We start from the raw sequence: 103,798 nt of genomic DNA, 5'->3' as shown, positions 1-103,798 counted from the left end.
CTTATTTTAAGAATATTATTTAAAAATATTTTTATTTATTAAAATTATGAGCATATTTTATAAAAATCGCCGTTTCTTTAAAATTAAAATTTTTAGTTTCAATAAACGCGCATTGGGTTAATTTTAATTAAAGATAAAAAAAATCGCAAAAAAAGTCGCCTAATAAACTTATTTCAAAATTATTATTTGAAAATATTAATATTCATAAAAGTTATAAGCATATTTCATAAAAATTTCTGTTTCTAAAAATCAAGTTTTGCATAATTTCCATATCATATCTCCCTGGGCCTTTATGTACATATATAGTTTGGTACAAAAATTTCCCCCCTAAACTATTTTTTTTAATATTGTGTTTCAATCCTCCTATTTTCAAAATTTAATTATTACTTATTACTTTTTTCTTGTTTATTTATTATAATTTAAAAAACGTTATTAAGTTTTTAAATTTGGTTCAGTTTGATATCATAATATTAATAACTCAAAAATAGTTAGAAAATTAAATTTTTGTTTGTTTAATATATTTAAATTATTGTTTGTTTATTAAAAATTAAAGTTTAATATTAGACATTAAAAAGTTAGTATAATGTATTTAAAATATAAGTAGTTAAAAAACATATTTAAAAAAAAAATTTTGTTTGTTTTTTATATTTATTTTTTTTATGTCGTATTGTTCGCATTTTGTCAAACGTTTACCCATGCTCACTTAGTCTGAACTAACTTTTGTATTTATTAACAGTTTGGTTTTAAATTTAAGCTTAAATCTCGACCTCTTGTACTCTACACTTGTTAAATTATTGTAACATTACAGACTTTAGTAAGCAAAACAAATGTGGTTATAATTCAATATAGGTTAAACACTTTTGTTTTATTAAACTTTTAGCACTCTGGACAACCTAGTATCAAAACAAAACATCAGCTGATAAGAACATTAACCAATCGAGCATGACAACTTTGTTAACGTTTATAACCTTACTCAACTTGCCTAAATCTGTATAGATAAAGTCTTGAGTTTAAAACAAAGTGCTGACTTAGCAGGAGTTTATACCGTATATAGCGCCTTACTAAAGAGCTCTATAGCATAAGAGCAGTGGAGATTAAACCCACGACCTCATGTGGTGTGGTGAGTGTTCTTGCCACTACACCACGCTGCCGGTACCTTTATTTATCACACAAGCAATTTGTAGTTTATTGTATTTTGTTTGTTATTATTATTTTGGTTTCTAATAAAAAGTTTATTTTAATATCTACATCATTGTCAAACAAGAGATTTACTTTAAATGACTTTGGTAAAATGTGTATTGGAATCGTGAAACATATTTCTGAATATAATAAAGAAACTTTTCATCGAAAAACAAGCGACAGGCGGTTCTACAACTCCTTATGCGGATATAATATTATACGGTTTTTGTTTGTTACTCCACAAAATATAGCGGAAAAAATAACCCCATCAGGAAATAACTGAAGTTGTTACAATATGTTTACTAAAAACTGCAAAAAAATTCAAATGTGCTGTTAAATATTTATCATTTTTGTATTGCTCATTCTATTTGTTTTCTAAATTGAGACATTTTTTTATATTTTTAGTTTACTATAATCGATATATAGAGATAATAATTATATAATAATGTTAAAATTATGTAATAAAAATGTTGACATGCCTTGGTGGTTCCTGACGCCTTATAGTTGGTCATATGCCCTAAGTGTACCTTTAGTGTAAAGATGATATCTTATCGTGATATGTTGCCCTGAACCTAATTTGGCTTTCGAATGTTTTGTGATGGGCACAACGAAAGTTAGTTCTGATTTTGGTGCAAAAAGCTTCTTAAATAGTGAAATTTTAAAGATGTATTAAAAAAAAATTTTAATTTTTTTGATGGCTTTTTGAATTTCATAAATTTTTCAAATCAAACTTAAATAAACCAGTAATAAATTCGTTTTACTTAAAGTCACAATCTAAATATTTATAGTTGATAGTTAATAAATTTACTTTAAAAAAAGGTTTTTGACAAGTCGTAAATAGCAAAAAAATAACATTTCGAATTAACTAAACGAGGATATTTCAATCATTATAATAAAGGAAATAAAAAGCGCCAATTTAAAGCAAATACTAGAGGATGCGAAAATGTCAAATAAAGATTGCATTAATTTTTTTAGGAAATAGAAAATTGAAATAAACATTCCTAATTTTTCGAATTTTAATCGAAAGCATTAAAAAAGTTTTGTTGTGAAAAAAGATAAAATATGGTGGTGTTACCAAAAAATCTACTCAAAGCAAACTGAACCCTACTTTGTTACTGGTTTTAGTCCAGAACCCAGTACTTACACCAAAAGACCAATCGTAACCTTGTTAAAATGGAGTGCAAATTCGGTAAATGCTTTCCTAAATGGTTTAAAAATATAATACAATACCATTATGGCGTAATGGTAAGCAAATGTACAAAACAGAGACTGAAAAAACGTTTATCGCCAAACACAATTCAGAACTGGCCAAATAAAACAATAATCAAGTAGACTAACGTTGTCACGTGACTTGCCTAATTACACTGCCATAAAAGATACAAAGTACTGCAGCATTTAATTAAGGTCGACAATGCAATGGCCCGCGTTAGGCAACTCGCACTAGACGTGATAAACAAACGTTACAAAACGTTTCAGTGGTATTAAGACCTCAGGTTTCAAAATTATAAAGAACGCTGTTGTTATTGGTTAAAAAAATGTGGTATTACCCTTCAAGCTGATGATCACTTATAAAAAGAAATGCGGGGGTGTTTTGTTTAGTTTTAGGATTTGCACGGTTTACGCTAATATTAAATTTAAGTTACCTTTTTTTCTCAAATTGATTCTTGTTTTTGGTAGGCGGTAGTTATCAGGAAATGTCTTATTGTCAGTAATACGTTTGACGTTTTTGGTCATATTGTTCTCAGTAATATGACAACAGTCTGATTCGTATTAGTTTTATTTAAAACATAAAAAAACAAATTAGTAATACTTATTATTTTGATCATAAAAATAGCGCACACTTTAACATACAAATTCTCTTATATGTTATTGCTTTTGCTAAAACAGGTTTTACTGGATATAATAATCTTATTAATAACTAATTGTGAAAATTAAAAAAAAATTATTATAACGCATACAATTTGTAAATTTTATAATATGCTGTTATTGCTAGCGGCACATTTAATTTTTAATGACGTTTAAATAGTTAATAATAATATTTATTTTACAAAAAAAATTGTTTTGGCGATTTTTAAGAGAAATTAAAAGTGTTATTTAAATTTGTATTTATTTTTTTACAATGATGATTATAAAAAGTTTATTTAAAAAAAAAACTAAATGATTTTTGCTTACTAGAAAATAATTCCACAAACTATCAACTCCATTTTCTAAAGTAAAATATAATAAGGCAAAAAATGTTTGTTAGGTTTTAATAAGAAAAAAAGAAGATACTACAGGTGAAACGCTTAGTAAAAAAGTTTAACGGGAAACATAAATATGAAATAGAAATAAAAGACGAATAACCGGTTTAATTTTACTTTTCTTTAAAATGCTTTAAAGTGGACTTTAGACTAGCGTTGTAAAAAACATAAATTTTACAAAGTGTATGTATATATAACAATGCACATAACCTTATTGTCTAAAAACACGGATACTTAAGTCAACAAAATATTACACATTATCAAAAGTTGAATACAGTGAAAAACATAAAAAATATTGGTTTAAAAAGTAAAAAATGAATAAAATGGTTAATAAATCGATTAAATAAAAAATATAAAAAAAAATTTAATTATGCTAGTTTAAACTCAGCAAAAATAGGGCGGTGATCAGATATCCAATCTGTCTCGTTTAAAGTTCGACTTGAAACCAAAGTTAACCCACGATAAAAAATATGGTCAACTACTGCAAAGCGATTAAGCAAAGTTTTAGGTTTTGGAGCTGCCCGCTCTGGTTGTAAAGCGCTTTTAAATCCAAAATTAGGGTCGTAGAATACGTCCAATTCAGACTCATACGGATTGAGATTAAAATCTCCCATTACAATCACAGGCGTTGATACAGGAAGTGCTTTTATTTTCTCCACAACAGAGTTCATTTGAAGACGCGACAAGTTGGATAAAGGTGGTTTCGTCCAATTCTTAAACACAGCGTGAAGGTTGATAACATACAGCGTGGAATTGTATATTGGCTGTTCCGAGACTACTTGAGGTAACTTGTAATTAGATAAGTTTAAAACAGCGTTTATTACCGAATAATGAGGAACATTTACTGACGTGTCTGTTGGTAAAATGTCAGAATGATAAGCTAATACGCTAAGGTCGGTCAATAGCCCAACCCCAAGTGAAGACTTTAAAGGTCTAACTCCGGATAATAACGAATAAGAGTTGGGTAAATATGATTGAAGATATGCAAGGGTGTCTTTCCCGCCCCAATATAGAGGCAGTGGGTCTGATTCTTGCAGACCGATGACATTAGGTTGAATTGCTTGTATTATAGGCGCTAAACATCCTAGGTTATCCTTGCCCCAAAAATCATGACCAAGAAGAATATTCCACGATAATACCTTGATAGTTGTTTTATTTTGATAATCCATGTTTTGAATGGCTTCAATAGCCTTTGCATGTTGATAAGCGCATTCCTTAACGTGATAACTTGGCCCTAAACCGAGTCCAGTTCCTAGAATTAAAGCAAGAATAAGTAATTGTAAAGCCTTATTTCTGTACAACGACCATTTTTGTTCGATGCTGTCGCTGCAAGAAGATGGCACAACCTGATCTTTGTTTACACACTCTAGAGCATCAGTGTTTAGAATCTCGATGAAATAAAGAATTGAAGAAAATATTACAGCAAGTAATATGTTTGCGATTTCGATGCCGAAAATTAACTTCATGTTTGCAAAAAACAGGAACGTGAAATTTGGATTTATAAATAAAACTGTTGCAATATGGAGCAGAAAAAACACAAACACTCCAATCAAGCTTATAATTCCAGGAAGCGCTGACATACATTTACCTTTGCTTAAAGTTACTGTCGTTGAGTTAGTTACTATCTCGACAGATTTGCATGTAAGTTTGAGCATATACGGCAGCAAAAATGAAAGAAAATTTGCACCAATAAATTTAGCCGAATCACTGCTTTCTTGAAATAAAACAATCGATGATGCCACCAGAACAATAAAAATTGCCAGCAGTGTACAATAATAACGAAGCATCGCTTTTTTAGGTTTCTGTCAAAAAAATATTTATGATTAACATGTTTGTATTTTAAGCCATAAAATATAATAGACTGGCCCTTATATTTAAACCTTTATACGTTAAAGTTTATTAAAAATAAAAATAAAAAAAATAAGTTAAAAATATGGTTGCATATAAAATGTAGCTTTACCTTTGTATATGTTAAAACAATTCTATTTAAAGGATCGAATATACTAAAGATAACTCCTAAAGCAAATCCAATCAAAATAATAACCCCATGAGATAAAGGCATTTTTCCACTCCAGCGACAAAGCACGAAAGGAGAACTGAATATCCATAAAGCCAGCATAATAATAGAACCACTACCCAGTCCTGATGTGACGACACATATCCAAATCAGCACGATTTTTGAAGAATTTACAGTTTTTGGCCCTGATTTGGGATCTGCTTTAACGAGGATTCGAGTCAAAGTGCTCATTTCATTAGGAGGTTGTTGTTCGGAAAAATTACAAGCTTCTTCATCACTTGTCACAGATTTCATGTTATCCGAGTGCGAACTTGGGCTATCTATTACAGTATTACTAGTCTCGTTCATAACATCACTGGCCACTGTGGATCCTGTTGATTTTCGGGATGTGGCACCATCATCTACTAAGCAATATTCACAATCGACTAGGGCTTGTAACGCTGCATATACAGTAACAGTGATCATTAAGGCAAAAGCGGCCAAATTCACCTCATAAAATAAGTTGATCGAAATAGTAACCCATCGAACTGACATGAAAGCAAGTAAAGCTAATAAAATTTCGATTTTTAAGTTATTTTGTTTTTTAGGATTTGAATATTGCTCTGGTATTATTGTACTCGGATTTTTTTTGTAAAGACATGGAAAAAATATTTCGCATGTCTTCATATAACAACGAAAAATCTTAGAAAAGATATCGTCTTTTTGATTTACATGTAAAACCCACAGTATGACAAACGGAAATAAGCTGACCGAAAAAGCCAACAGTATTGTTCTGGCTGGTGCTTGTGTGGCCAACGCTGGCAATGTGGCGCAATATAAAAGCAACGGTGATGTAATAGTGAGTAAAAACTTCGGCACAAAATGCAGTCTAATGTCTCTAACCCTTTTAACAAACAACGGTAAAGTTGGAAGCACTAGACATAGAAGCAATACAACAGTTGCCCAGAGACAAAACCCTATGTTGGTTGGATCAGTAAAATGCCACATGTTTGCCTCAACAAATGCTGCTAATGCACTCCAGTTTGATAACAGGACTAACACTCGGCCGAGTGTCTCTAAAAACAAAGCCAGAGCGTTCTTTTCCATTGCCATCTTTTGTGCAACAAATTTATAAATTTACAGACCACCACATTCTATCCTAAACCTTTAAAAATTACCTGTCAAAAAATAGAATAAGTAATTTTAAACTTTATTTTTAGGCTTACTGCTAAAAAAATGTAATTTTCTCTTTGTATACCAAGTAATATTGGGACCAGTTTCCAAATTTTGCGGTAGCAAACTGTAATCTTTACTTGGAACTCGGTTCATTGGCCCGATTTCTTAGCTAGTATTATAGGTTTGCCACAACCACGAAGCGTAAAATCGTAACTGCACAATTTTGCGTAATCTGGTAACACAATTTTTTAGTCTTTGTTAGAAAGCAAATTGGAAATTTATTACTGTGTAATTTAAGAGTGTAAATAAGTCGATAAAAAGGGTTATTTTGTATGCCATCTTTTGTCGACTCTTTCGCCTGGAGCAAAATACCGCCAATTCTTTCTTTTAGGTCGTAAAATGTCAGGAAAGATAATAATTTAAAAACCGCAGAATTTTTTAAATTGCAAAAGTACAATATGTAAACACACAACAAAAAATAGTAAAATTATTTCGTCTTACGTTTGACTAGTTTTTTTTACGATTAAAGCTTAAAAAAAACGAAACTACTTCTTTAAGTAATTTTCAAAATATCTTTTCATTCTGATACTTATACACAACTCTAGAATCTTAAGTGCGCTCTTTTATAGTTAATTTAGCATAAGTGCGGAAGCTAGTTAAGTTTTGAGCAATAAATTATTTGAAGATAACAAGTCTGTCATTCTATTGAACCATATTATGAAATATAAGATCCGACATCTGACATATACAATAATCTCTGTCCTGTTGGTAACTGGCCCTCGAAAACGTTTCTGTCACTCACCGATTATAAAACGACAAAAAAGTTTATCAATTAAACTTGAATTGTTTGATAACTTCCGTTTTTGGTCAACAAACTTGAAAGTAAATTTCAATTCAGCAAAATAATTTTTCGATTTCTTTAAATAATGTGCATTTCTTTGATAAAATCGCATCGAAATCTGTTTTGAGAAATTTCCACAATTTCAGTTGTTTTTAAGACAAATCACCGGCCCTATCTAATAATTTTATCTATTGCTTTCCTGTATGAAAATTATAAGACTAGTTTGCGGCTATTGGCGCTGGCTTGATTTTTTCATTTTTTGCTACATTGCGAAATGCTGTATTATGACGAAACATATGCGATGCGATTATTAAGTTATTTGTACTTAACGTAAACCATTTATTATACTCGGATTTAGATTATCAGATAACATTTTTTTTCGCATGGTTACAATGCACTGTAAGCCCCAAAGGTATAAACTAAACCGGATTAGTTATTAAACTGATTGAATGATATGACACTTGAGCCGATTTATAGGTCACTTTAAATTTAAACTATGTTGTTTTAGCTGATTTAATCAGTACGCTCTACAGTTTATCTCAGGTCGAGTTATGTAAGTGAATAACTTATAGCGTTAACTAGAATTATAGCAAAACGCTCTAATGGCTGTAACCGCACGCCTTACACAATAATATACAAGTATCATACACGAAAAATAACGCTACATTACATTGCCTCACATTTTTTAAGCCCTAAGTTTAAAATGAAATCTGTATATTTAAAGTGCACTCAAATGTAAAGTACTTGGTTGAAAGTAAGTATTGTTATAAAGCCTTGCACGAATAGAGTATTATTTGAATGTTTAAGTTTGCTTGCATAACTATGGGAAGCAACAAGCTATAATTCCATTGAACCCATTACCTTAAACTTTACAAACTAGTTATTTTTTGGGTACTTTTCTAACTTCATACATAAAATCAAGTTTAGATATAACTTGCACTAAAATTGCTTTGATTAAGTTATTAGGATGTGTATTGTCAGTCGACACTAAATAATATTTGATTTGTTATACTAACGAGCCATTATATTTCAATTTCATGGTTGCAAAAGCGAAATCATAATACATCAACCAGAATGACTTAAGTTTCCTGGAAATTCATAGACGCGTGGCCTCCACGATCTGGTTGGAATTTCCTTTCGTGCATTGCAAATTAAAACCTATTTCATAACCATAAAAAATTGTTTTTCTCAAAATTTACAAAAGAAAAAACAACATGTTTAATTTTACAAACACCGGACGCTGCCACATAAAGGCATGGTATAAATGTACCAAAAGCGGAACTAAACAAACATTTTTAAATTTGGTACAAACGTTGAAATACTTTTATTTCGAAGGTTTTGTTATACATGTAAGATTACGGTACGATTTTTCAAGTTTGGAGTCTAAATACCTAAGTCACAAAAATAATTAATCAAGTTAAATAACTTCCTTAGTTTTTAGCGCACGAGGACAAAATAGCCTCGCAACCTTATCCGTTATAGTCTGGCAATTATTTCTTTCAACGGAAAATTTGAAGTACTGTACACGAGCCTAAAACCACAAATCGTATGCTGGGCAAACCTTTTTGCAACTACAAAAAACACATGTTACTTTATAGCCATATATTTAAAAAATCTTAAGTAAGATCGTTATAGATTTACACTAATAAACGATACATTTTAATTAAATTTTACATATTAAGTAGATACTGAGATAATCTTGGCAGCTATAATGTGAAAACTAGGAAACCAATACACAAAATCTTCCGAATTGTCATGAAATAATTTAAATTAAAATTTATTACACCCTACAGCAATCCGTTATAAACCAGAAATTTCACGTTTTGTCGTAAAACTAATAGCTCGAAACTAATAACTATTGATTGCAATGTACATAACGTAAACTGTCTAGCCAGCTATTTGCAATAGAACATTTTTCTACATATTTACAATGCCATTACAAATCAGCGCGTTTGAGATTTTTATTTTAAACAAATGCGTTTATTACCTAAGGGCTAGTCGTGTAAATGGTACTTGTCTTCCTACTAAGAATAGTAAATACGTAGTAACTGGATCGAAACTGTCCAGATATAAATAATCCTTTATTAAATAAACAAAAGTAAAGCTCCTGAATTAAACCAGCATTTTCAAAGCTATGCTATAATTTAAAAAGTAACATTTTTATACGTCTAGAAAAAGGCCGAACAAAATGCAAATTAGAGAATTAGTTGGCGCAAGCAATAGACTATACGTTAGAATTACCTTTTTTTCAAAGCATTGCGGTCTACCTATGGTATGCCTAAATTCATATTTTTAAAAATATTATGACTACTAGATGCATTTGCCTCAACAGGTTTTATATTGTTTAGGGTAACCAACAAGTTAAAAAAAAGGAATTAGCCACCCAAGTCATTCAAAATAAAACACAAAACTACTGTTCATTATACTACACAATAGGCTAAAAGTGCTGATTTAAACATTTTAGACCTTGTGCATTTCAAGTGGGTAGATTTATGCTTGCCCGTAAAACTGAAGCAATAGTAGGGTATCAAATTACATTTGGTGTTTTTCAAAAAACATCAAAGATAGTTTTTTGGTAAATTTTAATTGATGACATGTTTTTAGGTCGTTATCCAAAATCAAACACTTTTTGTTTTGTTTTTCATTTTAGACAAATAGCCAGTACTATACAGACAATAACAACAAAAGCGATCTGACGATGACAAATTTGAAGCTTTTTTATCAATTCCTAGTTGTTTTTATTTTTAACGCTACGGGCGATTAATTTGCAAAAATTTGGTAATATATGTAAATATTTTTAAACAAAAGTTTAATGCTATCGATAATAAATAGAATACAAAATTTAACCGTATTTTTTTGTTTAATTTAATATTATGCGAAGCATTGCGTTTCAAGTAAAAAAAAATTTAAACAATTAATTTAATTATTACATAAAACTTATCGCAAATAAAATAAATTTAGGCTCTGAAAAATAAAAAGAGTTCAATAAATAATTTGTTGACAGTTATTATAGAAGAATAAGCATAATATATTAAAAGAGAAATAAAAAAGGTCAATTGTTTACAATTTAACATAGTTAAAGAAAAATAAAACAAATATTACTATAACTATAGAAACCTCAATCTTTGCTAAATTTTGTTGAGTTTTTGTCTAATTTTTTAAATTTCAAGTGCTGAATTTTTACAACTAAATTAACTTAATTTAATAACGGACATATAAATAATAACTTACGAAAAGATTCGGTAAACTTTTGAAATTCGGAAGTTGCAGAGTAGAAAAAACAAAACTACGCCTCATTACCTTTTAACTTTTTGAAAAGCCTTTGTTATATTTAAAAAACAGAGAAGAATTTTAGATTAGAATCTGACAATTCGGTTTACAAATTGAAACTAGGTTTAAACTACAACAATTTCAATAATTTATAATATAGGACATTATACTTTTGTTTATCCAAAATGCCAGCTCCAAAAGATAGTTAATTTAGCTTTTCTTATTATATTAGTTATGCGAAAAAACCAACCATAAGTAAAGTGTTGCAATTTGTTATTTACGTTTGTTTAAAAAAAGTTCTAAAAGTTTTTGTATAGTTGTATTAAATGTATAAATACTGACAAAATAAAAGGTTTTTGATCATTTTTTTAAGTCTATCTTCGACAATGTTATCAAATCACCATTTCGTCGTGCAAAACCTTCTTTTTGACATAGCGTAACACCACCAGTCTTAAAACTTTGGAATATCTACTTTCACCCTCAAACAAAGTTGCTGTTCCTGATAGGTCGTTTAAACCCAACGTTTTTCTTCGAAGCTGCAAATATTAATGTTTAAGTTTTTTTTACATTTATTTATCTTCGATGAGAAAAGGTCAACTTCACATTCTAAACATGGTTGTAGCATTAGTTACCCTATGGCAGTCAGGATGTTATTAAATATATTTAATTATGAGCTGCTGATTAAGTGTTAGTGTTCTGACTATAACAATATGCTGCCAGTTTAATGTCTAAATTCAATATTTTTAACATATTCCTGTTGTAAATTTGTAGAACTCGGTGACAAAGGCTAAGAAAGAAAAAAAATTATGACATAACATAGCTATAAACAATTTCAAGTAAAATAAATTTTTTTTTAAGAATCTTAGTTATCAATATTTGTGATACTTCATACAAAAATTTCGCTTAACAAACAAAAACTTCCAAAACTGAGACCCTAAAAAGACTTATTTACAAAACTGCCCCTTATTTTAATTTTATTCTCATTTAAAATAACATGTTTTGTAAAAATTAAAATTAAATTGTTACACTTTAATTTTAACCGTTATAGTAAGAAGCTTTACCTTTAATCTATTTCCCAACACTTGACTGTTAATACCATTTTCATTTCTGGATCGATCGCATTTCTTACACATTTTAAGAACATGATGTTTAATAATCCCACAACATTTTTTAATTGTTCTCCATCGAGGAATTAAATTCATTGGCGGAGGACGATCAATTTCATTGCGGATGAATTTCAACCAAAGTTGTGTTCTGTTATGATAAAAAAAACAATGTTACATTTTAATATTCAGCCCCGATATAATTAGCGATTATTAAATAGCGATTGTGTTTACTTAAAATTTTTTTACTACATATGACAAATTATTAATTAGGCGAAAATTTTACCTATGAAATTTCCATTCTCTTTCAGAGTCGTCATGAGTTTTCTGGAAACTATTACTCATCATTGCAATGAGCATATTAACCAACACTATTATAGCTCCGAAATGATACAAACCTATAATCACAACACCTGCCTAAAAACACAAAAAAAATAAAATTTCAAGAGAAAGAATTTTTTTTACTATTTTTAGTTTTTTAGTAGTAAAGGTTTGAGATAATAATTTTTTTTAAACTTTTAAAACATGAAATAAATTTATTAAAAAAATAAATATATGTTTTTTAGAATTTGCAATTTGAAAACAGGCAGCAAATTAATAGACGAATAAAGCATGCAATGTTAATAACAAACAAAACCGATTTTTAAAATGAAAAAAGTTAAAAAATTAAAAAATGTTAAAATTAAACACCTATCATTAAATTAAAACGAAAGCATAAGTAAATTTCAAAATTTTTCAAAATTTTGCCCATTCTTCATGCATTTTCATGCAACCATGTTAAAGGCATTAAATAAAAAAGCAAAATAGTCATTTCAACAAACCATTTAAAAATGGAATTAAATGTAAATAAAAACAAAACAGACAAATAAATGTCCTTAATATTTTAAAGAAGAGAATGTAAAAGTCGTCGTAATTGTTATATCCATGGCATAAAATTGTAATTGTAAAGAAGTTGTAAATGAATTTGTGCTATCTGTGAACGAAGACGTGAAAGTAAATAATGTAGAATTTATTGGTACGTTTCGAACTTAAAACCGTTCGGCTCTAATTCGATGCTTACCAGTTAAATTGTAATATAAAACATTATGTCCATATTTCCTTAAGGGAATAGGTTTCTGATATTTTATAGGTAGGGTAAGGATGTGATATTGGAAGATGTTTAAGTTATTCGTAAACACCGGGCTCAAGGGCAAATAGTGTGGCATTGGTGCGGCTCTAACTCAAACCTTTCGGCTCGTAGTCCGACGCCATGACCGATATACTACACTACCGGATCTTTAGCAGTTATATAAAACACCAAGTGCACAAACAAATATTGTAACGCCACCTAACACCAATTTAAACCGACTATTGATTCGACTCTTAAATCCCTTGCACAGTTAAACTGATACCACTCCAAAGGATTACCGTATCCAAACAACGACCAAAACATTTCTAGTAAGGTCGGGAGGAATTTTGTAACCGATTGGGATAGTGGATTATTACCTGGAAATTTAAATTATTAAAAGTGTTTTGCCTATAGTTATCTTAGATAATTACAAAACGTGTGTACACACAATAACTACAGGCGAAAAAGTATCATCAGCACAGATTATTTTGTTAGAATAACATAAGGATATGTAATATAAAACTTAAGTATTTGTAAGCAAATATAGCATTTATCATAGTTATTTGTGTTTAATGAAATATTAATTTGTATACAAGTTTAAGAAACCATGCCATATTTTAGTCGTAAAGAAATAAAAAGAATGACAATTTGTTTTCTATTAGTTAATAAGGCCGCAAAACGAAATGATTATCAAAGGAGATTATACAAAAAAGATGCTTTGCAGATTTGGTTTAAACTAACCGCTTCTTGCAACGATTTGGACTCCCTACAGTTATCAATATGAGACCACGTTTGTGGTGAACCATACCCAAATAGGGTCCAAAATAAACCAAATGACGCACCAGCAAACGTGGTCATTTGCAGAGACTTCATGTCAGTTTCTGTAATAAGATGGGTTTGGAAAAAAATTTTTTTTACCAAAAATGTAAAATATTGAACGGAATGTTATGTTATATTGTTGCACTAAAAACTTTTGCAAATAAACAATGGATTCGTTTTTAAAAGGGACTTTTTTTTAAAACCATATTTAAATTTAGTTAGGTAAGTTACTAGTTTAAATAAAACCACTCGAAATCTATAAAAAAATTAAGTGCTATAATGTAACTAGGGTTATTTTTCAAATCAAAATCTATTTAAAATAACATAGACCGTGGACGTTGTAATCATATCGTATGGACAGTTTGAAAAATTTAAAGCGTCCTCGTGTTTCCAATATCCAAAAACAGTCCAAAAAAGCGCCTCCAGTGACGTAAATATATTTGTAAGCTTAAGGGAGACGTCAGTAAATTCTGAATAAGATTTAAAGTACTTGTGGGAAATATTTAAAATTAAAAAGCAAACTCTTTGCTAAAACTAAATTAAAATTAAAATCTGTCATTACCAGATATTAATTTAATGTAGCTGATAATCTAAAAAACAAACGTTTTTTAGATTTAATAAAAATTGAAAATGCCAAATGATGTAAATATTAAACAACTATAGCTTATGGAAAAAGCAATCGGATCAAACTTTAATCAAACTTTATAAAAAATTACTTAACAACTGACGTGACAACACTACTATTTAAAAATAAATTAAAAATCAAAAAATCCCATACCAGGATACTCAAAATAATGTAAGGTTCAATTATTTATCTAAAATATAAAATAATGTCCAAGACATGAAAAAAAAAAAAAAATATATGAATGAACACATTCACATTAAAATAAATGATGCCATGACAAACACACCGCTTTGGCACCAAAGTGGTCGTCCGGACAGTTATCAACCTCAGTCCAAATACCTGGTTCCCCATACCCAAATAAAGACCAAAAAAGAATATAGCCTATTGTAAATATGCTGGTCCCCGTGACTAAAATTGAATTTAAATTATCTTTTCTTGTAATGTTTATTTGCGCCATGGTGAACGTTTAACTAATTTAATTTAAACAAATATTCAAACAATTAAAATTTTTAGTTTTAAAGATAGCGAAGAAACTGGTAAAGGCTAGAGCGGATAACATTTTCTGTAAATTATAAACAATTCTTTCTCGTGGATAAAAAAACGCTTAATCAATATCAAAAGCCCATATTTTTTTAATTTTTATTTACAGTTATTATGCAATAAAATAATTTTATTAAATCAATAAATCATTTGTACTTTACGACCCCAGCAAATTCTCCCTCATCCTTTACAGTCTCAAGTTTTTTCGAGGACCGTAAAGTACAGCTGACCCCAAGTTTATACACTTTCTTTTTTGTTTATTTTGAAAAAATTGTTTGAATATATTTGTATTTAATTTAAAACTATGTAAAATATTTAAAAAAACAAACTTACTTTTACAAGAAACACAGGCTGGCAAAGCATCTGAGCCATTCGGAGTTGGAATCCAAAGTTGAACTAATGGTAAACTCTATTAAAATAAAAAATTGACAAATTTACTTAACCTAACTTATTTATAAATATTTATTTATTTTGTGAAAAAGGATAACTTTTGACTTTAACATAGATTAACATTTGTTACCCCGACCCAGTCTCAAATAGTTTTGGCAGTTTAGGATATTATAAATTATAAATTCCGATAACTAAGGTGGTAATTGGGTATTGACTCAGCAGGGGTTTAAATCGTTTATAGCACCTTACTCAAGTGCGCTACAGCATATGAGAGCAGTGGAGGTCGAACTTATTTAGTAAAGCCAAATGTACTGACCACTACACCACGCTGTCGGTTTGTTAATTGACTAATTCAGTTATAATAAACACTCAGTACTTATGCATATAAGTAATATTATTTTGAATAGGATTACACTGACTTTCTTAAAAAATTCAACTTACTGTATTGCATTGTGATGTGTCGTTACATGAACAGTGCTTGTCGAATCCATAGGGTGTATATAACTCAGTAATCCCACTTCCAAAAGCCAGGAACACAATTCCAAAGATGACGGAAAATCTGAACGCATCATGCAGCATAAGGTTAAGTGAAACCTAAAAAAGAGGATAAAAATAAGTTTGTTTCAGTATTTAGATTTACTAAAGAAAAAGAATCTGTAAGTCACAATTTTCTGAAAAATGGGCCGAACAAAAGCGAAAACCGAATATAACAAAAACAACAGTGTAGTTAAGCGGTCAAGCTATCAAACTATACGAGGCCAAAGGTCCCTGGTTCGAGCCGCACCAATGCCACACTGTTCGCCCTTGAACCGGCGTTCACAGATAGGTTGAACACGTAACTGCACAACCTTTCTCAATAAAAACACAAAACCTATCACCGTAAGAGGAAATGGATAAAAAAATGTGTAGTTATTAAAATATTGAAATAAAAAAAATAATTAGCTATATAAATAGAGTTAGAGTTAGGGTTAGGGTAAATATAGCCTTAGATTAAAATTCAAAAAACCGGCAAGGTAAGGAGAAAATGTAATCCTAAATTGTCAGCTTTTACATAACGTTAAAAAGAATTCAAAAAATGCTTTAATTTTAACAACTTTTGCCTTTTTTCAATGCAATATGCTAATAAATAAAACGCATGGTTGTAGATAGGTAAAAACTCATTAATAGTGCACAAGGGTTGTTCGAAAGCAGCTTCCTGTTTAATACAACTGTTCAAGGCATTGGGCTTGTAGTAAAAACCACTAAGCCGTGAAAGCAAATATTGTGACGTAATATCACGTGGTCGGCCGATCGCTTGCGTAGAAACAGCTTTTCGCTTTGGTTTAAAAGAGAGCATACCAACCGACTGGTTGTATAAATTAAAGTATCAGGGGACAGAATAGTAAAGGTTAGAGCGTAGAAACTTAAAGATTAGGGCTAGGACCAAAAAGTTTGTTATTTCTATGTATTTTTAAAACAAAATTCAATATTCAGCTTTTAAATATCATATACTATTATACCGATAACAATTTTAGTAATAATTTCAAACAAATTTTAATTGTCTTTTTAGGAAAGTTTGTAGTGATTTTACATAGAATCAATTTCAAAAAAGAAACAACAAAATGAACCATTCGTCAACTTTGGTAAAAATCCAAAATTTGTATCAAGAAATGATATACGATCAAGCAGGTAAGAAATTTTAAATACGTTGCAGATTTCTGTAAAGCGTGAGTCACTAGCCATAATTCAGCTACTATACATTTTCAAGTTGGCGTAATACACAAACAACTATTATATAGCCAAGTCATTCTATGAATTGTTCTATTGCAAAGTTCGAAGCGCTAACGCCTTACCGGAAATAACCATTTAATCTATTGTGAATACAGTCGGGCGCTCGCTGTGTTTAATTTTTAACATATAATTATTAATTAACAAATGAATAGTGATAGTTCCAATATTTATGGATGTTTTTTTCTTTTCGTGTTACGTTGCGGGGTTTTTAAAACAACCGGCCAACTAAGTAAAAAAATACAGCCTGTAGGGCGAGCCTTTACCCTTTATAACTTATCACACCAAAATTACGCAGAACAATTATATTTATAATAAAAATGTGTTGTAGGTTTAACAGATTGCGTAATCATTTTTTTACCCTGCGTTTTATTATTTGCAACCCTTGAAATTAAAATGTCTACTACCCTAGTTATTTTTGACCTTTTTTATTACCGTTTTTAATGTGCTTGCCACCTTGTTTAAATCTATTTGCTAACAAATCACAATTTCATGTAGTTAATAATTAATTGTGTCGAAACAAAGTTGTCCTTCGAACTAACCTGCGGTCACAGGACTTAAAGTAATGAATTTTTTATCATTCAAAATGTTTAACAATCCTGATAATTTTTACCAAAGCTTAAAATATAAATTATATCGTTTAAGTCACATAATATGTACTGTTTTGCATTTAAAATCGTAATTTATATGTTATTTAGATGAACGGACAAAAGATTTCTTGCTAAGCAGTAGCCCATGGAATCCTATTATGATTGTGATTGTGTATTTATTTTTCTGTACACATTGCAAAGAATTTACTGCGAAGTTACCTACATACAAACTTAAACCGATCCTTATACTTTACAACCTTATTATGGTCGCTTTATCTGCGTACATGACTTACGAGGTAATTATATACAGTCGATCGTCGCTAAAGAGTTTGTAAAAGTGACTGTTTTTTGGGCGTTAAAAGACTAAAAAACAACCAAAGTATAAAGTATACTTTAGAAATAAAAAAAATCACATTTTTAGTTCATATCAAAGTTTTTAAAATTACAAATTATTTTTTTTCAGTTTGTTGTTTCTGATTATTATGAATATAACAGTTTTACATGCCAGCCCGTGAACTATGGAAGGTCTCCATTAGCTATGAGGGTAAGCAAAGTTCATTTATCATAAAATAACGTTGCCAACAAACGGTTAAAGTTCAAAATGCAATCTGATAATCAAAGTTAACCTTTGGTTAGCTTAAAAAGTTGTCCTTCATTTATATTAGTATGTTGATTTATAGATAAGTGAATAAACAAAATAACTCCACAAAACAAGGTTAAATATTTTGTAAGCTTACAATTCAAACAGCAACGTCCTACTAAGTAACTTTTAATCATTTAAATATTTATTTAACATAATATCTGTGGCCTTGGCAACTGATAGCGTTTAATTTCAATAAATTAAAATGTTATGGTTTGATTTAAACTTTAATTAAAAGTGCAACTGGCATTATTTTTTAGACACAACGACATATTTTTATTTGTTTTAAATGTGTTGGGTAAATTACTTAAAGTCAACATACTTTAATGATATGTTTACCTTTTATTAGATGCTAAATGTGTGTTGGCTCTACTACTTTTCAAAATACATTGAGCTTATAGAGACATTTATGTTCGCCCTACGCAAAAAATATAACCAAATATCTTTCTTGCATGTGTATCACCATTCAAGTATGATATTTCTTTGGCTGTGTGCTGTAAAATATGCAGGCGGTGGCCAATGTAAGTAATAGAAAATAGGTAATATAACTTAGGTAGAAATGTGGTCTTACTAAAAAGTATTAAGCAATGTGTTATGTTTAACTATAACATATTTGTTAAAGCGTAATACTAGTGTTGAAGAATGATTATATTATTGCTTAGATAGCGTGGTGTAGTGGTCAAAACACTTCCTACACTATTCCCACTGCTCTCTCATGCTGTAGCGCCTTTGAGTAAGGCTCTAAACGGTATTAACCCCTGGTGAGCCAGCACTTAATCAGCAGCTTATTTATCGGGCATTTATATATTATAATATCCAAGCTTACCAACGGTAACTCGAGACTGAGTTGGAGTAACAAATGTTACTCTATGTTTAGGTCGTGAAGTCGACCTTTCTTAAACGAGAACCTATACTTACACTAAATAAAAAACAAAAAATATATTGATTAATCGTGATTGTAATTCTCTTCGCAGCTGCTATTTTTGGAGGGATTAACTCGTTTGTTCATACAGTCATGTACACTTATTATGGTTTATCTGCTGTCGGGCCTCACATGCAAAAATATTTGTGGTGGAAAAAATACATTACAATTTTGCAATTGGTAAGTTTGGCTTTTTATTTATTTACCTAATCACTATGCCAGCACGAGGCACTGAATTAACCCTTTTTTTATATAAAATATGAAGATTTTTTAAGGCAGATTCAATTTTGATTACCAAAATTAGGTTCTTTATTTGAAAATGTACTACAATATAATATTTCTATGTTTTAAAATTTAAAAAAAAATACAAAAAAAATTATTTTATTTATTAATTTAAAATTATTTTTGATTTTTTAGAGTCAGTTTGTTATACTGTTCTTTTTTTGCGTGAACAACGTTATGTATGGTTGTGATTATCCCTTGTGGCTTCTTCTATTTAACGTCGGTTACGCTCTTAGCTTGCTAGGGTTGTTTTTAAATTTTTATATTCGTACTTATATTTTCAAAATGAAGAAAAGCGCAACATCGACAAAACAAAATGGGATTAAACAAGAATAAGCGGTAATTTTTTTTTTTGCTAACACTAAAATAAGAAAAAAACAAAATCTGTCAAAATAGGAAAAATGCAAAAAATTTGAACCTTTTTCCCAGATATTCCCTTTCTCTTATATATCAGTATTTTTTTAATTTGCTTGTCCTAAGCTAAATCAACTATGCTTTAAGAATTAACATAATATTATGTTTTATGTGCAGGTTTTTACAAATTTTGTAAATTAATTATATTAGTTTTAAAGACAAAAACATAGTTAAAATAGAAAAAATTAATTGAGTAAAAATCTAATTTTTTTGTGTTAACCTTTTTTATCTAATCTTATTTTTTTAGTCAAATAAAAACAAAAACTACCTATTTTTTATAATAGCTGTGTTAATTATTTTTTAATTTTTTTTTGTGTTTTATTATTTTTAATTGTGTTTAATAATATATTTGGTACTTTAGGAAAATTGCCTTTACTTTTTTTTAATTTACAATTTTAATCCTTGTTCCTTATAATATGCTTTTATATGCAACGGAAGCTTTTCTGTGCTGCAATGTTTATTGATATGCATCTTAATAAATACGTTTAATTAATTGGGACGTCGTTAAGCGTTATTGGGACGTCGTTAAGCCATTTGTAAACGCTCGGGCTTACGGACGAATAGTGTGGCATAAGTGCGACTCTAACTCAAAACCTTTTAGCTTGTTTACTCCCATGCCTGTTACCAGAGTATGGCCGGTTTACCACACTGCTGGCGCGATATAAATAAGATTAACACTGACATCTAGTGGCTGACATTTTGGCAAACAATCATAAAATACAGAAAATAAAATAACCTATTTTCCATTTTAACTATAATTTTCGATGCTTGCAAGTCACGCGACATGTGACTTATGCTTATATGCTGGTATATTAGTTACTCCAACCCAGTCTCGAGTTGCCTTTGCCAGTTTGGAATATTATTAATTATAATTGCCCCATAATTAAACTGCTGATTGAGCATTGGCTCAGCAGGAATTCATACCGTTTATAGCCTTACTCAAGGGCGCTATAGCGTGAGCGTAGTGAGGATTAAACCCACCACCAAGTGTGATGAAGCAAGTGTTCTTGAACTTCTTGCCACTACATCACACTGCCGACTAAATTTTATATATTTTGCAAAACAACAAAACTTAATACCTGCAATGGTCCAAATGTACGTTCTGCCCTTAATAACTCCATTATTCTCATGTGTATAAGAATGTAAGAGATCGCAATACATATATCGGAAAGTGGCAGTGGATCAAACATGTCTTCGTGCCAGTAATGAGAACTACTTCGTGTGTGTCCTGTAATATTTATAGGTTTAAAAATGTGTTGTTTATAACACAGATTATATAAAGACTTGTGTTTAAGGAATTACCGCACAAAGCGAAAACTCAAAAAATTAAAAAAAGTATTTAAGTGTTTACTAAAAGTTTTTACTCATGCAATTATTTAAAAAGTAAGGTTATTTAGTTAATATATTTTAAAATATTTGAACAGATTTGAACACCTAACGGCAGCGTGGTGTGGCGGTTATAACACTTGCTACACCACACATGAGGTCGTGGGTTCAATCCCCACTGAGCTCATGCTGTACTGCCCTTAAGTAAGACGCCATAAACGATGCGATCTCCTGCTGAGCCATATTCCAAACTGCTAAAGGCAACTCGAGACTGGGTCGAAGTTACTAATGTTACTCTATGTTTAGGTTGCGCATTCGACCTTTCCACGTCGAGGATAAAGATATATACAAAAAAATATGATCCCAAACTGCCAAAGACAACTCAGGACTGGGTCGGGGTGTTAGTTGTTACTCCAAAGTGTATTAATTATCAAGTTTTAAACAACTATAATAACCTTTGTTTTGAATGATGTGGGCCAGTCTTAAAACCATAAACATTGTATAGAGGGCAATTGTGAACATATCGTTCCAATTCCAGATATCTGATAAATATTCTTTTAATCCCTGAAAATTAAATATTGTATATTATTTGTTACAATGTCGCTTTTTAAGCTAATCAAAGTTGAAAAAGTTAATATAAATGTTGCGTGTTTGTCATTAATATTACAATTTTATTAACTTTTATATCATGCCATCCAAGTAGAATTACAGATTAAACATAAACATACAACTTAAAAGTTAAATCTTATTCAGTTTAAATAACCAATCAAAATTATATTATACAGCATTATTTTTAAATGCAGATCATAATAAAAAGAACCAACACTTTACAAATAGATGGGAAACTTACAAGAAAGCACACTGAATAAGGGCAATTATAATCTATAATATCCCAAACTGCCACAGGCAACTCGAGACTGGGTCGGAGTAACTGATGTTACTCTATGTTTAAGTCGCGCATTCGACCTTTCCACATCGAGGATAAAGATATAGCCTATACAAAAAAAAAGTTATATTACCATACAAAAAAATTATAAAACTAATATGATAAAATAACTTTTTGATTTGAAAAAACATTTTAAAAGCAAACTTGAACCATTTATCACCTGTCTAAAAATTTCTCGCATTTCTTGAAAGAATTTCCCAAGTATCCAAAAGTAGGCGATGCATAATAACGGGGAAATACCCTGTAACAAAAATTTAAAGGTTATTAAAAAAACTAAAAAAATATGTAAATAAAATAAGTTAAAATTTTTGGTACATATTAAACAGAGAAGTTAAAGAAGCTGGCTATAAACAAAGCGAGTTTTTTTATTTTTTAAGCAAAGGGCTTATGAAAGTTGTATTTAAAAATTACTTAACTTGTTTTTCATTTTAATTTGTTTTAAGAATTAAATTTTAAGAAATGATTTCAAACAATCGTTACAACAAAATTTAATTTTTAAAATTGCCTTTTAAAATTAAACCCGTCAGGAAACCTGACAAAGGATTTATTATTATCTATTTAATAAAAAAATATGATTAACTGGAATAAAATAATTTCTAATTTTCACGAAACTCAGGCAGTATTATCTTTTTAACAAAAGCACCTGGTGGCATTCCGACATCTATTTTAATAACATCATAATATAAGTAAAAAAAACGGTCATGGCGTCGGACTACGAGCCGAAAGGTTTCGGGTTCGAGCCGCACCAACTTCACACTATTCGCCCTTGATCCCGGCGTTTACGGATAGCTGAAAACACGTCATAACAGCACACCCTTCCCCAATAAAAAATATAAAAACTATCACCTTAAGGTGATATGGAAAAAAATAAAAAATAAGTAAAAAAAGGTAAAGAAGATATAAACAACAGTCGGTACATTATTTTAATTAAATCTGAAAAAATACGCTTTGAATTGAACAATGTATTAATAAAACAAACATGTTTATTTCCATTTTACATAAAAGTGTTTTCTTACCCAATTTAGATCAATGAAGACATTATATTGCATTAATATCGTATTTGTAAGAAGTAAGAAAATAAATACAACTTCAGACACAACCCAACACCAAAACTTAACCGTTGGGTTGAACATAAGACCTCCTAATGAACTTTTAGGAGCGATTAGAAATGCAAGGCTTAGAATAGGAAATGCGAAACCGAGCAAAATCTGAAAAAAAGACAAAAAAGGTAACTCAACTTTTTAAAGCACTGATAAGATCTTTTGGACACATACAACAGTTTTTAAAAACATGCTCAAACTTTCAAATGTAACAGTTATTAATTTTTATAAGTATCTTCAGTAAAAAAACAAACCTGAACTAAATTTGCTTTAATTCCTTTTAATCTGCGAAACATGCTTCCCTTTTGAATGTAAATCAGTGCCAATTGAGAATTGTCTGACGTCACAAAATCTTTCATTTCATATTTTAAAGCCTAAACGACAAATTATCAGTTGCTAAGGCAAATAAATACAGATAGTCGGCCCGTTAGATTGATATGGGTTGCTTCCATGCTGTAGCGCTCTAGCCTTTGAGTATAGCGCTCTATGAACGGTGCGAACTACTGTTAAGCTAAACAATCGGCAGGTTAATTTTTGGGCAATTATAATCAAATATATTTCAAACTGTCAAAGTCAACTAGTCGGAGTAACAAATGTTACTCTTATGTTTAGGCCGTGCCAAATTCGTCCTTTTCACATCAAGAATAAATACAAAAAAATATTAAAAATAAAATTGTACAAATAAAAAAAAATTTACTTTTATTTCTAGCAAATATTTTTGTTTGTTGCACGTTTTTGTTTAAAATCACAAAAAAGTTGTTTAGTTTTTCGTACACATTTTAATGAGTAAAGTCATGATTGTGGTTGTAATCGAGCTAATCAGTTTTTTAAACTATTTTTGCGGCTGGGGTTACGGATTTAGCGGTTTCTCGTGCTTGGTAATTTGTTTGAAGAGGATCGTATGTTGAATCAAATTTTAAACCCGAAAAAATTTTCACGAATGTTTATGGTAAATAAAAAAAAAACGTTTACCAAAACGTAAAATGGTAATTCCGTTTGTTCTTGTTATGTTATATGCCTGAGAAATCAAGCAAAAATAACGGTATTTTTTTGCGGATCAAAGCTATTCATCAAATTACTAAACAGAGAAGCGCTTTTGGCAAATACTCGTTTTAAATTAATCTACTTATCATAACACAACAGGCTTTATATATATTTATTCTTTATTTCTAAACTTGGTTTAAAAATTAGTAATAATTTTTTATGGGTTTTTGTGTCACTATGGGAAATTCAATAAAATTTAATTTCAATAAGGACCAAACATTTATTTTGGTTCTGGTGTCGGACTGCGAGCCGAAAGGTTTCGGTTCGAGCCGCACCAGTGCCACACCATTCGCCCTTGAGCCCGGCGTTTACGGATAGCTTAAACACATCACAAAATTAAACCACCATATAATAATCAAAAGAGTTAGTCGACTAGTGATACAATATAAAATAATTTACCTTTTCAATTGGCTTGAGATAAAATTTGATTTGTTGTCGACTTTCGATTCCTACACCATCTGTTGTTATTTCATTATTTAAAACATCACTATTCGGATTTCTTTCGTCATCTAAATCATATCTCATTAAATCTGCCAGCTCATTTGCAGATCGAACTTCCTTAAGACATTAGAAAAATCAAAGTCAGCAAATGACTTGCAAAAAATTGTTTTTTACACAAGCACTTCACACAAAAAAATCAGTAACACACACCTTTACATAAGAACATATCTAAAACATACAGTATCGACATAGGTGGACAAAGTTAACCAAAAAAGTAACTTTGTTAATTGGTAATACGTTACACAATACATTAACTTCGTTAATGTTGATTGGGTAAATTAAACGGAATGTAACTAAAGTTATGAATAACCGTTAAAATTTAAATAAAACAAACAAAATAAACAAATTTACATTTACAAAACCAATAGTTTATAATAAGTTGCTACTTAACTAAACGAAGGTAAGTTTAAAAGAAGTTTCTGAACCGGCTTTACGGCGAGACGACGACAGCCCAATGATGGTTACACCAGTTAAAAAATTACAACGTTTAAAACCCAGTAAACGGTCATATTAAACTTATATATCCTTACACTACCATGATTTAAAAATTAAATAAACTGACCTATATCAACGTAAGCACATTCTAATAAAAGTTAACAGGTCTGATAATGTTTTTTAGAGTTAAGTTTCTACAAAAAAATTTAACTTTGTTAATTACCGATTAATTGGTGTTCACCTTTTGAGTATTTTACAGCCTTATACAGTAGTTAAGAGAAGGATAGTATTATTAACCTTGACTTACCTGCAAAAGTTGAAGAGCAAAAGTCTCGCATCTTTCAGCCATCTGGAGATATGCTTCGTCGACTTCACGCTCACGCTTGGCCAGTTCTTGAAGCTCGCCAAATAAATCCATAGACGAGTTGAGAGGATCCCATGACATTCCCTTTTCACTAAATTGTTTAACAAACAAAAATCAATATCATTGAAATGTAATTTCACCAGAATTATAGGGCAAACTTTATTAATGGACGAAAAACCTAAATAAAAACATGTCAAACTGGAAGGATGTATATGTAAGCAGTTACACTTACTAAGGCCTAAAACCCTGTCTGTACAGACCACTCACTGTTAGACCAACTAAAATTCAGTTCGCCTACTGGTTAAGTGCTGAATTAGCAAATATCAGTTAATAATACATCAACAAAAAGAACAAAAAATCACTAGTAATTAAGAGCGTTTCACTTTAAACAACGCTACACATTCAAACACTACAGTCAGAAGTCTGATAACAAATGCAACGATCAAGCTAATCAAAATGTCACGTGACCTAGACTAATCACACCGACCGGTCAAAACACGAAACTTGTTCTTGAAATCGCGTAAGGCATACCACGCTACACGCGTTATCAGGCAATTAAATAAACGTTATAAAAATGAAAAAATTCTAGGGATGCCAAAAAAAATTTGAATTTTAAGTAACAGAAACTTAATCTTAAAAATTATAATAAAGAATTTTTACAAAAATATAAAAATATTTTTTAATAGAAGTTAATTTTCGTATTTATACAATTCATATACTTACTTATACATAAGAAGCATGAAAGCCGGACTTGCACGGGCCCTGTAGTGCAGCAACCTTTCCATTACGGCATCCCATGAATAAGGGTCAAAACCCTCGTCTAAAAGAAGCTCATTATCGCTAAAGGTTAGTCGGTGGGAGTACCTTAATCGAAATTATACATAAAGTAAAATTAGATATAAAAAACAGATCTATAAAAAAAAGACAAATTTTGTTCTTATATTTTATGAATTTAGGTCATCAATAAATTAAATTAACATGAAAAAGGCATGTGCTATTTTAAAAAATAAGTCAGGTTTTAATAAACAGTATTTTTACCGGTACAAAATAGACAAAATTTTGTAGTTGTTTTTATGAGCAGCTAACATAAAGGGCGTAAGGCCAGGTTCAAATGGTGACGTAGTACCAGGCAGAACTTGAAGTGAGGTTTGCGGATCTTTCTCGAGTAGTAACTCGATAGCTTCAATAAATTCGCACTGCACTGCGTAGAATAATGCATCTCCCAATACAATACCCTCTAAAAATTAACCAACATTTAAGTAAAAAAAACCTTAAATCGTATTTAAAGTAGGATCTGTTACACTTTACAGTCCTCGAGTACGAAAAAACCGTGAAGCACAAGTAGTTTAATAAGTACAAGAGAGAATTACACAGATCTGTGAAATACGAGAGAGATTTAGATAGGACTATAAAGTACGAGAGTTATCCCGAGAACCGTAAAGTACAAGTGATCCAAAAAAACTTACGAACGTCATCGCCGACCAAAAATTTGATAACATCAACATGGTGATTTAATGTGGCCAAACTTAAAGCTGTGCGGTCCAAAGAATCCACGCAATTAACGTTTAAAGGATACAGATAATAAGTTTGTTCTTCAAACAACTGTTTTAATCCTTCCATATCCCCTTCCGCAGAAAAATGAAGTAGATTAAGCTCATGTTCGTTGAGAGCACCTAACCACAAAAAAAACAAGTTTCAATTTAAAAATATAAGATTTAATATTAAATAATTAAGGCAATATTGCTTAAACGAAACACTTTTTAACTATATATATGGCTAAATAAAAATTCAAATTTTCAAAAAATTAAATTTTTGGTCTCACTAAAAGGTAAACATTTTACCATCGTCGTCTATCATCCTAGGTACAATCATTAATCTACGAGTGTCTACCGATCTTCCACTTATTCCAATCCCCGTAGTTTGATTAGACCGTTCCGATCTGTACAAGTAAAACGCTATTATTCTCTGAATCGCTCTATTTGAAGTGTAATATAAAATGCTAAATAAAGTCGGGGTTGTAAAATTTTTTTGCTAAATAAAGTCGGGGTTGTAAAAAACCCGTAGTTTATTAAAAAAACCTATTGAGTTACAAACTAAATGCCTCGACAAAAATGTACGAACATTTATTTCACTGCTATCAAACCATTAAAATTAAGTTAAATTAATTTTTGGAATTAAAAAAATCTATCTATATAGACTTCACATAATTTTGCTAACCCTAAAATATATACGATTTCATTGCTTAAAATATGTTATATACATACTGAGTATACATATGCCTTTAAAATATCGTAACATAGTCAGCAAACTTAAGATGACACGTTTAATTATTATATATTTACAACCTTAAAAACGGCTTTTGATCGAATTAACTTAATTTAAAAATATTTGTTAAGTACATTTCTAAGTTAATATAACACTTCAGCCTACTTGTATAAGAAAATCATAATATATACCTAGAACTAGAAGACCTTCCAAGTATAGCTTCTTTCATTATGTTTTAATGTAAAGAAATATACAAATCCAAGCTCCTTAGACTCGTCAAGATCAGAATTCGTTATTCGTTAACATTTTTTTACAAAAAAAGTATTACCGTTTAACGCATCACAGCTTATTTCTCGAATGCCAAAATATTGAAGTTCGAGCGCTTTTCATGCATGCCTGATCAACAGGCTATGCCCCTTAGCGTTTTATAAGCCAAAATACTTAAAATAGAACACAACACTAACCGATGTTTATCATGATTTTAAATAAAATATAGCCTCAAGATAATTAACCTAAGGTCACACAATATAAAAAACCTGATGGGAATTATCGGGCAAATTTAACTTCCGTATTCAAATTTAATATATCTTCGAGTAGACCTAAGTAACCCATTTGTGAAATACTTATCGATAAAACCTTATATTAGTTGTAGGTAAACTTGAAAAAATTTAAAAATTATAAATATTTTAAATCCTAATTAAAAGGTTCGGCAAAGCAAGTATACTATTACTTTTTACTGAATAAAAATTCACCAGTCTTAAAAAACAATACAATTATTTTGCGCTGTTAATATTTTTAAAAATTTTTTTAGCAAAGTTGTTATTCGAACATTACAAAAAAACACACGTGCCTTTCTTGTGTAGGAGTGCGCCCTCTTGACGACATTTCATCCAAATTGTCGTCGCTATTAGTGGAAAAATCTGGAATAACTTCTGCTCGCTCTATATCACCATTAACATTTAAACCGGCGCCTTATGAAAAAAAATATTATGTGTTAATATGACTTAAATATATATGATGAATAAAAATATAAGTGTCAGATTATTTTTAAAGGTCAAGTGAATAAAAAAAAACAAATATAAACATTTGGCATGGGCGAAGTCCAATATAATGTTAATAAAACCTTAAAAAAAGTTTTTCAAGTGTGTTAGTTTGCAAACCTTACATGTACAGGTCAGTTACAATAAACTTTAACATATTTTGGGATACATTATACAATTTGATTATTTTTAAAAGATAGTCTGTTTTTTTCTATCAGTTCCTCTTTAACAAAATGCCTTCATTGCCCCTACTTATGTACACGTCAACATTCCCTAATTAAACAAGTTAAGTTGAATCTCTTGTATTTAAACCTTAATTTTAAAAATGTTTTTTGGGTTGATAGACCTACACCTTCCTTATGGTATTTTATGCACTATTTAATAAATAAATATATATTTTGATTTATAAAAATTTAATTAAAAAATGTAATTACCGTTTGTAATACTGAGGTTAAGGGTTGAAGCTGGCAGACTATTTCGTTTTTCGTGGAAAGAAAGACCTATTATAAACAATTCAAATTTACAAATTTTAAGCTAAAACTTTCTTATTTGCAGCAAATTGTTATATTATCTAACTTATACCTGCAAAAAATTATGGATTATTTCTTTAAATTACTTTTTTTGCTTTTATCATATGTCACAAGCTAAACATTGACTTCTGTGAAATTTAGATTTGTGATTTTGTGTCAATATTGTCGAAATATCGGACCTCAAATTAATACAAACACATTTCCTCATCAACTTGCTCGTTTTAAACTATGACATCACTTCCCAGGATGGTCGGTGGTTTTATACATTAAATGAAAGACTAGTCAAATAGGTATAAACAAATTGTTCAATAAGGGTAATAATATATGATAACATTTTCTCGAAAACTATAGCTTCTCACATGTTTTTTAAGTCTATCCACCATGCTTAAACATTTAACTATAATGTGTAACAAACCTAAAGATGGTAATGCAAGTGGACTCAGAGTTGTATTGTTACTTCGAATTGCCCGCGATTCACCAAACACGCAGGCTAGTGTGTTTCTTCGTTCCCTGGTTGGCTTTGGTGACTGCAGGTTTAAACTCTTCAAACTTGTAGCTGAACTTTCTTCCAAAGGGCTATTTGATCCAGAAAGTCGAAACAAGGGCAGAGATATAAACGTTGGTAGTTGCGTTGGTTTATGATAATGCTGAATAAGAAAGTTGACTTTGAAGTTGAACAATAACTTTTATTTAACTATTTTTTACTCAACAACTTTAAAATGATGTAAAATGAACCTAATTACATTACAACTACGCCTTAGGTTATGAGTAACGTCTGAATACGGTTGAGAAACCTTCTACAAATTGAATCAAATGTGTTACTGTATATCTTGACTTTTGAGCAAACAAAAGCTATCAGATTGCAGTCTTGATTAAATAAATAAAGCTTTATGTCTGTAAATTAGATAATTTTTGTATTGTATAAAAAGCAACGTAACTTTAATTAAAATATTAGGTTAGCATATACAACAATTGATACTCATGATATTACATAATGTATAATAAATCATTGCGAAGACATGTAATAAAAAATAATTTTAAAGTAACAAAAATTATATTTAAAAGTAACATTACCTCTATGACATCTGGGTCACCATTTAAACGAATTGAAGGACTTGGACTGTCATGTAATTCACGTTTTTCTTCCATAGTTAAGTGAATGACTCACAAATTTTTTATTATAAAACTTATTTTCGTTTGATTCGTAAAAACACCTAACCAAATTAATTAAAAACGATAATTCGTAACCTATACACGTACTGAATTAAAATTCGAGCAAAATCTCAAACTATTCAAAATCTATTTTATTTACAAAGAATACTTAAAAGACCTAAAACACGCGATGTTACGTTTTTTCAAGAGAAAATCCCTTATTATGTACCGCAACGAACTGCACATTTTTAGATTGTCAATTTCGATAAGTTCGGTTTGCGACTATTTCTAAATAATTAATCAGTTTCGTTTAAGGTAACAACCAGGCAAAACAAAACAGCAAAGAATACTCGATTTTTGTAATTGAAAAGCATCCGGGTCAAAATAGACATTTCCTTAAAATTCAACTAACCTATATATTTTACTAGACAATACAGTAATGTAATAATATTGTCTGTAATACCTCTATAAAAACACGTAGCCTATAGAACAACATTATATATTACAGTCTCCAATATACACCCGTAGGCCGCAATTCTTAAACTATTTTACGCAAAAATTATTTTCTAAATATTTTTTTAACTTATTTGCCTTAACCTTGGACCATAGACCATTTTGAGTAAAGACCTGCTTAAAATGCAAGGTGCACTAGGATAACAATACCCGCAAAACCATGACCTTGGTCCTTAGGGTTAAATCATAGGTCAAACATGTAATATATTAAAAATATCTAAGTTTAACATTGCAAACACGCCATATTTATTTATATAATATGTTAATACAAAGGAGCATATCTCACATTTTAGGCTAGTGCTGGTATTTGTACTTTACTTTTTATGAAATGCTTTTTTAAGACGAGAATTAGCGGTAAGTAAGCCTAATGTTTAAACTGACTGGGTAACAGTGTAGAATTATATGATAATTATTGCATAAAATAAATATTATTTTTAAACGTCAAATATTTTTGTTAAACTTAAAAGCTATTTATTATTCATTATGTAAAATATTGTTTCTCCCTTTTTAAGATTTTTATGTGAAATAAATTTCATTTTCCGCTTTCCAGTTGAGTGAGCATAGACCGACGATGCAATGAAGTCGAAGGGATAGCGCGGCCAAGCCCAAATGGTTTACATTTTTAATAAATAATGTTAAATATTTCACAGTATAAAAATGTTTGTTCTTGTTAACATGTAGTATAACATTGTCTAAATTAAATAGGGTTTATTAAATTTTGCAATACGTCTACGTTTATGTAGTGCGCGAGCAAATATTAAATCAAGACCGTATTCTGGTGTTTTTGATTTTTCTTAATCATTTATTTTTAACAGTAACAGTACGTTTATAAGTTGTAAAAATTCCAAATCGACAACTTAAAGTAGTCGTACCCGATATTTTACTCACTTTTTAATCTTTATTTATTAAACTTTTTTTCTAAAATAACAACTACTCTAGGTTTAGAAATTAGTTTTATTTAAATCTAAAAAAATGTCAAGTGGACTACCTGCCTGTGTAGTTGATGTTGGAACTGGGTAAGTTTAATAACTATATACGAAACCAGTAAATACCAAATTGTATGTAATTTAAATATTTTAATACTTAACTGATCATTTAAAAAGGAAAATTGATTTATAATGAAGCTTGGTTGAAGATTTATATTATTATTATTTGTATATGTCAAACCTATAACCTTTGAATTAAAAATTTGCGGTATGTGAGAAAATTACCATGACAAATATTGGTTAAAAGTTGCAACCATATTATGACAATATTAAAGCCCTTTAAGGGCAGTTAAAAGACTAGAGTAACTAATGTAGCTTATTTTCTATGTTAGCCATATCGTACATATAGTCACCGAAAATTATACAGGCAACCTAATAAAATTTTTACAAAGTAATCACATTTCAATATATACAAAAAATATGTTGTTACTGTCTATGCCTATGTATGAGCTAACTACAAATTTTTTTTTATATTATAACAGATACACAAAACTTGGATATGCTGGAAATACAGAACCCCAATTTATTCAGCCATCAAGTAAGTTTACTTCCTTTTGCATATTTATGTTGGTTTTAGGCATTTCACTTATATTTCAAATTTACATGTATATATTTTGTTATTAAAATATAATTAATTCATTTATATATATATTTACATGGTATTTAGTTTTATAAAACAGTTTTATTTTATTTTTTATTTTTACTTTGTGAATTTCCTATATGTACATAAAAAGACTAAAATAAAAAAAAATGATAGGCCTATTTATTAACTGACAATACACTGTTGCATTATTATAGCAATAAAAGTATCTGCCTTATTTTTTTCTATTGAAAAATTATTTTTCTATTAAAGATTTTTTATACTTCTTTAGGCATAGCAGTTAAAGAAGCAGCAAGTGTTGGGAATAAAATAGCTCGTGGAGTTGATGACTTGGATTTTTTCATAGGTGATGAAGCACAAGAAAAGCCTAACTATTCCATCAAAGTAAGCTAAATGATCATTTAAATAACTATATACATTTATTAAAAATGATAAATATTTACTGGTATATGGTATTTATTTATAATTTAGTGGCCTGTTAGACATGGTATAGTTGAAGATTGGGATTTGATGGAAAAATTTATGGAACAAATTATTTTCAAATATCTTCGCGCTGAGCCAGAAGATCACCATTTTTTACTGGTAAAGTTTGTTTATTTTTTCTGTATTATTGGGCTTTTTGTTTATGCATATTTGACAATTTTTTCATCTTTTTTTAAACACATGCAGACAATCAACAAACTTTAAACCAAATTATTAACTATTTAAACCGATTTTTAATTTTAGACTGAACCGCCTTTAAACACCCCTGAAAACAGAGAATATTTGGCTGAAATTATGTTTGAATCTTTCAATGTTCCTGGCTTGTATATTGCAGTTCAGGTATTGGTTTAATGTTATTTAAATCTTTGTTATCTATTTAACTAGTTGACAAAGCATGTATAAGGCCATCATTACATTAAAATATCTATATACATATACTAGTAATTTTCTTTAAAAAAAACCTTATTTTTAGGCTGTTTTAGCCCTTGCTGCATCATGGACCTCACGAGCTGTTGGGGAACGTGTTTTAACTGGTACGGTTATTGACAGTGGAGATGGTGTTACCCATGTCATACCTGTTGCTGAAGGTTATGTTATTGGAAGCTGCATCAAACACATTCCAATTGCTGGTAGGGACATCACCTACTTTATTCAACAACTGTTAAGAGAAAGAGAGACTGGTATACCACCTGAGCAATCTATGGAGGTTGCAAAGGCAATAAAGGTAAATTTAAAAAAAATCTGCAAACTGATTTAATTTTTTTGTAAATAGCCAATGTAAGTTTTAGCAAAATTTTATAACAAAAAGGTAATAATAATGTAAGCTTCATATATGTTTGATGTAACACATACTATGTCTATTTTAATATTTAAAGATTAATTTATTTAAAAAAAGTTCGTATGCACAATAATTTATGAAAGGTTATTTTATTATCTACAGCAAATAAGTATATAATAAAGTTAAATAACAAAGTTTTGTTGTAGGAGCGATTCTGCTACATTTGTCCCGATATAGCCAAAGAGTTTGGCAAATATGAAGCAGATCCCCAAAAATGGGTGAAGTTATACGAAAACCTAAACTCAGTGACAAGGCAAAAGTTTAACGTTGATGTCGGGCATGAAAGGTTTTTGGGACCTGAAATCTTTTTTCATCCTGAGGTTTGTATAACTAATTTGATCTAAAATTTCATAGTGAATAATTATCATTTTACTTGTTGCAATATGGTCGCAACTTGTAACTAATATTTGCCCACAATAATTTACCTGCGCACTGCAAGTGGCAGTTTTATTTATTTTGTAGGCCCATAAATTGGACATATAGGTATATTGTCCACTAGGTGCCATTATATATAGATCAGTGTACTTGCACAAAATGGGTTTCTGTTAACATTATACAGAATATTTAGATTTTTTTACAAAAAAATCAAATCATTTTTTGTAGTTTGCTAACCCAGACTTTACAACACCTATATCAGCTGTAGTTGATGATGTAATTCAGAACTGCCCAATTGATGTCAGAAGACCACTATACAAGGTTTGGTTATTTTGTATATTATGCTTCAAATAATAGTATGGCAAATGGCAATTTATTTCTTAAAAGTAAATTAGTATTTTTGATACTGCCTCGCAAGTCTTCCCCTACCAAAATTTAACCAAATTATGTTATGAAATATTTGTAGAATATAGTCCTGTCTGGTGGATCCACAATGTTTAAAGACTTTGGAAGAAGGGTACAAAGAGATGTTAAGAGAACAACTGATGCCAGACTTAAAATCTCAGAAGAACTGAGTGGGGGAAGAATAAAGGTAATTTTCTTTAAAAAAATCTTGATGTTATCATTTTTTTACATTTATTTATCCTATGTGGGAAGGCCGACTTTCGTCAATTACCCCAACCAAGTCTCGAGTTGTCTTTGGCAGTTTGGGATATCATTGATTATAATTGCCCGCTATTTATAAGCTGCTGATTAGGCGTTGGCTCATCAGGAGTTTATACCGTTTATAGCGCCTAACTCAAGGACGCTACAGCATGAGAACAGTGGGGATTAAACCCACGACCTCATGTATTAAGGACTAGTGTTTTTACCACTACATCATCCTTCCAGACATTTACCCATAAATATTGTTTTATAAAGATAACCAAAAAAAATTAACCCATTGTTTTACTTGTCAAAATCAATTTTGTTTTGTTTAATTTTAGCCAAAACCAATGGAAGTTCAGGTGGTAACTCACAGCATGCAGAGATATGCTGTATGGTTTGGCGGCTCTATGTTGGCATCAACAGTAAGTTAATTTAATTTTCTATTGCATTACATAGGCTAATAAATTGTGGCTAATTTCATTTCAAACTGTCAATGGTCTAAAGATAAAAATGGTAACAGGCAATTTATTGGAGATAACTTTACTCTAATGACATATTAACCATTAAAAGTTTGTTTTAATAAAAAGTTGTGTACTTTTTAGGTTAATTTAACCTTGGACTTTATTTGTCCATTGTTGAATTGACAAAAAGCCATAACATATATGTTTCAATGTCATTCAGTTTTTTAAATAATTTGATTAAAATATTTAGTTGAAAAATTTAATTTACTTTTAGGCCGAGTTTTACAAAGTTTGCCACACTAAAGCTGATTATGATGAACGTGGACCTAGTATATGTCGCTACAATCCTGTATTTGGTGCAATGTCCTAAACCCAGACAAAATAACAAACCAATTCCAAGCGCTTATGTTGTGTAGAACTGCCTACATACTTAACATAAATGCCCCCGAAGTATAAAATTTTTATCAACTAGAAGACATTGTATTCATATTTCCAATAATATTAATTTACAGTTTATCATTGTTATATTGTGTTTTTTAAAGTTTCCTGTAATTAGTTCTTGTTATTTTAATAATAACTATATTGTTTTTATTTTTAAGGCCAATTGTAGCAGCCATTATTATAACAAAGTGTAAACTAAAAAAGCAGAATAATCCTTATCTTGACATCAAATAATAATTTGCAGTCCTTTTTACAACATTTGGCATCATATTTCTTCTTATAATCCAGCAAATATACATTGGTTAATTGTAAATTGTACTAAATGACAAGTAAAAAAAGTTAAACCATTGCTAGATTATAATCCTACAATTTGCGATTCTAATATGCTTTCCTGTTGTAATTTTTGCACTATAGTAATCCAGATTAAATTTGTTTGAACACTGTAATAGTGTATTTGTTGAAATCAATGCTACTATTTGTATACCCAGCGTTTTATTAAAAAAAAACTAAGTAATTGGATTAAAAATATTTTCGACCTATTTAAACGCTTACATAATCTTTATTGTTATTAAATATTTTTTTGCTTCCAGGATTATTTACTCTAATCTGATATCAAATAAAAAAAATAAAGTGAAACATAAAGTAAACTTTGTGACGTAGTAACAATGTTGGTGTAGTGGTAAAGTTTGCATTGAGAAGGCTGTAAATCTTATAGTAAAACACACATTACCTTAACAAAGAAAATAGCCCGTGTTAAAAATGATGACAACTTTACGTTCGTACGACTTGTTACCTTAAAAGAAGTACCAAACGTTTGTATTGGAAGGCTGTCTATTGGGAATGCTATAGCAAGTACTTTGAAAAGTAGAAAAAAGTTAAAGCACTAAATCTTTCACTGGAAGTTAAACATTAAGCTTTGTTAATAGAAAGTAAATAGATTACTGGGCAAGTGTTGCTGTTGTAAAAAAAACGCTTAAAGTTTTTTTTTAATCAAAACGTTTTAAAATAAGCTCTTTGTATCAAAAATGCTTGCTTAAATATTGCTATCTGGTAAGGAAAATCTTCCCAATTCACAGGACAGCGGTATTTTAGAATTAAAATGTTGCACAAGTAGAAATGCACCTAGAGGCCAAAATAATAAAAAGTCAGCATTAAGTATATCCCCATAGCGAGTGTTTTGCCAAATTATGGCATAGTTAAGCACGCATCGATTGTTTGATCACCAGACCACATGTGAAAACAAATAACAAGATGATGTAGTTTTAACAAAGTTTTAAGGCAACATGTATTATAAAAACAATTGGGAAAAATCAATAATATTATGAGATTCAATTTATTTCACATTTAGTTTTATAAAATATCGCTATACTTTTAAATTTTTTTCAATAAAAATAAATTGTGTGCTTTTATACTCGATTTGCGCATTACGCCGTTGTGGTAAGGCTTAAGCCTGGGCATTTCGCTGCTGTTAGCACTTAAGTCTATTACGTTAACGTCATTTGAAGTTATACTAAAACATTATTATGGGTAATTCGTCAGGTGTTTGTTTGTCGTTAAAAAATAAAGCGATTACATAAAAAACAATTACAAATTAGTTTCGTAAAGTTGTTTTAACAGTCTAGTTAAAAACTAGTTTGCTTCATTTAAATTAATATGTATCGTATTCAGGCAAATATTATAGGTAGGCCTACCTGTAAAAAAGGTTGTGTAACGTTCAACTAAATACTGACAGATGGTATAACAAAGAAGGGTATAATTTTAATATTTGTAAAAGATTTATAAAAAAAAAACGAAAAAATGTAACGCGTTGCGTGGACATTAAAACACAAGTCAGGCTAAAAAAATAATCTCCAGTTTTTATTTACGTACTGAAAAAGTTACCCTATAAGCTGTAAATTTAAACAATTCACATTAATGGTAAATAAATATATAAAATGATATAGGGTTTAAATACTAGAAAAAGTTTCCTCTAAAATTTCAAACTTAGAGTTTTAAAGGATAATTCAGATTCGAATCAAAGGATTATTCAGTTTCAAAATCAATAACTATTATACTCAACTAAAAAAGTCAGCATTTCGCAGTTATAAATAAAAAATGCAACACTTATACTGTTTTAATAACCATCTCAAAGTCCAAAAAACAAAATATGAATTTATTTTTTACATTTTACATAAAGCTTTAATTGTGCATAAAACTAAAAGGATACTTGAGTGAAAATACGATGGACTCTCTTTCCTTTCACAAAAAGTATATGATATCTGTAGAGGGAATTTTTAAAATAATTGAGATTTTATTTGGGTTGGTTTCCTGTGGATTTTTATTTATTGGAGAGGGTAAATATAATTTTTAAATCTCACTAAATCAAGAGAAACATGTTAAATAACTATAACATTTACTTTTAAATAGTACACCTATAAAATATATAATTATCTGTTAATTAATAAATTGGTTATTTTAGGTTTTAAATTCCAACTAAAAATAACATAAAAGTTTACCTAAGGGTCCCACAGAACTTAGTAAAAACTTTAACATTAACTTTAATTATTGATGTGTTTTTCAGTTTTTGAAACAAGGAATAAACCACCTGAAGTTAATACCGAAACCATGCTATTAGCCTGTGCAGTTATCCCAATATGTGTATTTACATTACTATCTTATATTATATTTTTGTTCATAAACATATCAAAGTGTGCACTTATCTTCGACTCTTTGTTTAATTGTATTTGCATCATATTATATGAAGCAGCAAATATTACCAGTGCAAATTCAATCTATTTTATTAATTATTGTGAATCGGAAGGAGGTGAAGTTGAGACTAGTAGATTTTGTGACATGCCGGGGGAAGAGCTTGTTTATCGAAATAATGGAAGCAATCTGTTTCTTCTTATTATAAGTTTCACTTCAGCAGGTTTTTACATAAGTCATGTAATATATGTTGTGACAAAACTTTTCACTGGTCAAATTTATTTTCGAAATTATGGCAACTTTCAATCAGTTCAGACATAATTATTTGTTTTAACAAAATTATCTTAAGCCCATTTGTTTATTATATTTAAAATTGGGTTTTTATCTATAAAAAAGGTTAAATATAAAGTGGGTTGCAACAAATTAACTCTTGCATTAAAATAGTGTATTGTGTACTTTGCTTTGTTGTTATACAAAAACAACTTTAAATTGGCTTATGTAACAATTATATCTATCAATCACCTACAGAAGTAAAACTTTACTTGGTTATTCAGTCCCTAATCTTCCAATTTAATTTTTTTTGACTCAGATTCACCCATTTCTTTACCATATATTTTTTCAACATTGCTAAAAGCATTTTCTGCTAAATTCTCATCCTGTAAAACAAAATAAGTAAACATTAAACTTTTTTAATTTATATACTTTTTTATTTACCTTCAATGCACTAAATAACTAATTAATTATCAAACTTTTTCATTACATTTGCATTGAAGTCTTCTTGTATTTTAGAATCTTTCAGTAATTGTTTATTCGCTTCATTTAACTTTAAATTTAATTCTGTAAATAAAAAAAAATTGTTATATAGTTTTAATTGGTGAAAAATGTTAGCTAAAAAATAGCTAAAAAAAAACAGCAAACTTTATTTTATCAAGAACTTAAAATTAAATTTATACCTTCAATATCTTTGACATATTGTTGTTTGCTTTTGCCTAATAATGCAGTGGAATTATTTGTTAACATTGTTAACTTTTCCAAGTCTAAATTTGCTTTATTTAAATCTTCATTTAATTTTGTTTCGCTTTCTTTTAGAGTTGTGTTAATTGCTATTTGTTTAACAACCTGTGTAATATTTTAAATTCATGACATTTTTTTCAAAAATGATGTATTAAAATTAACTTACAAACAAAAATAACATATATATTCTTTTTGTTGATTAAAACTTGTTTAGTTTAAATTATAACAACCTTAACCGGCAGCATGGTGGAGTGGTCAAACACTTGGCTTTACTGGCTTTACTATATGAGGTCCTGGGTTCGATTTCTCCTGCCTTTATGCTGTAACTCACTGAGGTGATATAAAGAGTACGAACTCCTGCTAAGCCAAGACTTAATTAGCAGCTTCAAATTACTGGGCAATTATAATCTATAATATCCCAAACTGCCAAAGTCAACTTAAGGCTTGGTCAGGGTAACAGTTGTCACTCTATGTTTTGATTGTGAAGTTAACCTCCCCACATCGAGGATAAATAAATATAAAAAAAACCTCTCTTTTAAGCTCTTCATTCTTTGTATTCTGATTTTCTTGAATTTTTAACTTGCTTTGGCATTCAATAAGCTTAAATAAAAGTAAGAATTTAAAAATAATAAAAAAAATTAGTAAAACCTAGCAAGTTAATCAAGATTATTAAAAATTAAACAAAAACTGACCCGATTTTTTAAATTTGTTTTATCGGTTTCCAGCATTTGAATTATGCAGTTCTTGTGTTTTAATGACATTGCAAGATCAGAGTTAATCTTATTTGCCACTTTTACATTACACTCAAGTTTATCTTGCAATTCACCTGTCTTGTTACATATATTTGTCTAATTTATAATAGAAATTAACAAAATAATTTTACAATTGTTAATCTTTTCTAATAAATACTACTACAATTAAATTTAATAAACCTGTCTGGCTTTATTGTTAAGTTTATCAACAGTTAATTGTAACTGATTCATTCTTTCAGAAACCATGTTTAAATCTTGTTTGCATAAAAACAATTTATGTTCACTGTCAGCTAATTTTTTATCTTGTTCTACTCTACAAAAATAAGTTTAAATTGTATCACAGCAAATTCTTTTTTATCTAAACAATATCATATATAATTTTTTTTCACATTTATTTATCCTTAATGTGGATAGGTTGACTTAATGACCTAAATGTAGAGTAACATAAATAAATGTTGGCTTAGCAGGAGTTTATACCATTTTTAGTGCCTTACTCAAATTAAGTATCACAAATCATTTTTTGTATATATACAAAATTTCAAAACATACTTAGTTTAAGAATGACATTTGACATTATAAAACAATATTTTTCTACAGCCTTGTCTAGGTTATGGTGATGCAACATTTTTTTTAGGTGTATATATAAAATACATTAAATTTTGTTGTTGCCTTACTTTAAACATTTTTCAGAAATGTTTAACATGAAGTATTGTGCTAAGAACAAATTTTAATTAATTTATTTTTCTTTTATAAATAAAGTTTCACTAATCTTTTTTAACTTTCTTTTATATCATTAAAACAATCTCATATATCAACTTAAATGACCCTATAGCTTAATTGCTTAAATTAATGCGCAAAAAAATTTAAGTTATAATTGCTGCAACAGTTTTAAAGACAATTTTTAAAAATATTGTTAGGATTTTAACTTTTTATGCATTTTTCTCGTCTTAAACAACATAATGTTAACAATTTGAAAAACCTTATTAAAAAAATAAGACTACAAAGACCAGCAGTGTAGCATCGTGGTCAGAACACTTCGCTTCACTACTCCATATAAAGTCCTTGGTTTGATCCCCAATGCTCTGATGCTGTAGGGCACTTGAGGTATGCGATATAAACAGTATGAACTCCCGCTGAGCCAACACTTATTCAGCAGCTTATATTAGGTAAGCAATTATAAGCAATAATACCAAAAAAGACTAAGGCTACTTGAGACTGGGTTGGGTTGGTAACTGATGTTATATATAAAATTATAAATGTTATAACCCTAACCTGAAAATATCTAAACCATGCATATCAGGAAAACATAATTTTATAATATAAAGTACCTGCACATATTGTAGTTCAGTATTTTGTTTTTAAGGCTAGCGATTGTGTTTTCGGAAGCCTGCAAAACCAATTTAATTTTTTCCACATCTTCACCTTTTTCTGGATGGTAATTTGCAGTTCTATTTTTAAGAATTTCTTGTTGTAAGTCTATGGTAAGAGACTCTGATTTCTAAAAATTAAAACAGAATTTGGTTTTCATTTTATTATTTCTTTAAACTTAATTCAGGGTTATTGTTTTATTCCATATGTAAAAATGTTTCTTGAAAAAGTAGACCAACCTTTACAGCCTTAGACCAGTTTTATTCCAACATAGTATGCCCATTTATTACATACTTAGTAAAATATTAAAACAAATTAACTAAAAAAGGGACATGTTTCCTTACATAACCACAAAGCTTGCAAAATATATTGATAATACTGCGCAACATCAGTGCATTATAAGGGCAAAAAAAATTTACATGAAGATTGGTTTGCAGATCCTCAGCAAATTTTTCTAGTTTTAATTTTTCTTGATGTAGATTTATTAGTTCCTCCTTAAATTTGTTGCATGAATCATTTACATAACGCAATTCCTCTATTATCTAAGCATTAAATAAACTTTAAATGCTATCAATTACATTTTTCAATATAGATGTATTAGTTTTTGTTCAAGTTTAACCAACAGCATAGTGTAGTGGAAGGGACTTGTCTTTACTTCCCAAGGTCGTGGATTCGATTCCCACTGCTCTCTTTAGTAGTAGGGTGCTATGCTGTACCGCCCTTGAGTAAACTGCTATAAACGATGTAAACAGTCTGATGAACCAAACTTAATCAGTAGCTTATAATTATCGAACAGTTATAAGTAAAAATATCCCAAACTGACAAAGGCAACTTGAGACTGGGTCAGAGTAACAAATGTTACTCTATGTTAAAACCTGAAAGGCGACCTTCCTACATTGAGGATAAATAAACATGAAAAAAAGTTGAATATTGCAAAAAAAATATATAAATCATTAACTTATTTTTTTCCGAATATGGCAAGATTATTAACTTTCCAATTGTTTTTGAAAACATCAATTAAAAATGTGTAGTGGGTAAAACACTTGGGATTTTAACATATGGTCAATAGTTCGATTTCCGCTTCTTCTATGTCACAGCGCTCTTGGGTAAGGCGCTATAACTGACAGAAATTCCTAGGCAAAACTGACCAATTAGAAGCGAATTACTCTAAAGCTTGATTTAATGAGGTTGTTTTGCCACAAATGTTTTTTTTTAAAAAACAATTAATGCACTTTTCTTCTGTATATATATCTTTATCCTCGATGTGGGAAAGTCGAACGCGCAACTTAAACATAGAGTAACATTAGTTACACCAACCCAGTCTCGAGTTGCCTGTGGCAGTTTGGGATATTATAGATTATAATTGGCCGATAATTATGCTGCTGATTAAGTGCTGGCTCAGCAACAGTTCGTACCGTTTATAGCGCCTACTTCAAGGGCGCTACAGCATGATCTCAGTGGGGATTGAAACCAGGACCTCATGTGTGGTGTAGCAAATGTTCTTAACACTACACCACGCTGCCGGTCTTACCACTACACTTTACCTTTATAAAGTTAATCTTTTGTTCATCCATCAAGGTTAAGTCAATGGAAGTCATTTTCGACAAAAAAAGAATTGAGTTGCCGTCAACAGTCTTAAAACTAAATTAAAAACAACAAATTTCCAAACTATCTGTCGCCTGCAACACGTGTGTTAAAAGAAATTTCTCTGTAGCGCCCTTGCGCGAAAGCTTGCAAACGCGCGAGGATAAAAAAGGGTAAAATTAGTATATGTGATTATTAAACCAATTTTAATTTTTTTAAAACATGTAAGAATAACTTTTTTGTTTTGGTAGTTGTGAAAATTTAAAGCGTTTTTAGGCTTAAAAGTCATTTAATTAATATAATCGATGGCATGACAGTTAAGTAACCTTTTTCCCAATATTTTTAAACTTACGATACGTATGTGATGATACAACTATTCGCTAGCAATATGTAATTTAAAGAGTTGTGCGTTATGTCAATTAGGTACAAATTAAACAGTGATTTGTTGTTTTAACAAGAATGCTGTTAGTAGTTCGTGCTGGTAAAAATACACGCACATGTGTCGTTTAGTAACTAGTGCAAGGTAAAATCAAGTACCGCAGAATTCAAAAGAAATAAATAACTGTTAGTTTTTTTTAGGTTGGTTTAAACGTTTGATTATTGAAAATGGCAAACATTTATGGTCAAAGAAAAAAACGAACTGGAATTTGTTCGAAATTTTTTTTTATTCTTAAAATGCTGTTCAATCCGAGGGTAATATTGCTTCCGCTTTTGTTATGCTTTGGTTTGATTACAGCTTTAAGTCTCTTTGCTTATACATTGTCAACGTTAGAACCGGTGTCTGTAAACGAGAGTTTAACAAGTGGAAATTTTGATGGCGCTCTAAAAATAAATAATGATCTTGCAAGAGCACAGAGGTTAGTCTTAAACACAAGTTATTGACTGCATAAAGCAACAATAAATATACTGCTAAAACATTTAAAATAAATTTAGTTAGTAACAACTATCCTATAAAGAATTTTTTTATTGGTTTTGAAGAAAAAAAGTCGGTCAAATTTGGAAACCAAACACTGTTTTGTATCATGGGTTAACCAAAAAGATTTATGTTGGCCAAACTGATGGAAATATATTAACAATTGGTGCTAACGAAGAGGGGTATAAGGGAATGGGAAAAATATCGAATTTTTATTACAAATATGGCCGCATAGTTGGTAAAGAGAATTTGTTTTTATATTTTTGCATAATCTTATGGAAACAAAGTGTTAATGCCTAATCACTTTTGTACCTATGCTTAATTTTGTTAAATGTTTTAAAAAATACTTTAAAAACACAAAATGCATATTGCTAGGTTGAATCTTATTAATTTTATATAACTAAAAATAATCCTTAAGGCTTAAGGGCAAGATATGAAGTTATTTACGTCGCCGATTCTGTAAATGGAGTTTACAATATCAACACAAAAACTATGAAAACAAATCAAATCATGCCACTTGATGTCGTAACCCCACCAATAAAGTCGCTCATGGATATTGCATTGGCGAGTAATGGGCACATTTTTGCTATAGATTCTAATTTAAAATATGGAAGCGAATACTACATGCATCAGTTGCTAGAAGGTACGTTTTAAATTAAATATTAGAAAAAAAATTTTTTAATTAACATATTACACTCAATTAACCAAAAAGACAATGTGTAATTGATTTTGATTTATTTATATACCGTTATATTCAATATTGGAAGGTAGACGTTATGACCTGAAAATGGAGTAACATCATTTACCCCGACCCAGATTCGAGTTACCTTTGACATTATTCATAAACATAGTTACCCGATTATAATTATGCTGCTGAATAAATGCTGGTTTAGAAGAAATATAAACCGTTTATAACATGAGGGCAGTGTAGGGATCGAGCCGATGGCCTCGTGTAGTGTTAAGTTTGAATTAAGTTTTATTTTTTGTTAAAGGGTCTTGCACTGGGCGTCTTATGCACTACAGTCCAGTTTTAAAAAAGTCAAAAATTCTAAAATCAGGCTTGTGTATGCCTGTTGGAATAGAGTTGACATTTAATGAAGATTGTGTTATGGTATCTGAAGCCGCAAGGGGGCGCGTCATACTAGTTCAGCTTAATGACACAAAAGTCGCATCAACGCAACATCTTCCTGGTATAATCAATTTGGTAACTTTTGTATAAATATTTATCATTAAGGAAGAAAGGAAATTGTATCCTTATCTTTTCGATATATCATTCGTTATAATTACGCTGCTGATTATGTGCTGGCTCAGCAGGAGTTCATACCGTTTATGGTGCCTTACTCAAGGGCGTTACAGCATAAGAGCAGTGGGGATTGAACCCACGACCTCACGTAGTGTAGCAAGTGTTCCGAACACCATACTACGGCGCCTGTAAAATTCACTCCTGAGAAATCTTGTGTTGCTTATCAAACCTAAAATATTATTTTAGCTAAGTGTCTTAACTACAACATTAAAATCGTTAAATATTAATACAACAAATTGTGTAACTATTACATTGATTTTACAGGATTGCCAGGTCGTATAAGATTTAACAGGAGAGGTGGAAGTTGGTTAACTGTTCAAATAATCAAAAACTGGTTCTTTAAATTGGTTATGCCGAGGTTTTATTTAAGAAAGATTTTGACCGCGTTAATTCCGCAAAGTTATTTAAGAAGGTAATATTCATTTCATAAACACTTCTCGAAATAAAACAGAAGTTGTAAATTCAAAATAGAGTAATTAAAGGAAATGCTATAAGTATTACAAAAACTTTTTGCTGAATTTGTTTTTTAATGAGCAAGAAAAAGGTGTGATATACTGGTTTTGGCAGCGGATTATGAGACAACAGGTTTTGGGTTCGAACCGCACATATGCCACAATATTTGCTTATGAACCCGGCATTTATGGATAGCTCCAGAAACGTCCTAACAGCATACCTATTTCTAATATTAATAAAAAACGTTTAACTATTACTTAATTTTGTTATTAACTTTTATTACATCTAACTCATTGTAATCTTTAAAAAAATTAAAATTTATTAAAAAGTTGAATTATTTAATTACAGTTTAGCCTTTTCTCCGCATACCATGGTCGTGGAATTAAACGAGGGAAATGCATCTGATTCTCTTCACGATCAGGACGGAGTTTTTAACGATCGGGTCACTGACGTTACAGAGGCTGGTGACGGGGTCTTGTTTTTAGGCAACGACAATGCTGGGTTTATTGGTAAAATAGGACAAGATGACGTCGAGAACAGAGTTGAAGAAATGGAATTGCCGAAACCTGATTTGGATGATATATCGAAAGAGTTTCTTTAAATTTAGCTGCAGTAGGCAATGTATTGCATTGGTTTGAGGATAAAATACTGGTTGGGTAGTTTTATATATTTTGTAATTAAAAATATTTGGTATTAACTTTGCTTTTTAAATAAAACTCGTTTTAAAGGTGTTAAACAACTTTTAACTAAACAAAAGTAAAATTTAAATTGCTTAAAGGCTTCTTAATTCAGATTTGATTCTAAGTTAAAGAAAAATTTAAAGTTGTAACTACACTTACTATAATTTAAAACACTTTAAATTGAAAAAGCAACAAAATCTTGGTACAAAACGGCACGATACTGTGTACATTGAATAAGTAATATAAAAACATCTTTTCGGTGCTTAGTTTTATAAGTAGGCTGTGTACCTTCAGTCATGTGGTGGAAAATGTTTAAAAAATTTAAAGGATACAAAAATATAAAAAAGAACATTTGAAGATAGCCAAACACATCATAAAATTTTTAATCAAACTAAATTTATCTTTTGCTGTTTTTAACAGATTTTAAACTTTTGACAACTCCCCTTTTTAATCTAAGTTTACCACATTGTTTTAAGTTACTAAAGCGTAAAGTTTCGGTTCCAAACCAATGAGCCTAAAACTAAAACTTTAAAATTGTAACAAGATATTATATCGTGCGTTTACCGTAAAAATTTTAACATGCCACCAACATTTACTAGGTGTGTTTTTTTATGTCATAAATATTTTTCAACAGAATTTATATTAGTAAAGATGGTTAACCATTAAAACATAGGGTCTTTATTGGATTTATATAGTGTTTTCACATTCTAAAAGTTCTATTATCCAAGCTTTGGCCGTTAAATTTTAACATGGTCGCAATATTTTGGCAATACACAACTCTATTGGTGATTTTAAATGAAAAAAAACAAGGTAATTCTAAACCCGAAGTATCAAACTTTGTAACACGAGTTTTAAGTTAAACCAATTATTAATTTGCTATTTTAACAAAAGAGCGCAAACGAGTTCAACAAAAGAATTTTACAAGCTACAAGCCACACTCAGCATCACCGTAACTTTATCTTAGATCCATTGTATAGATAAATAGAATGTATCCATGTTTTTACTTACAATTGGCTTTTGTAGCCCGCCCAAACAGTGTTTTGGTGAAAGTTTACTACGATTAGGTTACGCCTCTTCGTGTATTTCTTCGTGTCTAGAGTGCTAAAATGTATTTTTGCAAAACACAAACATTACTTAACCCGAATTAGCAAAATTTCCCACACGCAACAATGGCAGCTAATTTAATTAATTTTGAGGGCAATAAATGGAGTAACGGAAAACGGTATTATGTGATGGTAAATCCAATGAAAATGTTTAAGTTTTTGTAGCACATTCTACAAAAAAAAACATTTAAATAACAGTGAATAGCTTTCAACCCAATGTTTATTAACCTCGTTTTTAAGCCAAAATTCGATAAGGGTAATTAATTAAACCTAATAAAATGCTAGCTCATTTAATTAAAATTGAGTTTAAAATATCAATATCTCTTTAATCGCATTCCAAATCAATTTTAGGAATAATTTCGATAGATTCTATCAGATCATGTATGCAGTTAATTCAGAGTGAAGTTTCGAATGTTCTCTTGCATATATTAACCACACAAAAACAGCGAAATCCTTTTTGCCGAATTAGATACCAAAGTAAATCCAGATAATTGCAAAAATAACCAGATACTTAAATCAATATTAGGCGGGTAGATCAATACTTGGCACTCGTCTCTTGCATAACGTTAAACAACTTGCAGAAAGGCAAGCTTTAAAAATGTTTAACAGTTTTATTCACATAACATTAAACTTAGTTTTGTTTGGTTTTAAAAGTATCCCATATGTTATATTTTTTAAGTTTTAACGGCAGGAAAAAAATTTAAATAACAATGAAGTCAAAAATCTTTTTTTTAAATCTAACTATAATCACATCAACCCAGTAGTTAAAATTGTAATAATAAAATCTAATAAGCAAGTCGTATCTGAAGCATAATTACGCTAGCTTTCCACGACTATAATTTTGCTCAAATAATAACGCTTAATTTCGAGTTTTTACTATCAGAACAATGCTGCTGTTGGGTGAGGCTTACTGTTTATTTCGCATAAAAGACGTAATTATTATGTTGTTAAATTATAAAATATCATAATTTTTCCCAAAACTGAAGTGGCCCAAAATGTGATAAAATTGCCAACCGACAGTCTATATAATTGCCGGTTGTAGGTAATTAAACTTGCAATTAATTGTCAGTTAAGATCAATCAAAAATTCCATGTTAATTTTTACCACCGGAAACACGAATTGGTGATTTTATTTTCACAGCTGGATTATATTTTATGTGAAAGTAACTAATTTACTAACACATTACAGACATGAAAACGAGTGAACAATCAAAGCGGCATTACCGTTTAGTGACATCAAACTATAAAGACAGCTGATTTTGTACCTAAAAAATTAGATATTTGTTTATGTTAGGACACTCCATTTTTACAGTGTTCGATATTTTTTTACTAATTTTTTTAGGTAGACTATGTTGTGTTGCAGTTCGTCGCATTTGCTTTGTTTAATTTACATTGTAACTAAAGTGTAAGAAATTTTAATGATTGAAAAATATCCAGGGTAGGACTTCACATTATAAGATAATATGTTGTTTGTCGCAGTCTCCAGACGCGACATACCGACATGTTGTAGCGTGCGCTTCACACATGCAGACCATAAACAAACGGACAGCTTAAGCCAGCATGAAACTCAAGAAAAATATTTTTTCCTACTTCAGTTGTTTTCTTATTTAAACGTTTAATGTTGGGTAATTTTTGTTGCAACGAAGCGTATAGTAAACTAAGCAAGGCTATCGAAGAGCTAGTACGAATATGGAACATCGAGAAATAGTTTAGAGTCAGCGGAATCAAGTCGTATCAGGTTCCCGTCACGCTTAGATAATATCACCGATGTTATGAGCATTTAAAAATAATATTAGAGCAGAAAGTACTTCAATTTTTTTTATATTCAACAAATCAAAATTTAAATTTTTTGTTATGTTATTTTTTTTTAAACGATATTGTAAAAGCAACTGGAATTTTAAAACAAATTAGTTTTTAGAGCACGGGACGCATTTATAGGTTAATTAACTGTAAACAAGTAATAAAAAGATATAGTTCTGATTAAGTAAACGGATTTATGACAAATTAAAAAATTAGTTTACTCTATTTGCTAAGTTGGTCAACAAACAGGCGAAAAATATAAATGTACAGTTAATTTTTGTTTTAATGATGTAAAGGTGGGACGATCATTTTATAACGTATACAACAGCATAAAAAGGACAAAATGTGTATAGTTCACATCATTTAAATAGTGTATTTTAATACCCGTCTAAAACTTTACATAGCATTTGAACTGGTTCTCAGTTAAGTAAAATGCAAGTTTAGTTGTAACCGATGCATAATATTTGTTTGCAATTTACTTGGTTTTTTGATTGATAGTTTCGCTGGTTTGATGCCTACCGATTTCCCGTGTTTCAAACTAAAGGAAGCAAAGGGACACCTTATCAAAAAAATATGCGTCCAATTTTAATCGACAAAACCTTATCACGTCTAAAATACTTGCCTTACGTTTATAGTGTTATTAACCAAAAAAAAATTTAAATTAAAAGGGTTAAAAAACCAAACGATTTTGACGAATTGGCAACAGATAAACCGTAAAGGTAAAGGATATCCCTCAGTTTAAAGCAAAAAAAAATTGATAAAATTATAAACAGTACTTAGTATGAACTTTTATTTAGCTATACAAAAAAGTGTGACCTACTAAAGTAATGCGCTAATTGGTCGGTTTCTAGATTAGTTTTTTGAGAAAGGGAAAAGGTTTTGATGCTCTCTGTTTTGTAGGAGTACTACATTCCGAGAATGCGTCCGCACAAGCAACATTAAAAAATAAAAAATAAATGTTATATAAAGATGGCAAAAAAATATTTTTTAATTTTTTTTAAATGAAATAGAATATATGGATTGGGCGTAGCCTTATTCTTAACTTAGTTTTACAGAACGATTTGTATTTAAGTATTAAAAAGCAGATGTCATAAATTTTTATTTAGCAGACATTTATTATAGTCTAATAGTAGATTTAAAGTTGTTTAGACCTTGTTTTTGTTAGCACCTACAAAGCTGGCGTTATGTAAAGAAATCCGTTGTCAGTTTGTCAAGTTGAGGAACAATATACGTGTTAACGCATTTTGTCCAAGGGATGGGATATTTTGTTTATATTAGCAATTGTATGATACATAAAGAACACAAAAACCATGTTGTTTTAGGGAATATTCTTGTTTTTTTATGAAGTGGTGTCTTAACAAAAGAAAAAGCTTTTATCTTGGCCGTATAATGTAAATTAGCAAAAACAAATCGGCTGGTTTATAAAAAGGTTTGATTTGGCGAATTTAATTTTTATCACACCATGTTTTCTTGATTACGTTTTGGACTGTTATAATAAAGATAATGGACTTTATCTATAGGGAATAACATCCGCGAAATTATATTACATCATTCAAGTTACGAACTCAAAACGGTATGTGCATATGCTTAGGAATTTTCAGACTGACGGGTATTATGTGAATACACTAAAATGTATATATAGATTTCAATATTGTACCAGTTAGAACCCATTTTGTACAGTTTTTAAGAATCTGCAGCGTAAAATAAAATGTTTAGGTTACCTTATGACTATATTCATGATTTTAGACCGATAGGAAATGTAATCAGCAAACGAATGAATATAAAGATAAACAATTTTCTTTTTTACTAAAGTTTTAAAAAATGTTGTTAGTAATAATAATGAATGTTTATGTTATGAGGTAATTGGGTTAGTATGTGTAAGTAAGAGAAAGAAAGCAGGCATTGGTTAAGTAGTTCCCAATATGCATTTAAAACAGAACAGCATAAACGATTGCCGCGGTACGAAAAAAAGGTTAAAACCATGAAAGGAATTAAAGTAAAAGCTAAAGTACTTCAGGTACTTGTTGACACAGTTAAAATCGTTTCGTTTCATGTAACCGGTCTTATCCAAAAAAGTTTTTATGTCAAACGGTTTATTCGTAGGTTAGTTTTACTACATGTTAGACCACAAATAAATAAATTACGTTTAAATAAAGTTGTTTGTCTTAGCAGAACTGAAATACATACAATTATGCATATAATTTCTTGTTAATAGAAACATTTGGTATCACTTATAACGTTTTAAATATATTTATACAAGGGTTTTTCTATTATGTATATTTAATTACATCCATTATTTCGTGTGCGTAATGTCAAATCAGCTGTTTTAAAATTGGCAATCACGGTTCTTATTGTTCTAAATAAAATTTGCTTCTTATTGTTCTAAATAAAATTTGAAGAGATAGTGAACGTCAACAATGGAAAGTAATTAATTATAGAAGGATTTAAATTATTGCTAGTTATAATCCTCGGGCCCGCACGTGCCAAAACAAAGTCAATATTTTGATATTAAGATCGAAATGCAGTCTATTTCTACGTACATTTTTGTTTCTATAGCAAACTTACAAAATAGCGAAAAGGACATCCTTATATTTGTGGTTATATAAATGAATTTCCTTCTTTTAATTAGTGTCAAAAGTAGTAAATAATACTTTAAGTTAAGTGAAGTTTAACGTAAAAGAATTACTGAAAACAAGCTTAACTTCAAACGCTTTATCTACTAGAGTAAGTGTGCATCTTCGCAAACAATTTTAAGGTTTGAAGCAGTGTTAAGACGTTTTCCTAATTTAATTAAAAGTATTGTCTTTCTTAAAATGTTGCTGTTAAAAGTTTTGAAGCATCGTAGGAAGTTCTGTTAGCACTTCTTAGTTAAAAAGAAATCGATATTCTATTGTTTAGGTGTATTTGTCTTTAACTTATATAACTAAACGAACCATCTTTCTTTGCGGAAATTTTTTTTAATGAGGAACGGAAAATTTGATTTTTTATAAAACGCTGTAGATTTTATTCGGTTAATTCACCGAATCACTTGATTTTCTATTGGCTTTGCAACGGATTTACAAAAAAATTAAAGAAAACTTGATTACGTGGCTCCGATAATAAGCGAATCCAGTTTTTTTGTATTTTATAATAATAAAATCATAACAACGTAAGAAATTTAAAAAAGTAAGATTTCGTATATCGGTATTCATTAACAGCGTTAACGTGGGATCATTAATAATGTTTATGCGCTTCAGACATTCTATAGTATATTGTATTTCATTTTGAATACTGTTTCGTATTTTAAATTATTTGCCAAATCTCCTTCTTTTACCATGTCGAATTTATTTGTTAACGCCAATTAGGCCCAGTACCAACCAAACAATGAGAAATAAATAGCGCGTCTCAAAAAACAATGTTGAGGTCAGTTGATTGGGAAATGGAGCATAATCCGCTCACGAAAAAAAATTCGCAAAGTTATGTGGTTTATGGCAGAACTACATAAAATTAAAAATCAATACAAAAAAGTTTTTTTTTAATTTGGATTAAAATACTACTATGTTTTATTTAAAGGGCTAGTGTATAGCATAAGTTTTATCTACAAAAGCTAAATCGTATTTAGGATTACATCAGTAACGTTAAAAAGTAAATAAGATTATAAAACCATTACTTGAGAATTTTTTTCGCGCCGGTATTTTACTACGAGGAAAATCCTAAGTTGCGTAAGATCGAAAGTTTTTGTTGCCCTATTACCTATTATATTTGGCACCACGCTGTGCTAACTGTCTTAAAAGGCGACAAAATAAAAAAGTTCCCGCATAGTAGTGACCTTTTTCTTTAGATACAAAACAAAAAGAGTAGTTAAAATGGATTACTAATGGCAAAATCTTTATTTAATTTGCGTTTAATGGTAATTCAAAAATTTAAATCAAGCGGTATTAATTATTAGGTTAAGCGGATTAGTTTAGACTACAAATTAGTCAGATGTTTGGACTTTATCTTTTCTACAGAAGCAAGTACATCTGGCGTATGCTGCAATTATGTTTAAGACATTTTTTTAAAAAAAATATGAATTCTTATTTTTAAACAGAAAATTAATAATGAGCATTTTTTGACTTCAACCTACAAGTAGCACTATAAACAGGACTAGGCCTTGTCTAGATTTAAACAGTTTTAAATCGCCTGGTTTTCTAGAAAGCTTACTTCGACTATATTTCATACAGTTATGCAGTACAATAATTAAATGTGATATAATTTTGTTGCATTAGGTACTTGTTTTAAATATTTAAAAATGGTTATCAAATTGTATATAGACTTAGACTTACCAATCAACTGGATAGAGTATTTTACAGTGTTAGTGCTATTTGTTCAAGTTGTTTGAATAATTAAAAATGGTTATCAAATTGTATATAGACTTAGACTTACCAATCAACTGGATAGAGTATTTTACAGTGTTAGTGCTATTTTTTCAAGTTGTTTGAATAATTCAACATTAAAAGTAAAAAGGTCAAAACTAAAATTACAACATAAACAATTATATGATGACGCATTTATATGCGAATTATATCTTATGTGCGAACGTTAATAAATATTTTACAGCATTTTGTTTCGTTCTAAACGTAATATCTCTGAATTATAGACATAACGTGAAGGTTGAATGATTAAACCTTTGATTAAAGCCGGTTTACGTAGCGTTTATAATCAATCTACGTAGTAGTATGCAGCGTATGCAAGATAGCCCTAAAAGTTTCTCTTAAAGTGAGGTCTGACATTGCCTAATTTAGGTCAACTGTTAGTTTATATGACATCTGTTGGCAATTTTTAGTTCTCTTAGTGCGAAAATTTTTATCGACCTTTTAAAAAATTGTTTAATGAAGTTTAACAATTGCGGGGTTAATTGTATAATGATAGCAGTTGGCTTAGTTTTTAAAGATTTATTTTGGTAAGGTGCTGAAGCAAATTGTTTTATAGCAAGATTTGTATAAAATTATTAAACAATTATATATCTGAAAGTTTAAAACGGCAGTATTAAAGTTCAGATTGAAACAATCTCTAGTAATATTTTTGCTCTAGTTATCTTAAAAATTAAATTAAGTATAATCATGATTTAATACTTGATAGACCAATTTCTTATCAGGGGCGGATCAAAATAAAAAAAATTATTTTATTTTTGGAAATTGGATTTTAATTTTAATTTTCAGTAAAAAATCCATTCACCGTAAGGTTTTTTGAACGTTACTTAACTTTCAAATTTGCTTTAAAAGTTATTTATTTGATTTTATGTCAATTTTTTAAATTTTTTATTTAGATCTTTATATTTTGTTAAATCATGACCATGGAGTTAAAACATAAATGGTCAACTATTATAGTTTTATTAATTTTATCTTCCTTATGTTACGCCAACCAACCACCTACAAAGAATATTAATTTGATTTTTCTAGAGGAACAAAAAGCTGGTAATTTTCCTTTTTTTATAAATGAAGTTTAATTAATTTTTACATAACCTTGTTTTTATATTTAAAAACTTAAAGTATTTTCTGTAGGTTTTATGCAAATTAAAACTTCCAAACATTAATTTACGTTTTATTACCAATGTAAAAAATCAAATATTTGTTTGTAGGTACCGAAATATACAATTTGAAGTCTGACTTATCCGAAAGCGAAAATTCTGCCGTTACATTTCGACTCTCAAGGCAAGATTTGTATCTAGATAAAAGGATAATAGACTCGAAAACACAGTGGGTTTCGCTCGATCGAGTTAGCGGGAGTTTAACTGTTAATACCCCGCTGGATCGAGAAACAGATTGCGGAGTCGATGCTACTAATTGTCATATCAATGTTCACGTGAGTTTTGTTTATTTTCAACCACAATTAAACGTAATTAAAAAAAATTGTTGCTTTTAATATAAATAATCTTTAGTACAATTCTACAATTAATTACAAGATGTTACCGGCAGCGTGGTGTAGTGGTAAGAACACTTGCTACACTATATGAAATCGTGGGTTCAATTTCCACTGCTCCTTTGCTGTAGCGCTTTTGAGTAAGGCGCTATAAAATGTATAACCTCATACTGAGCCAGCACCTAATCAGCAGCGCAATTATAGGGCAAATATAATCTATAATATATCTCAAAAAGGCAACTCGAGACTGGGCCGGGGTAATTGTTGTTACTCCATGTTTAGGTCGTGATTTCGACCTTTCCACATTGGGAACAAAGTTAATTACAAAAAAAACTATCAAAAGTTGATTTAAATATAAATTTTTGTGCTTTTAATACTGCTAGTACAATTTTTTTTAACAATAATGAGATGTTAAGAATTTAAAAATTATTTTTACATGTAGATTATTGAGATCGCAAATGGGCCACCGATTCAGTTTATCGTTTTACATCTTGATATAACTGACTTTAACGACCACGAACCTCAGTTTCCAGTTAATGTTATTGATGTAAATGTTAGCGAAAATGCCGATGTTGGTTCGTACCCGGTAAATCTCGATCGCTACCTAGCGACGGATCAAGATATAGGTAGGACTGTTGTATAATTTTTTTTATTTTTATTTTTTAATTGCGCTTAGTTTTACTTTTTAAACTTAAAATAGTGTTGCAAGTGTTTTAATAAATTTTATTTGGATCTTTTTTAATCAGTTTGTGCATTCTTTTATCTAGGCAAAGAAATGTAAAGATTTAAATCTCTAAACACTTTTTTTTGCAGTGAACACTTTTTTGATCTATCAACCCACACCCCTAACTGTTAACTTGCTAAATAGCGCAAACTTTATTTTAACGTAAAAAATAAATTTATTTTTTTATATTTAAATCTTTAAGGAGTAAATGCCCGGATTCATTATTCTATTTCACGCAACAATTTCTTCGGACTTCGAGAAAGTAAAGATCAAACTGGAGCCCCGCATTTGGAGTTAGTGGTGGCCAGTGCACTAGGTATCTTAAATTAAACAAACTATTTTATATAAAGCTTTTAATTTTATAAATTATTATTTGATAAAGAACATTTAATTTACATTTATATAAGTTTATCCGTTTTATTAAAATTTAAATATGATTTTTGCTTTAATTCAACAGACCAAGAAACAACGCCGATATTTCATTTGCAATTGACTGCTACAGATAGAGGACAACCTACTAGGAGTAGTGAAATTATGATCAACATTCATATTATAGACGAAAACGACAATTCCCCAACCTTTGATAAACCTGTAAGCTAACAAATAACGACATACTTATACAATTTGTCAATATCGAACTAAATTGCACATTTTTAACTATTTTTAGTAGTTTGGGGTTATATTGCACGTTAACGCATTCAGTAATAAGCGCCTTTTTTAGCTATACGTCATCACCCTTCCCGAAAACATAAACGTGGGAGCAGAAATTATAACCCTAGTAGCTCACGACGCAGATACCGGCGTGTTCAGCAAAATCAAATATTTTATTCCCTCCATCGGAAACACTGCTTCGGCCCAAAATTTGGTTCAAATTAATCCCAATTCAGGGGTGGTTACCCTCAACGAACGCCTGGATTTTGATAAACACAACAAGTATAATTTTTTTTATATTTGGTTAAACATTAATATTTAAACCAATTTTCTGCAAGTTGTTGTTTTTTAGTAATTTTTTTAATATTTATTTTTTAAATTTTTAGCTTTCGTGTTGTTATTGGAGCAAAGGACGGAACAGAAAATGATTTTAAAATTGGAAAAACTACCCTCGAGTTTCGAGTCAACGATATTAATGATAACGCTCCGAAAATTAACATTGTTATCATAAGCGATGCATTAGGAGATGCAGGTAAAAAACAATTTATTTTAAACCTATTATTGGCACCTGGACGTTGGTTAGACAAAAAAGGACCCACTCATATTCCTTTATATTTACTTTCAGCTTGTGTTTCTGAAAATGCCGTTGTCGATACATACGTTGCTCAGGTTATAACACGCGACGCAGATCAAGGCAAAAACAGCCAAGTTTTAGTCTCAATAACATCACAATCAATCGTCCCCACAACTCAACAAATTAATCAAGAATTTGATAAGGCTTTTACTATTACGGAAGGCGGTTTTATTAAAACTGGGATCCTGATGGACAGAGAACAGATTTCAAGTTATTTGATAAACATTGTTGCATGCGACCAAGGGGTACCTGTATTGTAAGTACCTTAAATTTTTTTACATTTTTAAACAATTTAATATATTATGAGTTCCAAACTCAAACATGTAATGCAATTTATTAATTAATTTTTTAATTATTTGCACAAAGATGTTCAGAGAAAAATTTGACTGTTGAAATTTTGGATGAAAATGATCACAGTCCAATTTTTCAACACGTTGACACTAACATTGTTTTGCCAGAGGATGCAAAACTTGGAACCCTGGTGTCCACAGTTATGGCTACAGACCAAGATAGTATTTATATACCAGCATATTCAGTTGGAAAGGTATTTAAACAATACTTTATAAAATTTTAACTGTTAACAACGTTAAATGTATTCTGTTGGGGGCTTACTGGCCAAACTAAAAAAGACACTTGCTTTATTTTCCAATATTATTATGTATTAGCTATTATTGTTCACTAATATATAAATTCTTTAGTTCTATTTAAATTTGTAAATATATTCAGAATGGAATAGTCGGACCTTCCCGAAATGGAAAAATAACTTACACACTTGAAGGCGGCGACGGCACCTTTATAATAAACGAGAAAAGTGGAAAAATCACTTTGGTTATCTCACTTGATTATGAAGAAATAAAACAGTGGAAGGTAAATTTTGTAAAGCATTATGGTTTTCAAATCGTAATCTTGGTAAATAATATTAAGACAAAATTTAAAAAAAAAAATTATTAAAATTTTAGCTTGTTGCAATTGCAACTGACGGTGGTACTCCAAGCAAAAGTTCCAACACGACAATTGTTGTTGATATTATAAATATAAACGACCACGCCCCAAGGATAATTAAACCTGCAGCTAACGCAACAATATATACCACTATACTTCGCAAAGATCCCGTTGTTATAATAAAGGTAATGTTAATTACGGCAGTTTTTTGGTCGCCACATTACAATATATTTAACCAAAATTAAAAAAAACTCTAAATATTTTTTTAATATCCATAGGCGGAAGATTATGATGCGGGGTCTGAAAATAAGGTAAAATTTTCAATTGTAAGGGAAGATGGAAGAAAAAGAGCTCGTTTATTTGTTATAGATCAGAATAGTGGTGCCCTTAAGTTAAATTTTAGTATTCCTGACATGAGAACAGTTTTGGGTGAACATAAACTGATCATTCAGGTAATAAACATTTTTAATTATAACTTTTCAGTTATGTTTATTTTCAATTAACATTTTTAACCTTTTTTTTTAGGTCGAAGATACAGGAAAGCCACCCAAAAAAACCAACACCTCTTTTACTATTAAAGTCACAGAATTAGAACCCTCGGTCATTGACGCCCATTTTAACTCAGAACCAATCGGTCAAAAGTCTAAAGCAAATCTGACAATCGTTTTTGTTGCTTCCTTGTCAACTGTCACCGTTCTTTTAATGCTTGTTTTGGCGGGAGTTGTAATCAAATGTCGACGGGAAAACAAAGAAATTCGAACTTATAACTGTAGAAATGCGGAAACAAAGCAAGGCTGGCAACTAGCTTCTAGCCAAGGTAGTTTACAAGATGACATCATCGTTACGTCATCAAATCATCTTATGGCATCACGTGATAGCGTTATGACGTGGAACCAAAATGCCGACACAAGGTAGGGCCTACTTGTTAAATAGTTATCAAAAATTAGTTTACACTTTTGTAGAATATTTAACTTTTGTAGAATACTTTGTAGAATATTTAAAAGTTTGAAATTGAATTTAGGATTTCGTATGAAGCCAGGCGATTTCAGAAAAATAAACAAACCTATAGCGTGCCTAATTTAACCAATTCATCGGCAATGTTGGAGCGAAAATTTAGCAGTTTTTCAAAGGTGAGATGGATTTAGTTTCATAAAGCTGTGATGTATAAAATATAATTTAAATATTACATTTTAAAGCAGTCTAATTTTTACTTGAAATATATATATTAAATGCTGACTTATGTTTGATGTATTAGATTCCAAGACCTGATGCAGTAAATCAGCAGCCTCAAACCCAACAAGTAGATGGGGATAGTGGAAGAGGAGATAGTGATCATGATACACAGAGCAACGAAGAAAGGGGTAAACCTGTAGTCTATTTTTTCTGGGTTCACCTTTGTTAAATTAGCCACATTTTGACAAAAAATAATCATTTAAAACAGGTTAAACAATGAATCGTCAAATGTTTATTATTATAGAATCATTTCAAGCCAATAACAACAACGTATCCGAACATCTGATTGAGCAAAATGCGACGATGATTGGTAATTTACCAGAATCAGACACCATGGGACCACTGTGTACACATTTATGTCGACAATATGGCCATAGTGATGCGTGTTGGATGCATGTTTTAGGTAAGCATAATTGAACAAGTTTTTGTTTTTTATTAACAATAAAGGTTTGCCTGCCTTACAGGCTGCATTTTAATTTTCCGAATATGATTGCAACTAATATTTAAATACCTACAAGTGAAACACACACATTCCATTCACTAAGCTCCTTTATATATGGGTTTTCATAATTTGTCTAGCTGATTACAAATTGTTTATTATCTTTCTTACAGAAAACGATCAGGTACAGGAGACTATTTATCCTACAAACCATGTCTACGATAGCCAACACAGACCGACAACGCCATCTTACCGGTATTATAATTCTAACTCTATTAGTAGTCGTTCTGGCTTAGAAACCATTTGCGAGACACAACCGCTGCATTCTGTCTTGGGAAATTCTCCCCATCAGTATATTGAAGCAGATGACCAATACCAGGAAGACGATTATATTGATAACAACGGTTATAACCATTTTGCGCCTAATGAGGAAAATTATTCTGTAGACGGTTACACTACTTCTTATCCCTCTTTAACTTCTTTTAATCAAACTATGCCTTCTTATTCATCGCCAAGGCATCAAAAACAGCATGAACTCTCTGGTGCACGACATTCAGCATCGGATTTATTTCATGACGGGCAAAACCCACATCAACCTTATTTGCCTTCCCTAGACCCCAATGCATCATTACACTATCAACACTCTGAACATAACTCGAGGTCATCAAGTCCTATGTCTCAAAATTGCCACACAAACAAAGGCTCTATTTATAGTGATTTACTAAACAAGAGATATTTAGCAGCAAGGCAGTGTGATTTAAATTCAAGAAATGCAGAAGGAGGTGTCACAACACCTCAACATTTTGGTCACGTGAGCATGCAAGAAACTCAACAAATTATAGACGACATTGACCAATTAATTGACCACTAACTATTTACCACTAGATGGCGACATTTTTAATCGTTATTCTACAAATTGTTTTGAAAACAGTGTTTTTGTTTGTTCCATGAAAAATTCTTCAGCCATTTTTTTGTATTTTTTTAAGTTGAATCCTTTTTATATTGTGTAACTTATTACTCTAGAAACTTGTACTTGTTTGCCTATCAAGCTGTATTCAAATATATTTTGTGTGTACCAATCAATCATGGTAACTTTATTATTTCGATTACAAATAAAACATTAACTAGAATAACAAAAGGCTATTTATGTTGCTATAAAATAAATTAAAGACAGGATAAACCACATGGGCAGCGTTGTGTAGTAGTCAGAACACTTCCTACACTAGGTGAGGTTCTGGGTTTGATCCCCTGTGATCTCATGCTTTAACGCCCTAACGTAATGCGCTATAAACGGTATGAACTACTGCTAAGCCAGCACCTAATCAGCAACTTAATTATTGAGAGACTATAATCTATAATATCCAAAAATGCTACAAGCAACTCGAGACTGGGTCGGAGTACCTAACCGATGTTACTTACTGTTTAGGTCGCGCATTGAACCTTCCCACATCGAGGATAATTATATACACAAAAAATTGTTAAAATATTTGACAAATACTACAATAAAAACTAGTTGAAGTTCTGGCTGTTTTTTTAAAATATATTATGAAGAACTTTGTAAAAACACACTTAATTTAGCTTTAAAACTTATCAAGTATATACGTAAATTACGATTAGTTTAATCCAATATACGTATATTAAAAACTCCGTGGTTTACAGTGAGACAAAGAACAAAATTATGACGTCATAATTTGCCTAAGGCAAGCGCCTATATCGCTATGCATTGAAGGACGATCAGACAAAATGTAATATTTCAAGTTTTTTACTGTTAATGTGATGATTAGAAAAACAGATGCTTGTTAGTAAAAATGTGCGAAGCTTGTGTTTAATTATGTATTAGGTTTACGTAGCTCTGTCGTTTTGGTTATGTACTGGTTGATTGGTTGATACAGATGATTTTTAGTAAAAATTATAGGAAATCAAAAAGTATTTAGTCAGTTAAATATCAAGTATGACTGATATGTAAAATTTGATTACAATATTCCTGTTAAGGATTTAAATAAAAATAAAGCATAAATTTAATCAAGAGAAATTAATATATAGCATTTAAAGTAGTTAAATTAAGTTTAAAACTGTAAGATTACTAGCTAGATCAACAGTTTAAAAATAGACCAGAAAATGTGATGTAGCATTTTTTATGACATGTATTGTTTTGTGAAACAGCATTTTTATGACAAGTTACAAAGTAGTATAATAAATATTTACACGTCATGTGACTTTATAGTACGCAATACTATAGGGTCGTACGTTCACTTATTGTGCGATCAATCAAATCTACGGAATTGTTTTTAAATTATGACGTCATAGTTTGCGCATAATACTTTGGTTTCCTACCTTATTAACCCTTGAAACTGCATGTTGTGTACTTAATAGTTCAAATACGAATTTATAAAGTGAGTTATATCATTTTTAAAGATTGTTTACAATATTTTAGATAATAAAGTTCTGTTCCAGACAAGTATATATACTTTATCTATCTATATTCTTTAAAAACAACAACAACAAAGTTATTACGTTTTGCAAGTGGCAAACTGCTTAGCATTGTTACTGTAATAAGCATCTTATTAGCCACGTAGCTGATTTTGGGCAAGTTATAAACAACAGAAGCGTTTAGCATTGGTTATATTGGTATGCCTCTACGCCTAAGACGTTCAAGTTCTGCAATGAGTGTAAACCCCCCGGTCGTGAAGAAATTAGCTCTGGATGGCCAAGAACTAGAAGATGAATCTCTCAGCGATTCCGAATCTACAGCATCTTACGATTTTGTGAATCAAAAGCACTCAGGTGATGTACTGGTTTGCTTTAACCAGCTAAGGCTGAGGGGCCTTTTCACTGACGTTATTTTGTCTGCTTCGAACAGAGAATTTCCTTGCCATCGGGCAGTTCTAGTTTCAGGTACAAGCAGTTGGTTGATTTGTTAACTGTTTTGACTTTTAAAAACTACTTTAAATTTTTATAATGCTAAGACCAATATAAAACTATATTAAAAGGTCACAAACAAAAAGATTCTTAATCGTTTTTTTCTTTTAAGTTAACCTATTTTATATTTTTTATCCATACTTCTGTTTATTAAATCAAAGCTAGAAAATGCCCTTTTACTTAAATTAAAATGTTGATTTTAAGGAAGCAAATACTTTCGAGCCATGTTCTGTAATGATCACCGCGAATCTCGTGAAATGTTGGTTCAAATAAACGGAATGAAAGCCGAAGTCATGGACATATTACTAGAATATTTATATACAGCGAAGGCAACAATTAACGCCGATAATGTACAGCTGTTATTAGAGGCATCAAATTTATTTCAGGTATATTTATGTGAAATAATGTTATGTTATATGATATGTTTAATAACTTTTAACAAAAAACTTACTAAGTTTATTTAAAAAAAAGCGAATATGCCTTATAAACAAAGTGGATAAAAATATTATGATAAACAATTTCAGAACTTGATAATAATCTCTACAGTTAGCTTGTTTTGTTTTTAGATAATACCCTTAGGAGAAGCGTGTACCAAATTTCTTGAGGCCCAGTTGGATCCATGTAACTGTATAGGTATGCGAGAGTTCGCAGAAGCACACGTTCTTTCATGTTTGTTTAAGCGGGCTTCAGAAATGATAATGGAAAGATTCGCTGACGTTGTTGTGGTAAGAATAAAAATTAAATAAAATAATTCAACAAACTGACAGTTAACAATTTTTTTTATCTAATCATTTTTTTATGATGTTGTAAAAACGAGAGAAAATTGTAATTATTAATAGTAAACCCTTACACAACAATTTTTTTTTTACAATTTTATTTTTTACAATTTTAATTTTTTTACAATTTTCAAGGTCTTTTTTTAAGCCGAGTTTTTAAAAAAGTGACATTTTATTTATTAAACTTGGCAGGCAAAAACAAAAATTAATTTTTTTCCCTACCAGTTATTGCCTAAGATGTAAGTAAAGCGTTGTAGCAAAAATGCACTACTAAAGTTTATTTATAATAACATAATTTTGAAAATTAAAAACTGTTTTTATTATTTAGCACGAAGAATTTCTCGAGTTACCAAAAACTAGAGTCATTGATTATATTAGTGATGACGATATTAATATTGCCAAGGAAGAAACTGTTTACGAGGCTGTGAAACGTTGGGTCACTCACGACCAGGTCACGAGGTAAGTAATGACGTCTCGCGTATGTTGTTTACGTAAGAAAATGTCGTAAATACGTCATACTGAAAAAATTAAGTAATCGTATTTTTTTTTTTTTTTTTTTTGGCTATTGTAAATTTTAAAATATTTATTATTTTGGCCATAAATATTAAAATATTAATCAGTTAAAAAACTACTAAAAATATGAAAAAGTCATAAGATTAAATTAAGTATATTGTCCTTTTATTTTCGCATCACAAGTCTACATTATAGGTATTATTTAATTTACATCAAAATGTGGAGATTTTTTAAGCCCTGGGGCAGATTTTGTGGCATTTTAAGCGCATTTCCACTTTTATCTTAACCTCTTGTTTAAAATTTTCGAGTGAAGAATTTAATTAAAAAAAAGCTAAATTCATATAATTAAATAATAAAACATGTTTGGCTTGTTGAAACTAAAAGTTACCCTTTTTCTTTACTTTAACAATTTCTTTAATTTTCCTAATATTTATTTTTTCAAATTATTTTTTTCCTAATAGATCCGAAGATTTTGCTGAGTTACTTTCATATGTTCGACTTCCCCTTATTCGACCTAGTTATTTCGTAAACAAAATTGAGTGTGACGAGCAAGTTATGTCCAATCCAGCGTGCCAGTCCATTCTACAAGAGACAAGACGATACCACATTTTAGGTATGACTTATAATATATAAATATTAGTTAAGGTGCGTAGATTTACAATAATAATCAAAACTTCTACAGGCAACTCGAGACTGGGTTGGGTAACTATGTTTAGGTCGTGCTGTCGACCTTTTCACATTGAGGTAAAAAGATATATAAAAAAAATAATAATCAATGACTTAACAGCTAAACCAGACCAACAATAAAATTAATTTAACTTAATTTTTTATGTAGGAAATGAAATTAACAGCGCTAGAACAAGACCACGCCGATCTACAGGCTGTACAGTTGCTGTGGTCCTTGTCGGTGGTTGTGATAGAGTTGGTGGATATAACATGCCGTATGTAGAGGCCTTTGATCCCGTAATGATGCAATGGAGCTCCCTAGCTAAACTACCAGCATTTACTAAATCTGAATACGCAGTAGCATCGTTTAGAAACAGTATAATTGTAAGCGGTGGGCGCATTCATTCAAGAGACGTATGGCTATACCAGGTAAACGACAACGCTAAATAAAGCTTGTATAGAATTTTATTAGACTTTATAAAGTTGTGCAGAAATATTTTATCGACTTCGCAGAGACGTTGCTATACCATCACACACTTGATGCAAGTCAAAAAACTTATAAAAACAATTGGTAATTACAAGCAACACGTTAAAATATACTAAACGCTAAAAATACCTGAAAACTGGGCCAAGATAATTAAATTGCAATGATTCAATTACTCAATAATATATAAGTAAATTCTACATTTGAACTCTATAAGTTATAATTGATATTAACTAATAAGATAAATATTTTAGTCCCACTTAGACAATTGGGTCAAGATTGGACCACTTTGTAAGGGAAGGTGGCGCCACCGAATGGTGACTTTAGGAGGTCACGTGTACACAGTGGGAGGCTACGATGGAAAAAATAGACTAAAAAGTGTAGAAAAATATGACAGGTAAGCAGTTTTGAATACAATAAAAATAAGTTTATGTTTAACTGCCTGGTGTAGTGGTCAAAACACTTCTTACACTACATGAGGTACTGGGTTCGATCCCCAGTGATCTCATGCTGTATCACCCTTAGGTAAGGCGCTATTAACGGTATGAACTCCTGCTGAACCAGCACTTAATCAGCAGCGTAATTATTGGGCAAATATATTTTATAATATCCCAAACTGCCTCAGGAAACCCTTCCCACATCGAGGATAAAGTTAAATTTTTTATTTTTTTTAATAGTTTTTCGAACAGCTGGCAGGAGGTCGCCTCTTTACTGAACCCAGTAAGTAACTGTGCATTGGCAACTTGTAACGGAAAGCTCTACGTTATTGGAGGTGGAAGTGACGATGGTGGGAACAATAATAAAGTAAAAAAAAATAAATTTTTCAACTTCGAAATGTTGTAAACAATTTGCGTTATTTTCTAAAGACACAGCTGCGTTTTATGACATATGATCATACTATCTATATAAAATAATAACATTTAACCGTTGAGATATTATATAACTTTGTTAATGCAATAGACAACCCTTGAGAATTCAACATAAATTTAAAGGTCATTTATAAGATCATATAATAAAGCTTCTAAGATGATCGTTATTAATTTACAGAAATAAAACACTTACGGACAACTAGTTAATACTTGATTTAATGTTTTTTTTAAATTTTGTTGAAGGTTCAATGTTATAGTCCAGATAGTGACCATTGGGTTTTTAAATCCCCAATGCCCTGCCCCCATCCTTGTATTGCAGCTGATACCCTCAACGGAATCATTTACGTCATTGGCAAGATTTTTTAATTACACTTTATTTTATTTTTTTGTGTATATCTTTATCCTTGATGTGGAAAGGTCGAATGCGCGACCTAAACATAGAACAGTTACCCCGACCCGGTCTCGAGTTACCTTTGGCCGTTTGGGATATTATAGGTTATGAGTGCCCAATAATTTAACTGTTGATTAGGTGCTAGCTCAGCAGAAGTTTATACCGTTTATAACGCCCTACTTAAAGGCAGTACAGCATAAGATCAATGAGGATCAAACCCGAGACCCCGTAGTGTAGGAAGTGTTCTGATCACTACGCCACGCTGCCGATTTTGTAACAATCTTTAGTGGAATTAAATTTTTAGTTTTTTTTTTTATAAATTGTAACAAAATTAAAAAGAATTAATTCGTTATTACCCCTTCCCAAATTTTTACGTTTTTTTAAATATTAACAATCACTGTTTTCCTTAGGTGGTGCTGAAAGGGCAATTTACGCTTACGACCCCCTAACAGATAATTGGGTTGTTCATCCAGTATCTTCTGACAAATTAGAGGATTGTGGCATCACTGTATGTGGTGGTCAATTATACATTACAGGTAACATTATTAAAAAAATTTAGAACAATTTTTTTTTTTTGATAAACCGTTGTGTTTTTGTCACAATCTAAATTAACGTCATTTTTTTTAAATAGGGGGGAGAGGTGAAAATGCCGATGCATCCGACGTCGTATTTTGCTTTGACGTCACTTCGTTTGAGTTGAAACCAGTGACTAACATGCCACGACCTTCTTGTTCACACGGCTGTGTTACTATTCACCGTTTTGTTAACACAGACCAGAGCCAACATTAAAGCATTTTTTGACAAAAAAAATTTGTGCTTTACAATAACAGCTATCTATGTATTTTTTAATAGTCTTTTTTTGTAAAGAGCTAGCAGATATATTGTTGAAAAGTTTTTTTTATCTTAGTTTTAAAAGGTAGTGTAATAACATTAATACATTTTGCTAGGTTCTGTAATACATTTTGTTTTTACACACTGTTTTTTATTATTTTGTGTAGAAAAATTCAAACTATTTAAATGCTTAATACAAGTTATGAAATACCTTAACTAAGATAAAATTAAAAAATCCCATTTTTCTTTTTTTTTGCTTAAACTGTATCGCATGCTTACTTAAGATCATACTTTGTCAAGGTAATTTTCTACTACCGAAAAAATGTTTTTTTCGACTATTTTTGAAATAAATAAAGCTTTTTGTAAGTTCTTTTGGGTTAACACACATAAAATAAATCTAAATAAAGATTTTAGGATACGTTTGGAATTGTGCTCAATATGCTTTTCTACATAAAATGTAATAACCATGTTTCGTTGAAATACCAATTTACAATAGAGTATAATTTATAAAATAAAAATTATTTAAATAAAAAACGTTTTTTCATGTTCATTTGAAGCAAAATTTCCTTTTTAGGTAAAAAATACACAATTTAATGTTTTATGTAACCCAGCTAATACAAAACCTAAATAGAAATGACCAGCTAATACAAAACCTAAATAGAAATAACCAGTTAATACAAAACCTAAATAGAAATAACCAGTTAATACAAAACCTAAATAGAAATGACCAGTTAATACAAAACCTAAATAGAAATAACCAGTTAATACAAAACCTAAATAGAAATAACCAGTTTATACAAAACCTAAATAAAATAACCAATTAATACAAAACCTAAATAGAAGCACATACTAAAAAAAAAAATTAAAGCTATCCATTTATGCAAAGTTTGTTTTTTTATTAAAAAAGGCAAATATAAAATTGTTAATTTACACTTTAACTTAAAGAAATGGTTCGGTCGCAGAGTTTCTTTTTTAATTATGTTGGAATTTTTCCAACTTGCACGAGGATACGATTATTTTAAAAATTGGTCAAGTACTTTTGAGATATCGGAATTTGAAGGTAAATATTGTAAATAGGGAAAATCCCTACGCTCGCGAGTCACGTGATGCACGACGTCATCGTCGTAAGATCATTTGCTGGCAGACATAGGAAAATAACCTTATTTTCCCTCTCTGAGCCGTTGTTGTGCCTTTTTTTAATTTTTTTTTGCAAAAAACAAACTTAACATAAAAAGCAATATTTAGCGATATTATATTAGACATTTTTTACTTTTAAATTATTTTTAATTAGGTAGGCTGTATTTGAAAAATTCTAACAAATTAAGGGTATGTTGTTAATTTTGGAAATTTACAAGCCAGAAACGGCCAATCTTGGCTGACAAACACTTACAAGAAACGGACAGGTCAACTAAGTGTTACTGAAGCAAAGTTTACCTGTTAGAACAGTAAGTTTTGCTTAAAACTTAATATATTCGACAATTTTGTTGGGTATAATATAAAAATAGTTCTAATTACTAAACGTCACATGGATTAAGACACATAAAGTATATTATACATCAATAAACTAAATATTCTGGTTAACATATTTTATGTATTTTTTTTATTAATAATTCCAAACAATTTTTAATATAATGTACAATATACGTAGGTACTTGTACCCCTGGCAACAAATATTAGTGTTCGCTGCCTTTCTTAACTTAGTTTGTGCTTTACACTTGTAAAAATATAACCTAAATAATTGTTATAGTATAACCAAAATAAAAGTATATATCGTCTATATAGGCTATATACGCTAATTTGACAATATATTAGTTAACAACAATGAAGTGATTTTATTTTAAACAAAACTAAGGCTGTGTTAACGGTAAACTTTGCTTTAATAAGACTTAGTTGACCTTTTCGTTTCTTAAAGAGTTTGTAAGCGTTTTTGGCTGGTAAACTTTCAAAATTAACAGCATAGCCATAATTTGTTAAAATTTTTTAAATATGGCCTACCCAATTAAAAATACTTAAAAAGTAAAAAATGTCTGATATATTATCGCTAAATATTGCTTTTTATGTTAAGTTTGTTTTCTGCAAAAAAAATGTACAACAAACGGTCATTTTCCTATGTCTGCCAGCATAAAAATAAGGTTATTTTCTTATGTCTGCCAGCATATGATCTTACGACGATGACGTCGTGCGTCACGTGACTCGCGAGCGTTGGGACTTTCCCTATTTACAACATTTACTTTTAAATTCCGATATCTCAAAAACTACTTGACCAATTTTTTAAATATTGATATCCTCGTGCAAGTTGGAAAAATTCCAACATAACTAAAAAAGAAACTCCGCAACCGAACCATCTCTTTAAGTACGGTGTGTTACAGATAACATACTTTAACTTAACTTAGCCTAGAAAATAAATTTTACAATTTTTTGTTTACTAAATATAACCTTTTACATATATTGAATTATTCCTAAAATTTATAAACAAAACCACTAATAAATATTTTTATCATTCTAACTCAATTATTTTTCAAAACATATTAAAATAGAAGATTTTAATATGTTGTCAAATTCAACTTTTTTGTTATTTTATAAGAAAAAATGTGAACGCCAACTGGCCTACATTTTAAATTAAAAACATCATGCTATCTATAGTATTATAATTATTCATAGAAAAAAACATTTCTTGTTTAAATATTAATGCATCAAAAAAGAATCTTAAACAGCAAAAATTTGTAAGCTAATTTAATAAAGTTAAGTTTAAATTTTAGAATAAAATTACAAATAAGATTATTCATATTATTGAGAAATTAGATTTGCAATAGTCATACAATTGAGTTCATGCCAACGTTTGGAGTTTCGCAATTCGCTTTTTTAGTTTTTTTATCACAGGCGTCGCCCTAAAATATGCTGCGATATTCTAAGTATTCTAGTTCAAAAGTGTCTTAAAATGTTAAGCACTTTATCATAAAATATATAATGTAAAGCGTTTTAATATAAAAGTTAAACTTTAGTATTTTCAATAAGGGCATTAAATCAGATTTACAATAGTTTATTAAAAGTAAGACGTTTTGTTAATACAAAAGCTAGGGTGTAACAGTATGTAAAACAGTAGTTTTAGCTAGACCGTTTAATGGTAATTATTTTCCTACACAAAGTCCTTCCTGTCTTTAAATGTAATCTTGAGCGATCTCATTTAATATTTAGTATTTTCTTGCCGATGTAAAAGTAAAGAAAGAACCCAAGGAATTATTGATATACTAAGCAACCATGTATAATAATGTATCGACTAGCATTCGGCAGTGTAGCATAATGGCAGGCTTAATAACGTTGCTATTTTTATCCGTCATCACAGTCAATGCATTTGTTACCACAAGAGCCTGCCCAGAAAAACAAGGGGCTTGTAAATGTAATTCGACCCTCAAGTAAGTAATAATTGTTTTCGAATTGCTAAATGGTTCAACTTTGTTTTACAAAAATGTATTATTGTTTTTAGCTAAAATTTTATTTCACTTTTATTTTTAAATTTTAGATGTTTTGGGTAAGTATAAGTAAAGAAGATATTAAATTAGATTTTCGAAATAAATGCTGTTTAAATTTTTCTATAACATTAAAAATGCTAAAAATTTAACTCATCATGTAATTAGAAAATCTAAATTTTAAACTACCCTTCCAGAATTATCCCAGAGAAGTCTTTTTTTTTATCCCATCCTTAAAAAATATATCATTTATAACGAAATTTAATTTTTGTACAAAATATATTTCTTTTTAAGATCGGTAATTTGCAATCGACTTGGAAGTTTAACTAGAAAATTACCGGTTGGCATTCCAGTACATACACGATATTTGGTCGTTCAACATTCAACATTGCAGGTAAATTGTGCATGTGTTAAATTAAAATTGTATAATTATGTTGGTATGGGAAAGTCGACTGACTGTACGACCTAAACACTTAGTCAGTTACCCCGACCCTATCTCGAGTTGCCTATGGCAGTTTGGGATTTTGTAGATTATAATTGAACGATTTTTTACGCTGCTTATTAAGTGTTTGCTTAGCAGGAGTTTATACCGTTTAAAGCGCCTTACTTTATGCATAAGAGCAGTGTGAATTAAACAAAGGGCCCCATGTAGTGAAGCCGAGTGGTATAATTCTAACTCCTGGTAGAATGGTAATGTGTAATCAAAAAACTGGGAATTAGTTGCTTTAACGCACAAACAAATAATGTTATTTATTTGTTTAAAGCAAAAGAAGGGTGCTTTTACCTGTTTAAGCAATTTTTATAAATGCTTTACAGCTTATATATGCAATAAAATAATAGCAATAATTTTTTTTATTATTTAACATAATTTTCGTAACCCCAAAAGTTAAAAATTTTAAAAGTAAATCTTTGTTGACAAATCGACATAAATGGTATTATTTACGTTACCTGTTATAAATATTAACTTAAAACCTAATTACCCTACTAAATTAGTTTTAATAACTGATTGATTTAATTGTAGATAAAAATATTTTAAAAGAACCATAGGAATACTTGGATTGTTTTATGCAAATTTTCAGTCAATATGATACAAAACGATTTAAATGATTCATTATGGAAAAAATGTTTCCATTTCCTAGGCTTAGTGTTATTGTTTTAATAATACATTAGAACATATTTATTTAAACAAGAGGATGTAATTAATATTTAATTGCTTCGTTTAATTACAATAGGACGAAGAAATGATTTAAAATAAATTATTGGATTTTAAAACTATTTTTATTTTTTATTAAAAAAAATGTTTGTAAAAGATTTAATCTACTGAAATTTTTTACTAAAATGATCTGTATTTTAGAGACTTGGGCCAACGGCTTTTAGAAATTGTTATTTTTTGGAAAAAGTAGATTTAAGTGAAAATAGATTGGAAGATATTTCAACGTTAGCTTTTCAGCGAATGGGTCGATTATTATCTTTAAATCTAGCTAGAAATAAAATAAGGTAATAGCTGTTTCTTAGTAACAAGACTTTAAACTATTTTTTTATGACTTAAAAACGAAACTTTAATTTTTTTTAGATTTTTGACCAGAGATACTTTTGTACATTTGCGGAATTTAGAAATTCTTGATTTGTCTGACAATCGCTTCATCGTGCTGGCTCCTTTTAATTTCGAAAAACTTCGAAATCTGAAAGAGCTTTATATTCTAAACAACCCTGTTATGTGTATAGCACCTAATACTTTTGCAGGGTTATTTCAACTGAAAATACTTAACGTACAATTCAGTTTTAAATTTATATTATTTATTTGTAACATGATCGCAACTTGGAAAAATATTTTCCTGCTTACCACAAATATTAGAGTTTTTTAATTTAACGACTTAAGGTCCATAAATTGGACATTCACTGGGCTTTAATGCATAAATTTTTTACTAATATTACAACATTTTAAAAGAAATTAACACTTTGTCCACCTTAACAGCGATTATTTATTCAGTTATCCCATATGAAAAGTGAACTTCCAGATAAGTTGCTACAAGATCTCACCAATTTGCAAGTTATTGAAATTAAACGGTTTAGCAACGTCCATGAAATTCCACACTTCTTATTCAAAAACACAAAAAAGTATGCAATAACCTGAATGTTAATATAATGTATAAACAATAAACTGATCTTTTTATGTAGTTTTTTAAAGAGAAACTTAAATATTAAATATAGTGAATAAATCCAACGAAAAATTTTGTTAAGGTTGCAAATAATCCGATTAGAGAATCTACCATTACACAATGGTTTACCCCAATCTTTATTTACTGGGCTTACATTGCTTAATACTCTTTCACTACAAGCTTGCAATTTATCTTCAGTGCCAGATAAATTGCTTCAGCGTATAAGACTGAGTCTGCGTGACTTGGATTTATCAGGCAATCATTTTTCAACAATACAAGAAAACGACTTTGTGGTAAAAAAATAGTTTTTTATTTATTTTTTGTATTTTTTTATTTAAAACTCTAAAATATTATTCTTTTTTGTTTTTAAGAGCCTTCAAAATTTGAAAACGTTGAATTTAAAACGAACACATGTACTTAATATCGAACCAAAATCTTTTGACTTACAAGCACTAAGAACTTTGGATATTTCAAGCAATCGCCTCTCGACACTAAATGTAAAATAACAAAGCTTTAAAAGATTTAGATACTGTTCTAATCAATTTAGTACATTTAAAAGTACATTTAAAACGTAAAAAAAATGTTGTTTTTGTATTTTATTAAGTCGGACGTTTTTAATGGGCATCAATACGATATTGAGCATATTAGTCTTGGTAACAACCCATGGATATGTGATTGTGATTTAAAATGGATAACTTCAGTTGGATTTAATCACGAGGCCGGCATACCAGCGGTATGCGCTGAACCCCCAAGCATGCAAACCTTTGATATTAGGTCAGCGACGTCAGACCTTAAAAATTTAAAGAAACCCTTTCCATGCAAAGTAAGTCAAACAAAAATATTTGTTTATTTAATAAAAAAAAATTGTCATTTGAATTTTTTTTACCTGACAATTAAAAAAGGTTTTAATTTTGCTGTAATTATTTAAACAGGCACCCAATATTACTCAATTCGGTGTGGTAAAATCGTACAAAGAAAATATCGCCTTAACGGTTGCTTGCAAGATAACAGGTTACCCAAGACCAAAACTAACATGGGTCATCCCACCGCCAAATTCAGATGAATACAAAAATATTAAAGATCCTAGCAAAGAATGTTTAATTTGTAAATCTTATACTTATTATCCAGAGGTAAATTTTTTTTCTTAAAACTAGATACTTGTTTAAAAATCATAAGTCAAGATTTATTGAAGTTTTGCATGTTTAATTAGGACGGTAAATTTTGTATTTTTCCATTATTATTTGTTATATATGTAAAAGTCAAAATGTGACTCATTTTTTTACACAAAATTTTATATTTATATCAAAAAAATGTTTAAGAGAAATCTCCGAATTAACGAGGAGGGGTCACTGGAACTAATAGGTTTGTCCTCACAACTTGCAAACGGGGTATATACATGCAGGGCTTCTAATCGACTTGGAATAACGGAAAGATCGATAATTATTACTGAATCTGGTGAAAACAAATCTAATCAAATTAAAAAGACAGAACTTGGAGACATTCAAGCATCTCAGATAGCTGCAGAAGTGGATAATATTAATCGCCCTATACCAAATCAACCATTGTTATCTGAAACAAGAAAATCATTTCCTGATGTAAATTTTGACGATTCTTTAAAACTTTGCTACTCTTCAACTTCGCTTGAGCTTTGCAGCCAGTTGGAAAGTAATAGAATAAATACGCACGATTTTGGTGGGAAAAAGCAAAAAATAAATAACAGTAATGGTTTATCAGGAGTTTCTTCACCAAAACGAAATCAGTTTCCATTGATTTTATCAAGCACTAGCGAAATAGATAACCATGGTAAAAACACAGGCGTTTGTTCGTACAACAATGCAATATTTTGGCTAAATTTTGCCAATGCCTTCTTCAACATTGCTTGGGTTTTGTTAAATATGTAAATCTTTTAATTGTATTACTTACTTTAATCACGTTTAGTTTAATTTTTGAACGGTTGTAATAAACAGTTATATGATATATGGTCTATAGATTACACTTTATACATTATATTTTTAAAGTGTGTATGCATTTTAATATATCTAAAAGACAAGTATTAATAAACACAAAATGTTGAAATAGTAAGCTAATGATATTTGCCAGGAACTTCAAATAAAAGCACTACATTTTCAAGCACAAGTTTTAAATTAAAATTGAGTTCTTATCTTTAAAGAATTGATTAGCGATTTCGAACATTAAATATTGATGTTGTATAAGTGTTGCCAATCAACGTTTTTTTTTTTTATATATCAAATAAAAAATAAGTTGCCTTTTTCAAAAGGTAAAGAATCACGATGTTATATTAATTATCATTTTTCTAAATTTTGTAGGGTGCTTATTTAAGGTAAATTGGTATTAAACAATTCATATAAAATCATTAAAGCAAAGTTATACCTTTATTTGTATGAATAGAAATACCAAATATTTAAGTTACTTTAACTTAGTCTTTCATTAAGATACACAGACGTAATGTTTTTTTTAATTTAAACAAACAAATATCTTACATGCACTAATTCAATTATTTAAAGGTGACGCTAAAGAGAGAAAATTTAAGCAAATTGAGAAGACCCTAAAAACGTTTTTTGCGGGTATTTTTAGTAAACGAGAAAAATTGCCAAAATTAAAGGCAGTATGTGGGAAAAAAGGGAAAAAATTGCAAAATGGTGGACCAAAAGAAAAAAACTTTTTTGAAACGTCTTCACGTGTTTTTAGTGCCTTTCTCATTTTCAATCTTTCTTTTAATTTCTATTTTTAATTTTATCTTAATAATTTTTTAATTAAAATCGAAATCTAATTTTTAAATATTGGCTACGTTAACGGTTTGTTTTAAAATCAAAGGAATTATATTAATTTATTATTTTACAGGAAACCTTATTTTGTGTACATAACCTAATAAACTTTAAATCCGCAGCTATTTAATTTTGAAAAAATGTTATCGATATTTTGTCATATGTTTCTTTGAATGTCTTATCTCATACCAAGTCGTGATCGTGTAAAGTTGCCAACATTTTCTTTCCTTTTCCGACGATACCATAAAATATTTATTATGAAAATATATGCGTAAATGAGTTTACCTTTGCTTCACACGCAAACCAATGTGATTAAGTAGTCGAGCACGCAATAAGAAATTCGTTAACTGGCAATACTGCACGCAATAATATAGTTAAAGATGGAATTAAATTTTTTGTCGTGATATTTAATTTTTATATATGCCCAAAATACATAACCGTTCCTTGCTATTTGTATATTTGTGTAGTTCGAAATTAAACTAAATCACAGATCGCCGCACGCATACCCTGCCAAATTCGATTTAACATTTCCATTTATGACGTCTTAGAAGTAATTGCGGTTAGAGATCATTAAGCTAAAACTCGTCACTTCGGGCAAAATAACATAAATCATTGCAAGTCTGTTTTTAGAATATTTATCCAAGCTCCGAAAATTTTTAAAGATTTCATCTTTAAAAATGAGAAGCAAACTCTGTCACGCGATTTTTGTGAAAATCGAAATTTTCGTCGGTACGTCGCGTGCAGGCTGGGCAAAAACTACTACGCAAAACTTTGTTGTTGTCGGAAATGCTTCTGATCGCGTGCTTTATCGTAAAAAAATTTTGATCGTGCCGAAGCTTAAACACGCAATGTGTCTTATAACTATTTGCACTTATACCTCAGACCCAGAGAATTGCATGTTTTTGAAATTAAAAATTTTGCAAAACAAACTTCAAAACTTAAGTTACTTAAATTATCATTAATAAGATGCAGCCGCCATCACCAGATAACGAAAGACAGACCAACTATAACCAAAAAAATAATTTTATCGCAACATTTTTAGTGACGTAAATTTCATAAACAAAGGTATAAACGACTGGATCTTGCGTACGATAACTACGTTGTGTACACGAAGTTAGACTTTGCACCTTTATGTTGCTTCTGTAAATTCTCCACAGATCATAATCTTATCATTCTTTCTCAAAACCAAACATGCTTTTAATAGGATTGTGACTCAAATTAACGGTCTACATTACTTTTGACATATTGAATTAAAGGGATAATTAGTTATAACTTTTTTGCTTTTTTTGAATATAACAAAACATAAGGTTTGCTTCCATAAAATAGTTAATATTTTACAAAGTTTTAAAATTGTAACAAGTCGTTAACAATAAGAATCATTTAGAATTCGTTTTTTATCTAAACATAGGTTTTTTGTTGGGCAAGTGTTTGCAATTACGGTTTGTAAGCTACCTGTAACGTTGGGGCTAGGGGCAAATAATGTGTTTTTGATGTTTTTGATGTTTTGTCTCATAACCTGCATGACCAGAATGTTTAATAAAAATACAAGGACACCTAGCACATCATAGCACCCCATATAGTTTGGTATAAAAAGCCTGGAACAGTTAAAAAAAAAATTTTATTTTTATAAATTTCTGTTTGCGATTTAATTGGTAACAAAAGTTGAACACACGAATGTCTAAATTACTTTTTCATCGAGTCTGATTTTAAAAAAGCTAGAATTCTTATACATGTAATATGATATACAGTCGAAACGCAACAAGGCATTTTGTTTGATGTTTCTACTGCAAAATCAATACTCGTGCTTATCCACATTTTGCTCATTCACCAAAGTCAAGTCACGTGCTTTTGGAAAACCATAAGACAATAAAAGGACAATTTTTATTTACCTAAATAGACTTTGCTTAGCTTCGCTCAGTTTAATTATACATTTTATAGACCTGCTTAACTAGTAACAGCGATTTTCACTTAAGTTTAAAGAAATACTCTTTTAATACAAAATCTATATTTACTACAGTTCAAACTTTTAAAATATTATTTAATTTTAAAAAAACATGTTTTTTTATTTTGTTTTAATTTTTGTTGGCTTAAAGAACTATAATTAATGGGGCATATTGGACAATGTATTAACGATTACGGACATATATTATTTGCAAATTGTGACCGTATTGTAACCATTGAAATGCAGCACGTAAATCGCCTATTAATTACTAAAGGTTTATTTGTCACGTGTTACGATTAATTGGAGTTTTTACGTTTCAACTGCTTTTGGGTCAAATTCGTGCTGCATTATTTTAAACAGAGTCGAACTGTTATTTTTTCCGTAAATAACTTTTCATAAACCGAAAGCGTAAGTTTCAAGGGAGTTGGATTACAAACGCATAATCCAGTAATACTGCACACTTCATTTGTTATTGAACAGTCAATTGTTCTGCACGCTTGGATGCTTGTTGGTTGGTCACGTGATATACTGGTGTGATATCAACGAGCTGTGTAATTTAAACGATCTATTGAAAGCACATATAAGGAGTAATCTGATGAGTCAGAAAATTGTAAAATGTTGTTTATTTGCTTGAAAAGAAAATATAAAAATGCATTTAGTGATTTTTCATAACATGTAATAGCTGTAAAAATATAGTTACCTATAGATCTACTAATTTTAAGGATAAAATGATGATTTATAACAGAATAAACTTCTTTTGGGTTAGGTCAATTGGAATCAAATTCCTGGCATTGTGCTATTTTGAAAGCAGCGCAATTTTCTATTCATCGTTTAAGAAGGTGTCCCGTGCCGTGTTAGAGTAACAATAAGCTTTTGTTAAACAACAAATACAGTTATTTCCTTAACAATAGCAAGGAGCGCCTGAAATTTCGTCTCTGAAAAAAAAACATCAAATAGCTAGGCGTCCATAGGACAAACATCATTTCATTTGTAAATATTAAAATCGTTGTTTATTTGGCAGAACTTATATTTCCTAACGCATTTTAATTAAGCGGAGGTCAATTTACTTGGTCAGCTGTGCATAGTTTAAAATTAACAAGACTTCTTATATATTTAGCTTGGTGATTTAATTTTTAAGTACTAAAATTATAAAAAATAATGATATGTACTTTGAATATGTTAATGTCACAAATTGTTCTATAAATTTTATCATATAAGTTTAGAAAAAAAGAAAAGGTTTTGTCAGTAGACCGCATTAGAAAAAAAAATTTGAATATGCATCAAAGCAAAAAATTTGTCAAACTTATATTCCGTAATTGCACCTGTTCAAATAATATCTATTTATAACATGGAAAATCAGGTATTGAACGTTGTACTAAACGACGCGAAACGTTTATTGATATGTTGAAGGTAAAGTAATGAGAAAAAAGTTTAACATTTCCTATTCCGGTTTTTATAAGGGCCGAGATTTCCTGGGAGAAAATCCAGAGTTGTATCAACCGAGTATTAGTTATTATAATGACAAAAAACTTTTTCCAAGATAAAACACGACAAGGGGTAAATATGTACATACAAAGCTATAATCAGCGTGGCCATTTAAACAGCAAGTCTAACCTTTAAACGAACGGGCACATGTACGTCACTTTAAATAACAAATTTTCTCATTACAACTTGTACGCCGGTTAATCAATCGACGGATCGCATTTTTTGTAATAAGAAAGCCACGCGAATGGTGGTAGATTTGTTTGTGTATATTTGTGTTTAACATAATGCGGGTAATGACAAAGGCCGGCAAAGGGGAGAAAATAATTAAATCATGACTTACCACAAAAAGCCACCGTGCATTTAAACGAACTGTAAAGAGAGGTAGCATTTCAGTTAATCAGAGGAGCAATTAGTGATTGAGGTATCAGCAAATTAAAGAAAAATTATATGTTTTGATTTAGCCTAAAAATTTTTTAGAAAATTATCTTGCAGCATAAGATGTAGAAATGGAAAAATGCAATTCTAAAGATAGAAAAAATCCGCTGGTATATTTGTGGTTAGCCTTGTTATATTTATATATTCAATAGCTATTGTAATTCTGTAATTAATTGCAGATTAAATAGCATTTAGCATAAAAAAATTTTTATTGCTTGATGAATTTAAAATGACAGAATTTGCTCAAACCCTTTCCCATAACAACAATATATTGGATAAGTCGGGTAATTTGGAAAATATAAAAGAAACTTCGATTTTGGATCAAAACCCGACAAAAAGTTTGGATCAAAATGGTAATTGATACTAAGTAGTTAAAAATAACCTAGTTAAAAATAAACCCAAATTCACCATCTAACTGGAATAAAATGGTTGAAATAGTGACCAAAAAAAAGGACCCAAAATAACATGGTTGTGAGTAATATTGACCAGTTAAAAAAGGCACCCAGAATTATAATTGTTAAATCACATATAAATATTACCTAAATTGTTTCATGTTGTATTCAAATTTGAGTGTTAGTATATTTATATGTTTATGCCACAAATGTTATGAAATAAACTTGTTTTTTATTTAGCTGGTGACCCTGTAATATGTGATGATGAAATGCCTCCAGTTAATCAGTCGTATTCGTCAATAAACAGCGATGAAATAGATAAAAGGTCAGTGTGTTTTAGATACCGTTACTAATGGTAAATATTAGCTAAAAATCTCGATAAACATCCCATCAAAAACATTATGTGTAGTGCTATAAATTATTTTGTGTATGATTATAGAACCTTATTTGGAATTGTAAATTAAATTCGGCTTTTTAATAAAATAAAATTCCAGTTAGATTTGAATATACAAAAAAAAACACTCGTATTATTATATAAAGTCTTGGGCATTTAAAATCTTAACGTAATCTTATAATTCGGCGTCAACTTTTTTAAAGAACGCAAAATACCACCAACGAGTTAGAAATACATTAACATTTTTGCAAGGCCAGCCTTTAGATATTATCGGTTACGAAAAGTATTTTATCAATCAAACCAAAAAGAGCAACATTAGCTTTAAAACTTATTTTGAGTCAAGAAAATTGATTTGCATTCATAATTACGAAAGAAAATATATCTGTGACGCAAATGAGGTTTTTAAATATCAATAACAGATTGATTTGCGGAATTCAATCAAGCGTTAAATGACGTAGCAGCGTTTGATCACCCACTACATCAATAGCATAACTGTTCCGATCTAGCCATACATGGTACCGCGATAAGATAGAAGTTTAGACGACAAATAAATAAGGTGTAGCAAATTGAAGTCGCCAAAACTTTGGTACATAATTAAATAGAAAACTGTTTTATGATACAATCGATGGAATCAACCTTATCTTATATTATGTAAATTAAAACATCATCAATCTTCATACGCTTTCTAAACAACATTAGATTAAGAGTAGAAAAGTTTAAGTGGATTACTACACAAAAATAGCCATTTCTAAATTAAACGATTGATTTTAAATAATCCGCTAGATAGCGTGATTTAACATAAATTTCTAAAAAAAATTATTTTGTTCCGTTTAAAAAGTAAAACTATATTTTTATTATGTTAAATTTTTAAAGTTGTTTTTATATTGATGTTTTTAAATTTAAACGGTATGTGTAAAGTATAAAGTTAAATGTTACAAAAGTTAATTTTGTTTTCTGAAATTCTTTAAAAAAAATGCCAAATAGATGCCCACATTTATTTCCATGTTAAAATTAAAATAAATTTGAAAAGTCGAATTTGGAAGAGTGTTAAGAATATTACCATAATAATTTTCTAAATATTATCAACTTTTTTAAAATTAAAATAAGTGCAATTTGTTTATACGTGTATTGACAAACTATATTTCCTAATAAGGCACTGACAAAAAATCCCTTGGTTAATTTTGTCCTAAATACTTGATCTATCTAATTAGTGACAACACTCTATAATCTACATAGTTATTAATATGCCATTATCCGTATCGCGTGAGTAGGTATAATAGAAGTGTCCTAATTATCAGGTTAATTAAATTATTCGATTTATATAACCAACTTTAGCATTTAAATTAAACAGATCTTGACCTTTTTAACTCACTTAGTCGACTTGAAAGAAAAATCTGTCAATTAAACTAACCCTAATCGAATTTGTTTTGGGTGTATAGGAAGATTGGATAATTGAGATGTAAGGAAGAAACCGCGCTGGTGGTTGTAAGCGCTTACGCCTATCCGGCTAATTAAACCAGTTTAAAATCGTTAAGCGACAAAGTGGTGTTAAATAATTAAAGGACATAATTGTTTTTACAAGTGGTCAAGTGACGCAGGTTACTACAAAAATTAATGTTTCAAACGCCCCAATTTCAAAATGACAAAGTCCCGTAATTTTCGACATGTTTTGAAAAATCTGAAAACAAATTTTAATTGTAAGACAATTAAATATTCCAATATTATAACATGAAACAGACTGGTTTATTTTTTTACTATTTACACTACCGAACAATGCTTTATTTTTGCAAAAGTATTTATTTTCTAAGAGCATATTATCTATGCAACCAAAAACATAATATATTCATTTTTAAATTGATTTTGACTATCAATAATCTACTAATGACCAAAAATTTATATGTTTAGTTTTTTTAAATCGTGTATAACAGTAGTTGATACCTAAAGAAACATGTGTTAAAAAATTGTAAACATCTTTTATATTAAACTAATAAATATATCGTTGGCTCCACATATTAAATGTGAAGTCTAATAAAACTAGTCTAAATTTATATGCAATTTAAAACAATTTTGTATACAATATATATTCAATTAATTTAAAAATAATACCAAACATATTTTTGCCAACGGCGTAATTTCGCCAAAATTAATTATTTAGTGTTTAAATTTTAAAGGGCAAATACCACATTTAGGAAACTTAACATTTCAATTTCTCACTGCCATAGTGAAGTCGCTACGATTTCTAAAGCGCTAATTTATACCTAATAATCGAAAATTGCCAACCAAACTTAAATTGGAGGATTTATTTTTAGAATATCCGTTAACTTAATTTTACAAATCGTGTCAAACATCGTCTTTTTCGGTCGCAAAAATTATAATTTAGATCGTGTGACGTCATAGTAAGGTCATGATGTTATAAAATCGCGTGCAAAAAAGGTGTTTTAATTTTTCTTGTAAATTAGATTGGACTTTAGCGTAAAAAGAACAAAAATGAACTTATTTTCAGTAAATTAATGTAATTAAAAAAATAATAATAATTTAGTGTTCAAGTTTAAAACGAAATCTAATCTATTTTTAAATTATGAATTATGCTGCAAATGTGACATTCTACAGACCATCTCAAATGTAAAACCAAAGTAATAATCACCAGAAGTTAGTCGATCGTTTTTGCTGATAAGAAATAACTTGCATAATTTTCGAAATCAATATTTCCGAAATTGCTCGAATTTCATTAATCTGATATTAGAACACATGTTTTTAGGGATGTCATTTTCGGAAACTAAATCACTTTTTAGTAAAGTAGCTTCCGTAATTTAACTTCCAAAGTAGAAGAAGCTTTCGTAACTCACACAAATTTTTTAATCGCGCCATATCAGAAATAACTAGTTGTAAATTAAAATTTAGGCTCGAAATTAATTTCTGTTGCATTTTTAAACTTTTGACGACCCGAACTCGGAAGTGGCATTGATTAGTTTGCGTGGTTTTAATCTTGTGTCGCGTATGACATTTTGGCGTATAAATTATATCTTTATGATGTCATAAACAGAATACTTGAATGACCTCCGGTTAACTTGGTAATTTGACCTGCGTTGCGCATAACACGAATATGTCGTACTTGGCTAAGACAAGCGATTATAGTTGGCAACAGACAAATAAGATACTATACAGTGGCGTTTAACTCAGTTTTAAAGAACATTACGTAGCCAAAAATCAACGTAACATCAGCACCGACTTGCACTGGTCCTGGCACGAAAAATGTAATTCCCAACAATTAAATCGGCAGCACCTTATTTTAACTTGCAATGTTAGAGGCTAATTGCCACCATTCGAATAATTTGTCAAACAAAAAGACAATGAAATGTAACTGGCTGTTATTCAGTTCATTGTTCGTAATTATAGCACGGCAAATCGATTACAATTTTAGCCCATCATCAACGCCATTCTTGAAGTACGTAATAAATACAACTTGAGATCCAATCTATTCACCTTATCTCATGAGAAATCAAGTATTTCACACCACAAAATTAAATCCATCTCAATCATAAACAACTACTTAATGTTTCTAAAACATTTCAGGTAAAACAACCAGGCTAGAGTAGCCGAACAGTAGTAAAAAGTCCAAATAATTTTATTAATAGTGATGACAATAGCTAAGACGAAGACTCTAATTGTGAAAACAAAAATTCCCCGATGTATAATTAATTATTCTGCACATTTGCGTGGCTTCAACTAATAACTTAATTTCAGTTGACGCCACACAAAAATTCAGTTTTTTTTTTTGGTTAAAATGTTGTCGCCCACTGCAATGCAATTTTTAAGGCTAATTATAAAACGTGAGTGTATATATAGGGCGTGTTTTTAAACAAGTACACCCCCGTGTTTTGTCAGCGACTGCAATTATTTTTTGCGTCAGTGTTTGTGTTTTTTTCAGCTTTCCTATTCCATGTAAAACATACACATCAAGATCTCAAAATAAGTTTTATTTTTCATACAAGGCATGCCTACTAGTGAACAGTTAATAAAAAAAAACAATAAAAGTATGACGTCATAATTTATTTTTAAACAACCCAAAACTTAAACTATTGTAATTTTTTTTACACCAAAGGCTTTCCAAGAGCCTAAATTATTTTTAAATTGTAGAAAGTTTTATAAAAATATCATGTTAAGACAAACAAGAGTTTTTTTTAACAAAAAATGACGCAATTTCTATAGTCAAATTTGACCTGTATAGTCGTGCAATATTTCACTCTTGCAAAAACAAACAAGCCACTTACGACGTTTTTTAATAAAATGTTTTTATTGAAACTAATTACGCAACACACCTTAAAGCACTTTATGTAAATAAATATGTCGAACAAAAATATCGGCTCGCTATCTACGAGCCCAGAAACTAGCAATGACATAATGCAATTGACAAATTCTCACATTTAATTTGCGGCCGTCGGCTTGTAGCTGTCAATCAAATACTTACGACAAATGTACTTATGACGTAACAATATGGGCTTGTCTACTTGTTTGTACACAAATCTGTGGACAGTTTAAGTTTAAGTTCCAATTATGGCTTTAACAAGTTTTTAGTATATACAATAATATTCTTATTTTTTAATCTATTCAAGTATTTATTTGAAGTTAATATGTTGATTGCATTTACAGTCTTTAAGACTAAATTTCTATCCACAAACCTAGTTTTTAATAAGATTTTATTCTGTATTAATAAGAAATTCTGTTTTTGTTTATTACAAATTTGCCCAGAAAAAAATTTTTTTTTTTAAAGTATACACTATTTAAAATTTTTAAATATTTTTTTTAAATTTCATGACAAAAACGCTGATTTTTAAATTTGATTTTGTTTAATCCTTGCGAGCGGATCTTCCTAGAACGTCGTGCGGCTTTCAGGAATTGTTTTTATCGACCTGTTTAGTTGCAAAACTCTTAGTTCTTGTTATATAAACCTCGGTGTTACACCTGCATCTTAATAACCCATTTAAACCTTTTTTACATCGTCGTACAGGCTCCCGTGTTATTAAGATAAACAAATAAAACAACGGTACTTGAAGACATTTTTGCGTACGTGCCGCAAAGCAATGTCTTATGTCGCATACTTTCTTATGTCTATAAACAATAAATAAACAAGAAACCTTTTAACTTTAAAAAATATATATATATAAAAAATGGCCAATCATTTTTTAAGTTAAAATTTGACGGACTTTTTTTACTTAAAATGTATTTTTTTTTCGTTAATTATGACACGCACCTTTAAACAACGCTGCTTGTGTGACGTCATAGTGGCATTTAAATTAATTGTTTATCCACAAACAGCGGCCTTTACTCTCTCGCTCTTAACAATAAGACACAAATTAACAACTAAGTCGATTTATAAAAAAAATTATAAAAAAAAACTATGCAAAAAAATTTCCGTTATTTTTCGTAGGTAGAAAAAACAATATCTTGAAAATAACACACCTTAAATATAATCACGATCACGCTGTAAGAAAGAAAACAATAAATCTACTACGAATTAAAAACAACTTAACGCCCAAGACCCAACCCTAACTTGCTACTATAAGAAACTTGTTAAAAATGCCTTTAAATAATAAGAAAACTTGCGGTTCATGATTAAGCATCTAAACCAATCTATAGATTTCTATATAACAATGGTAAACGATTTCTTGAGCCCTCAGTTACGTCACAAAGAAACCACTGTGACGTAGAAAGTTATTATAACGGAGGATTTGCATTAAGGGCTTGGAATAATTCTGAAAACAAACAGATTGATCGAAATTAAGATAAGAGCGTGTTCTTAAAGTCACGACTTTAAATCGGCCAAAGTAAAATGACGACATCCTCCGAAATAAAAAAATCAAATTGTAAAATTTTTGCAATTGAAAATAATTTCGGGATAATTTTGTGTAGATACAAATCACATCTTAACGCGATCAGGTTTGTGACAATTCTTATCTTCCTCGCCCGCGCCTTTTGAAGTGCGACCGATTAATCCGTAAAACACAAAACGGTTTTGGGCAAAGCCACCAAAAAAGATTAAATATAATCTATAAACATGCCTTGACAAGACCAGGTTATACGGGGCCGAGTAGTATTACAATTTCGTTTCATTACGTATACTAATTCAAAATTTTATCAGGCAAAAAACAATGTAAATATTATAATCAAAAACAATATTTAGACTTAATTTTTATACCTATTTTGGGACTGTTTTGTCAGAATTTGTATACAATACTATAAAAAATTAGAATACATTACCCTCCCCCCCCCCCAAAAAAAAAAATATTTAGACTTAATTTTTATACCTATTTTGGGACTGTTTTGTCAAAATTTGTATACAATACTATACTTTACTTTATACCAATTAGAAATTCTTATAGAAAAAATGCTTCTGTCAACATTTTAATGCATTTTTGGTCAGAATGAACTGTCACAAGGTTAATAATACAATTATCTGTCGATAATGATTAAGAACGCTTGAGAATAGCTGCCAACACGAAGTGTTGATCAACAACATCTTAATCGTAAATTGAACGCAACCAAAGCCAAAAAACGTGATAGTGAATATCAAGTTTTAGTACCCGTTCCCGAAAAAAACTTACCGTCGGTAAGATTTCCACACACTGTGGTGGATTAGACGTAAAAGAAGATTAATATATGTCACTGTATGCATGTCTTACGATCCAAAACCTATACTGGGTTACATTTGGTAAATTATGTTTAAACCATTAGATTATATTAAAAGAAATTGTAAAATGTAGAAAATAATTCTGTAAATTTTAAGTTTTTAAACAAAGCAGAAATGGTAATATTTCTAACATGAAAACATCGTTAAACAACCGTTAGGTTATCATTCTTTTCTCCCAAGAAAAATTTTTAGGTTTAATTAAATACCCTACAAATCTGTAAATCATGATATGACATGTTTTGTTCGATAGTTAATATTCAACCAAAAAACACGGGCGTAAGTTCACTAGAAATTTGAAAAAAATATTTACTATTTTACAATATTGTGTGTTTTGTTGGCCTATTTGACAAACAAGCACTTGAAATGTTTAGTTAATCAACTAGATATCACTATCATAACTAAAACAAACAAAAACAATGTAAATTTTTAACAACATGTTTGTACTGACATGTTTCGACCAAAATTAATTTGTTTCATATTTAAATATAATATTTTTACACGTTATCTTGTTTCTGGTGTTATTATTAGGTCAAAAAAATGTAATAGTTGGAAATTTGCGGACATATTAGGAGAAGAGCAGAGCGACATTCTACTTATAATTCCCTGACTTTATATAATCCCCTAAATCAATAAACAATAACAAATTTTGCAGCACATAATTCCAAAAATAGACTTTCCGCTGTCTTGGTTGAACTGTAATTTAGGGATAAGGGCGGTCATAAGTCCTAGGATAAACAGATGCAGTTTCCGATACGGCTTCCCTGTCATAGTGCGGTAAAACCAAAACATCAGCTGTGGTGGTTCCCTGTTTATTTGCATATGTCAAGATGTCTATATTAACAAGGAAGGATTTCAAAAGCTTTGTCAAACCACATCGGAAGTTGAGGCAATGACAATTTAAAGCTGACTTTGGATTTAAGTCGACTGCCGAAATATACAAATACAGTTCGACGATCGTCTTTTTAAATAAAACAAATGTCTATCTTGGTTGATTGACGGATTTAAAATAAAAAATTGATTGAAAATCGAGTTAAAACACAAAAGAAACAATAAAATTAATTCAACTTTACTCAAAACAATTATTTGCTATTGTATATTAATATTATTTAAATTAACCAAGAAAATTAAGTTTTAAAGGAAATTAAAAGCATAAGATCGGTTAAGATATAAATAAAAAATGGGCCAGTTATTAAATGCAACCATGTCGTGAAAAGTTAAGCTTTTTTAAGTGTTGATTAACACGCAGATAAGGCGCATCGGGTGGTTGGGGTTTATTTTAATCTTTTTAAAATTTGTGTTAAATTAAAGATATGACGAGATTTTAAATTGGCCTAAATACGTCACAAAACATGTCCAACGAAGTTTAGGCCCGGTTTTTGACTGTAATGATAAGTTCAAGATTGGACCATCGGAACTTCGAACCCTTTTTCTCTTCGCGGTTAAGTGCCAAGCGGGCCTTATAAAAACGCCCGACGCGAGTACATTTTTAGTAGAGACAAGCTCAAGAGCCAGACAAACACAGGGAAGGCTTTAGTTAACAAACTATGCCTATGTGCTCAAATCAAATTTACATCTTTAATATTAGTGCGTGTTTTTAAATGATTAATCAAGCCAGCTGACGTCGCATTTGCGTATTCAGACAGTTGCCTGTAGACAGGTTTGTGTAACTAACATATAACACCAGTGAATTTACGAATTGCTTTTCATTACAGGAAATTATTAGGTGACAAAATTTGGAGTAAAAATAACTGCCCTACCAAGAATCCCATTTCGACGAATTTATCAAGTAACAACCAAGATACTAAAGATTTACAAGATTTTACAATGCCTAGCGTTGAAGCAATTACCTGCCCGAAATCAGTGATGCGAGATTTATCAGAGCCCCTATTTGATGTATGGAGACTTGACCGAGATTCTATGGTCGATCATATTGAGTAAGTTTACATAAAAACCTAAGTTAGTTGCAAATTAAAATTCTATTTTTAAATTTATGTTAGATTCTTTTAAAAAGAGTTTAACGTCTTATATCTTTGAGTCTTTATATTTTCGTTGTTTTTAATAGCTTAAAAAAGTTAAAACTAGGGCTTTTGCCTAACATCAAAATAAAAATAATAATGAATTTAAATCGTTTTTAGGTACATGTTTCACGATTTAGGAGTAGTGCGAGCATGGAAAATTCCAAGAGGAACATTACGAATGTTCCTATTGGGAGTGCGGGAGAGATATCAGGACAACCCCTACCACAACTTTAAACACTGTTTTTGCGTGACCCAGGTAAAAAATAAAACATAACAACATATTTATCATTGTTTTTCGTGGTCTTTATAAAGCTAAATTTCAATTAAAAAGTACATTTTTTAAAAATTTTTAAATTTTTGTACAGATGGCTTACAGCATGGTATGCAAACTTCGCCTCAAAAACAGCATTTCAGTCGATCATCTCGGTGCCTTGCTTACAGCGGCCGTTTGCCACGACGTTGATCACCCTGGCCTTAACAATTCATACCACAGCCATGCTAGGACGCCCTTAGCTATCCTGTACAACTATCAGAGCATACTAGGTAAGCCGATTATGTTAGGCTTGTTAATAGTGTACACAGCCGCTCTTATGGTAAACAAACAAGTTCGCCGTGTGGAGAAAAAAATGCGTTTTAATCTAATATCAAAACGACGGTTTAACTTAATTTGTCGTTCTTTCGTTTCCCAGAACAACATCACTTTGCTGTAGCCTGCCGAATTCTGTCCAATAAAGAAAGCAACATATTTCAGAATGTTCATAACAGAGATGAAGTATTAACCAACGTTGGTGAACTTATCCTAGCAACTGACCTTGCTCGCCATAAGGACATAATGGAAACGTACAGCGCATTCATTAATTGTGGATTTGATTTCAAAAATGAGTAAGTTGTTACTTCTTTACGTTAAAAATCTCTTTTTAAATCGGCTAAAATGAGGATGTTATTCACGATAAGAAAGAAAAATGTGTTATTGCAATGGCATATTTTTGATGGAAAATGTAAAAGCCATTGACGTAGAAATTAGTATATAATAAACACGGTGACTCATAAAATGTTATTTATTTAACCAAATGGCATGTAATTCTATTGTAGAATTTAATTTTCGTGTTTAATTAAGATTAAGGTTAGCTTTTAACAACGTTCTTGTATTTTACAGTGATCACGTGATCAGTCTTTTGAGGATTGTGATCAAATGTGCTGACGTATCGAACGAAGTCAGACCCGAGACTGTGGCCTCACCCTGGGTTGATTGTCTCTTTGCAGAATATTCAGAACAGAGCGCACGGGAGAAGCGAGAACGCCTCCCCATTACACCTTACATGGACCCAGACTTGGTAAGCTGTTTTTCTTATGTTTATTGTTTGTTTGTAACCCAAGTTAATTTGACATATTTGTGGTAATAACAAACAAAGATAAAACCGCGTGATTTTGTCAAGGTCGGTTTTGTGGCTGGTAGTCACTCGCGCAATACCTTCTTCAGTTAGCTTCACATTCTTTAATACATTGTCGATTTTTAATTAGGCCCGCCATTGGCAAGGCGCGTTGTGCATGTAGCTTTTGTGACAGCACAAACAAGCATAAGATTTATATTTTTGACGTCACAACACGTCATGTGTCACGGAAGGGTGTTAACACAAACAAAGCGAAGATCATCGGCCTTAAGCAGATGTCGCACGACTAACTTAATACCAAATTAATCTGTGTGTGTCGTAAAAATTTCATGGAATGTATTGCCTGATGGGATTACAGTGTTTCGGCTTTATTCGGTAACCTACGGTTGGTGTTATGTGTTAACATCAGCTGAGTATCACGACTTGAGTTCAATGCATTAAACGCACTTGGTGAATTCTCGCTAAACGATTGTAATTATGTGCGCTGTGGTATGATATCAGTAAAGATGAGAGGTTAATTCTGTGCGCGGCATTTTAGTATTGGGCACGGGGGTAAGATAAAAGATAATCGCGATTTCAACTAGGGCATGTGTGACTAAATGCGTTCAAAACTCCATGTATAGCAATTTCAAACTAACATCCACCGCACTTTTGTTTAATCTGGTTTTAAATCGAGAATAAAAATAAAACAAACTATTGGAGGTATGACCGCATCTTTTATCTCAACTTAAATAGAAATCTTATCGTTAGGTATACCTATATACGGCTCATATGTGGCACGATTCAAGTCATTAGGCGTGTGCTTGTAATATCGAACATGAAATTATTTTTCCTTGATAAGCGTGACAAATGTCGCATTAAATAGCAGGACTTCGGGAAAATACGCTGTATAGTACCAAGTACGAAAATAGCACGACGCTTACTAAACCTTGCTTAATTACAACGTACACAAATGCATAATCTTGCGAGCTATTCTCTACATGTTACGAGCTTTTTCCATGATCACAGAAAACATCCACACAACATGTAATCGGAATTTTTGGTCCACGCGCCGTGACAAAATCTTTTCTCTTTCTGCGACACATAAACTATTGGCATTTGATAATAACACTTCATTTTCGGTTACACCATGTGGTTATGTCACGCTTGCACTGAAAAGCTTGGTGTTCTGTGGTACCAAATGTTGTAATAACCTCTAATCGGAATTTAAGCCTTGTTAGCTACCGCGGCAAGAATGAACAATTCCTTCGAAATGCAATGTAATAATCGTGTTTGTGTCATTTCGGAAAAACGAATCGGTTATTTCCAGACGTAAATTCTATATTTAACCACACAATTAAAACGACCAATGAGCTGCCGCAAGTTTTTATCGCCCTTTCTCAGTATAGTTTTCACACTTACGTTAGACACTTTAAATAACCTAGCCTTTTTTTCACATAGGTTAACGTTTCCGAGTCACAAGAAGGATTTATTCGTGGCATCATGCTTCCAATGTACAACCAACTCTGTAAGCTTTTGGTTGAAGCCAGAATTTTTTACGTCAATCCTTTACTCGACGCTCTTTCGAGATACGAGCTCCAAAACTTGCGAGAACAAGATGCATAATTTACACTTTTCTTATGGATCAACTATTCACTGTATAATTCAAACACTTTATTTAAATGGGTTATAACTGAACCACAACTTCGGACCCTATCCCACCAAAAGAGCCTTACTGTCGAAAGCTTCACTATGCAAAAGACGAGAGTTGGCCTTTTAGCTACCTCAGCTTGCACAGATGTCAGATAAACTTAACTTTTTATAATTATTTTTCACTTTTTTGCAAAGTCGAATAATAATTTTTTATGTCAAAAGCAAGGGCGGACATGTTTTCTTTAAAGTATTTGTCGATTTTTTTTCTATATTTGCGAAGATTTACAAGTGTGGGCTTGTGTTACTATAAAACTAACACGACTTACACATTTATATGTTCAACAGATTCTCTTCAATTGCTGTTATTTAACTTTTTAAGTTGAACACAACAGTAAAAATTAATTTAAATAACACACATGGCTAGCCTACAATGAATAATTTTCATTTTTCGTTGTTCATACTTTCACTTTTTGTATCTCATTATTGTAAACATATTTTGACAATTTTAAACTATTTTATTGGTGCTATTACTGTGCTCGTGTATTTTTTATTTTTTTATTTGTTTTTTTTGCATTTCTATATTTTTTGTTATTGCTCTACGTCAACTACTCCTTTTTGGAAGAATAAATATCTTTATCATTAAATCAACTTGTTATTATACTAATAAGCGTTACAAAGAAAGATCAAATAACTACATTGATTTAAGATCAAATAAATATAATGACAAACAAACACTTAATGATAAGATTGAACGTTTGATCAAATAAAATTCTGTCCAAAAACATAGAAATAAAAAACGCGTCAAAAAATGCCGAACGACCTGATATTATAGGAGTTCCCGACAGAAAAATTTCGAGGAAAAAATTATCAGATTCAAAGAAAGGCATTAAAACATCAACATAATAGTAGTTCCTTGAAATCGGGCGAATCTCGGTTAATTTTTGGGAAGATTGAGTTTAGAAACCGGAGAAGACATTATTAATCTGTAGCGTAAACAAACAAACGTGATGGTCGGCAAATGAGCAAAACCAGGCCTGAAATTAAAAACTAGTGAAGGGACAGAGATTTTATTTATAAAACAAAACTAATAATTCATACCAAAGTACAAGAAAAATTTAAAACGTATGACAAATTGTATTTTTCTGACCCAATTTTAAATGTTTTTAGTTCATTTTGTAAAAGTTTAAAATGCCTATGTGAAAAATATTTTTTCACGCGATTTGTTTAAATTTGAAAACCTTAAACTATAAGGTGTTTTAAATTATTGTAAATAGGCTGTGTCTTTTTACCAAAGTAAATTTAATTTGTTTTTAAAGGGATAGTCTATATACTAAGACCATTAAATAATATAACTTTATCAACATACTAAAAATATATTAACAAAACTGTTATCAAACAATTCCTAGACAAAAATATTACCAAAATAATATATAAAAGGCATAATTGAATAGAGGTTTGGTTAACTTCAAAAAATACATTGTTTGCTTTATGTATTGGTTTATTATATTACCCAGTAATTATTCTTACATTAATTTAGTATACAACGTTATAGACCTATTTATTCACTTCAAATAAATAATCATTTATTCAAAGTAGTACAGACTATTTATATTTTTAATAGTTTGGTAGATTTAGCTTCTCTTAGAACTGAACCATTATCGAATATTAGTGTGACTCTGTACCATTTGTGCAAGGGGCAAATCAACAAACAGGGAGACAACAAAAAGTGCTCGGTTTTCAGGAATTGTTTTGTTAATACTTTGGTGGCAAGCGCTTACGACCTCGAACAAGTAAAACAACAAAAGATTTTAATGAACGATTGCTGAACCCCGGTTTTATAAAACCACCAACACACGAACAAAAATAATTAATTTAACAATAAAGTATTTCCAAGAAATAGGTTAGTGTTATAAAAATATTCTTGTTTTATTTTTTTAATGCACTTTTAACCAAAAACTTTTAAGTGACCAAAAACAAATGCCCTGTACGACTAGTGTTGCTTTATATGGCCTTGTATATAAAAAATTTACATTTTAAATTACTTGGCAAATAAGCCAAAAGCATGTAATCCTATTTGACGAAGCAAATTAAAATTCCCTGAAATTTATGACAAAAATAAAGTCGAAGGGAGAAATAGATTGTTACAAAATTAACCTACTTAACTCAAGGCAAAAATTCCGTATGTGTAACCTACTAAATCTGAATCTGAATCAATTCTAAAAAAACGGCTAGTGTAAAAGTTTGTTAACTTGGCCACTTACTTTGTTTATTAAAGCAAACACTGCTCATAACAATTTACATCACAACTAAACCCAAAAAAAATCAAGGATGACATCAAGTGTTTAAAGCACAAGAAGTCAAACAAAATAACAACAATTAGCATATACGTTATATTAGGTTTTTGTTAGACCCAAAACAAAACCACTACAGATTTACACTTTATTTGGTGCGTAGTTAGGTAAACAATTAAATAAAAAGCGTTTTTAATGTTTAAAATCTAGGATTTTAAAACATATTGTTATTGTCAACATTATTAATACAAAAAACTTTTTTTTACCGCAGGTTAAGCTCTATAGTTTTGTTATTTTAGAGTTTTTGCAAAACAATAATTTGCCTAAACTAGTCACAAAAACTACTTACTCACGTACCTCATTACTTCTTCTAACTTTCTTGAAAGTATATGTTTCTTTAATATATCCGAAATATCCTAAATCCTAACAAGTACAGCGTTTCCATATTATGCTGTTTTGTATTTTTGCTGGTTCTAGTGACTAAGCTTTTCTTAACTGGTGAAATATTCTTCCATTTTGGTGGTATTTTATTTTAAATTTCCTTTAGCTTTTTGTTATTTACTAATATTAACATGTTATGCATTTTGTATCTTCTTTTTTAGGATCTTTTTCTCATGTCTTCTACCAAACTTCTTGCAAATCAGCATACTGTATTATAAACTACTTTTATTTTTTTTGAATTTTTTTCGTTAAAAGTAGTAACATAGCAACATTTATTACGTCACAACAACTTACTCATTTTTGAAAAAAGTATTTTTTTTATTTTCTTTTCTGTCAAGATAACACGCTAAAAGCAACTAGTTAGTTTTATTTTAAGGGTGAATATTACATATTACTGAAAAAATCGACCCTCAACAACTATTTTTAACATTTATAAGTCCATTTTCTAACATAACAATTTTTAAAAAAAATTTTTAGTTACTAGTTACTAATAAAAAGATCTTATGACGTCACAAAAAGGTTATATTACAGTAACAATTACCATGTAGTCAAAAAATCGTAATTTAGCGTTTAGTTTCGAATATATATATATATGTGATTACAAATTAACTGAGCAACTAATTAATTTTTAAGAAACATACTAGGCATAATAAATGAGTTCTGAAATCATTTAAAATTAGTTAGGTTTTAAGCTTTGGTAACTTAGCCGTTTGCAATTAGTTTTTAAAAAATGCTACAATCAAAAGTGTGGTTTTAAACGACAAAAAACGCCCGTTCTAAACAAAAGTTTATTATTAAGAAAGTCTTGCAATCTTACTTATTAAAGCTTTTTCCTTAATATTTTTTGCTAACTATAAAACTAAGATAAGAATAGTGATAAAGTCACTGTAAAAGCGTTTAGCAGCTTATAAATCTATATTGCTTACATTTCAATAGCAAAAATTTTAGAATTTTTTTAAATATGAAAAGAAGTATTTGTTATATATCATGGCCATAAAACTTATATTTGTTTTATCAATTTAATTGACTTATTTATGTTAAATCATATATATTGTTATATCATATATATAACATGTTATATGATATCTATGTAATATAATAATTTCGCAAATATTTTTAGTTTCATTTAACTTATTAAAGTTCACAGTTTTTTTAAATTCTTAAACATTTTAAGTAAAAAAGTAAGTTTTAATCCCTTTTTCTTTTTTTTATACTTATAAATTTATTTAAAAGCATCACAATGCTGATACACTGTAAAATCATGCAAAAATATTTAATAATTTTGGCATATTTTACATTGAAAACTACTGCGAAATTACAAAAACATATCGAGGCTGTCCTCTTTAGTGATAGTTATTTAAGTTAAATTACTTAAGTTACAGTTTAATGACCCCCTATCAACCTGACATATCCAATCATATCATAACCACTCCTTGCTAAAACCTATTTGTTTAGTGATCTTACTTAAAACACCAACATTACAATAAAGTTTAACCAAGAATAAGCTTACAAAAAATTAGAAAAATAAAACAAAACTTACTTTGGAGCAGATGAAGATTGTTAAATATCTAACAATTCCCGGATGCTCATATTGCGAAATTATTATTATTAAATGCTTCTGTTAAAATAATTTAAACTTATGCATTTAACTCTACACATTATTTAAATTTGACATTAAGTTTTCCAAAAAAAATTAAATTTAAAAAACGTTGTCACCAAAATGTGCCAAATCTTATTTAAAGAGTTATTAGAACACAAGTGTAACGTGTTTTAAAGCATGTCAACGGTTGTTGGCGTTCATAGGCGATTACATTAAGGTCCTATGTGAGCTTATATGATTCATACGTTAAAATATATTAATTCTTAACGAATAATAACTAACTTAAATAACAATCCCGATTGTTTTATACTAAATCAACGAATAGTAATTTTGAAACAAACTTACCAATACAAAGTTCAAAACAGGAGCGTATAGCAGGAGCGCATAGCGAAGAGAAAATATTTGAGAACTAATCAGTGACGTCACAAACCACGTTCCCGGGTTTAAGTTTAGCAATCCTTGGGCATTTCAACGCATTTTCTTATTTAATTAGTAAATTATTAATTATCCTCATTTAAAAATAAACATATTTTTTTATATATTAATATACACTTTTGCACAGTATTTAAAAATAGATTGTTTTAATTTAATTGTTAATCTTTTTTACATTGTAATAATTGCTTCTGGTCGAAAAAGTTTACACCAAAATGCAAAGTAAAATCATTAAAAAGTTTTTATTTGACTTTGTAACTTAGCTTATGTTGATATTGAATATGTCTATATGGTTTTTGTACTTAAATATATTGATTTTTGTACTTAAGTATTTGTACTCAAGTATACGGCACCACGCAAATTACTTTGGTCGAAAAAATTAGTTTTTGTGTTACCCTACAACCATCTTTTTTATTTTTACGTAAATGGTAATAAAACCAAAAACGTAAACAAATTTTATTATAAATATTCACAAAAAGGGTTCCTTATTCATTATGCCACCAATAAAGTTAGTTGGAATTTACAAAATTTACGTTTAGTATAATAAAAGAAGCATCATAAAGAAAAAAAAAACCTTAGACCATAGATAGGAACGAACATTACATGTAGAAAATTTTTGGTAACTTTTTTACACGAATATTTCAATAGGTAGTTTAAACACAAGGTAGTTATCAAAATATAAAATTATAGCACTGTAGTTGATATTTAACTTAATTAATATTTAACCTATTAGGTTAAACGTTGGAATTTTTTTATCATCGAATTTAGTATTTTAGTCTTTATTTGATCTAAAATAAAATCAGTACAAACAATGTAAAAACAATAGCTAAAAAAATCAATTTAAGTACAAACAATGTAAAAACAATAACTAAATTAAGGCAAAAGAAAGAATGTGGTTACTTAGGAATTAGTTTTAATACATGTCTACTTTGTATCAAGAGATGTCGCCTTTTTAAAGCATCTGTTATAATCACAAGCTTATTGAACTTATGTGCACAAAAGATAACACCACAATTTAACACGTTTATCGCATCAAAATTGTTGGGAATATAAAAAGTCGTACGATTGGACTTTTTATATACCCTGTAAGTAGCTTAGAAATATCAAAATGATTTATTGATGGTAAAATAATAAAAACGATTTTTTTTGTTTTAGTATTTTCAAAATAAGTTTTGGCATTTTTAGAAATACTTACCAAATATAAAAATAGAAGGTTTGGGCTTTTAAAAAGAAAAAAATTATGTCAATTAGGCAAAGGCAACCATTGCCTAGATGATATTAAACGAAGTAAGTCTAACAAAAAAAAGTGGAATGTTTATTAAATATATTATATAAAAATTCTATGGAATGAAAAAGGTAAAATACATAAATATATATATAACAACTTATACAATACGCATTAACGTAATATGTGTTGTAATACAAAAAACCTAAATAAAAAAACTTAAAAGACGCTTTGTTGAATTACATAAGTTTCCACGTCTTTGTAGTGTACAATTTTAAAATAGATTTTGATAACGAAGATTGTGTTGATTTCTTGGCAAAATTTACTTTTTTTCATCAACAATTGATGGAGAAACTAAACAAAAATTAGTTATAAATTTTTCTTGGTACATACGATTTTTTTCAAATACTTTTTCTTGTTAATTATAATTTTTTAATGCAAGTTACTACCTGGTGATGTATTTTTATATAAAATAGAATCCAGAATTTTTTCAATTTCTAATTTTGTTTCTAAAATTTCATTTCTAGTTGCTTCCACAGCATTGTCCAACCATTCTTGTTTCTCATTACACGCATTTAAAGCAGAATTCTACAAGTTAAAATAAAAGTTTTTGCCTTCTTACTATAATTTTAAATAAAATTAAAAATTTTGCTTACTTTTTCATCTTTGGTAAGTTTAATGCCTTGTGCTTGCAATTTTTCAGGATCAGAAACTAGTTCTCGCATATACGTTATGAAGTTTGTCAAGCCTAACTTAGCCGCTATGATATTAATATTGGTAAATTAGTTTTTGGGTAAGTTAAACAAATTTAAGCAAAAGGCAGATTTATTCAATGTGTGTTAAAAATTATTTGGTACTCTTTTATAATAACCCTTACTTACATAACATCTTATATTTTTTATCTGGGATATAATAATGTAACAGTTTATAATCATAGTTAAGTATAAAAAGATAAAATACATTTAATACATTATATGAAAAACGAAAATCTTAACAAAAATAGTATATTTAAACACCTCAAGAATAAAAACTACTAATTGAAAATTTTATTAATAAAAAAATGCTAATTGTAATTTTAAACTTGAATACATTGAATAAATCTACCTTTGCTTACTTTATTAATCTTGAAGTAACCATGCTTAATAAATAAAGGTGCTTATTTTTGTATTTACTGCAATTAATTAACTTTTGTTTTTACTAATACTTTAACTGTGCTAAAAAAAACAATACAAAGACTATAAATAAATGGCCTTATAATCTAACATTTTATTTCTTTTTCTTCTCCTTGTTGGTCTTTCTGTCGTGTGTTAAACTGCCTTCCATCTCTTTATATAAAAAATAATACAAAAAAATAATTGTACTGATTTCTAAGTTTCTACCTAGCCTACATTAACTAATTACTTTAAAATCTAATTTGCAAAAAAAATTGAAATCCAATTTGCAAGATATTTTACTAACCTATAAGCTATGCTAAATCAGTCAAACTAAACTAAAACTTTTGATTACTAACCAATGGTGCCTAATTAAGTTACCTGCCCAATCGATAAAATCCACACAAGAGTTATGATCATATCTTAGGGCTAGTTGTTTGGGGGATTCCCCATAGAGTGTCCTGGCATCAATAGAAACACCAAGTTCGAACAAAGCTTCAAGGCAAGCTTGTTTCCCCCAACAAGCCGAAAGGTGCATAAAAGAATAACCTGAAATATATTTAAGGTTGTTATTTATACACATATATACCTATATCCTTGATGTGCAAGATTGACTTCACGACCTAAACATTAATAACAACCGTTGATAAAGTAACAAAGTGTTAAAACAGAACAACACTTCCTTTATTTAAAATAGTAGCAATTCTTACCAGATTCTTTACTTGACTCTATTATATCTGGTGCTTTTTTAGCTAATTCCTTCAATATATCAATCCTGCCAAGCATGCATGCCATTTCCATCACAGATTTTCCCCATTTATCCCGATAATTCAAAAAGTCAGTATGAGATTCTGGATTATCGTCAAATATTCTAAAAAAAGAAATTTCAACAAGTGCATTTTATTGAAAATTTATATCTACTAATTTTTGTATAATTTACCAATAAATGCACATTACTTTTAATAACATAACCTTGTTTAAATATTTTAAATGCAATTTAAAACGATCCTACTAAAATTTGACCGAGAGGCCCGGGGGTGAAACTCAATACTTTAGTGCCCCAACTCTTTTAAGAATTTCTGTATGCCTAAAAGGGCAAATAGTCCTAATTTACTTTTTTAAGTTCTATATTAATAATGGTTGCCAGAAGCTTCGGCCGTGAGAAGCTTCGGCCAGAAGGTTCGGCCTGCAAAAAACGCGGGGGGTCGGTGACGAAATTGCCGCGTAAAATGTCAGTTTAAGACCATATTTTACCGATGCAGGCCATAAGCGCCAGTCTTTAATCCGTTTTAAAAATATATTTTTGGAACAAAAATTAAAAAAAAAAAATATTCTAAAAACTAACTTCTATATTTATCGTAACAACTTATTAAATTTTTTTTATGTATTATACTTTTTGTCAAATTTTATTTTGAATATCGGTAAAATATGGTCTTAAGCTGACATTTTACGCGGCAATTTCGTCACCGACACCCCGCGTTTTTTGCAGGCCGAACCTTCTGGCCGAAGCTTCTCACGGCCGAAGCTTCTGGTCCCCTTAATAATGCCATTACTAAGTACTTAGATTTGGGTTGGTATAGTCTCAAATTACTCAGACTTGCTAAATTTGAATTTGCACTAATAATAATAAACAATTTAAAATCAAGTCCAAAATAATATTAGAGGGTACCATTAATTAGCCAGTTTGGAAAGTAGGGCAGCATGCATGCACAAGTTTTTTTTCGTTGAAAAAAATGCATGCCTGAAATTGGTGTTTTGGATGCCTGGCTTTAAAAGTAAATGCAAAATTAACGGTAAATACGCTAACATAAATCACGTGTGCATGCATAGACTGAAAATTTTAGTACACGTGCATGCGCGGTCACGCCAATTTTTATGCTTGCACGCACGAGATGTCGTCGAAAACTGCCCTACTTTCCAGACTGGTTAATTAGGGATAAGTTATGCACATGCCTACTTTCCAAAATATCGAGCTCCGTTAGTATCGTTCGCCAAGTTTATAAATGCGGAAGGGGTGGAATTTTTATAACCTTACTCTAATCTTTTCTTGTAAATTCCACCCTTTCCGCATTCATTTAGTACTATCCGTTTCAACCAATAAACGCTTATAGAGATCCTAAATTTTGTAATTGCTGGCACATGACACTTAAAGGTAAAGTATTGTAGTACTTCAGTAAAAAAAAAATTTATTGTAGCTTACTTATTTAATTTTTCAATATCATTGCTTAGTACACACTGCATTACTGTGTTCCCATCAGTACCTTCTATATTATTACTATCAATCTGTTCAGCAACAGCCGTCATGTTTGCTTAATTAGTTAATTTTTACCAAAAAAAAATAGTTTCACGTTTTTCACGGTGTTAAAAACTTTGACAAATTTTATATCTGTAACAACTTTGTAAAAGGGAAAGTCCCGAAACAAGTTTGTTGCTAAGTTACTAGAACATTTTTTCAAAAGCGCGTTATTTATTAAAATAATAGTGGTTAATTAAATTTACAAAAACTATATTATCAAATAAATATATTTATAAATTCCAAAATTTTTAAAACAATATTTAGCAAAATTTAAATTTGTTTAACTTCAACGCTAGAGGGATATTATTATTTAGGGTAAGTACCTGATTCCTGGTAACCTAGGTAACGTTATGGCAATTATTAAAAAATAAGAAATGGGGTTAAAGTAACCATAAACTCTTTTAGTTTTAATTTCGTTTTCAAAAGTTATTTTCTATTTAAAAGAAATTGTAATTGGGTGTAAAAAAGGTAACAAGTCAATTCTGCTTGAGGCTGCACACACCTCGGCCGAGGATTATTTTTTTAAACAACGAAACAGTTCACATTCTACAGTTCTATGTTCTAATCCCCGCGAAAAATATTATTTGCGTATTAATGGTCCTTATGAACAGCTTTTAAATAGTATATATTTGAAATAGAATATTCGGTAATCAATAATTTTTTTAATGATTATTGTGCAAATTATGTTGTCTTTCTTTTCCTTTGAATATTTTTTAATTTTATATACATTCTTAAATTTCGAAAAATAAAAAACGTAGGTTTTAAAGTGTTCGGTTTTAGGCAACAAAAACAAATGCGTTATAAAGTGATGTATATTGCTAAAAATGGTTAAACATTTTGCAGGCTATCAAAATATCAATAATACAGAAGTTTGTATAAAATTTTCTGGAAAATACCATTTTTACATAAATAATAATAATAGTAAGTAAACCTCATTAAATACATATATTTGTTTGCTAACTGGTAATTCACTAAACTGGTAAAATTATACCTATTTTATAGATTTCTTATTTGCACAGCAGTTTAACTTTACAAAATTTGTCGGTAAAAAGGTTCATTTAAAATTTGTTATAAATAAGCAAAGTTTTATTTAACGGCAAGACGATGACTGAAATGCGCACCCCAGTGCGAGTTCTTCAAAGTGGTAAAGTCTATCGGCAGATGTTCGATGCTGAGGTCCAGTTAATAAAATCTCTTAAAAGCCGAAAAAATAAGCAACCAGCTGATTTAAATCAATCCTCAGTTTTGCCAGACATTTTTACAGAATCAAAAGATAATCCTAAAACCTGTTCAAATCTCACAGCTACAAATATATTGACAAAAAGACAACAAAGTTGGAAAGACGGGATGCCCAATGACTCAAAAACAGAAAATCCAGTTATGTATAGGTTAGTTAAAATAAAACACTATTATTTTTGATTGCATGTCCGAGATCTCGTCGAAAACTTCCCTACTTTCCAAACTGGTCTATGCTTACAACATAATTTAGTGATTACAAAAATTAGCTTTACATTTTAGGGCCATAGGTTTGACCTTCACTGCTTATAAGTCTATAATATTCTAAACTACATTAGGCAACCTAACACTTGGTCAGGTTAACAAATGTTTTTCAAAAAAATAAAAAGGTGGTGGGGAATTGACCTTATCAAATTGAGAATAAAAAAAAAATTTAAATAAAATGCGTAATGTTATTCTATGTTAATTAAGCTGTAGGCTTAGATTAGGACTTAAATGGTCTCATTAAAAAAATTGTTTTACAGACAGATTACTACTGATGCAGCTCAAAAATCCAAGTTAACAGAATTGGATATCGAGGGGAGAAATGTTCAAGGACTTCCCGATGTTATAAATGTCATGAAGGTTAACTCTGATGTCATACAAAGAATAGAAAACAAAAGAAAAGAACGGTTAAATATTTTATATATACTTTTTTATTTTATTTAAAAAATGTTTAGTTTTAAATTTTGTATCTTTATCCTAAATGTGTTTGCTTGGTTAGGAAAAGGTATTCTTCCT

At 29.9% G+C, this 103,798-nt stretch overlaps 13 protein-coding genes across 17 annotated transcripts in view; 9 read left to right on the top strand and 4 right to left on the bottom strand.

The window, feature by feature from the left end:
- Positions 1-3,222: 3,222 nt before the first annotated feature.
- Positions 3,223-6,821, bottom strand: LOC145742064 (uncharacterized). 2 transcript variants are annotated; one of them, XM_082559811.1, is made up of 3 exons: positions 5,380-6,821; positions 5,008-5,221; positions 3,223-4,671 (listed from the first exon to the last, which is right to left on the bottom strand). In XM_082559811.1, the coding sequence occupies exons 1-3, from the start codon at positions 6,526-6,528 to the stop codon at positions 3,788-3,790; spliced, it is 2,247 nt and encodes a 748-aa protein (XP_082415937.1). In that variant the 5' UTR covers positions 6,529-6,821; the 3' UTR covers positions 3,223-3,787. The 2 variants fall into 2 exon arrangements, with proteins under 2 accessions (XP_082415937.1, XP_082415936.1); XM_082559810.1 differs by having other exon boundaries at positions 3,223-5,221.
- Positions 6,822-10,302: 3,481 nt separating this feature from the next.
- LOC145742924 (short transient receptor potential channel 5-like) lies at positions 10,303-28,227 on the bottom strand. Of its 4 annotated transcripts, none has more exons than XM_082560768.1 (18): positions 28,075-28,227; positions 27,460-27,557; positions 27,085-27,291; positions 26,657-26,855; positions 26,342-26,482; positions 25,562-25,709; positions 24,718-24,876; positions 23,529-23,648; positions 23,191-23,382; positions 22,335-22,415; positions 21,684-21,792; positions 20,982-21,130; positions 15,729-15,881; positions 15,231-15,306; positions 14,063-14,202; positions 12,092-12,222; positions 11,764-11,956; positions 10,303-11,238 (listed from the first exon to the last, which is right to left on the bottom strand). In XM_082560768.1, the coding sequence occupies exons 1-18, from the start codon at positions 28,110-28,112 to the stop codon at positions 11,095-11,097; spliced, it is 2,478 nt and encodes an 825-aa protein (XP_082416894.1). In that variant the 5' UTR covers positions 28,113-28,227; the 3' UTR covers positions 10,303-11,094. The 4 variants fall into 4 exon arrangements, with proteins under 4 accessions (XP_082416894.1, XP_082416896.1, XP_082416895.1 ...); XM_082560770.1 differs by lacking the exon at positions 14,063-14,202 and adding an exon at positions 14,644-14,765 and having other exon boundaries at positions 10,304-11,238; XM_082560769.1 differs by lacking the exon at positions 14,063-14,202 and adding an exon at positions 13,154-13,290 and having other exon boundaries at positions 10,304-11,238.
- Positions 16,835-20,014, top strand: LOC145742926 (very long chain fatty acid elongase 7-like). Its single transcript, XM_082560772.1, has 6 exons — positions 16,835-16,955; positions 17,753-17,940; positions 18,108-18,188; positions 18,634-18,805; positions 19,259-19,386; positions 19,624-20,014. Exons 1-6 carry the CDS (start codon positions 16,889-16,891, stop codon positions 19,822-19,824), a joined length of 837 nt encoding a protein of 278 aa, XP_082416898.1. The 5' UTR covers positions 16,835-16,888; the 3' UTR covers positions 19,825-20,014.
- A 475-nt stretch (positions 28,228-28,702) lies between the features above and the next one.
- On the bottom strand, positions 28,703-30,602 carry LOC145742498 (uncharacterized). The gene is made up of 4 exons (XM_082560272.1): positions 30,528-30,602; positions 29,869-30,136; positions 29,358-29,423; positions 28,703-28,854 (listed from the first exon to the last, which is right to left on the bottom strand). Exons 1-4 carry the CDS (start codon positions 30,600-30,602, stop codon positions 28,703-28,705), a joined length of 561 nt encoding a protein of 186 aa, XP_082416398.1.
- Positions 30,603-32,055: 1,453 nt separating this feature from the next.
- LOC145742925 (actin-related protein 3-like) lies at positions 32,056-36,583 on the top strand. Its single transcript, XM_082560771.1, has 11 exons — positions 32,056-32,134; positions 32,587-32,642; positions 32,977-33,089; positions 33,177-33,287; positions 33,432-33,527; positions 33,661-33,912; positions 34,173-34,346; positions 34,630-34,722; positions 34,868-34,993; positions 35,388-35,471; positions 35,785-36,583. Exons 1-11 carry the CDS (start codon positions 32,091-32,093, stop codon positions 35,878-35,880), a joined length of 1,245 nt encoding a protein of 414 aa, XP_082416897.1. The 5' UTR covers positions 32,056-32,090; the 3' UTR covers positions 35,881-36,583.
- Positions 36,584-38,134: 1,551 nt separating this feature from the next.
- On the top strand, positions 38,135-39,443 carry LOC145743434 (uncharacterized). The gene is made up of 2 exons (XM_082561392.1): positions 38,135-38,284; positions 38,512-39,443. Exons 1-2 carry the CDS (start codon positions 38,173-38,175, stop codon positions 38,955-38,957), a joined length of 558 nt encoding a protein of 185 aa, XP_082417518.1. The 5' UTR covers positions 38,135-38,172; the 3' UTR covers positions 38,958-39,443.
- A 4,486-nt stretch (positions 39,444-43,929) lies between these two features.
- On the top strand, positions 43,930-46,768 carry LOC145743335 (adipocyte plasma membrane-associated protein-like). The gene is made up of 6 exons (XM_082561270.1): positions 43,930-44,211; positions 44,333-44,505; positions 44,686-44,910; positions 45,260-45,457; positions 45,835-45,982; positions 46,372-46,768. The coding sequence occupies exons 1-6, from the start codon at positions 43,961-43,963 to the stop codon at positions 46,622-46,624; spliced, it is 1,248 nt and encodes a 415-aa protein (XP_082417396.1). The 5' UTR covers positions 43,930-43,960; the 3' UTR covers positions 46,625-46,768.
- Positions 46,769-54,897: 8,129 nt separating this feature from the next.
- Positions 54,898-61,233, top strand: LOC145742752 (protocadherin-3-like). Its single transcript, XM_082560542.1, has 17 exons — positions 54,898-55,040; positions 55,205-55,428; positions 55,928-56,111; positions 56,412-56,525; positions 56,667-56,800; positions 56,931-57,142; positions 57,247-57,392; positions 57,486-57,750; positions 57,861-58,038; positions 58,221-58,361; positions 58,454-58,621; positions 58,715-58,888; positions 58,962-59,347; positions 59,458-59,566; positions 59,692-59,797; positions 59,914-60,072; positions 60,282-61,233. Exons 1-17 carry the CDS (start codon positions 54,914-54,916, stop codon positions 60,977-60,979), a joined length of 3,525 nt encoding a protein of 1,174 aa, XP_082416668.1. The 5' UTR covers positions 54,898-54,913; the 3' UTR covers positions 60,980-61,233.
- Positions 61,234-61,910: 677 nt separating this feature from the next.
- Positions 61,911-68,048, top strand: LOC145741633 (kelch-like protein 24). The gene is made up of 11 exons (XM_082559246.1): positions 61,911-63,003; positions 63,232-63,413; positions 63,594-63,752; positions 64,132-64,262; positions 64,778-64,929; positions 65,152-65,411; positions 65,721-65,863; positions 66,144-66,270; positions 66,579-66,687; positions 67,137-67,262; positions 67,358-68,048. The coding sequence occupies exons 1-11, from the start codon at positions 62,739-62,741 to the stop codon at positions 67,513-67,515; spliced, it is 1,812 nt and encodes a 603-aa protein (XP_082415372.1). The 5' UTR covers positions 61,911-62,738; the 3' UTR covers positions 67,516-68,048.
- A 2,713-nt stretch (positions 68,049-70,761) lies between these two features.
- Positions 70,762-75,110, top strand: LOC145743307 (uncharacterized). The gene is made up of 10 exons (XM_082561243.1): positions 70,762-70,970; positions 71,319-71,418; positions 72,379-72,521; positions 72,598-72,793; positions 73,015-73,142; positions 73,266-73,476; positions 73,555-73,680; positions 73,788-74,006; positions 74,116-74,313; positions 74,503-75,110. Exons 1-10 carry the CDS (start codon positions 70,858-70,860, stop codon positions 75,082-75,084), a joined length of 2,016 nt encoding a protein of 671 aa, XP_082417369.1. The 5' UTR covers positions 70,762-70,857; the 3' UTR covers positions 75,085-75,110.
- Positions 75,111-80,015: 4,905 nt separating this feature from the next.
- On the top strand, positions 80,016-92,952 carry LOC145742721 (high affinity cGMP-specific 3',5'-cyclic phosphodiesterase 9A-like). The gene is made up of 8 exons (XM_082560504.1): positions 80,016-80,184; positions 80,464-80,548; positions 89,018-89,239; positions 89,441-89,579; positions 89,689-89,866; positions 90,013-90,205; positions 90,480-90,657; positions 92,155-92,952. Exons 1-8 carry the CDS (start codon positions 80,061-80,063, stop codon positions 92,317-92,319), a joined length of 1,284 nt encoding a protein of 427 aa, XP_082416630.1. The 5' UTR covers positions 80,016-80,060; the 3' UTR covers positions 92,320-92,952.
- Positions 92,953-97,762: 4,810 nt separating this feature from the next.
- Positions 97,763-101,862, bottom strand: LOC145744152 (ankyrin repeat domain-containing protein 45-like). Its single transcript, XM_082562270.1, has 6 exons — positions 101,687-101,862; positions 100,197-100,357; positions 99,868-100,035; positions 98,992-99,095; positions 98,785-98,923; positions 97,763-98,689 (listed from the first exon to the last, which is right to left on the bottom strand). The coding sequence occupies exons 1-6, from the start codon at positions 101,788-101,790 to the stop codon at positions 98,658-98,660; spliced, it is 708 nt and encodes a 235-aa protein (XP_082418396.1). The 5' UTR covers positions 101,791-101,862; the 3' UTR covers positions 97,763-98,657.
- A 927-nt stretch (positions 101,863-102,789) lies between these two features.
- LOC145744151 (coiled-coil domain-containing protein 180-like) overlaps positions 102,790-103,798 on the top strand; it is a 12,687-nt gene continuing 11,678 nt past the window's right edge. Inside the window, exons 1-2 of the mRNA XM_082562269.1 lie at positions 102,790-103,170; positions 103,543-103,689. Of these exons, the coding sequence (XP_082418395.1) occupies positions 102,887-103,170; positions 103,543-103,689 (431 nt within the window). The 5' untranslated portion in view covers positions 102,790-102,886. The remainder of the gene's footprint in view (positions 103,171-103,542; positions 103,690-103,798) is intronic.

The sequence above is a fragment of the Corella eumyota genome, chromosome 2 (genome assembly GCF_963082875.1).
Source record: "Corella eumyota chromosome 2, kaCorEumy4.1, whole genome shotgun sequence".
Classification (NCBI taxonomy): Eukaryota; Metazoa; Chordata; class Ascidiacea; order Phlebobranchia; family Corellidae; genus Corella; species Corella eumyota.
Note: the sequence above shows the minus strand (reverse complement) of the source record. Positions and strands in the feature narration are given on the sequence as shown.

What these genes read in the sequence shown, in the direction of transcription:
- LOC145743434 (XM_082561392.1), top strand. Translation starts at nt 38,173, where the DNA reads ATGGACTCTCTTTCCTTTCACAAAAAGTATATGATATCTGTAGAGGGA. An exon ending in ATTTTTATTTATTGGAGAGG is followed by an intron (nt 38,285 to 38,511) that starts GTAAATATAATT and finishes TGTGTTTTTCAG; the next exon opens with TTTTTGAAACAAGGAATAAA.
- LOC145743335 (XM_082561270.1), top strand. Translation starts at nt 43,961, where the DNA reads ATGGCAAACATTTATGGTCAAAGAAAAAAACGAACTGGAATTTGTTCG. An exon ending in GATCTTGCAAGAGCACAGAG is followed by an intron (nt 44,212 to 44,332) that starts GTTAGTCTTAAA and finishes TTGGTTTTGAAG; the next exon opens with AAAAAAAGTCGGTCAAATTT. An exon ending in CAAATATGGCCGCATAGTTG is followed by an intron (nt 44,506 to 44,685) that starts GTAAAGAGAATT and finishes ATAATCCTTAAG; the next exon opens with GCTTAAGGGCAAGATATGAA.
- LOC145741633 (XM_082559246.1), top strand. Translation starts at nt 62,739, where the DNA reads ATGCCTCTACGCCTAAGACGTTCAAGTTCTGCAATGAGTGTAAACCCC. An exon ending in TCGGGCAGTTCTAGTTTCAG is followed by an intron (nt 63,004 to 63,231) that starts GTACAAGCAGTT and finishes GTTGATTTTAAG; the next exon opens with GAAGCAAATACTTTCGAGCC. An exon ending in CGGAATCATTTACGTCATTG is followed by an intron (nt 66,688 to 67,136) that starts GCAAGATTTTTT and finishes TGTTTTCCTTAG; the next exon opens with GTGGTGCTGAAAGGGCAATT.
- LOC145742721 (XM_082560504.1), top strand. Translation starts at nt 80,061, where the DNA reads ATGACAGAATTTGCTCAAACCCTTTCCCATAACAACAATATATTGGAT. An exon ending in GGATTTGATTTCAAAAATGA is followed by an intron (nt 90,206 to 90,479) that starts GTAAGTTGTTAC and finishes TGTATTTTACAG; the next exon opens with TGATCACGTGATCAGTCTTT. An exon ending in CTTACATGGACCCAGACTTG is followed by an intron (nt 90,658 to 92,154) that starts GTAAGCTGTTTT and finishes TTTTTCACATAG; the next exon opens with GTTAACGTTTCCGAGTCACA.
- LOC145742924 (XM_082560768.1), bottom strand. Translation starts at nt 28,112, where the DNA reads ATGAAAGAAGCTATACTTGGAAGGTCTTCTAGTTCTAG. An exon ending in ATCTCAAGCCAATTGAAAAG is followed by an intron (nt 23,649 to 24,717) that starts GTAAATTATTTT and finishes TTTGTCGTTTAG; the next exon opens with GCTTTAAAATATGAAATGAA. An exon ending in CCACATCATTCAAAACAAAG is followed by an intron (nt 21,131 to 21,683) that starts GTTATTATAGTT and finishes TAAATATTACAG; the next exon opens with GACACACACGAAGTAGTTCT.
- LOC145743307 (XM_082561243.1), top strand. Translation starts at nt 70,858, where the DNA reads ATGGCAGGCTTAATAACGTTGCTATTTTTATCCGTCATCACAGTCAAT. An exon ending in TTCAACATTCAACATTGCAG is followed by an intron (nt 71,419 to 72,378) that starts GTAAATTGTGCA and finishes TCTGTATTTTAG; the next exon opens with AGACTTGGGCCAACGGCTTT. An exon ending in AGAAACCCTTTCCATGCAAA is followed by an intron (nt 74,007 to 74,115) that starts GTAAGTCAAACA and finishes TTATTTAAACAG; the next exon opens with GCACCCAATATTACTCAATT.
- LOC145742752 (XM_082560542.1), top strand. Translation starts at nt 54,914, where the DNA reads ATGACCATGGAGTTAAAACATAAATGGTCAACTATTATAGTTTTATTA. An exon ending in GATTTTGATAAACACAACAA is followed by an intron (nt 57,143 to 57,246) that starts GTATAATTTTTT and finishes TTAAATTTTTAG; the next exon opens with CTTTCGTGTTGTTATTGGAG. An exon ending in AATTTAGCAGTTTTTCAAAG is followed by an intron (nt 59,567 to 59,691) that starts GTGAGATGGATT and finishes TTGATGTATTAG; the next exon opens with ATTCCAAGACCTGATGCAGT.
- LOC145742925 (XM_082560771.1), top strand. Translation starts at nt 32,091, where the DNA reads ATGTCAAGTGGACTACCTGCCTGTGTAGTTGATGTTGGAACTGG. An exon ending in GTAGTTGATGTTGGAACTGG is followed by an intron (nt 32,135 to 32,586) that starts GTAAGTTTAATA and finishes ATATTATAACAG; the next exon opens with ATACACAAAACTTGGATATG. An exon ending in GCTCTATGTTGGCATCAACA is followed by an intron (nt 35,472 to 35,784) that starts GTAAGTTAATTT and finishes ATTTACTTTTAG; the next exon opens with GCCGAGTTTTACAAAGTTTG.
- LOC145744152 (XM_082562270.1), bottom strand. Translation starts at nt 101,790, where the DNA reads ATGACGGCTGTTGCTGAACAGATTGATAGTAATAATATAGAAGGTACT. An exon ending in GATATTGAAAAATTAAATAA is followed by an intron (nt 100,358 to 101,686) that starts GTAAGCTACAAT and finishes TTCTTTTTTTAG; the next exon opens with AATATTTGACGATAATCCAG. An exon ending in GGATTTTATCGATTGGGCAG is followed by an intron (nt 99,096 to 99,867) that starts GTAACTTAATTA and finishes TTAATATCATAG; the next exon opens with CGGCTAAGTTAGGCTTGACA.
- LOC145742064 (XM_082559810.1), bottom strand. Translation starts at nt 6,528, where the DNA reads ATGGCAATGGAAAAGAACGCTCTGGCTTTGTTTTTAGAGACACTCGGC. An exon ending in TTGTTTTAACATATACAAAG is followed by an intron (nt 5,222 to 5,379) that starts GTAAAGCTACAT and finishes TTTTTTTGACAG; the next exon opens with AAACCTAAAAAAGCGATGCT.
- LOC145742498 (XM_082560272.1), bottom strand. Translation starts at nt 30,602, where the DNA reads ATGGAAGAAAAACGTGAATTACATGACAGTCCAAGTCCTTCAATTCGT. An exon ending in GTGACCCAGATGTCATAGAG is followed by an intron (nt 30,137 to 30,527) that starts GTAATGTTACTT and finishes GTTAAATAAAAG; the next exon opens with TTATTGTTCAACTTCAAAGT. An exon ending in TAACCTCAGTATTACAAACG is followed by an intron (nt 28,855 to 29,357) that starts GTAATTACATTT and finishes TTTTTTCATAAG; the next exon opens with GCGCCGGTTTAAATGTTAAT.
- LOC145742926 (XM_082560772.1), top strand. Translation starts at nt 16,889, where the DNA reads ATGAACCATTCGTCAACTTTGGTAAAAATCCAAAATTTGTATCAAGAA. An exon ending in CTGCGTACATGACTTACGAG is followed by an intron (nt 17,941 to 18,107) that starts GTAATTATATAC and finishes ATTTTTTTTCAG; the next exon opens with TTTGTTGTTTCTGATTATTA. An exon ending in ACATTACAATTTTGCAATTG is followed by an intron (nt 19,387 to 19,623) that starts GTAAGTTTGGCT and finishes TTGATTTTTTAG; the next exon opens with AGTCAGTTTGTTATACTGTT.